This window comes from Canis lupus, chromosome 24 (assembly GCF_048164855.1).
Source record: "Canis lupus baileyi chromosome 24, mCanLup2.hap1, whole genome shotgun sequence".
Lineage (NCBI taxonomy): Eukaryota > Metazoa > Chordata > Mammalia > Carnivora > Canidae > Canis > Canis lupus.
Window position 1 is genome coordinate 40,855,462 of NC_132861.1, and position 144,179 is coordinate 40,999,640.

The 144,179-nt window shown below is 37.4% G+C and overlaps 1 long non-coding RNA gene and 1 pseudogene across 1 annotated transcript; one reads left to right on the forward strand and one right to left on the reverse strand.

Moving 5' to 3' along the window:
- Positions 1-25,978: 25,978 nt before the first annotated feature.
- Positions 25,979-91,033, reverse strand: LOC140616092 (uncharacterized). The gene is made up of 4 exons (XR_012016622.1): positions 86,909-91,033; positions 76,558-76,648; positions 26,958-27,029; positions 25,979-26,191 (listed from the first exon to the last, which is right to left on the reverse strand). It is a non-coding gene; the product is annotated as an uncharacterized lncRNA (long non-coding RNA).
- Positions 91,034-124,829: 33,796 nt separating this feature from the next.
- LOC140616666 (U4 spliceosomal RNA) lies at positions 124,830-124,910 on the forward strand (annotated as a pseudogene).
- Positions 124,911-144,179: the final 19,269 nt, after the last annotated feature.

Here is a 144,179-nt window from a genome sequence, read left to right on the forward strand (position 1 = left end):
GGTGCCCTATCCATTGGTTTTAGGAATAATGAGAGCAAACAGGTACATTCTAATGTGATTTGGCATGTACTCTGTAGATGAAATTTAAAATTTGGCTTATTTGGAGGAGACAAAAGTGAAAATTATGCAAGCCAGTAGATAGAAATACTACACTCTATTTCCTAATCTACAGATTTAAATTCTTACAGGCAAATTCCTCATATGATTTGCACATTTTTTCATGTCCTTAGCAAAGATCTGTCTATTCCTGTGTCTGTTTTAAACATAAGAGAAGGGTATAGGAGAAAACAACTTTTTATAAAACTACTTAGAAGATGAGTAGGAAGAAGAGAAAAGGCTCCTCCTATTTAAGACAAAGAAATAAGCTTTAAATTTTCAGAATTCCTGGAACCAATTGATAAATACGTATTTCCTGGCTATGGGGCAATCTGTAGTAATTACTTGTGTTTACATGGTTAACTTGATCAAATCTTATGTTCTCCTTCTAAAATAAATGGTATGCCCAGTGCTACAGCCCACAAACATGAGCCTTCTGAGAATGAGAGTTCCTCAGACCCCACTGTCCCCTTTGCTTCTGGCTTCCTGGGTTTTCGTCTACCCTTCATAGTTTATCTTCATTCCCCTCTCCTCTGCCTATTGCTTAAATATAACTCCATCTCTGAGTTCTGCTCTCAATCCTTCTATTCTTTCTCTACATGTTCCCTTTGGTGATTTTGTCTAGCATCATGACTTCATATATCATGACTAATAATTCCCAAATCTACAAATCCAACTGAGATTTGTCTTAAGCCTCGTACCTAAAAGTCTTCTTGGCTCCTGACTCATCTCATGCCCTGAACTAGGTTCATCTTTCCTCATGCTTGTTCCTTTTCCTATGATTCTAATTCTTAAGAAATAGCTTCTCCATTCAGTGACCCCACAGGGAAATCTGTGAATTATATTTGAAAGCTCCCTCTTTCACACTCTCCATGGCCAATCAACCACCCAGGAATGCCTGTACTACTTTCAAAATATTTCTGGAGTCAGTCCATTTCTCTCTTGCTGCACTGTTTATTTTAAGCAAATATGATTCCTTTTCTGGAATACTGAAAAACATGCTTCTAAAAGCAATCCCTTTCTTAAATCCCTGTGAAGGGCAAAATAATAGCCCTCAAAGATATCCCTGTCCTAATCCTTGAAACCTGTAAAGATGTTACATCATGTGGCAAAAGGGGCTTTACTGATATGATTAAGGTTAAAAAACTTGAGTTGGAGAAGAGTATCCTTGATTATCCAGGTGGGCTCAATCAAACCATATAAACATTGAAAAGCTGATAACTTTTTCCGGAAATGTTCTGTCCATAAGAAAAGGACATGTGTGTCGCTGCTCAAAGTGGGGGAAGGAATGAAGGAGGGATCAGGGATCCTGCCTCTTAAGTAGGATTTGATCCAATTAGTTTTTAACTGTATCTTCTTCCTCATTCCCAGAGTCACCTGATTTGGGGTTATTCTTCAAAGTTTTTGCTTCATGATGGCTTAGGATTTCTTTTCCTTGGCCTTTTACCTCATCTACCTGCTTACAAGCAGCCAAATAATCTCTTCTGTTATCTTGTTTCCCTTTTTTTTGTACTTGTAGATTTGCTTCTCTTTTCAATGTATCTATCATTGTAGAAGGTTTGGGGAAAAAATTTACACAAATGTATATGTTCAATCTGCCATCTTTAAACAAAGTCCCTTTCTCTTCCATTTTCTTTCCTTCCCATACCTTTTTAAAAAAAATCATGTTTTGTCTACTTGCTCCTTTCTGCACTTACAGGCTTGTGTATGTCCCCTTAATATAAGGTTTAGTGGAATCAAGACAAATTTTATAGGGTGAATACAATCGCGAGGTCTCATGACTGTCACATACTAAACTTTTATGTAAAATACAATATAAAAATAATATATTTTTGGAAACAAACAAAAGGAGTACCAAACCTGTATTTCCTCAGAGAAGTTGAAACTTCAGGAGACATTTAACAGAACACAGGTTTTTAATTTAAATAAAGGAAACTCCCTTACTTTTTCCTCTGTAAAGAGCACAGAGGTTTTTGCCTTTAAGCAGGAAATTTAAGGTCAGATGTCAAAACCCAATATCTGATTACAGGCAAGTGTCACCCTTTTCTTGGCTCCAATATATTATACTCAGTATATATCTTACTTTAATCTTCCTTCAGTTTTTGGAGAAGAGCCAGACTTAAAATGCATGTTTTCAAAGACCTTGAATAGAATCTTGTCTAAAATGCAAAACATGGTTTCTTTTTTAACATCTTGTGGTATACTTTAATATTTTTTCCCTGTGTCTTCATGGTTTTGTTGGCTTCTTAGGAAGCAGTGAAAGAAACCACGTGCAAAAACAAAGAAAGAGGGAAAGAGAGAGAGATATGAAAGGCACCAATAATGATCATTTTTCTTAAATATAAACCAAGTCTTCTTAAATCCTTTCCAGATTCAGTCTCAGTCCTTTCCATAATTTTTTATGATCAATTCAAATTTTATTCAAGTAAGACATTTGTCTTTATTTTGGCCCCAATCATGAGTGCTATGAAGTCATCATTAATCTGTTTCAAGAATTCTTTTAAGAAAAGATACTTGATTTTAAAATAGAAGTGTGCTTCATAGAAGCCTTCAATCATAAATTGTAAATTTTACAGAAAACAGAATTTGCAGTGAGACCAATCCTAAGTTACTCTTAAGGTCACTCTGCCACTTGAGCCAACAGTCCTTGGAGTAAATGACGATATGGTCATTGTTATAAAAAACAGGACACTTTCCAAGGAAAAATTCTCATGACAAACCTAACTGTTTGCATGCAAGGGAGAGTCAATAACTTGAAAAAAAAATAATAATAAAAAAAACAATAGATAGAGAATATGAAGAGAAGAGACACAGAAGGCATAACGGAGATTGTTTCATTAGATTTTTAAAGGGATAAAATTAAAGTATTATAACTTTCCTTCCCCAAACAGTGACCACAAATTCTGCATAATAACTTGTGAATTTGGCATTTTACCAGGCCTCCATGGACAATGTTCTCTGAGCACAGTCTGAAAATAAAAGAAGAGCAAATAAACAAGTACTACAACCAATTGAAAAACTATTTGTGAGCATCCACAGATGGCATCTGTGAGAGTATAAGAGGGCTAATAAAGCTTTGCCTCGTATATGTTAGTGCACAGAACTTTAATCTACCTTTTATGCATAAATAAAGAGTCTGACATCATTAGTTTGAGAAAGCGATCATGAGAAAATGTTCTGACACATTCACAGCTTCTCCGACACACACTGGAAAGAGGAGGGACGTGTCTGGACATACAGTTATTAAAGAATATTGCTGTCACATCACCATTCACTTTAGTCTGAGTTCAATTTATGGCTGCTACCTAAAATCAAACTTTGTGTCTACTCTCAGGTATAATGTTACTCTAAGCAGGAATGTGACTCAAAAGTACCTTCCAAGTTGTTTTGAAGGTCTTTCTCCGACGTTGCTAACCACGAATCATGAGTCCCAGAGCTTTAGCGTGGGGGTAGGAGATGCAGACAAGGCAAACAAAGTGTCACGGTAAAATCCTGACATATTGTTGCTTCTTAGAAATCAGTAGATAATGGGTCAGACCTGGAATTCCGTTATAAAGAACTTGGATTACGAGATTAGAAGAAACTCCTTGGGGAGGAAGGAATTCTTGGAAGCTATGTAAATTGTGGGAGCTACCATGAAGAGCTGGGCAAGCCACATGAGCAAAAAGGGCATGTCTAGCCAGAGCAAAGTGGCCAGAGGAGGAGAAGATTAGAAGTAATTGGGAAACATAAGGAAACACTGAAGGAATTAGGGATTGGTTACAGAGGCTTGCAACAGCATTTACAAGTATCTGAAAAGCAAAGCACAAGCAAAGAGTGGTGGTGGGGGGGACTCAAAACAAAGCTAATATTCTCTCTGTGGGGATTGGATCCACAAAGGGTAGACCCAGGATCGATTCAGGGTAATTAGAGGGGTCTGTAACTTAGCCAAAGTAAGGAGGAACTTTCTAGCAATTTGGTTCTACCAGAGTGACCTACATCAGGAGAAACTATATCAGTAGTTTCCAGTCTCAGGGAGAATGTCAAAGCAAAGTCTGGATCATGTAATCAAGCATTGGAAGAGCGTTGAATTTCATGACTTCTAAGGCCTTTCCAACCCTTCAAGTTAGTAAAGATCTGGCTTGGTTTGAGCATCTGGGCACACCCTGAACCCAGTCATGGGGCCATGCCTGCTTGATGTGTCACGATTCCACAAACCATTATTTTCTCCAGAAACTTTGGCAATGAAGATTAAATACAGATTTCATTCGATTAGCAAATAATGCCACCACATTCTACAATCTGACGTTTTCTTTCTAGGTATAGGACTTTATAAGGATAGGCAATGGGTACAACCTAATTCATCAGCTATTTTTATCAAGTGTTGTAGGTGTCCAGGTTAATAAAATGCAGAATTTGGACCTTGTGCATGGCATAAGTTTTCTATTTCATTAGTATCTTTCCATTTAAATTCCTAAAGTGTCCTCAAAATAGCTGGTTACTGGGTTTTGATTTGAGCCTTGGCCTGGCTGCTGATCTGCCTTCAGTCCTACTCCCTTACCCCCTGTTACATCCAGCACAGGAGGTTCTCATGGGGCTGATAGGGAAAAGGATTTTTGGCTTACTCGGGAGGCTACTGTAAGCATCCAATCAACACAGATTCCCTGCCAGATTCTAAACCTGGGCAACCCATCCACATGCCACATGGCCTTTATCCATGCATACGGGAATAGTCCTCTTTTGCCATCCTAGAAAAGAAAAAAGTGTTGAATCTTACTGCTTCATCCCAGCTTCTGTTCCTGCCTCTTCACATTCCATTTCTGCCTTTATCTGATTGCCTACTTTCATCCTCAGGCCCTTCACTCAATCTTTGACTTTGATTCTGCATGTTTTTCAGGATCAGAGTCTATACTTGGCCTCTGGGGCTCTTGCTCTGGGTGCTCTGAGTTACTCATCTACTTGATCAGCACCTGGTTTGAGTCACCATCCCACCTGACCAGTCCTTGGTACTGGCACATTCAGATGGATGTTCTTTTAGGCTTATCTTAAATATTCATGAAGATGGAGAGATAATAGCCTCATTTTAAATTACTATTGGTGAAGCTCAGAAATGGTGTTTCTAAATGCCAAGTAATAACATGTCACCTGTGCACATTTAGGTATTCTTAAAATAGGCTCATGCTTCTGGGTGGTTTCTATTTGAGTTCAATTTTCTGGGTCCCATCATACCAATGTCTTATACTATAATATTTTGGAGACCTTCATCTTGCATTGACTGAATCTTTAAGGAATATAAACAACAACGATGCCATGATTAAGTGGCATTAGTGTGGTCATCTAAGCCAATCAGCCAAAACAGGGTTATTTTTTACCTGACTCACAAGTTTACAAGAAAAAATCTAAGTGGGTACCATTTTATTTGAAACTCTATCAGGCAAAAGCTTAAGCACAATGTTCTCCTAGAAGAAATTATTTCTCTTAAGAAAACTGAGATTTAAAAAATAATTTAATGAAAATTAAAGTAGAAAATCTGAATTTAAATGTGTGTACCAGTTATAGAGATATTTACAAAAAAAAAGGATATTAAAAAATTAAGATAAAGAAAAAAAGGACACACTTCAGCACCATGCCATATAGACGATAGATTTGTTTTTGGACAGGTTTAGAGAGTTCTAACCTTCTGTCTTCTAAATTTCCAATTAAAATGTGAGCACGGGGAGCAGGGGAATGTGTTTGTTTACACTTGGCAAAAACCGATTTCCTGTTTCTAAGAAAAAAAGCTTTCAAAGCTTTTTTGGACTTCAAATAGCTCTTGCAAAACAATATTTTGATGAGCTAAGTGTAAATGAATCAGAAACATATGGATTGGATTTCTATTGAGATACACATGGGTTTAAACATAAGCTGAAGAGAATGCCTGGTAAGTTATACTTGGAATTGATGAAAACCAAAATGTGGTAAATTTCTCAAAACTTATTTTGAGATACCTTATGTCCTTATACCCCCCCGGTCCAAACACTGGAGGTTTGCTCTCTTTTTAGGAAATCTTTTCTGAAAGGTAGAAGTTACTTGTTCTTTAATGGCGAATAGTTAAGTTTTAGCAAGAAGGCTTCAAAGCGATGTTATCACATACATTTACCTATCTGAGGAGTGAAGAATCCCTCAGGGCCACAAACACGAATAAACTTCCGTTTTCAATAATTTTTTTTGCCCTTGCTTATCTCCATTTCCTTGACTTCAGAACAGAAATACCTAAGGATGGAGAGGATAATGAAGTCTCATGCTGAAAGTTTTGTTAAAACATGTATGCCTGACTACATCTATCTTATAAAGCTGGTTCCACAGTAATTCTAAAATGTTTTCTTTATAGTGAATAACCTCAGATATATATTGTCCTTTATTCTACGTGATATTTAAAACTGCACTGGGATCCATCTTGATCAGAACACCTTGATATAATATAGTATGTATTTCATAGAGTTATAGGGGAATTGTATTGTTATGACAATAACTAATTTAGGCCTATAAATTCTCATCCACAAAGAAATGATTACATGATTGATGCTTTTCACACAACCCAATCTTTTCAGGGTCTCTGGGGTATGTGAAACAGTGGTATGAGAGAAATCTTTCTTAGTCACTCACCAACAAACTTGCATCAGATATTATTATTGGCTGAATCATGTCCCCTTAAATTCATATATTGAATTCCTAATCTCCAGCATCTCAGAATGTGCCTCTATTTGGAGGTAGGGTCTTTAAACAAATAAGAAACTTACAATGAGATCATTGAGGTAGACTCTAATCCAAGATGACTGGTATCTTCATAAGAAGAAGAGATTAGGACACACACGCAGAAGGAAGGCCATGTGGAGACATCTATATATAAACCTGAGAAAGAAGCCTTAGAAGAAACTAATTCTACCAACACCTTGATCTTGGACCTTCAGCCTCCAGAACTGTGAGACAATAAATTTTTGTTGCTTAAGCCAGCCATTCTGTGGTCCTTTGTTATGGCAGCCCAAGCACAGTAACACACAGTTGTGAAGATATTTGCTCTCCACCATTTACAAATCATTATGACTGGTAACGACAGGTCAGAGTCTAATGTTTTCTTCTGTTGAACCCGGAAGATCTCCTCCTAGATCCTAACATTTTTTTCCATAATAGAAGTCATCAGGCTAAAATGCTGAGGCCTCTGAGATGGCCAGCACACATGAAGAAAGTTACTTAAGCCAATGCACAAGTCCGTGCTCCAGGCCCTATCATAATCTGTCCTTGGCATTCCTCTAGAAGTACCTGAATCCTATCCCTTTCCATAGCCAGATTCTATTATTTGCCCAATTCCCTTGTGCTCAGTCATATTCAACTTTCACCTTCATTCCTTTCTGCTTAAGTTAGAACTCCGCTCCTAGTCTTTTCTCTCAGGTATGGCCTGACACCTCTATTGTAACCTCATAGTGAAGCATTGGATTTATGGCAAGTTGTACGCCCATCTGATTGTACCAATCAAGAACATGGTGGCGTTCTTGCCATGTTGTAGCTTAACTGCCACACTTTGTAGGCACATCTCCTTCATCTTCCTTTATTAGCTTGGCTGTATCTATCCATTCAGGGTGCCTGCTGCCTTTTCTAAACTGATCCGGATTTCCTTGCCAGCCAGTGTCACCTCTACTGCATATCAATGGCAGCCTAGACTACTGGCTCTGGTATCAGATTGCCTGTGTTCTTGTTCTAACCTCTTCCATAATTATTCTGTGCCAAAGTTCCTCCATCTGAAAATGAGGATAATAATAGTAGTTAGTTCATAGCATTGTTGGGGATTTGAATAGGATGGTATATGTGAAGGAATTTGAACAGAGTCTAGTATATTATAGAAGCCAAGTGAATGTTAGCTAAATTCTTAAAAATTATAATGGCTACTCTAAGATGTAGAAACATATTTGATCTTTACAACAATCCTAGAAGGAGGAAATTATTTTAATCTTTTACAGATGGACTGAACAGAATGTAGTTGGATTTAAAACCCAAGGTTTTTATGTTCTTTCCAGCATAGTTCCACCTTACAAGGACCAAGGAATTTGAGCCAAATCTAAGGACTCACTGCCACCTGATGGTTATAGCCATCAGAGCCATTGGGGAGAAAGATTCATTTTGGAGAGGGGATTAACATAATTATAACCACCACAATAGAGAAGCTTCTATACTGTTCCTACAAGGATAGCTGAACCAAGTTTCCTATATTTAGAAGTAAACTCATATATATCATGGAAGTCCAAATCATAATCTGAGTAACAGATTTGCAAAAAAAAAAAAAAATTCTTATCCATATTACACACTGAATTAACTGACCAGGACACTGAGGATATGTCAAAGGCTTTGAGTCTTTGACTGAGTGATCTCACAATCGCAGCATTCTGAAGAAGTTCATTGGTACACTCATATCACATGTGGGAGCCTTGAACTGAGAAGCACAGCAGTACATTAAATTATCAAGGCCCTAAGCAAGCTGTGTTTGGGGTTCATTCTTCTTAGTTCATGCTTCTTACTCCCTCCTCATTGTAGTTGGCTAACCACAGTATCATCTCTGTTGGGATTGGGTGTGGGGCCAATAAGCCACAAAGAGTATAAGTAGGGGTTGATGTCTCTTGGGGTTAGAGTGATTGGAACTGTACCTATGAAGTGCAACTTCTTGTGCTGTTGTCACTTGTTTTACAAAGTTCTAACATACAAAATCATGTAGAAACTCAGTCAAAGACAGGTAGTACTATATCACAAGAAACTATAAGATAGGAGGAACTGTCTTCTCAAGAGCTAAGTGTAGGACAACATAGAAAGCTGATTTTATTTTATTATTTTATTTTATTTATTTTATTTTAGATTTACCTTATCTATTTTGGAGAGAGAGAGAAAGAAAGCAGGGAGAGGGAGAGAGGAATATAAGTAGACTCCATGCTGAGTGTGGGCCTGATGTGGGGGTAGGGTGGGGGTTCGAGCTCATGACCCTAAGATCAGACCTGAGCTGAAACTAAAAGTCAACTGCTCAATGGACTGGGCCACCCAGGTACCTCTAGAAAGCTGATTTTAAATATCTTCTTCATCTATTTTCATCTTCTTATCTAACTGATCTTTATTGTTCTTCAAAATTGTAAGGGGTAAGGTTGGTAGCAATTTCCATATATTTCTCTAAGAAGGACACTCTCACAATGCAAAAATAAAAAGAAAGAGAAAGAGAGAGAGAGAGAGAGAGAGAGAGAGAGAGATTGTACTGAGCTATCTATCATTCAATAAGACCAAAATAAGAATTATTTGCAAGAAGGTGTGTCTGTGTTGGATGGAAGGGGAAGGAGGCTGACAGGCAGGGACTCACCTTCAGGAAAAATAGATATATAATCAAGTGCATGTTTATTCAAAAGAATTTACTAACTGACTTCAACAATTTGCACATGAAGGTCACAAGACCTTGTGCTGATGATTTAGTTTCAGCTCAAAGTTACCACATACAGAGGCTGTCTTGTCCCTGAGCTTCTCAGTTAAAATAGCCTATATCTCTGACCTAACAATACTCTTTTCCATTGCTTATTTAAATTTTTTCATAGTACTTGCCATCATCTGCAAGTGGCTTGTGTGTCTGAGTACAGTCATCCCCCCTTGCCTTTCCAAAACCACCAGTGAATGCCTGAAACCCCAGAGAGTACCACACCTTATATACACCATGTTTTTTCTTAGACATACAAGCCTCTGATAGAGTGTAATTTATAAATTAGTCACAGTAAGAGATACACAACATAACTAATAATAAAATAGAACAATTGTTATAATATATATTCACATGATGAGATGAAGTGAGGGGTATGATGCAGGCATGTGACATAGTGTTAGGCTACTATTGACCTGCTGACATATGTCAGAAGGAGGACCATCTGCTTCCAGACTGTGGCTGACTGTTGGGTAACTGAGACCACAGAAAGCAAAACTGCAGATAAGGAAGGCTTTGTACTTATCATCTGATTTTCCCCACTAGAACATTGTGGGCTGCATGATCCAGGTACTCAGTTCATTGTACTTATGACTGTGCCCTTAACACATAGAACACCATCTACCACCAAGGAGATCAACCTAATGGTTGCAAAATAATCAATAAATGATTGAATATCCACATCAAGAGAAATGTTTTCAAAGCAAAACACAAACCCGTGTTTAATGAGATCCACCATTGGAATTGAAGCTAGTTCTGTAAATTAACACACAGAATATCAGATAAAATGCATGGCTTTTTACTTACTCCATTGATTCATTCAACAAACATTTCCACAGCTCTTTTTGTGGGCCAAATGAGTACTTTGGAATTGGGATAGCAACATGTTAAGATACAGTTCCAGCTCAGAAGTAGGAGCTATATACTCATTATAAAATTTAAAAAAGGAAAAAAAAAAACCTTACGTAGAAAATGTATGCACCTAGTAAAAGCTCTTTGCTAGCACACTGTCATCTTAACCACTACCAAGGCATGTGAGAAAGCAATTTTTAACATACGCAAAAAAATTACTGCCAAAAACATGACAAGCTTGAGTATATAATGAAGTTCTAGAATACAAATGGTTTTTATTGACTGATAGTTGAGTATCAGATCAGATATGATCCAATTCCAATTATGTTTTTTAATGTTACTAAGAAGATACTTATTTCATATGGCAGGAAGTTTTGGTAGGAAAATTATGTGAATTTCTTGGCACTCAGAAAAGTTTCACAGAACCAAAGATATCTTTTGTTAATTGAAATATTATTCATATTAGTGGTTTTTCTATATATTTTTTAAATCTCATGGAATACAAAATGATATTTTCTAAAATGGGAAGTAAATTTCCTGGTTTGAATTGTGTCCCTCAAAAAAGATATGTTTGGGTCCAGTACATCAGAATGTGACCTGTTTTAGAGATAGGATCTTCCAGGGGTAATCAAATTAAATGAGATCATGAAGGTGGGCCTATGATAAAAAGAAAATCTGGACACAGACATGCACTCGGACACAATGCCATGTGAGGTTTAGAGTTATGCTACTACAAGCCAAGGAACCACCAGAAGCTAGGAGATAGGCTACAAGAAATCCTTCCCCAGAGCCTTCAAAGAAGCATGGAATGGGATGCCTGGGTGGCTCAGCAATTGAGAGTCTGCCTTCATCCCAGAAGGTGATCCTGGAGATCCGGGATCCAGTTCCCCTTCAGGCTCCCTGCGGGGAGCCTGCTTCTCCCTCTGCCTGTGTCTCTGCCTCTCTTTGTCTCTCATGAATAAATAAATAAAATCTTAAAAAAAATAAAATAAAATAAAAATAAAAATAAAAAGAAGCATGGACCTTTGATTTTGGACTTAAGTCTCCAGAACTGTGAGACAATACATTTCTGGTGTTGAAGCCACGGAGTCTGAGGAACTTTGTTACATTAGCCCTACCAAATCAATACAATAAGCTAGATTGGAATTAAGACAACTGATACAATTAATTCCTTATTGAATGGTTTTTCTAGCCTTAGTAACCATTTATTTTTCAATTGGAAAAGACTAAATTGCTGAAATTTCATAAAATGCTTTCAAGATAAAATATGCTATTGCATTAGAGAATTACTATTATTTGAGAGACTCAGTGAATGTAACTTCAAAACAAGCGGGTCATGTAAACAGCAAAAGAGTTACTTAATTATTACCACAGATGCCAAAAATGTATTTTTAACATCTCAAAATTCTGTTCTGATTATTTAAAAATTCTGAACACAAGCCAAATAAACACGCAGTAATCAAAGAGTAAAACTTCAACACATAGACTAAATCTAATATAAAATATTTAAAGTAACAGAATATTTTCCTTAAAATCATGAGAAAGTAATCATTCAAACATAACTGACATTATTTAACATTGCTTTATGATCAGAATCAATGTAAGAAGGTAAAGAAAATAAATAGGGTGTGTAGGTATTATAGAGGAGAAACCAAAAGTCATCACTTTTTCTAAATAGACTTTTCTATGTGAAGACTGAAGAAAATCAACTGAAACACTATTAGAAGTAGCAACAAAACTATCACTATTATATCACTATTATATTTAAAATAAGTAAGCCTATATTGTATATACATATAAAATACCTATTATATACAATAAATATAAATATATAAATTAAAGTAAAAACAGCAAAGTAATTCATTTCATAAGAAATATACATGGCCTGGGGCACCTGGGTGACTCAGTCAGTTGAGCATCTGACTTTAGCTCAGGTCATGGTCTCAGGGTCCTGGCATCCAGCCCCATGTTAGGCTCTGCACTCAGCAGGGAGTCTGCTTCTCCCTCTCCCTCTGACCCACCCCCCTCTCACCCCAGTAGCTCCTGCTCTCTTCCACATTTATTTGTCTCAAATAAATAAATAAATAAAATCTTTTAAGAAAAGATGCTGGTTTCTTAACTCATTTTCCCCATATTTAAACAACTATACAGTCGAATAACTGGATATGTAGATAAAGTAAAGTAAGACAAATATTATTTTTCTAATTATCTGAAGTCTTACAAACTCAAATAATCTAATCCACTACTACATGTCCTTTCAAATATTTGTCTAGAATTTATTTAAATATGTATCTTCTTTCCAAATAGGATTACACTACATATGCTTTTGAAATCTGCTTTATAAGAAGAAATTCTGCTTTATATTTAATATAACAAGGATGTTCATGTATACTATCATTTTCATGCTTTCATGGTATTTTACCACATGAATGCACCATTGCTTATTAAGTTTATCCCTTCATTTTAGTTATTCAAGGTAGTTATTTTTTAATCATTGCAAACAAGGTTCAAAAAGCAACCATATGCGGATACATGTGTATCCTAACAGGAAAAACACATCTATCTTAGTTCCTAAAGATAGATTTTTGGGAGTGAAGTTAAGGAACCAATAGAACAAAATCCAAATTCCAGAATTCCCCTAACACACTCACCTGCACAAACATTTACAAGCCTACAAAGATTTATCTATAATGCAGACTCAGGGAAGCATTTGTATAACAGCAAAAATTGCTAATGTATAAAATACACAATAATGCTTTTTTTTGCTTTACTAAATAGCACTGTTACTGAATACTGCATTATAGTATCATGGTGTAGAAAGCAATTATATGAGATGGTTGTGATGTTCTCAGTGTCAAATCAGGTTACAAAGAAAAGTAGCAATATCGACTGTGAGGGATTTTGCTCGGAGAGATGATGAATACCTTATTTCATTGATTGTGATTTCTTCATTTGCAGCAGTTGCTTCAATGGACCTTTACCTAGTTACGCCATTCTTTTATGTGTGGTGGCCAGTTCAAGGTCTTGAACACCCTCTTCTCCCTCTCTCTTCATGCAGTGGACTTTCCAAACCCTTCTTTTCCTCAAAATCCAGACTTATCCCTACCAGCTTGATGAAGTCCTTTCCATGTACTGCAGCCCCAGCCAAGCAACCGCATCCCTGGGTTTTTCATCACTGACTCCACGCTGCCCTTTGCAGATGTGCTGATTGTCACTTCCAGTCAGTCCCCCAATGCTTCCACATCAGTACTTGCACACTGCGGAAGGCAGAGGCCCAGCAGAGAGGATGGGCAGGAAACATGTAACGCAATCAGAAATCTCAATGTCTTGTTGATTTTAATATCCGTATGAATTTTATTAAGACACCCAGCTACAGTCTGAAAGGCAACTTCTGCCTTTTTTAGTAAACCTTTGGAATAGAGGAAGAGAGAAAGAGATGATAGTTTGTCATGTGAGGCGTAACTTCATTTCCTGTTCTCTTGCCTTGGGGGTTCACATATCTAAAGGCTATAAGTGACAGAACTAGAGAGCCAGTGTAGAATTATCATTGAGATGTCAACTACTTATGGTACAGGATGACATGTGAATGGCAATTCCAACTGCAGCCTCTTCTCACCTTTTTAAAATGCCAACAAGTTCATCAAAAGGATAAGTGCCATCAAGACTATCACTTTAATTTGTAAAGAATTGATGCAAATTATAAGGCAGATAGAACATGACTGGGAGACTAACCAGAGTTTTTAAAAAGATGACAGTGGGTTCTATTTAATTTTTTAAAAAATACCATACAAAAAAGAAGAAAAAAAAAAATGGAAAGACCTTTTGTGCTCATCCTGTACCTGTCTCAGTTCTTGTTTGTATGGCAAGCATCAATCTGAGCACATATGTCCCATTCCCTTTGATCATTCTGGGCTCTGCAGTAATGATTCTTTTTCTCACTTTCCATCATCCCACTTATTCCATATCTAGGTTGAAACCATAGACGTTGGAAACAGTGGGGTAGGAAGTAGAGGAGTGCGGATGGTGGTGCAATACTATCCTAGGCTTTTCTTCCTATGGTTTAGGGGCTGGGTGTCCATTCTTTTATTTTATGTGAATTAGTAACTGATTGCTGATTTGCTTAAAGGGGCGTTGTTACATAAACAATGCCCTCTTCATTGAACTGTTACCCCTTTATAATTTGGAAAATTAAGGAAGGGTGTTGAAGAGGATGTGAGTGGGTGAGAAAGAAATGTGACAGGGTGAAAAACACATCAATTCCTGAATTTCATAACATATGATAAAAGTTGGTATGTTGTTCATTTCAATAAAACATGAGCCAAACGTTAAGCTGCTTCTGAGTTACAGAAAGGTAATCTGTCTTTTAGTATTTAAAGAGAAATGGCAGACTTTTGGAGAGACACATCAGCACTAGAATGCAGAATTCATCCTGTTGAAACCTCCTATCAGTGTACCATTCTCCAGGGAAATTTTCGACAATAATTTAATACATCTATAATAAAATGTAAAGAAGAGGCAAGAAATGTTCAAACCTGTATGCATAACATCTCATAATTTAATCATAAATGTACGATGCCAGAGCTACACTGATAATAAATTTGTACTTGACTTAAAATGTTCTGATGTATCTCATGAAAGATAGTGCATGAAGCATGTAGTTTATGTGTATCCAAAATAAAAGTTTACACTGCACATTCTTTTATTCTGAGGCATTGGAAAAAAGTGATGTATTTTTAGTTTTATCTCTTAGCTATAATTATGTATAAATAGTACTTTTTATTTCTATAATTTGGTATAACTAACTGTAAAAATGATCACAAGAGATCCCAGAATATGAACACTTGAAAGTTGAAAAGATAAAAATAATATAGAGTTTCCCTACAAATTTTAGGAAACATGTGAAAGAGTGATGATTGGTTTCAATTTAACACCATAAAAAAAACTAAGAAAAGGAGAATTAATTTCCATTATATTCTGAAGTTAAATTCTATAAACATCACCCAGTGGATAAAAGAGCCATTTAATGGTCAGGAAGAAAAACAAAACAAAAAACCCTCAACATTTGGCATGAAAAGTTCTTTCATAATTTTGAACTAAATTGGAAGATTCTTGACTTTATTCCTAAATGACTCTGTCTCTTTCTCTTCTCTATGTCTCTCTATTACACACACACACATACACACACACAGAGTCATTTTATAAAGGCAAATAAAGTTATCATGTGTAGCACGTTAATAAAGACAGAAGTACATTGTGAGTATCCCCAAGCTAACGGAGTTAGGATGCAACCCCCTGTACTCTTTGTTAGGTAAGCATCTCTGCTATTTTGGCAAAAGTAATGTAACACCATTTAACAACTACCTAAAAAGAGAGTGAGTAAACTGATCAATGAGTATATGAGATCCACAGTTGGTCTTAGAGCAAAGTTATAATGAGAGCTAAATTGTAAAGGTAATTCTTAAATAATATGGTACAGAAACTCCCTAGAATCTGGATAATTTCAGGGCCTGGCAACATTACTGTAGAGAAGTTGGCACACTTGTATCCCGAAATACAAATAGTCATTGTTGTAAAACTCCTAGGCAACACCAACCCAAATGTCAACCATTGTTGAAATGGGTAAATAAATTGTGATCTACTCATAAGATGATAATGAATTTCAGCTCAACACAACATAACCTCCCAACTCACTATCCTGAGGGACTCTTTTTCTTTTTCTTTTTCTTTTTTTTTTTTTTTTTTTAGTTTTCTGGCCAAAAGTTGAGCTCTTCTCAAAGATAACACTGTCCACGGGTGTGATGGGGCTATGGAGGTAACCCTCTGGTCAAAGATGGAAAATGAAGTGTGAAGGGAATAAATAGGAGACTCACTACCTATTGGTCATTCTCTGAATTTTAACTTCTGCTCAATTTGCCTTCTACTGGTTTACTTTCCAGGGTCCTCAAGTGTGCCCAGAGGTTGATTTTTCTTCATTGAGAGATAGTGGGCTTCTTCCTTCTTGGCTGATGATAGAACTGATTTTCCTTTAAGTGCATGCAGATTCTGATGTGATGTTCTCATTTTTATTTCTGTCACCGTTCTGTGAATTTGAGGCATCTTTGTCTCTCTTTGTTTTTTTTTTTTAAATCAGTCTTGTTAGAAATATATCAGCTTAATTAATCTTTTCAAAGAACTGACTTTGATTTTGTGATTTTCTTTGTTGTGTGCCAGATTTTTTATTTTTATTATACTTATTTTTATACTTTCTTACATTTAGGGAAAAAAATGTTTCCAGCTTTATTGAGGCACAATGAACAAACAAAAATTGTATTCATTTAAGGTGTACAATGTGATGATTTGATAAGTGTATACATTGTGAAACGATTACCACTATCAAAATAATGAAACAACCATAACCTCACACAGTTACCATTTGTGTGTGTGTGTGTGTGTGTGTGTGTGTGTGTGTGTATGGTAAAAAACATACAAAATTTACTCTTTTAAACAAATTTTAAGTGTAGAATACTGTGCTATTAACTATTATCACTATACTGCATGCATGTTAACCCCCTCAGAGCTTATCCATCCTGTAAGTGAAAGTTTGATTGACATCTCTCTCCCCATTTTCCTACTCCCTGGCCCTTAGCAACACTATTCTACTCTCTGTTTCTGTGAGTTCAATTGTTTTGGGTTCATGTCCACTTTAAGTGAGATCATTAAATATTTGTCCTTCTGTCTCTGGCTTATTTAACTTAGCATAATGTCCTCTAAGTTCATCCATGTTGTTAAAAATGGCAGAATTGTTTCTTTCTTTCTTTCTTGGTGACTGAGTAATATTCCAGTGTGTGTGTGTGTGTGTGTGTGTGTGTGTTACATTTTCTTTATCCATTCGTCTCTTGATGGACAGTAAAGTTGTTTCCATATCTTGGCTATTATAAATAATACTGCAATGAATATTGCAATGAGATAATGATTTCATTTCCTTCAATATATACCCAAAAGTGGAATTGCTGGATTATATGGTAGTTATACTTTTATTTTTTTGAGAGATATCCATGCTATTTCCATATTGGCTGTACCAATTTATATTCCCACCAACAGTGCACACAAGTTCCCTTTACTCCACATCTTCAGCATACTATTATCTCTTGTCTTTTTGGCAATAGCCATCCTAACAGGTGTGAGGTGATATCTCATTATGATTTTGATTTTGATTTCCCTGGTTAGTGATGTTGAGCACATTTTCATGTACCTATTAGACATTTGACATGCCTCACATGATACACAAAATTAACTCAGAACGAGCTAAAGTTACTTACCTAGCATTCTAAAAGAACATAGGATAAAAATCTTTGTGATTTTCAGTTAGGCAAAAATGTCCTCAACTAGACATAACAAGTCCAAACATAGTGAAAAACATAATAAAATTAGACCCCATCCGTATTACAAGTTTTGCTCTTCAAAAGATATAGTTAAGAAAACAATAAGGCATGTCATAGACTGGCACGATATTTTTGCAAAACCCTTGTACAAAGTACTTTTTTACCAGAGCGTATATGGAATTCTTACAACACAATAAGAGAAATAACACAAAAAAGGTTAAATGATGGGAATACACACTTGCAAAATAAAGTGTTTGTCAATAAACACAAGGAAAGATGTTCAGCATTGCTAGTCATCAGAAAAAAACACAGAAGAAAGACATAATGACATATCACTGTATACACACCAGAATGGTTCATGTTAAATCTGACCATACCAAGTCATGTTAAATCTGACCATACCAAGCACTGGTAAGGATGTGGAACACCTGGAAATCTCATTAATGCTCATGGGAATGCACAATGGGACCCAGCAATTCCACTTTTAAGTAGATACCCAAAAGAAATAAAACCTAGTCCCACAAAAAGAAGTCTTTGCAAATCTTCTTAGAAATATGATCATAAAAGTCCAAACTGTAAGCAACTCAAATAGCCATCAGCTGGTGAATGGATAGACAAATTGTGGTAAGTTCATACTGCGAATGCTGTTCAGTGATGGAACAAGAGAAATATTGACATATGTAAGAATGTGGATAGCTCTCAAACAAGCATGTTAGGTGGGGGAAGACAATCACACACAGACACACAAAAACATATTGTATAGTTATATATCAATGATACTCTAGAAGACATAAATATTGTTACAAAAAATCAGTGTAGAAGACATAAATATTGTTACAAAAAATCAGTGTTGATGCTGGGTTTGGTGGGTGTAGTATAGCAAGTATTCCATAAAGATATAGGAAAAACAAACCATCCTGTATTTTGATTATGGTGATGACTGTGGGATATAATTACTAATATTCTTCTGATTGTACACTTAAGATTGGTAAATTATGCTGTATATAAATGATGCCATAACAACAACAAATATGTCACAGTGACTGCTGATGTAGAAAGAACTATGCTAGTACATGCAAACAAGTGTCTTTGCTTGGATTTTAGGGTACATCTGTCTACAGGAATAGGGCTGTCATAACAAAGACTACAGATGAGATGTCTTAAACAAAAGAAATTTATTTTCTCATGGTTCAGGAGGTTGGAAGTCCAAGGGCAAGTTGTAAGCCAGTTTGGTTTTTCCCAAGGCCTCTTACCTTGGCTTAGAGCTCACTGCCTTTTCTCTATGTGCTTGCATCCCTGGTGTCCCGTCCTCTTCTTGTAAGGACTCTGGTCATATCGGATTATAGTCTCACTCATATAACCTCAGTTAACCTTAATTACCTATTGAAAGACTCAATCTCCAAATACACATTAGGGGTTAGAGCTTCAAGATGAATTTTGAGGGGCCAGTAAATCTTCAGAAATATATTTGAGAAAAAAAGTCTGTACTTTCTAGTACTTGCATAATGGGTGCATCAAAAAAAAAAAATGCAGATGCTAACCTGGTAATTACATTCCAGCTAGTATATAAATTCTGTAACTCTGGAAGTCACTTGAGAAGTCATCATGGAACCACATATTTCAAAAGATAAGATGAAAGCTAAATTTGAGATTTTATAATGAGGAATCTTGAAAGTTAACCTAATTATATGGTCTCATTTGACAAAAATGAAAAAAAAAAAGCAAATAAAATCGTTGAGTAAAGGCTCATAACCTCTTGAACTCAAAGCAGGATCTAGGAGAGTATACTTAATAGTATTATCACTATGAGATTAGACATAGATTTTGGTCTGTTCTTCTAAATATTTAATTTAGTAACCATAAAATTAGTATTAATGAAAGAAAATAATGTCTTATATTTTCATATTTTTCATACTGATTCCCGACTTTACAAAATAATACTTTCCCAAGACATGTAACATCATTCTAAACCTATGAGAAAAAGATTTTCAAGGAATTACTCTTCGGATTACTTAGGAAAACCAATCAATCTTTTTCAGGAAACAACTATACAGTAAAAAAGGAAATGAAATTCCAGATAGCATATTTATGATGACATTACAGAAGTTTCAAACAATTAAAAATATGAATTAATTGAGTGTCAATGGTGAATAGCAAAGGTAAACAGAATTCTTGCTGGGCTAAGATAATGAGTTTGATGATATGAATACACACTGCATGTATTATTATATTGTGGAATTTTAGCATTAAAATTTGCCATTTACAAACTCCAGAGAAATATTAGAATAGTAGTAGTGATGCTTTGAAAGATACCTGTAGACATTATATTCTGATCTAAACACATTAGTCAAAGGATAATATTCCACTGGCAAGTTTCTCAGCAAAAAGAAAAAAAAATGGTTTCATATGTGTTATAGACTGAACACACAGGATGATTAAATTTACTTTTCACTCCAACTACTTCATATTGGAAGGACACATTTACTATATCTCTTAACTTCTGCACATTAATATCGAAACAAATGTAAAGGTCAATTTAGTCACATGATACATCTCATTTATAGCATCTCTTCTTTATTAGGAAGATTAATTTTATACAAAATTCATTGAATTCCAAGAAGATTTAGTACTGCTTTTTTGCAACTACGTTTGTTTTCCAACTGAAGCTGAGAAAGAAAGGAAAGATGAAAAAGGCAAAGCAACTTTTTTTTTAAACCTTATGAATACTAGTAGAACTTACTTAGCTTGATAATCCACTTTTGTGCTGTCCAATAAAGTAGCTATCAGGCACACATGGCTATTGTGCACTTGAAGTGTGCCTCAACCTAATGGGGATGTCCTGTAAGTGTAAAGTTCACACTCAAATTTGAAAACTTCTATAAAAAGAGTGTAGTCTATTAATCAATTTTTTTTCATTTTGTGTTAAAGTGAATATTTTGGACATATTTGGATATATGTGTATATAGCACATACATTGGATTAAGTAATGTATATTACAAATTGGTTTCTTTTTAGTTTTTTTCTTTTAATTTAGCTACTAGAAAATTTTAAATTACACATTAAGTTTTTTTTTTTTTAAACATCTTAAAACCAATTAGTTATCTGATAAATGAGTTTGAGAAAGGAACTGGCATGTGGAGTTAAGGGACTGTATCATTTGGAGCATAAGATACCTGCAAGAAGGCTATATCCTTTCTTCCCATCTGGACACCTCACAGGCTCACTGACCCGGGTTCAACACTGTATGCCTAATTCTGGAGGTCAGTAGGAGGCTCCTTCTGCTCTCTCTAATTTAGATTTTTTTCTATTATAAATCTGTATTTTGGTTTGTCAAAATAGGTGAAAAAGAAAAGAAAGTCCATATAAAGAAATATAAATGCTTTTAATATTTAATATTTATAGGAATGAGCCATAATGTATTCCTAAGTTTTGTACATATTTGCATATAAAATGCTTCTGATATGTAGAAAAATTTTTCTCTATTCTGTACTAATTCCATTTGGAACCATAGCCATTTTCCCAATTTTCAAAGACTTCTTAACTGAAAAGCTTTAGCACTGCTTTGCTACATTGAGTTTTTTATTTTCTTTATCCCAAGTATTGTGATCATCTGCTAGGGTTTCAGAGAATGGAGAGCTTGTTAGGATATATGACAAGATATGCTGAAAGCAAATGACTCAGATGTTGAAAAATAAGATTAGTGCAAGCCTATTCCACTCTTAGTAAATTATGTATATTTTTTGCCCACTGGCATAACTACCTCTTTTTCATACCTGATTTGACACATACAGAGAGCATATTATTCATTGAGCTTCAGTATCTGTCATCTCCAATTATGTGAAATTGAGTGGTGCGTTTGCAGCCAAGTCTCCCAAGCATTTTCTTGATCTTTACATTCTTGTAATTCTAGCTCAAATTATAGACAGATTTCCCCAAAACATAAATGGTAAGGTGTTTAAATAGATAATAGTGATTCTTAAAAATGTAAGAATGGACATGATTAAGCAGTAGGCTTTTTTTAAGTATATTAAATAGGTATTTCCTTAGTCTACGGAAGTTTTTTGACCTATTGTCAAAAAACAATAATGTTTTATGTTTCCAGAGTATATTACACTAGATACTGAGTCCTGTAGTTAGAACAGAGTCAGAGTTTCTACTGAAATATATTATTTGATGGGTGAGGATAAATCATGGTCTCACTACATCTGTGATATCTGTTGGCTTAAGAACATGTGACACTAATAATGAAAAATGCTAAGATCTGACAAAAGATTTGGTTCATTATTATCCTTTATGTTCTTCTATATGCTAGATATATTTCATTTAGCAATCCTATTTAGAGGTTTGTAATGTGGCCATAAAATTTGTTCTGAATTGGATTTTCAACACCATTTACTATATACAAATATGAAATATATATTTTCCTTAAATGTCTCATGCTATTAATTCAGCTCAATTAGTGATTATGTCTTCCAAAGCACTACAATTAAGGAAATGAATATTTCTATAAGGAGGTAAGACATATTACATTTCATGGGGCCTGCTGAGATCCACATAGGCAGCAAGAAAGTCAGAAATCTCAAAGCATATACTATAATATCATTGGTCTTCTTGTCCCACATATCTCCTCTGTCACAAAAATGCTGAGACTAACTGACTATACAGGGCTTTACAACATAGATCTGGGTGTACTTGTCCATCCCACAAAGCTTAAACTAAATTAGACAAATATACATTACTTATCGCCTAAACTAAGTACTAGGCACTACATTAGGAATGAATGGAAACGTCAATATGAGACATTCCAACAATGAAGTAGGCGATGAGTGGAACAATGATAAAGAAAGAAATGCAGAAATAAATAATAAAAGTCAGGACTATTTGTAATTGCAAAACAGGAGTCAGGATGCTATAGATTTTCGGTGGAGGGATGGTTGATAGATGTCTGGGACACTCAGAGCATATATTCTGCATATAGCTGTCCTTTGGAATTTGTTGAAATGTGCTTTATAGCCCAATATATGGTCAATATTCATTGATATTCTATGTGGGTTTGAAAAGAATGTATATCTCTCAAATGTTGGATAAAACTTTTCACACATGTATATCAGATGAAGCTTCGTAATTGTGTTCAAATATTGTATACCCTTCTCCTCTCGGGGCTTTCTTTCCTTTTTCCGTTGCTCTATTGATCAGCCACTGAAAGAGGTGCATCCGTTCATTTGTCATTACAGTGTTGTGAATTTTTGCTTTAAATATTTTGAATTCCTGGCAGGAACAGAATAAGACTGAAGATAGAGAGACACTGCAGGAAGGTTTGCAAGATTTAATGCAAGGCTGACCCAAGGGATTGTTGATGACAGTAAAGTGGAGGGAATTCAGGAGAGGAGGGTGCTTGGAGAGGTCTGGCTTCTCTAGAGGAATTTAATCAATGAAAACACTTGATTGGTGCTGTTTTTTTTATTATACCTGCTTTATCCTGGACCATGGAAGAATTCTGTGAAAAGGCCCAACAATTTAGAGAGACATTTGATCAGACGCAGGTATTCACAGGAAACATTCTGTATAGTTAATGATACCATGTGTATGTCTGAGACCTAAAGGGTCCTGCATATTAACATGTTTCTAAGAAAATCAAAGTTTATTACATGTAATAATTAAGTAGTGGAATGAAGGTACTGAATTTATGTATTGTGATTATAGTATTCGATGTAAGCTATGAAAAAGATTCCAAAGATCTATTGCTGTAACATCATTCATAAGCTACAGTTTATAATGTGTGAGCCAGATATATGTGGGCATTTATTCACATACACAGCTGTACATATATTTAAATTACATTAACATGTATAGATTTTATATATACACAATAGGTAAGCTTTTTATCTACAGTAAATCCTAACCACTTGAGGCATCCAGTCATCTCCTTATTCTGGGAAAATGGCAGATTAGAAGAACCAGCCTATTACTAGATTCGTGTTTAATGATCCCTTAATACAGTTCGGATAAAATACAGAGTTTAGAGACCTAGTCTTTGCCCTCAAGAGATTTGTAGGTTACAGAAAGGAAGCTTCATACCAGTTTCCCATGTAGATATTCATACTAAATCACTTAATAGGATTTTTATTCTCAAGTGATTATGTTTGTCTCATAGAAAGTAGGCCATATTTTGCTTTCTTCTTAAGGATCATTCGCTTTTTGATATGAATGGTAGACAATGAAGTCCGTCTCCTATATTCTCTTAAGAGAAGGATCATTGCTCTTGTTGTGGTGCTGATCACCAGTAGCCTTTAGCTGTCAACTGTTTCAGGGTCCCCCACAGTGACAGGGATCCCTGGCTGACATAATGCCTTTCCTGGGGTAGCCCAAATCCAGGGACTGACCTCTGGGGGGTGCCAAAGGCTAGTCATTTTTTCTCACTGAGGGACAAGTCTGACAGACTCGTCACCTGTACTCCAGAGCTCTCTACATGCTTGGTCAAGGCTTTGCTGAGGTTGCCTCAAAGGCTGACTTCTCTTTTTCAGCCCAACCAACCTGCTAGCCCCTCCACTTCTTAGGCATTGATGGCCTGATAAACACCCTTCCCACCACACTCTGCTTGCCTTCTATTCCTAAAGATTATAATCTGCAGCAATCTAAAAATTGAAAGTAGAAAATGCTTATAAAATGGGAAAAGAAATGGTTTCTCTGTGACATCTGTTTTTCTGGGTTTCAGGTTATGAGGATGTAAATAATTCGTTAAAAGTCTCTCTCATGCTTTTAGATGTTTATTTCTTTAAAGCTACACAACTGAACATAACCTCTGTTGGCTTTTGCAGCCCCAGGTGCAAATTTGCAAGTGACATTTCACCCCTTGCTGCTACTGTGGCAACCTCTTCTCTAGTAAATCAGAATAAGGGGAGTGGAGTGCATCCTCTGTAACTGTCAAGTTGGCTCTGCTGGTATTATCTCCTTTGAAATTCTTGCAAGAAGAAGATCAAAGGTAGCTCAGATCTTCATCTTAAACCAGAGATTATGAGTCAACCAGGGCTGGCCCTAGACAAATATCTGGTGTGTATTGAGTCATACAGTCATACAGTGAGTCAGTGTTCTAATCAGGGGCAGAGTAAATCAGTCGAAGTTCCTTGCTCACCATGGCAAATTTGCAAGTGCTCTTTTCAGAAAGCACACAGATGTGCACTCTTTTGGCATATTTGGTTTTGTTTGTACATTATTATGTTTTTCTTCCCATTACCACAAGACAGAGATATTAATTGTAGTCAAAAATAAAGTTATAATGGGGACCCTGAGTGACTCAGTTGGTTTAGTGTCTGACTTCAGCCCAGATCATGATCTCAGGTTCCTGGGATGGATCCTTAATGTCCTTGGGCTCCGTGCTCAGCAGGGAGTCTGCTTCTCCCTCTCCCTCTGCCATTGCCCACCCTCCTTCTCTCTCTCTCTCTTTCTCTCTCTCCCCCAAATAAATAAAATCCTTAAAAAAAAAAAAAGGTTGTAAGCCCCCTGGCAGGCTAAAATTGAGAACAAGACATCAAAGGGATGTCTGTCTCTCTACTTTTAGAGGTAAAAGTGGCTATTTCATAGCTAGGGAAGGAGAGAAACAGGCACATGAAGTGCTTTACCTCAGATCATAAACCAAGGAGGTGGCAAAACTTGGGCTAGAATCCAAATATAGTGGCTAATGTTTAACCACATCATACTGCTTTCATTCAGACTTCTTTGGTTGGTTGGTATTGATGTAACCAAAAAAGACTTTTCTTCAAAATTCAACATTCCACTGATATTTATCAAGAACTTACCACGTGCCTGGTACTGTTTCAGGCAGTGTGTAGAATAGTAGATTAGATGGACAAGTTTTTGTTGTCAAGGAGTTTACTTTCTAGCAAAGATCAATTTTCCTTCCTGCTGAAAGCCACTTACAACATATCAATTTTAAAAAGGTGCTTAAATACAAAAGATAATGACAGAGACAACTTTGGCTACTTTTCTATTGGCTCTTGCTCTACCAGGCTAGCATAAGGACTTGCCACTGATGGTTAGCAATGGGCGCAGGATGCCTGGTCACCATTTTTGATAACTGTACTTAAAGGTATTGTGCCATCCCGTTCCAAAACAAACAAACAAACAAAAACAAAAAACAAAAACAACAGCAACAACAACAAAAAATTTTTTTTTTTTTTGTTTTTTTTCAAAAAATGTTTTTATTAAACGCGATTTGAGGTAGAAGAATGGCAATGGACTGGGCCATGTTTTTTTTCTAAATTTAGGCAAAATTTGCATTATAATACTTAAAAAGTAACTTCTTGTTTTTTTCTTTGCAGAAGACCTCACAGTTCATTTGTCAGAGCAGCTGATGGCCAGTTCCAGTGCATAATGAATTGTCAATGGTGAGAAGTATTTGGTAAGGAGGCTCAAAAATTCATGGACTCTATGGAATATAGAAAATAATGGGTCCTCAGAAAGGTCATCCGTTGACCGATTTTGCTCTTCTCGTTTTACAGCACCCTGTGTATCTCCTCTTTTTCATATCACTTATTACAATTAATATTCATCATATTCAATTACTTATTTAAAAGATTTTTAAAGCACAGTTACATAGTTTCCAGTGAGGACTCAGGGCCAATCTATTATGGCTCATATCCTGCTGGCATAACCGACTAGCAGTGCAGACCTGGAATACCACTAACCTCCTCTGCATCAATTCCTCATATGTAAAATAAGAACACCACCTCACTCATAAAGCTATTTGAGATTCAGATGAGTTAATACCTGTAAAATGCTTAAAACAGTGCTTAGTATATAATAAGGATTATATAACTATTTATAAAATTAATAAAAATAGAATATTTTCTTTGAATAATAGGAAGAGGAAAATTTATATGTTAGTGACTGCTAATATTTTCCTTTCCTATAACTATGGTTGCATGTTGAGTTGTTCAATACATCACTGTCTAATAAATTAATGAATGAAAATTTTGAGGCCAGAAATGGTAAAACAATCTACTCAAGATCACTCATCTTAGTGCTATAGGTTCTTCGGTGATATAATAGGGCCAGTGCTACTACTGATTCAATGTATCTCCCTCGGTGCAGCACAAATATTTCATTTGACATGAGAGCAGTCCTAAAATTTAGGAATCTACTCTCTAATTCACAGATTAGCCAAAGACATTTGAAGATGTTAAATAACTTACCCAAAGGAAAGAGTTCAAACAGAGTCTAGGATCAAATCTGAGACATTGTGATGCCAAGTCCATGTTCTTGCCCTGCAACACAGTTGTATGTTGAGAGAACATTTGGTGATAACAGGTAGGGAAGATTGAAATCTGCAGGGGAAACTTGCAGAGGCATAAGAAAAAAATATATATATATAACAACAGGACATATGCTAGAAGGATTTGTCTTTCAAAAGACATCTCATCTCCTGGATTCCTTTCTAAGCCAATGTCAAGCCCAGTGATTTTAGCAATATTCCACATGATTTGCTGATATCTTTTACTAATGTCAATTTATTGCAAAACTAGAGACAAAGTCAGTGTAGCTCAGTCTGTAAAACATACTTAAGCAAACTATTAGTACTTTTAAAGTCCAGGATTCACAAAAAAATATATGCTATCTTCTCAATGAGAAATTTAAGAGGAATAACTTTAATTTGATATTGCATAAATGTATTAAAATCAAGTAAAAAATCATTACATTCGTAGTCATAAATCATGGTGTATAAATCATAATCCATAAGCCATGTTCTCAGATCTACAAATTTGGAAAGTAGAGTAAAATTGGGAAAAGAGCCTTTTGGACAACTGTCGACAATGATGCTAAGCTAATCAAGGAATCCTCTGATAAGGCTAGGATAGGAATTCTGTGCCTGAAGAATGAAAGCAGCAAAATTTCTAGAAGGATGGAATTAACTTGTGTGAGCACATTATCTATTCTTCCTAAGGTACTGGGTACTGTTAGACTCCATTTTCCATTAAAAAACAACAACAAAAAATATTTTATTTATTCATTTGACAGAGAGAAAGAGCATGAGCAGGGAGTGGGGAGATGCAGAGTGAGCAGGAAAAGCAAACACCCTCGTCCCCACAGCTGAGCAAGTTGCCTAACGGGGGGCTCGATCCCAGGACCCTGAGATCATGACCTCAGCCAAATTCAGCCACTTAACCAACTGAGCCACCCAGGCGCCCCTGTAATTGGATTATTGCAAGGCATATGGAGCAATAATAAATATGATGCAATATAATCATAACGAACTATTCCTGAAAAGCACAGAAAGTTGCTCTTATTTCTAACCAAGATCCTGGACATAGAGACACAGGATTTTGAGAAAGATCAATGTGCCGGTTATGGCAATCACTTGAGCTTTCATATCATCTCACTGAATAACACTGATCTACTCTATCATTTCATAAGATATCTCCAAGCAAATAATTTGTGTTTAGCTGATCACACCCGGAGCTTGAATGCAATCTTCTGTGTTTAAAAACACTATTTTGGATCCTTTACATGGGACACTCACTCCCTAAAACCTGAAACAAACAAGAGACCATACAAGAGGCAAACCCATAACCCTTGTTTCTTGTTTGTCTTATTTACAGCTGGATCCACTTTTTTGTCTTGTTTGTCTGCCTAGCTCCTATATCTTAATGGGGGATAAATTTAAGCTCACTGACTATGGTATCAAAATACATTTCATATTATCACTGTATAAAATCAACCCTTCACAGTAACCAAATTGCACAAAGAAAATTTCAAATTTAGTTACAGCAATTAACCAAGAATTTTTTTTTTTTTCAGTTCCACAAAGTTCCACTCTTATTTATTCATAAGTCCTCTGGTAGGTCTTTGAAATAGAAACACGATTATACAGAGGAATGAAAGGCCTAAGACTGGGTCTGGTCTAGAGGATGGGATTTTTGTCTCGCCTGCTTCACTAATTATTCCTGAACATTAACGGGAAGACGGTGAAATTTGACTAAATCTCCATTCCTTCAGCCATAGAAGAGGGAGCCTGAACCAGATGATAGAAAGGACACTTTCCAGGTTTTGCCTTTTATGGCAACACAGAAGGCTGATGCATTGTGTGGTTAGAGCTGATAAATGTAAGAGCGACTCCACTTGCGAATGACCTAGAACTTGCTGTAAAACCCGAGAAGATAAACAGACTTAGCAGGGAAGGGCAGTGGAAACGGCAGCTGTAATTGAGATATTTTAATCAGGAAACCATCAGGGATGGACCTACATGGAGTTTCTTCTATCCAGAGAGCATTTGGTCAGAGTGTTTCAAACCCTTACGCTGCAGCCCTGCGAGGAGGTAGGCGCTGGCCCATTTTACACACGAGGACAGTATTTTTTAACAATGTCAAAGTCACATTACTGGAAAAGACAGATTGAACCCAGGGTCTGTCCAATGTCAAAGCAGATGGAGTGCCTAGGAGTCAGACACTGCATCCTGAAAAACAAGGAGGCGAATTCAAACAAACGAAAAACAGACCCTCACTCATAATGTTTTATCAAAAATCAGCAAGACCCTCTTCCACAGGACGAAGAGCACATACTTAAGCCTTTTTGGAAACTCTTCTGAGCAAACAAAAGTACGTGTGAGCTCCCTGGGGCTGAATAGTGCGGCCACGGTGGAATGTTGTGGCAATATAAATTACAGAGAAGATGCTTGGCTTTTCATCTCGTGCCCTCACCCGCAGATGTCTGTGGGATGAAAGCAGAATCCCTGCCAGCCACCCCGGTCCTGCAGTTCTGACACCCTGTAATCGGCCCGCTAGTCGCAGCCTCCCTCCTCATCCACCAAGCCTCCTCCTAGGGCTGCTTTATTGTACACATTTCACTTGAAAAACCTAAGTCACATCACAATTAATTTCGGGCCTCGAGGATTTCACAACATCCTTTGCGATCACAATAACCCCCGAGCATATTGTGCAATGGGGACTGGAATCTCTTGCCTAAGTTACAACTTTGTGAAAGAAAGAGGGTAAAAGTGGGGAAATGATCTTGCTTAAAACAATCAGGTTGGGCTTAAGTGGGCCGGAGGAAGTTTAAAAGTGACCAGTAACCCTGGTAAAAAATGTATCTCACCCGAGTTATCATGTTCAATGTAATCATATCTCCTTACAGACTTTTTCCAGGCAGTGCGCTTTTGCCTGCTATTTTGTGTGTCCCCCCCCCCGGGACATGCCTTTTGTACACTATTCTGACTCATCATTGTTCATTTAAAATAATATAAATAAGCAAATACATGACTTAATAAATGTGATGAGTAAGGAGAAAAGGGTGTTTGACTAGCCAGCTCAGTCCCACATTTTAATTAAAAAGCACGTCTCACACACCATCAATAAGTTTTCGAGTGACCTGTCATGACCGGTTCTAATAGCAAGCATGTCATTCACTCTTTCCTAATAAATTGGCAGATTATGCTAATATAAAATAAGGGAAGCTATCAATTTTATGTGTGCCAGACAAGCTATGCCATTGATTTCATAATTTATGATACGCGCTTGGAAGAGGAAGACTGCTAGGGACAGGGTTTCACAAACAGAATAAAATGTTACAGGAGGGTAATCAATTAGATGTAGTTGACAAATAGGTGGAGAAAAACATTGCAAAATATTATGCTTTCCTAATGGCCAAACACTCATATATTCAGTGTCACTTTCTATCTGTATTCACCTTTCAACAGAGGGTCTATGATAATAGCAGATCCTTGTCAATTATTAAGATTAGGTAATTGACATTGTCTTAAAAGTATTTAACCTAAAAAGCCATAACGATTTAGTTAATTGGGGGCCAAATTTTCTTCCACCAAGAAATAGAGAAAACAGCATTAAATAGGGTAATATTAATTCTACCAGTAAAGTTTTAAAAATCACTACATGACTTCTTGTATATCATTCCTACATAGGATCTTCTATAGAAAAATCATTTAGGTTATTTCACACTCTTATAAAAATGAGAATTTGCAATAGCTGTGGGAATTTAGGGGCTCATAAGAAAATCTGGGCATCGATGTGTGGTCAGATAGGACAAGATGATTGCTTAGTATACACAAAATATACATTATATCTCACATTTAGAGTCAAATTAGTTGCTTCTTGGGATCCCTGGGTGGCGCAGCGGTTTGGCGCCTGCCTTTGGCCCAGGGCGCGATCTTGGAGACCCAGGATCGAATCCCACATCGGGCTCCCGGTGCATGGAGCCTGCTTCTCCCTCTGCCTGTGTCTCTGCCTCTCTCTCTTTCTCTCTTTGTGACTATCATAAATAAATAAAAATTTAAAAAAAATCAAATTAGTTGCTTCTTGTTAGTTAATAGATTTTGTCCTTAATTTTCAAAAACATGAAAATCCTTCCATAAAACTGGAAAGTATATTTGTGCTATATTATTTATGAACACAAGCAGAAATCATCAATTTATCTAGAGGCATTCCTCACCAATCTGAAAGCAGAAATATATAGCAGAAAAAGCAAAGTAAACATTTAAACCTTGTATTTGTTTTGCCTATGTCAACCTATGGGATTCAGGTGATGGGTAAAGATGAGTAGTATTGCTCCATCAGTTGTCCATTGATTTTCTCTTCTTTTTTCATAAGCGAAACAATAGTTTAGAATAAAATGCAAGTCAGGGCGCCTGGGTGGCTCAGTCAATGGAGTGACACTCCTGGTTTCTGCTCAGGTTGTGATCTCAGGGTTGTAAAATTGAACCCTGCATCAGGCTCCATGCTTATCATGGAGTCTACTTGAGATTCTTTCTTCTGTTCCTTTTGCCTCTCCCCACTGCACTCTCTCTCAAATAAATAGATAGATAAATCTTTAAAAATCAGATAAAATACCAGTCAATAATATGTTATCTGTAACTATTACCAAGTAGATTCACATCCCTCAAAGCCACCTCTTATTGGCTTCACTGGCTTCCCAGTGGGGGATATTTGTAATTTTGGATCAAAGGACCTTTTACGAAAGAACCATTCTTAAATGGTCACCTCTTAAGTTAGTTCATGGAAATGCATCCTGTCTGCATAACACCTTTTTAATGCTCTCTTATGGTTGGAAGTTTTAAACAACCCCTTCCAGATACATCTAGAGTCTAAAACTGGGTTTCTTTTTCTTTTTTTTTTCTCTCTCTCTCTTTTTCAACTTTGAAAAGAGTAAGTAATACTACTAATTGACTGTGATGTGAGCCTTTAAAAAATATGTGGCATTAACCTGGTCTTATGGAGGAAAAGTAAAAAGAAGGTTAAAAGAACAAGCGCACAGGAGAACAATCACATTTGCTCGGGTCTTGAGTTACATTGAACTTTGGTGGAATGAGTCCAAGACAGAATTAAATCCAAATGTTTCCTGCTTTCTTCCGTCTTAATAGCTTCATATTTCCTTCATTTCATGTCTTCCACAGTTTTCACATTTAAAATTGTCATCTTTGAAGACACTGAGCATATTTATGGCATGTCTTTTTCGTGATACATATTCCTGCCTATTGGATTGTAGCAGTTACTAGACAACAAAAGAGATTTGGGGTTTCTGTATAATAGAGGAATTTAAATTAGGGAGGAAAGGGGACTATATCATGCCAGCTTCAAAATAAATCTTCCCTCTTACCCTCAAATATATGACAATATTGGTAAAGAATTTCCCATGCCTTTATAATACACTTACCCATTAGATTGCAGAAACAAATCAAATAGTCCAAGTTCATGCTACAGAGACAATGAAAACACAGGGTAAAATGACAAAAATAGAAAAGAAGAAAATACTATGACTATGGTGATGGTTAAGATTTCCATGGCTAGGAGTCACAGTAAGATCTTCACTTATACCGATCATTTAAGTCTTTCATAATATGAGGCGACGGGTACTCTCAGCCCCTGCAGGTCACATATGTTAAATAACTGGCCCAAGGTTACATGACTAGTAAGTAATAGAATCAGAATTAAGTTCAAGCAACTGGATTCCCAGAATCACATTTTTCCTTTCTTCTTTGGGTGATCTCTGCAAATGCTATACCTCCGTGCTGTTGCAAAAGAACACGTAGAAAGGAAGAAGCAAAAGAGGAGGAGGAAGATGAAGAGAAGAAGGAGAAGGGAGAGGAGGAGTAAGAAGGGGAGAGGCAGTTGGCATTCACTACCATTTGTGTGCAGCTTCTCACTAGAACCAAGTCAGACTGGCACTCTCCGATTTAATCACTATTATTTTGAATACATGGCTTCCCAGCAGGTTTCTGTACAAAGACGAGAAAAAAAAAAAAAAAAGTGGAATGAAAAAGTGGAAGAGAAGAGCAGCAGAAGAGAAATGACCATTTTATCTAAATAAACACATCTACCTAAATCATACATTATTAGCAAGAGGATGTTTATAACCTCAGTACATTTCTTTTACTGCAGTGCAGAGACAATTGTCCCTTCTGTCTCAAATTCAAATGCCAGTGTAATGGCTAACTGAAGTCAAGTCTTTGTTTCCCAGTGATGAGCCAGCCAAACAATAAAATTAAAATGAAAAAAAGCTTCATGATGTTCATTTGTGGTACTTTAAGTAGTGCCAACTGCTTCAACAGATGAATCACATAGAGTAGTAAGAGTAAGAAATCAATTGGGTACAATATTCTCATTCGTTTTCTCTTTGAGAAATATTATTTTGCCTTGATGTGAGCTCCCTCCTTCACCCTTGACTTACTTTGTCGATCTCCCCCCAAACCCCCATTTCTTCTCATACCTACCAAGAATGGAGAAGGGACTGTCTATGCCTTGGCATTAAGTTTTTCTGCAATGAGAGTAGTAATTACTTTCACACTTGTCTCATCAGTGATGGAATTCTCGAGAGCTTTTGGACCACTCCTGGCATACGAAGAGGGACTCTTTCTGCCAAAAGTTAAACTCTAATCCAAGGCAGGTAAAATGGCTATAGACCAGATTCCACAGGATAGTCCCTATTTCCAGACTGTAAAATGTCCTTCCTCATCAGTCAGCCTTTGTTTGGGCATATCTGTTCAGACTTGAGAAGTGCTATTTTTCTCCAGCCTAATTTTGTTATTATAGTGTATGGGTTCAAATACTTTGTGAAACTACATCCAAATAAATATGTGGCAAAAAATAGAGATTTTTCTTTACAGGACAATTACCACATTTTACATTGCTTCTGAAGATTACTCACCAAAGATAATATTCAGTCATTTGCTAAATTATCATAAAAGGAAAATTATATTAATGTTAATTGAAGCATAGGTTTCTCTGAGGAATGAAACATGTGTTAGTCTAATAATCTAGTAATCCATCCTTAGGGTTTGACAAAGATTTTCGTCTCTAGAATATCAATTCCTTTATTTTTAAAAAATATTTTTTAAAGATTTTATTTATTAAAAAAAAAAAGATCTTATTTATTTATTTATTGAGAGAGTGGGAGCAAGCACAAGCAGGGGGAAGGACAGAGAGGAGCAGAGTCCCAGCTGAGTTGGGAGCCCAACAAGGGGCTGGATCCCAGGACCCTGAAATCATGACCTGAGCAGAAGGCAGACGCTTAATGGACTGAGCCACCCAAGCACCCCATCCAATTCCTTCATTGACATAATATTTTCTCAGCTACTCTGTTTAATCTACATGGCCCCTCTCTTAATGTTACTATTATCAGGAATATATAAATTTGTATTTGAATCTAATCTGTACTCTGGAATAAAATTATATTTATAGCAGACCTGTGAGAATTATACATTCTCAGGATAATTAAATAAGCAGGGTTGCCTGAGTGACTCAGGTAGTGAAGCATCTGACTCTTGAAGTTGGATAATAATCTCAGGGACCTGGGCTCGAGCCCGACGTCAGGCTCCTCACTGAGTGTGAAGCCTGCTTTTTCTCTTTCCCTCTCCCTTTCTCCTCCCTCTAAAAAAAAAAAAAAAAAAAAAAAGACACATTTACATCACTAATTGCCTTCATGAGATATCTCCATCTATATTCAAGCTTTGCGAGGACTAGGAAAATACAGTCAATATTACTTCTTTATGGTTGAGTGTCCTTCTTTGTTCTTACTACATCTCTGTTCCCATTTCATGGATTGTGACAAAGCTTTCCCTGAGAGTTCTGAAGTTACTTAACTTCAAAGATCTGGTGGAAATGTCACCACTTCCTGAACTACCCAGGAAACCCCTCTGAGCCCGAGCAGCCCTTTCATTGTGGAAAAAGCAGGGGGTGAATGGCATTCAGATGAAATTTAAAGAAACCTGCTGCTAGGTCCCACAAATCTCATTACAGATGTTGGATGGAGGCCCTGTACTGAATCTATCAGCCCTCACATTCTTCTTTCCCTTTTTAAAAAGGATGTTCCAGATGGTCTGTATTAATGTGTGTTTGCAATACTTTTGGCACAGCGTAGTGGCTAGATAAGACAATGCGAAGTAAACAGAGACGAAAAAGACAGCTATCAATGACACAAAACTGGAAGCATTTAGGTTCCTAACTAGTTTCAGAGAATCAGATACACAAAAGGCTAATTCATTTGTCTATAGCAGGGTCCCCCAGCTAAGAAACAGAGTGAAATGCCACAGGACGCAGACTTCTGCTTTTTATAGTGGAGTGGTTTAATAAACTTAATTTGGTCAACTTTGCAAGGACACGTTCCTTCTGTCATTGGTCTTAATTACTTCTGATTCTGTACTGCCATCCATCATTTTATTTCAGAACTTTGCACGACGTAACTTAGTTCCAGGCAGTTTGTAGATGGTACACTGAATTGTCAGGCCACTGCTGCAGACCTACCTGTCTCCCAAACCTGAGACAAAGGTCGACTTGCAAGATAGTTAGCTTTGACTTTCCTTCTATCGTAACTTTTGCTCATTTGGAGGTCAGAGCAGTAGGAACCAAATACATTATCAGGAGTTCTGTATACAAATTTTTCAACTTATTGAGCTTAAACATAATCCATATCTGGCCCAGTCGCCTGCAAAAAAATAAAAACAAAAAACAAAAACCCTAAGCATTTGCTGCTTTGTCTTCAAACTTCCCATTTTCTTTTTTCTTTTCTTTTTTTTTTTCATTTTCTTTTTTCTTTGAAGCTTTATTTAGTTATTCCTCCTGAAATATCATCATCCAGCTTGTTGGGAGACGTTTCTCTGTGGATGTCCTGTGTTTCCACACGTCTTAAGAGCAGAGACGCAGACTGGTTTTGTTCCAGACTATCTTCAAGGACATGTGTCCGTATAGCCAACAGCCCGGGAAGGCAGAGGTAATGTCTCCTGGAGCAAGATCGGGGATTTTCTGTAACATAACCTACTACCTGTACAAGCATCACATGGTTCTCATTGTATTGCTCTATGCAAATTGGAGCTCAAGGAACTAGCAGAAGAAAATTCTGACCCTTTTAGTACTGCTGTTGCTGTGAATAATAAACCACCCTTTGTCTCTGGGCGAGTTGTCTTGTGTTTGCTGCTAACACCCATGAAAGTGTGAAGCTTAACTTGTGAGCTTCAAGCAGGATTCAATCACAGTTCCTGACACAGTTTCCATTCTTTTTTTCCTTATAAGAAATTTTCTCTGATCTATTTTGGTGCACATATTAAGAATGATAATTCAATGGTTCCCCAACTTTCTCTGGAAACAGCTCCCCCTAGAACTGTATTTTTGTTAAATAATAGACTAGTAGGGCCTCTCCCAGGATATTTGATTCAGAGTTCTGAACTGGGACATGGATTTTTTTTTTAAAACAGTGCTTGAAATAATTATTATTTATGGGAAGATGATTTATCTAAAACACGTTATCACCAGGCGCCTGGGTGGCTCAGGCTGTTAAGTATCTGCCTTTGGCTCAGGTCATGATCTCTGTGTCCTGGGACTGAGCCCTGCGTTGGGTTCCCTGCTCAGTGGGAAGTCTGCTTCTCTTTCTTTTCTCTCCCTCTGCCCCTCCCTACCACTCATTCTCTCTCTCTCTCTCTCTAATAAGTAAATAAAATCTTAAAATACAACACAATACAACACATTATCACCAATACAGGAAAATAGTAAACACTCAGGAAATGGCAGCTCTTGTTGGGGTTTTCAAAAAGTTCTCAATACGTACTACTGCTTTTCCTCACCTCACATCTGAAAAAGGTGAAAAATTTTAAAGAGAAACCAAAATATCACTTTCATTACCAACAAAGACCAGACTAGAAAATAGAGCTTTGGTCTACTGCCCAGGAGGGGCTGCCAATTAAATCTGAAAAGCAGATAGATTTATATCTTCGGTTTCAAGCAGATCTTCAGAAACACAGAGAGCTTCCCATGTGGAAGAGTTTCACTCAGATAAGACTTCAGACACTGAGGGTTTGGGAAGTTTCATCATGAATTTTGACACAAACAGTAAATGGTAGAAAAAAAACTAGGTGAGTGTTTGAAAGTGTTTAAAGTAAGAAATGGAATAATCTGATCACATTGCCAGTATTTCTTTGTCATTCTCTGATAAGTATCTAGGTTTTTAAAATCTCCTCTTCCAACAATCTTATGACTCAGAGAGGTCAAGGGATTTGCTAATGATCACATAGTTAATCAATGTCAGAGCTAAAATTCCAACTTCCAATTCTAAAGCTCAGCTACCTTGTACAATGACACTTAGGGGTGATGAGAGGCGGTGAGGCTGGAGGAGGGAGAGTCAGGGAAAACAGGTAGGAAGTTGCTGCAATAGTTGAGCTGAAAAAGAACAGAGCATATTATGAGGTTCAGTCAACAGAGTAAAAACAAGAGAATTTGATTCTACAGAGAATTTGATTTTCATCCTTTTTCATTTTGATTTATTGAAACCTCAGCATATCCTGGCCTGATGGTATCCACCAGAGTAAAAATACAATAAAACATGCATCATACATTGAAAGACTTTATAATTTAGTGAGGGACACAAGGCAATATAAGGCCACAATAAACTTGCTCATTGTCATCCTGAATTGCACATTACATATACAATGGGGACTCCTAAGGGCAATCAATTATTCAGACATGGGAGAGAAGGAAGATATGTTCAGAAGTAGATATCAGGGATTAGTGAGTCACTTGATACACAAAACTCTATTCTAACATAGAACTGATATATTTTAAAGTTTAATATATATGATAGATTATAATTATATAAAATAAAGAATGGAGATGAAACGAAATTCATATAAGTCACCAACAACATATTCTAAGCCATCAATAGCTATGGTTAACATTTGGTATGGGTTTTACCAATGTTTTTTAATCAGTAGCAGATCTTGAGTGGGAATCGTTAAGGGGAAGCCATCTTTCCCTAGCCATCTCTTTGGTTCTTACCTGTGGCTTGATGACACGCTTTCCTAGTAGTGGACCCTGGCGACCTGAATAAACCTTCTCAGGGACTGAGTTTTCTTCTCCTTTTTCTTCTTCTTCTCCTTCTCCTTCTCTTCTCCTTCTCCTCTCCTTCTCCTTCTCCTTCTTCTTCTTCTTTCTTCTTCTTCTTCTTCTTTTTAAGATTTATTTGCTTATTTTAGAGAGAGAGAAAGAGCATGCAAGTAGGGAGAGGGCCAGAGGGAGAGAATCTTCAGGTAGACTCCCCACTGAGTGTGGAAAACAACTAGGGGTTCAATCCCATGACCCACGAGATCATGACCTGAGCAGAAAGCAAGAGTTGGACGCTCAACCAACTGAGCCACCCGGGCTCCTTATGGGACTTTGAGTTTTCTATAAGCTATCAGTCATTATCAGATGGATGAGATACCTAGGAGTTTTCATTCATTAATTTCTTTACCCTGCATTGAACTTTCCAATGTCCACATTCTGAGTTGGCTGCTTGGAGAACTGGACAATTGGAGAATAATACTATTAAGGAGTAATCCAGTAAAGTAAAAGGTAGCCAGTCTAGTAAAGGATAATCTAGTAAATTCTAGTGTCTGGAGATGTGCATTCTAGGAGATATTAGAATTCTTACCAAGGAATCAATATAAAAGGTTTACCATGGTTCCAGACTTAACCAAATTGAATGTTCTGACAGAAAAAGTATGTGAGTATACTCGCCTAGCAGTACAGTCTATAATTTTTATTATCCCTCTTTCTGGAATGATCTATGCCTCATTCTCCCATGGTTAACTTTTTTTCAAGTCCCAGCTGCAATGCCTGTCCTCCTCAGAAAAGTGAGCATCCTGATTAAAGAAGAACTTGTTAATCAAATAAATCACTCAATCATGCCATTCTATTTATATCTATTAAAAGATTAATTATAATCTAAATATATTTATTATTTCACTATTTATTACTTGTCACATCACTGGAATGTAAACCATCGAGGGCATATATTATTTATTTTTTCACAGCTTCCCAACATTTGGAACCTCACATGTAATCATCACTTATTTCACATTTTATTGAATAAACTAGTCATAGTCTCAGTGTTTGCACCAAAATATAAGATGGTAGTCACATCACTTAGAATTTATTTAGCTTCAAAAAAAACTTCAAAGAAGCCAAGTAGCTTAGTCACAAACTATTCTATCACATCAAGAAATTCAGAGGCAACACCAGAGTAAGTTGGTAACTCAGTGACATCATTAAGAAGCCAGATCCATTCAAGCTTTCAGCCTTGTTGTGCCTAACAGGTTGGCTCTTCCACGGGCCAGCTCATCTCATGATTGCAAGATTCTGCAGCAGGTCCAGCTTAGCATTTCCATGCATGCGTGAAAACATACAGAGGAAGAAATGAGATTCTCTCTTATCTTGAGATTCTTGCAATCCAAGAACAAACTTTTCTGGATGACACTTAGAAAGCTTCCTCTCAAAGCTTATTGTTCAAAATTCTGTTGCTCACCCACAAATAAGTCATAAGGGAAATAGCATCATGATGATCAGTTCACACCAAAGGTTTTCAAACTTTCTGACTGTGACTCACAATAAAATATATGTCTTCATATCAAGGTACATGAGTATGCATAATTGTTAAAAGATACTTTTATTGATCCTGGAGTCCCAGGATCAAGTCCCGCATCAGGCTCCCTGCATGAAGTCTGCTTCTCTCTCTCTCTCTCTGAATAAATAAATAAAATCTTAAAAAAATACTTTTATGAGATTTTTATTGCCCTTAATTTGTATGAAACACTTCCATGTGTCCTATTCTGTGTTATTTGAAATAAAGATAATGTAAGCCATTAATTTTATTTTATTATTGATGAGTGCTTGCAACAGACAAAATAACACTATTATACCAACTGAGACCAACTTTTAAAGTTAGATTCTAAATCAAATGAAGGAAAAGTGGATCCTCAAACTAAACTGTGATTAAGAGAAAATGGAAGATGCCCTTGACATAGGCAAATGGTATCTGCTAAATATTTACTGAGTTATTTTTAATATGCACAGTTAATCAGAATCTTCATATTACATTGTTATAAATATTGAATGATATGATTAATATTAACTCGAAGAGAGACTCTAACTACATATAGCTACCAAAAATAACACATCAGGAATCAAATTAGTTCTGAGAGCCATATCAAAAGGGAAAATATGTAAGGATTTGTCTTATAATTGTTTGTTTAGGAGAGGTGATTTGTAAATGACAAAAAGTGCAATTTATTTATCAGACCAGCCTAAAACACCACATAAGTGGGACCTTTAAAATTCTTTGGAGGTTTTCATAAAGCATCCCAACTTTTTCAGGATTTCTCTGAAATCCCTCCAGTTGGCTCTCTTGTCCATAATGAAGTGCCCTCCATTGACGTTCGCTGTCCAAGGTATTCTCACCAGAATGCTACTGAGAATGGCCACCTACCCAGCATCTCTAAAATACAGACACTCAAGTCTGGCTGCTTCTCTGAACTAGAAGCTGCCTCGCTCTATGTACTCTCTCAGTCTTCTCTTGATTTACTTCTGGAATATGTATCTGTATTCTCTTCTAATGGTAATTTTTTTTTTGAATCCTGTGATTCAGTTATAGTATTGTCTCATCTATCTGTCATGGAATAGAATCAAAATGTGCTACAAAATTGGATTTTCTAGATAACTGAGTGTGATTACTTTAAACCCCTACACTTTATCTAATTTTTATCATTTCGATGAGGAATATCCTAAGCTGTATTATAAAACAACCTGTCCTAAGAGAATTACTGAGGATCTAAATGTTTGTTGATAATTCAAGATGATTATTAGGAACAAGATTCATTCTCAAAAATATACTACAGAGAAGACCTTAGATGTGTTCTACCTATAAAAAAAAGTAGGGGAAAAGATTACTAAAATAAGAAAATAAATGCAGAACTCCATACAAAAAAAGGTGTGACTTGAGGAGAAGAAAATAAAAGAAAGGGCGAAGAAGCCAGAGGGAAATTTAGAGGATTGGCACCATCTCCAAGGAGATCTAGGACTTCTAATTTCCAATCCTCAAATTGTTCCCAATCTCCATCAGTAGACATGTATGTTGCATGCAATATTATAGTACATACATAATTATGGTATACATAATCATACTATAACACAGTGTTTTTCTATGTTCTTGTAGCCTTCACTGTAAAATGGGTAAACTGAGGCATGGCTTATTTAAACAATAATGTCCTAAAGCCAGTGACAGTTTGGAAATTCAAAAAAGTATCTTACATCCAAATCTACTTTTTGTGTCCTTGTATATTCCCTTTGAATCAGGTCTAAGAATAGTCTGGAAATCATAGAGAACACCCTCTCTGCCCACGTGATAACTGGAACAAGGAAAAACCAGGCTCACCTTGAGAGGAATGTGGCTCCACACCAGGCAGTCAGGGTCACATAGCAGGAGTATTTTTGCTATTCCTCTGGCTTTCCTCCCTGGCCATGGCCCAGAGTGCTCTGGGCTCTGTCATCGCTCTGCCTGCACAGGACAGCTATGCTCTCACTGCCCCCATTGGCATTATTACCCAAAGGCATAACTTCACTATAGGATCTTCCAAGATCAACCTAAGATTTTATGGGCATCATTTTTGTTTTTGTTTTTGTTTTTGTCTTTTTCTCTCTACCATTCACATAAGGTTACAGAAGGCATCCTCATATCACCTTCTGCTTTTGAAGACAGTGTGATGAGCTATGTAATGATCTCAATCAGAGCTCAAGAAAGCAATGGGTTAGACCTTCAGAGATGGACTGTCCAATTTTCTAGAAGGAAAAACAGAACTTATTCTAAGACAGCTGGCCCTGGGGAGGTAAAGGGATTTGGCATTCTTCTAAGACAAGAGGACGGTGTAAAGCTCAAATTTCTGGTGCTATAGAATGAGGTAATAAATACTAGTAAACATAGATGAATAATACAGTGGTTCATATTGAGGATAATTTTAAATGATAATTTTAAATGCTACAATGATATGAATAAGAATACAAGATTCATAAGTTCATGGTGCCAAAGCTCCATCATTTTACATGAAGATAGATGCATTTTCAGGGCAGGAGTTGCAAATCTTCAAATTACAACATTTTTTGTATTATAATGTACCTTATATATAATAATGTGTCTTGTATAATTGAAACAAAAATTGGGCTGAGATCAGAAAATGTGAATTTTAATCCTGGCTTTGCCACTAGACAGATATTTGGCCTTTGGCAAAAATCAGTTCTCTTTCTTGATCATTCAGTATCTTTGCTACAAAATGGGGAAGGAGACTTCATACTGGGTGATGCAGGAGGTCCCTTCTAGCTCTGGAGTTCTTAGAACTGTAACCTGTAAGGTTTCACCATCTGCACATATATATGAGTTCATGTTTGCACTAAGCTGCCCTCACAGCTTTACTATCCTTGCCTGCAAGACTACAGACCTCAGGCTCCATATTAATTTCTCCAATGTCAGCCCTAGCTATTTCTTGGGAAGATGGCATAACAAACACTGGTAAGGCTCGATCTGGATCCTCTCAAGTCCCTCTTATTATTTCTTTATGCACCACTCCGGCTCACCACTGCTCCCCCAGTTTCCAAGAGCCTTGCTTCTAAGGACTCCCAACTGCAACTTTCTTCAGAGGGCTATCCTTGGCCTAGCCAAGCTGCCTGACTGCCCACCAAGTGCCAAGAGGCCCTTAGACAATGGCTGATATGACAGACAAATGAAGGTATCCCTGAGCTCCACTTCTTGGCCTCAGGCAGTACAGACCAGAGCCATGTAAGGTATGATCTGTGACTGTCATTGCTTGAGATGTCACCTTGCCAGACCGGCTCTTCCCACTCCCTGGGTACTTCACATATGCTTAGGAGTAAGCCCAATCCTGCTCTTTTGAGCTAGCCTTTTTTGGACATTCACTGCCTGCCAACCACATGAGGGATGTGCCTCGCCAGGATGTGGCTGTAGGTGACCTCACTGGACACACTGTTCCCCTTTGGGGATGCAGTCTTCTGGGGCATCCTCGAACTGCAATATGCAAAATGTCAATGTCTCATCTCTAGTCTTTCTGCACCACCTGGATCCCAGGGGTTTGTCAGAGGTGTGGGGATGTGTTCCTCTCCGACCATGCTGAGCTTTGTGCCTACACTACAGAGCTGAGCTGCTGGCACCCAGGACGTTGGAAAGCCTATGGTGCAACCAGGATCTTCCTCTTCACTGTGATTCTTTCAGTGGTCGGTCTTAGTCACTGAGGTGAGGCAGATAAAAGAAACATCAACCTGGTATCTCCATTCCCTCTCCCCTCTACTCCTCTGCACATCAAGTGTCACAAGTAGATTCCTAGAGAACCACTGGCATCATGCTCACAAATTCATGTTGCTGACATCTGGAATTGCGCACTAGCTATAGATCGATCCCAACTCCAAATCCAGCACTTTGTGACCCCTCCAAGTCTTTCTTTCTCCAAGATCATCAACTTGATGAAATCGGTCCTACCAAAACAAGTGAGGAGCAGAACTGCTTATTGTAAAATAGCTATTTACTAAAATTCCATTAACAGAAAGTGATTAGTAACTAATTTGTTTTCATAGGTTTTTAACTAAGATTCCCATCCAGGTGTGCATTTTCCTTCTTCTTATCTTCAGCAAGAATCTCAAAGTAATAATGTTGGTTAATTTTCATATTTTTTATTTGATAATCACCAGCAACTGTTTTGTTTAATCACTCCATAAGAGAAAAGGCTTTACTTAATCTGGTAGTGAAATCATAACAATAGTCTTACTTGTCCTGGGATTCTTCAGGCAAATTTGGGCCTAGGAGAAGCTGTCCAGGGCAGTGGAGTAAAATCTAGGTTAAGAACAGTCTCATTGGCATGCAATAAGCACAAAAGACATGTCTTAAATCACCATACTTGACCCTCCTTTTAAATAGGCCACCGTACGTAGGGATAAAAGAATTATCATATTTGCCTCTTGTTCCAATGTGCAATACATCCATCACATAAAATTGGCTTCCTTATTTAAGTCAATAACATCTTATCAGTTGTTTCCTCTCATCCATCGTTTTGTCTTCCTGCATCTAAAATAATTACACATGTCTGTCAAAGTTTATTAACTAGGCAGTGGCATAGAAAATTCAATTTTTATTTCTAGTATTGCTATTGACTTCTGAGTGAACTTGATTAGACACTTCATCACCAGGAACCAATCACATTTTTAAAAAAATTTCTCTCTCCTGCCTGGGAGCTGGTTTGGGGCATTCTGACAGAAGAAGATTTCCAAGAAAGAAAGACATGGTTTCTGTTTTAATCAAGCTTATAATCCAAAAAAGCAACGTAAGAGACAGACAGAACCAGCATTGTTCAAACACATTGTTCAAACACACTTTTAAAAATACATCCTTCATCTGGCTTTTATAAAATTTCCCCTGGGTAATAAGTCTTAAGGAAGACTTTTAAGGAGGTGAAAAAAATTGGCAAGAGCAGGACTAAATCAAAATGCCCCAAATAACATGACCAAAGTAACTTTAGAGAGATTCGTTCTTAAACTTTTGAGGGGTCTTGAATTGCAGAAAAATATGTGTGTGTGTGTGTGTGTGTGCGCAAGGATTGAAATTTTGTGGAAAATGTTCAATAAATCAAAACCTCTGGAGCTCCTTTTTGAACCCCAAGTAAACAGCCTTCCATTTTGGGGCTTTTCAGAAACAGTTCATGAAATGTTCGATCTTGCTAAAATAGAGCAATATTTACCCAAACTGTCTGACCTTTCCCTTCCCTTTCTCTTCCCCCACCACTTCCCTGCTCCCCCTTTGGATCTTCTGTGAGTCAGTTCAAAATACTAAACCACCCACATTCCCCTGCATCATGAGAGTTTTGTAGTGAGGAAATAGGGGGAGAAAAATGAGAACTTACAAGGCTTTTCGTTCTTTTCCTCCCTCGTGATGACATGGCAAAGCTGGACACAGGGAAGTCCCCAACTCAAAGTCATACCATTTTATCCCCTCTCTCTCTTTGCCTTACCCTAAGAGGCCACACCTCCCTGGGATACCCTGGCTATTGCTCTGCAATATGCATGCTTTTGATTTTGGATTTTAGACCTTGCCAGACGTGTGGACAGTCTCCATGTGGAGTGTGTCTCGTCTCAGGGTTTTAAACTATGCTCCTGTATCCTTGTATTATTTAGAGTAACGCTAGCTGCTGTAACAAAAACTGCAGGCCCCAACATTTTAGTGGCTTAACCCATTAAAAGTTCATTTCGTGTCCAGAACAGATGTTGGGTTTATAATAATTGAGAACAAATGTTTCTGTCCTCTGAGTAAGCCAGCGCTGCTCTTCAGACTCCTTTGGGAATTCAGCTGGGCACATGCAGCGAGACGGTCCACACACACATCTGTGTCCACCTCGAGGCCTAGAAGGGCCACACCTACCATTCCCACGCATGTCCCAGGGTGAGAACGAGTCACATGGCCCCACATATGTGTGGAAGGGTGGAGGTGGTGCTGGAAAATGTAGTCTCTGGCTTGGCGGCCGCTTCCAGCAACGATCCTACCCTAGAGGAGACGGTGGTGGATGTGGGTGGGACCCCAGCCATCTTTGCTTTAGCACCTTTTTGGTAAGCAGAGCGTTTCTCACCCTACCCTGCTTGAGAATTACTGATATCCACTGTCTGGGGGTGCAGGAGTAATCCACTGCTGTGAAGGAAAACTTCCCAAGTCCTAGTGGCTTTACACAGCGAATGCTTCTTTTCCCACAATTTCTGGGGGGTAGGGACACAGGTGTGGTTTAGTTTGGTGCTTGTGTAGGCATCAGCAGGGCTGCCGGGAGCATCCGTTTCCAAGCTCAATCTTCTGCTACTGGCAGCCTCACTTCCTTACTGGCATTTGGCTGGTGGTAGACACTGGCTCCCTGCCACACACGTGGCCCTCTCCATAGCGCAGCTCATGGCTGGGCAGCTGCTTCCTCCATCACGAGGTAGCAAGAGAGTGAGATAGGGAGCTTAGGACTGAAGTCACGTTCTTTCTGTGGCTTAACCTTGAAGTTCCATCTCCGCACTTTTGCTTGCTTGCTTGATTTATCGATTGATTGATTGATTGATTCATGAAACAGAGAGAGAGAGAGAGAGAGATAGGCAGAGATGTAGGCAGAGGGAGAAGCAGGCTCTCCCTGTGGGGAGCCTGATGTGGGACTCGATCCCAAGACCCCAATCACGACCTGAGCCAAAGGCAGATGCTCAACCACTGAGCCACCCAGGTGCTCCCATATTTTATCTATTTGGAGCAAGTCATAGGTCCAGCTCCTGCTCAAGGGGAGAGAAATTACACAAGGATGTGAGAACCGGGGTGCGGGGTGGGGGGGTCAGTCATCAGGAGCCGTTGTAAAGGCTGCCTAGCAAAGGTATGAACAGAGAAGGGGAAGGGCGACCTGATGTGCTTCCTTTTGCCTGTGTCTCTTCGTCTGTAGTCTCTAGCATTTATAATTACACAAACAAGCATCTCCGCGCTTGCTCTGGTAGCCAGAGCGTAGGGAGATGGCTATACATCATTTTTCTGACCAAAAGGTAGGAGGCAGCAGGTGGATCAAGGGTGGCCAGTTCCTACCTTTGCTCACAGCCTGTACAGAGCAGATCCTCTCCTGAAGCATGTGCCCTGAACGGGGGTCCCTGCCACTCTCCTGAGCATCCCAATCTCACAGGGTTGGTTTTTTTTTTTCTCTATATTATTTGATTGCTGTTATCATTTTACCTGTTTTAATTTCCACAGTGAAAATTTCAAGAGCCAAGAATTGGTCTCAGACACGAGTACACTGGCAAAATATTTACGTTCATCATCAACAAGTTTCCCAAAGCTGCATTCTTTTCGCTCACTGACTGTAACAATTGACAGACACAAATATGTAAGACACGCGCCGTGATTGCTTACGTCTTTGTTAAATTTTTAAAAATTGTTTTTACTTTGATCAAATAGATGTACCACAAAATTTGCCATTCTATTTCTTTAAGGTGCGGTTCTGCAGCATTAAATGTATGCACATCGTCGTGCAACCATTACTGCCATCTGTGTCCAGAACTTTTTTATCTTCCCAAACTGAAACTTTGTACCCATTGCTCTACCCTCCACACGTACTGTCATATTTGGTCCACACCAAAACTGAGAAGGAACAGAGATTCCCCATGCCCCCTGTCCCCACACTTGCATAACCTCTCCCATCCACTTGCTCACCAAAGTGTAAAATATGGTACGACCAGTGCACCTACAGTGATATAATATAATCACCCAGTGGCCATACTTTTTATTACTGTTCATTATTGGTTTTGTACATTATATGGGTTTGGATAAATATATAATGATGTTTGTCTGCCATTATGGTATCATACGGGGTATTTTTACATCCCTAAAAGTCCTCTGTGCTCTCTCTATTCATCTCTTCTTTCCTCCAACCCTGAGCAATGACTTATCAGTTTACTGTCTCTAAAGTTTTACCTCTTCTAGAAAGACATGTAAGTGGAATCATAGAGAATGTAACCTTTTCGGGTTGGCCTCTTTCACTTAGTAAAAGGCCTGTAAGCTTCCTCCATGTATTTTTGTGGCTTGATGGCTCATTTTTCTTTTTCTTTTTTTTTAATTTATTTTTTATTGGTGTTCAATTTGCCAACATACAGAATAACATCCAGTGGTCATCCCATCAAGTGCCCCCCTCAGTGCCCGTCACCCAGTCACCCCCACTCCACCCCCCTCCCACCTCCCCTTCCCCCACGCCTAGTTCGTTTCCCAGAGTTGGTAGTCTCTCATGTTCCATCTCCCTTTCTGATATTTCCCACTCATTTTTTTCTCCTTTTTCTTAGCACTGAATAATATCCCATTATGTGCACGTACCACTGTTTTATTTACCTGCTTATCAATGGAAGGACAGTGTGGCTGCTTCCAAGATTTGTCAGTTATGAAAAAGCTGCTATAAACATTCATATACAGGTTTTTGTGTGGACATGGGCTTTCAGTTAATTTGGGTAAACACCAACGGGCATAACTGCTGAATCACTTGGTAGAAGTATGCTTAGCTTTGTAAGAAACTGACCAACTATCTTCCAAAGTGGTTTTTCCATTTTGCGTTCCCATCAGCAATGAATGAGTCTCATTTTCCACACCCGCAATAGCATTTGGTATTGTCAGTGTTTTGAATTTTGATCATTCCAATGGGTCGGTAGGGGTATCTCATTGTTGTTTTAATTTTTATTGCCCTGATGACATTTGATGCAGAACATCTTTTCATATGCTTACTTACCATCTGTATATCTTGTTTGGTGAAGTGAAGTGTCTGCTAAGGTCTTTGGTCCAATTTTTAATCAGGTTTTAAATTTTCTTGTTGAGTGTTAAGAGTTCTTTGTAATTTTGAACAACAGTCCTTCAATCAGATAGGCCTTTTGCAAATATTTTGTCCAAGTCTGTGGCTTGTCTTCTCATTGTCTTGAGATTATCTTTCACAGTGCAGAGTTTTTCATCTCAATGAAGTCTGGTTTATCGATTATTTCTTTCATGGACTGCGTCTTTGTTGTATCTACAAAATAATCACCATGCCCAAGGTTATCTGTGTTCTCCCATGTTATTTTCTAGGAGGTTTATAGTTTTACTTTTAAAATTTGGGTCTATGATCCACTTCGAGTTAATTTTTGTAAAGGGTATAAAGTCTGTGTCTAGAATCACTTTTTTTTTTCACGTGAATGTCCAGTTGCTTTAGTACCATTTGTTGCTCAGAAATGTTTTTTAATTGATTCTTTTCTTCATTTATACCCTTTGCCTACCTGTCTGAAAAACAACAATCCAGTCTTCAAAATAACCCAGAGATTGGAGTTTTATTTAAGAAGCTGAGATGGGTTAGCTTCTTGGCCCCTTATCGTTCCTTAAATCTGCAGCTGGGCTTATTTCAATGACACTTGCAGGTTTAACTCACCTTAGCCTGTGGGACTTTATTAAGCCCCTAAGAATAAAAGCTAACAAGAACCTACATAGTTAGCAGGGCCATGCTGCGTTCATCTCCTTTGTAGGTGATCTAAGTCTTTCTTTTCATCCTGATTGCAGTAAATTGACTCTGGGCAGTCATGTGTCAGGGTTCTGACAGCCAAGCATTATTTTCCAGAGGTAGGTTTCAGCCTGTTGCCCTGGTTGTCAGCTCCAGTTCCCTGCCTGCCCTTCCCAGATTTCGTAGGAGCTATCACGATGTGAACCTCAGCTCTGGGCTTCATGCCTGTAATTCCTACTGTTCTCTATCAGAGCCCTCTCTTACCCTCTCTACTACCTTGTGCCTGTATCTTCCATGATCACCTAATTGTCCGAATGGGACTGACTTATCTCTGGGTCCTGATCATTCTCTTTTGTCTATTCTGCTGAAACCCAAACCCATGTTCTGTTAATTTCTTTAAGTGGCTTTCACATTCTTCTCAGACAATGAGGCTATTTTGAATTTACAGTACTCAAGATTACTGAATGCCTCCAGAAGGAAGAGAAACAAAGAATCCATTTATCAAGTCCCAAAAGTAGTTGGTTTTGCCCAATTTTGATGTGTGTGTCTAAATCCCAATTCTGCATAGCCAACAGAGGTTGTTACATCTCACCCAAAATCTTTTCTGCTCTTTTAGGATAATATAGTGTATCTGGGTGCAGAGCTACTCAGGCATACTATGTCTTCCTGCTTTTTGGTAGCTAGGTATAGACGTGTCACTAAGTTTTCATCAGTGGAGTATGAGCGGAAGTAAAATGTGCAACTTCTCTCACTTGCTTAGAAAATACTTGCTCTGAAGTTGTTTTTCACTTTTCTAGCTGCTGGCTGACAACAAGAATGAAAAAGCACCCTTAGAAGCTACATGTTGAGGATGTCAGAGCTTTCCTACTGTCAAGGGCATGACTTCTGGAAAGGGAAAGCTTCTCATGTTCTGTGCTTTTAGGAGACACAAATTTAACCTGTATTTTGCTGAACTATTGTCTTTTGGGTCTGTTTCTCAGCCTTTAGTCTAATTAATACAATATAATTAATAGGAATCTTGTATTTGAGCATTTTCTTAAAAAAAATCCAAAAGTTTTTCATTATTTTATAGATTTAAATAGCCAATAAAAGGTCAAATGCATTTACATAGAAAATAATGAAAATACTGCATATTCTAGGAAGCAGTCAAACTTTTTTGCTACTTGATCTGCTTTACCACTCCTGAGAGGTGAGGTGGGGAAGAGGGAAGACCTTAGATGACATTTATGCTTCATCAGTCAGACAAATAACAGGTTACAGGTAATTTGAATTTTGTAGATATAATAATGATTAATTATCTCTCAATTGAAAAGACTGATTATATGCTGACATAAGAACCAAATAAGTTGTTAAAGGAATCTGGTTAACCATACTGTGGGCTCATGGGCATATATTGCATATGTAATGTTCACAGAAAGTGTTTGCATTTCTTTAGGCAGCAGATATTGGACAGATTTGAAGAATCAAAGATAGAAGGAGGCCAGTCTTAGATATTAGGCACATTTAATCTGGGGCTATTATCATTTTAAAAGACTAATGACTTTTTTAAATAATGTTCATAGAAAAAATATAAGGAGATTCTATATTAATAGTTCCCAAGCTATTTAGGGCCACAAGCTGCCCTGGAAAGTTGATGAAACTACAGAGCCCTTTTCTGGCAAAATTCACAATCATAATTAATTTTTCATACAGTGTGAGATGATTCACAAATTTCCTGTGCACAGGCACATCCATTGATCACAGATTAAGAATATAATTTTGTAGGAGAAAATACGAAGAATAAATGTTTTTCTTCCATTCAATAATAACTAATTAAGCCAGAATTTATTGCTTATTTATTTGCCAACAAAACCTGGGCCCAATACTATGAGCTCTAAAAGAATACATAGTTTTGCGGTTTTTTTGGTCATTGCATAGCTAACTGTCCAGTGAAGAAGATAAATATGACAACTGATACTTTACAATGAAATGTGATAGAATGGGTGTCTGAATACCATGTAGAGAAGACAGAAGAAAGATAAAATCTGCATCAGAAAGAGCTAGAGAGGGATGTCTGAGTGTCTCAGTGGTTGAGCCTCTACTTTGGCTCAGTGTGTGATCCCAGGGTCCTGGGATTGAGTCCTGCATCGGGCTCCCCAGAGGGAGCCAGCTTCTCCCTCTGCTTATGTCTCTGCCTCTCTCTCTGTGTCTCTCATGAATAAATAAGTAAAATCTTTTTAAAATAAAAAGAAGGAGGGCAGCCCGGGTGGCTCAGTGGTTTAGCTCCACCTTCGGCCCAGAGTGCGATCCAGAGACCCGGAATCGAGTCCCACATCAGGCTCTCTGGATGGAGCCTGCTTCTCTTTCTGCCTGTGTCTCTACCGCTCTCTCTCTCTCTGTGTGTCTCTCATGAATAAATAAATAAAACCTTTAAAAAAATAAAATAAAATAAAAAGAAGGAGCTAGAGCCAAGATTTGTGGTTCTTGCTTCATTTTGCCTGGGTAATATTGGAGGGAGACCCAAATAAACAAAGAGTGACCAGTCCTATGGAAGTAGGATTTCTAAGTCTGCATCGATACATGGTGATAATAATACTGATTATGGATTACATATTACATATCAGATATTATTCTAATAGATGTTTAATCCTCACAACAGTTCCGAGGCACAAGGTAGATATAGTTCTCATCTCCATGGTAGGCTCAAATTCACTGCCTTGTTCTCATTACCCAGCTAGTGGGGCCAGATTTAGTCAGGTGTCTGCCACACTGTTGGCTACCATGTTATATGAACTATGAAACCACCATGCTGTCTTAGATCTATACTTAAAAGAGTGTATTGGAGGACAATCGAGGGTATGTGACTTATTTGCCAACTGATCATAAAGGTTTAAGTAAGGTAGTTTGTGGACCAAGCATTTTCAGGCACAATAACCCAATGGGATGAACATGACTTCATAAATTTTGTAGGTGAAACACAGGGTTTAAATTGGTGGTTGGAAGCCACACAGCAATGGCAGAGAAGGCTGATTTGTGAACACCAGCCTCTGACACCTGTATACTACATCTCTACTACATCCCACTGCTCTCTTGTCCCTGGAGAACCAGATACCATCTGAGGTTCAAAATTTTTATGACTGATGCGAGAATCAAAATGGCTACACCAATCGCAGATCCAGAAAATTTGGCTCCAGGTCGATATAATACAGTTCAAACCCAAACACAGTCGTTTGACCAAATGAAGAAAGCAGCAAACTTCTAGCAACCTTCTCATCCTAGCCTCCCTCAGCAAACAGAACTGGAAATAGGAGGTAGGGAGGAGATATGGCATAAGATAATGGTCACCCTAGCTGATTGACTAAAAGCAGACATTGAATATCACATGAAGTAAAGCAAGTTACAAGTGCCAAGTTTGCAAAATCAGTTCCCGAAACGACATATCAAAAATATGCACAAATATTTTCTGCATAAACAATCGTTCTGCATAAAGTCTCTATAATATGTACTCTAATGTTTGAAGGACATGGTCAAGTTCTATAGGAAAAGATGGTATAAATAAAGGTTGATGATGCAGCATAAAACATAGGAGACACAATCCTTTCTTTTGCATTTGCGCTCTCAGACCTACTGAGATGATCCTGCCAATGTCAATGCATAGTTTAAGAAGTTCACGTGGAAATTACAGATTTCTAGTTATCAAACCAACCACCTCTTGACAAATACTTTTAGATTTCCACTCATTTAACTCACAGTTTAGGTTTTAAGCCAAACACACTATGCCCACACTGTTAAATGTACATTAACACTTGCAATAAAGAAACAAACATTAGTTGGTCCCATCATCTCCCATTGACAGACCGTCATCATTCTGGTACACAGAGAAACATATATTTCAGAAGCTCATGGCACATGGCGCATTTCTCCCCCGATTCAGGTTTCTTGTTTATTACCACATGCACATTTCTCTGGTATATTTTTAGTACAACGTGTTATCCTAGACTGATCATATGTTCACAGATTGTGGGGAGCCTGTGAAAGACTTTCCACTGTACTTGCTATTGGGCAAAACCGCGTCTGCTACCTGGTACTCATGCAGAGTAAACTGTAATGTGGAGACAGATGGTATGACCAAGTGGGAGAGAGACTCTGTCTGCAAAATCAGGAGAGCTTTGCTCTAGCAGGGGATGAAAGAGGAATGATCAAGTCCACCCCAGCGTGAAAATAAGATGAAAATATAAAAGAATGTCAGTATTGAAGGTCATTCCTTTTAATTTTGCCAAGATCTCAGCACCAAGTGAGCATGTGAACATTCCAAGGAAGGCGATAACTCCAGGTTCTCCACATGGTGAATGGGGCCTGACTGTTTGAGCCACGGGGGGTTAATATAGGGTTCAATACATGATACGTTGCATGAGCTGATTTGACAAACACAGTCACTCAAGGACACGTTGCCCAATATACTCTGTTCTGCATTAGACAATACAAAGAACTAATGTTTTTGCCCGAGGTTGTTTGTCAAATTGTAAATGAGACCTCACTAGTTTTATATACTGTGTGTTGCTCATGATGTTCTCATTTTCATCTGATCACTAAAACCAAGATCAAATTGGTTTTCTTCTTTCGAATTAGAAAAAAAATCAAATCAGTTTTTCCTGTCTCGTTTTACTGTGGTTTAAGTACCTTCCATGGAGTGAGAAGAGGTTAGCCAAATTGGATTTTGTTTACCTTTCCCACATAAACTGCTCAAGGCGCTTTTCCCCAAGACACTTACTTATTTTTACAGTTACAACGCACATGCTTATGCTCATGAAACAGGCATACGGGTTGGATTTTCAAAACACAAAAACATCTCTCTGATATAAACCAGCCCAATTCCAAGGAAGTCTCTGTTATATTTATGCATTTTCCATTCCCCCAATTATACACCCAGGTCACTAATTTGACGAAATATGGGTCATCGACCAGAGCACTGTCAATGGGTGCAAACAGATCAAGGGTGAAAAAGAAATGTTTGTTTTGGTTATAGGGCATTCTAAATGAACGCTTACTGCTGAAACAATTTACACTTAATTAAATGTTGTTTCTTACACTCTCCAAAGGCATATACTACATTATGCTGGGCAACAAGAGGCTGCTAAACTTTCAGCCTTAGCTGGTGGGCTGATGCTTCTAGAACAGGCATGGCATACTGAAAGCAGCTCCAGGGGCTGCTGGAGTGGCTCAACCTGGTCATTCTGGAAGCAGCTCTACTTGTTGCTGTTTCCACCAGTGCCAACTTCGTTCATGAACCCCCAACGATCTTACATAACAGCTTCTATAGAGATTAAATAAACGTGTGCGTTCTGATTGCATGCCACAAAGTCCTAAATTCTGTCAAATTATTACATTAAGATGAAACAAATTTGTAGGTACAAGATAACATTAACTTCTGCTATTCTGTGGGGTCAAACAGAATAGCAGGGAGTTTTAAAGAACTGTTAACCATCTGTTATTTGATATGGCCATCCTGGTTGGGTGAATGGACTGGTTATTTGGGAACTGTCCAAAGATGCAGTGTTGAAGAGTAGAAGAGCCCAGACAAAGAGGCAAGACCCCACGTCCTTAACTGGGATCTTCCTCACATAGCTTTCTTAGGGCTGGATCCATTTCCAATGCACCCAATTCCTTCATCAGTAATGACCTGTTCTATTTTTCAGAGATATTACGAGGATGTGTGTTCTCCCAGCATTTTGTTATACTTCTTAAACCAACAAATTTTTTAAAGAATTTTTATATTGCTTAATTATAAAGTAAGTATCCATTGTTAGGATATACAAGGACAGAAAATCATAAACTAAATAATCAAATTCATCCTGAATCTTATTGTCTCAAAGTACTGGATATTAAATAACCATTAAAAAAAACAGTTAAATTCTTAAAATATTTCTTTCCAGTTCTTTTTGCCCCACATGTACAAATATTTTTAGGAAGTTAGGATTGCATTTCCCATATTGAGCCTTTCCCTATACCTATGAATATTTCTCAAAAGCCTGATTTTTTTTTTAATGTTAGAATGATATTTGGCATTATTTGATGTACAGCTTCTGAAGTAACCATTCCTCTATTTTATTTACTCATTTATTTTAAATATTTTATTTATTTCTTCATTAGAGAGACACAGAGAGAGGCAGAGACATAGGCAGAGGGAGAAGGAGGCTCCTCCGGGGAGCCTGACATGGGACTCGATCCCAGAATCCCAGGATCATGACCTGAACCAAAGGCAGATACTCAACCACTGAGCCACCCAGGTGCACTCTATTTCTCTATTTTGAATGGGTACATTGCTCCTTCTTTTCCAAAATTAGGAAAATCTTCTAAGTGCTGGGGTTTGTGAATTACTCTCCACCTTACTGCAGGGTTGTCCAAAAGACATAATATTTTTATCAAAAGGCAAGATTTTTTTTTGTTTTTTTTGCAAGTTTTATATACACACCACAATATTATATCCAGATAAATGACATTGAGTTTTTTCCCAAATGAGCTGTGTATATATTCTATCAACATTGAATATAATCATTAAAAATATTGCCATTTTGGAATAGTGAAGTACTACCTCAATCATTTTGGTCACATTCGTGTGTATTAGTTAAGTGGATGTGATGTGTTTTTTTTTTTTTTTATTTGTTAACCCCTTTTGCAAACTTAATGGGTTTTAAATCGGAAGAAATATTTATATTACATGAACATGACTCCTTCATCATATTATTTTCCATATATATTTTTGACTAATGATTTGCTTAAAAGTCTTTTATTCCGTATCATTTCAAGACTTACTATAAGAATACACTAATAAAGATAGTGTGGTACTGGCAAATGCTCAACAATTAAATCAGTGAAATAAATACAGAGGACAGAAATAGACTCATACATTACGATCGTTTGATATTCAACAAAGGTGACAAGACAATTCAAGAGGGAAAGGAAAGGAAAAGGTTTTCAACGAATGATATCAGAACATCTAGATATTCAAATAAAAAAAATAAATCTTAACCTCTAACTCACTACAAACATTAATTTGAGATGGATCCTATACCTAAACATAAATTCTGAAACCATGAAACTTTCAAGACAAAATGTCAGGCGTGCCTGGGTGGCCCAGTCAGTTGAGAGTCCGACTCTTGGTTTCAGCTCAGGTTATGATCTCAGGGTTATGGGATCAAGCAACTCATTGGCCTCTGTGATCAGCAAGGAATCTGCTTGAGATTCTTGCTCTTCCTCTGCCCTTCTTGTTCATGTTCTATCTCTTTAAAATAAAGAAGTAAATCTTTTTAAAAAATGAGAGAGAAAGCATAAGGTATTTTTGTGGCTTGAAGATAATTAAAGGCTTTAAAAAAACAGAAAGTAAAATCCATTTTTTAAAAAAATTGATAGATTATACTTCAAAAAAAGGAACAGTGATTCATCCAAAGACGCCCTTAAGTAAACTCATAGACAAGCTATAGACAGTGGGAAAATATTGGCAACTGACATAGGACTGGTAACCTGAATACTTTAAAACACAAAACACAAAAACAAAATTAAAAAACTTTTATAAGACAATCATAAGAAGACAAACTACCCATAAGGAAATGAGAAGATGTAAACATATGCCTCACAAAGGATAATATGTAAATGGACAATTAATACATAAATAAGCACTGGATATCATTGAACATCAGGACAATTCCGCACCACTATACACCCACTAAAATAGCTAAATCAAAAGATAGATACCGTTGAATGCTGGGAAGGATGTGCAGCTACTGGAGCTTTCATACACTGTGGGGGGAGTATAAAAATGCTATAATTTTAGAGAAATCTCTCCTACTTTCTTAAGAAAGTGGAAAAATACCAAGCCTATAACTCAGTGATTCAAAAAAATATGTCCCCCCAAAAAACTTGCACAAAATTGTTCATTGCAGCTTTATTCATAATAACTCAAAAAAGGACACAACTTATACATCCAGCCATAGAAAGATTGATAAATAAACCATGTTATATTTCAACAGCATGTTGCTGCTCAGCAATAAAAAGAAAAAACTACCGATGTACAATGTTAACATGGATGAATCTCAAAAACTGTATGCTGAGTGAAAGAAGTCTGACACAATAAAGTACATATTCTAAGATTCCATTCATATAAAGTTCCATATAGACAAAACTAATTAATGGTGGACATGGAGGAGAGGATTTACTGGCAAGGAACATTATGAACTCTCTGGAATGAGAGTCATGCTCTGCTTATTAATAGGAGGTTGGTTTGCTCAGGTCATCAAATCATCATTTATTATTTGTACATTTTATTGTATATAAATATTCCTGAAAAGAAGAAAAAAGAGCCATCAATAAGCATCAAATCCTAGTTAACAATAGGCATACTAATGACATGTGTACAGTGACATGTAAGTCCGCAACTTAGTTTGAAATTCATTTTAAAAATAAGAAAGCCCAAATAAATATATGTGTAATAAAAATGAGTATAGTGAAATGCCAATTGTAGGATTTAGTTGGTGGGTGTATGGGTGTTCATTCTGAAGTCCTTTCAGAGTTTCTGTATGTTTGCAAACTTTCACTATAAAATGTTGCTGGAGGAGGGGGTACCAGCAGAATAGGGCAGAGGAACCATTCCTATCCTTTTTTTTTTTTTTTGGTGGACCCTTTGACAGGTTGAAATCAAAGACATGAACCAAATAGGAAGGACTATTTTATATACTAAAAACTTTGTGATTCTTTTAAAACATATCATATTTTAGTTTTTTAATGAATAAGCTGTATTTTTAGATCAGTTTTAGGTTCATAGCAACATTGGATCAAAAGTATAGAGAAATCCCACCTATTGCCTGTTGTCAAGCAAGTATAACCTTCCTCTATCAACACCTCAAACTGGAGAGGTACGTTTTTTACAACTGGTCAACCTCATCATTATCACCAAGATCCATAGTTTATGTTAGGGTTCACTCTTGCTGGTATACGTTCTATGAGTTTTGACAAATGTATAATAATAATATGTATCCACCATTACAGAATCATACAGAGTATTTTTGCTGCCTTAAAAATCCTCTGGAAAAAAAAAAAAATCCTCTGGGCTCTGCTTATTCATCCCTTCTCCACCCAAACACCAACAAGCATCGATTTTTATTTTTATTTTTATTTTTATTTTTATTTTTATTTTTATTTTTATTTTTTTTTAGTACTCTATAGCTTTACCTTTTAAAGAGTGTCATATACACAGAATTCTATAGTATGTAGCTTTTCAGATCAGCTTCTTTCACTTAGTAATAGGCATTTAAGTTTCCTCCGTGTCTTTTCACGGCTTGATAGCTCATTTCTTTTTAGTGCCTAATAATACTCTATAGTTCGGATCCACCACAATTTATTTATCCGCTCATTCACTGGAGGTTTCAAGGAATTTTGGTATTTGAATCACTGGGAGTATCAGCTATTACTTCTGGTAATCTGTACTGGAATAAGCCCTCAAGGTAGGCCTTTATCTTTCTACTGTACATATAGAGAGGGGAGGGGATGTGTCCCAGGGCAGAGAGACCCAAGCCCCACAGAATTATGTTACCTGGTATGTAAGTTTTCTAATCCAAGATTCACTTTTAAACTATTTTATTTATTTATCTATTTATTTATTTATTTATTTATTTATTTATTTATTTAAGAGAGAGAGAGATTGAAAGCAAGTGAGCATGAGTGCAGGGGAAGGGCAGAAGGAGACCAAGAAACAGAATAGGGAGCCTGACCTGGGGCTCTATCTCAGGAACCCAGGTTCATGATCTGAGTGGAAGGCCCATGCTTAATCGACTAAGCCATCCAGGCACGTCCAGTTTTAAACTATTTTAAATAAGAAGAAAGAAAGTTTGGGAAAAGGCCTCTTATTTAGTTTATAAATCTGGCCTAGAGGTTCAGAGGAAGAGAACTGCAGAGGGAATGTCCAGGGGCAGCAGCAAGCCAAACATTAATTTATTTATTTGAGAGAAAGAGAAAGAGAACAGAGTGAGGGGCAGGAGCAGAGGGAGAAGCAGACGCCCCACTGAGCAGGGAGCCCAATGTGGGACTCGATCCCAGGACCCCGGGATCATGACCTAAGTTCAAGGCAGATGCTCAACCGCTCCTCCTCCCCCTACAATCCTACTAATCCACAGCACCAGGGGCCTACACTGACCCAACATCTCTCTGAGCAATGGGACAGATAACCTCCTGATAAGGTAATGCATCCAAAAGTCAAAGCAGAACTGAGAAGCTTTCCTCCAACCTATTCTCTCTGCCATATGCCCTGACACAAAAGTATCAAGACCCTCCCCACATAAGCACTGCTTCTTGGTGATATTCACTCTCAACATTTTTTTTTTCTCAATTTCTGTTGCTTTCCCTTATGCATACCTTCCATGTGCTTCTGTAGTTTGTCTAGAATTGATTCTAGGAGAACACAGCCAGCAGCCTAGCCAAGGTCACTGTTGTAACAGGTCCTAGATGCTCCTGTTTCACATTCTATGTCTGGCTATATACATTATTTTTTTAACTTCTAACTGATTTTTTTTTTAATGAAAATTTAAGGTATTTGTCCAAGTGAAAATTTAAGGTATTTCTCCAAATTTGGACAAATAAATAAATAATTATAGGATTTATTAGACCCAGTATTTCCCTTTTGTAAAATACATTCATTTTTACTTCGATCCTTATTTCTCTTGTCATTTTTCTTGTCATTTGGAAAGATTTGGAAAAGATTCTTAAGTTATAGGTTAAGGTCATTATTTTCTGTTTTTCTATATGGTTAGATTAACATATAGAATTTTACAAAGTGAATTTTCCTTTTAATCCCTCTTTGAACAGATTTCTTGGGTTTTAATATCTGTCATTTTTTAATCATAAAAACCTAGCTTTACTGCAGATTTTCTTCATTGTTCCAAAAAAAAGAAAAAACTAAAACATTTTGCTAATTAAAAAAAAAAAAGTTCCCCAGCACTGATAGCTGGGGTACCAGCTCTTACCTAAAAGTTCACCAATTATCAATACTTTAAGCATAACTAAGGAAAGAAAATAACCACCATAGAGGTGAAATCCCCCCAAAAGCGCAATTTCCTAAACAGTTGGTTTTCATTCTAAGTGACTTTTCCTATTTTAGTAAAAATCAAGCAGTTTTTCACAAAGGATCTGCGGAGTTGTGTTCAAACAAGCGAACGTGTAGGTAACACTCCTGCTCCTGTAGCGACGTGTCAATCACTTTATATAATTAATTTCCTAATGATCCTGAAACATTTGCTTTATACCTGAATGATCTTATTCTAGCGCCAGGCAATTTTCTAGAACATTTTTAAATGTGAAATTTATTGGTAAACCCAAGCAGATACGTTGCACATGGCGTGGACTGGAAAAACTCAGGATTAAACCTTTTGCCAATGAAGTGTATAATATTTTCTTTGACAGAAGCAAAGTGATATATTGCATGTCACAGCTAAGCTGTAAAAATACCACGACCTTTCCTCAGTCTCAATTACGAGGGGTAATAGCTTCAGGCTGAAACTACGTGGGAATCCCTGACCGTATTTAACACGGAAAAACCATAGAATCGAATGCAAAGTGCATGGCCAAACTGTGTCGTGATAGGGTTGTCCAGTGGTCCATTTATCATTTTTTTCCTGCTTACTCTGGGGCTGACATCTACTTATTAAGTCTTTCCCTGGGTCATTTCACACTGCTGAAGAGGCAAAGTAGAAATCCCATCAGGAAGCCAGCACTTCCAGAGGGAAGGGAGGCGTTTTATTTGTGATGCCATCATCATCTTATTAAGCAAAAGGAAAACTGTTGATCCTGACAGTCCCTTCCTGCTGCTTCAACAGTGTGGATGATGCCCCAATGTGCGGGAAAATTCTAAGAAAAAGTAAACTCCTGTGAAATGGCAATATTTTTGAGTGGCCAGGGACCATGCCTCGCTGGTGGAGGAAGCCAGGCCCAGCTGAGCAGTGTAAACAGCCTGTGACCATCCCCCAGAGAAGAAGCAGGGGTGGGGTGGAATGAATAGGAGAAGTGATTCAAGAAAAGGGTAAATCTTTCATTGAACTCCATGGACTAAACCACCTCCATAGGGCAACTGGCCGTGTTTCACTGAAACGGGCAGTGACAATATGCAAACAGATTGCTTTTGATCGGGATGGCCTTCAGAAACCTTCATTTTCCCTATTCTTTAACTGAAATTTAGTGCCTTCCTTAACTAGGAATTGATGAGACAGGTTAGAGCCATATTCAAAATACCTCTGACTGTGTCACCAGCAGAAATCACAAATACCACATTTCAGCTGTAGAAATCTTAAGAAACATGGTTTATACCCACCACTATTTGAAAACTATAATACTCTTGCACCTGCCACTAGTTCATATTATGTAAAAAAAGAAGCATATACCTTATTGTATCACTTTTTAATCATTTGATAACTGAATTTCAGTAAAATTAATCAATTTTACAAAATTACCAATTCCTCTGGATTCCATTGTATTTTATTTTGGGTATTTAAAAACTTTTTTTTTTTTTTTTTTTTTTTTTGAGAGGGTTCTATACGCTTCACCATACTACAGAGTCCATAGCACAAAAAAACCTTGAGAACTTTTTTCTTATTAGGGTTGAATCAATAGGCAAAGTCCCTAACAGTGTTCCTTCGGGATGTGTGTGTGTGTGTGTGTGTGTGTGTGTGTGTGTGTGTGTGATCTCAACGCACAAGCATAGACCTATTCAGATCACTATGATGGGGCAGCCTGGGTGGCTCAATGGTTTAGCACCTGCCTTCAGCCCAGGTGTGATCTTGGAGACCCAGGATCGAGTTCCACATAGGGCTCCCTGCATGGAGCCTGCTTCTCTCTCCCTCTCTCTCTCTCTCTCTCTCTGTATGTCTCTCATGAATAAATAAATAAAATCCATTAAAAAAATCACTATGATGAACGCAGGCAACTTGCAAGAATTGCTTTTCCCACTTTCAAAGGTGTAGATGCAGCACTGGAATCTAAAACCAATGTCATTTAAAATAAGATGTGCTTTTAAATATGTCAGAGGGGCTCCTGAGTTAAACCTCTGCCTCTGGGTTTTCTGCTCAGGTCAGGATCTCAGGGTCCTGAGACTAAGTCTTGCCTCAGGCTCTGGGCTCAGCAGGGAGTTGGCTTGGGCTCCCTCTTCCTCTGCCCCTCTCCCCACCATTGTCTCTCACTCTCTCTAAAATAAATCTTAAAAAAAAAAAAATGTCAGATATCAGGACACATTCCAAATACGTAATTTACTTAAGTGTGGAGGCATCACATAGACCTAAGACTTCCTGAGGCCCCTTTTTGGGCTGTAGAAAACTGTGCCAGGGAGACAGAGGCTCACGATGAGATTTATTTCCTTGAAACCTCTGAGTTACTGGGGACTCCCTAGAAATGAGTGTCCCTGCACCATGAACGACTGGAGTGACGAGACCAAACTGAGGAAGTCTATGAGAATAGACAGCGACCGGGTGAAAGTGGTGGAAGTGGTGGCTTGCGTCTGTGCAGGAGAATCACCAGTTTCCTATGCGAGCCTTCAAATAACCCAGGTAGATGCTTCCAAGGGAAGAGGCAGCTTGAAACACCTGCCAGACCCAGAGAGCACAGAACCATCTTGCAACCACGAGAGTCAGGTGAGACCCGCCTCCTCCTACCCAACCTTGATGATGGAGGGAGAGATGGAGGTGATGAAGCCCATCCGACTACACACATACTCTCTTGACTTCCTGTCTGCAGCAGTCCCCACTGGGGGAGGTGGGAAAAGTTAACTTTAAATCAAGTCTGGAGTTGTGCATATTAAACACATCTGGACATTCTAATTTCTAAATCAAGATTCTGACTGGTGACTTAAGATTCTGTAGAATTCCATAGTAGCTTCATCATCTCATAGCTCAAGACACAGCTCAGGCAGAGAAAAATATCGCCCTCTAGAAGTGTAAAGGCACCTGGGAATGCAAAATGAAGTGGAGGTGTGCTTGTGCTCCAGAAGACTGCCCGTTCAGCATAACATCTCAGACCCCCTGTCAGGTCTTGCTTCCCAGCTTTGTGCTTGCCTGGAAAGGCTTTTCATTTCCCTCCAATGCACTGTACACCCCACTCACCCAGCCGGACTGCCTGCATACATTGCTTCGCAATGTCTTATTTAACTACAAACCCACATTGATTCTGTCCTCCAAATTTTTATTTGCCCTTTTGTAATACCATTTATTTGGCTGATCATTACCATCTTCTATTTTTTTACATAATTTGACATCTTTATAATCTGTGCTTATCAATGAGCTGAGGACCTCCAGGAAATTATATATCCCTGAGCTATACATCTATTAGCTGCATAATGAAATTGCCTTTGAATATATTCCACAGATACCTTATATGTGAATGTCATTCTATAAACCAATTGTTTTTCACTTTTTCACTTGAACATTTTTTTTTAAGATATGACCCTTTATAATGTGCTTGCCTTTTAGTATCTACAGAATTTTTCAATCCTCTCCTAAAGTAAACAATAAATCATATTGTTCTTGATTTCTTCTTTTTGGAGACTGTAGGCAATTTCTGGGCTTAGAAAATCTGGAGATTTGGGATGCCTGGGTGGCTCAGTGGTTGAGCATTGGGCATGATCCCGGGGTCCTGGGATTGGTCCCACGCAGGGAGCCTGCTTCTCTCTCTGCCTATGTCTCTCTCCCTCTCTGTGTCTCTCATGAATCAATACTTAAAAATTTAAAAAATAAAGAAAATCCGGAGGTTCATTTCTGCTCATTTCAAATATTAGTGTGAATAAAAATCTATTCCCAATCATATCTGTATGATTGTACAGCACATAAATCTGGGAATATTATCTGGTTACATATAAATATTCTAGGGGTGTGCTTGAAAGATATCTCCGGGTTTGATTTCAAATACATGATAGTTAGGAGGCAGCAAAATGACGTCTCAAGGGTCTTGTGTATCTAGAGAAGAATTTCAAGAATGTGAGCTTCCCAGCTTCTGAGACAATAATTTCTTTGATTGGATGTTCAGTTGGGCTTTGCCTGGCATTTTCTGTTTTTAAATCGAAAGGTAAATTTAACAAGAGAAGATGCTTGTTTGTCAGTTTTAAAAGCGGTTTGTTTCCTTGTGTTCCTTTTTTTAACCAGCACAGCTTTTGAAATTTGAATTCTTTCCTTGTTTAACACTGGATTTTGCTTTAGAAGTTAAAGTTTATAATACAGCCCTTTCTCTATCCCTGAAAACTGGGAGAAGAAAGACCATTTGGGAAATTCTGCTGTTAAGACTATTCCCAGTGATCCTATTTAAGGCAGATTATAGTTTTCAAAACGTGCCACTAATCCATATTTTCTTAATATCAGAACAGAAGTAGCTGTCACCAATAAAATATTCTCTTGCCACTTGACCAAACCTCTATCAAAAGAATATTTTATTTTTGAACTCACATAAGAAAAACATTCATAGTGCCTTTCTCAAATGTCTAACTCAAAATAATAATTCACATACTCTTGACATTTTCTCTATTTTTGTCCATTTTTTCAGTACATCTTTCAATATTTAAGTTAAATCTCTTCTGTGCCACAGTTCTAAAATTGAAAAACCATAATTGAAAAACCACTGAGAATTCTTAGTATCTGTCATGTAGGCTGATTCTGTTATTATTTGTCTAACAACAACACTCAGTATTCCTTCTAATTTATAAAGTCCATCAATTTGTACTTTTTTCTTATTGTCATGTACTGAAATTAAAAACAAACAAATAAATAAGATATAGTCTGTAGGCCAAACTGTTTTTGTGTGTGAGCTAATATTTTCTGTTTTTAAGTGGTTAAAAAAAGAAAAATAGCATTTCATGAAATGTGAGAAATACATGAAATTAAGTTTCCAGTGTCTATAAATAAGGCTTTTATGGAACACAGCCATGCACACTCATTTTCATACCGTCTATATTTACATATTTTCTTTGCTTATCACTTACATATTGGTATTTCTATATTGTCTATGGCTGCATTCATGCCACCAGGTACAGTTGTATAGTGACAATAGAGGCTGTAAGGCCCACAAAGCTTCATATATTTATTATCTGGTCCTTCACAAGAAAAGTTCAAGATTATGTCTGGTTTCTGGAACAATTCCACCGATGGACTATGGGCCACTAAGTTGTAATTAAGCATGATTGCCAAAGGTCAAATCTTGAAATATCACCTGTCTATTCCTCTAGCAATGATTACTTTTATAGTTCTTTGGCACAATAAATAGAGATTCTTCTTAATTCTTTTATTTAGTTGCTGTCTGACAAATAATATGTTTCTTTTCAAAATGGGCAAAACTATGAAATATACCCTTGAGCATGGTAAAGCAAACCCCTGACATGGCATCATCAATCCCATGCACTGACATACTGGTAGGTAATTTGGTCAGAATATAACCAAAGTCTGATATGACACACACCATAATTTAATATATACCTAAACCTGAACTCCAGAGAAGTTTATTCTTTCAACTAATTTCTCCCTCGAAAAAGACCTAATAAAAAAGTTCCTGCTAAATTTCCCAAATACATGATGTTGGAATTTCAAGAACTTCACTGTAGTGTTATATGAGATATATATATATATATATATATATATATATATATATATATATATATATATAAAAGGGAGACATAAAATATTTATTCACCATTTCATTAATTGCAAGAAAATAAACTCAAACTGAAAAAAATTATTGGCTTAGGTAATTAAAAAACTTAAGGCTAAAAATAATGCTAATTGGGATAAGGTTTGGTTTAGGTTGTGTCTGCTCTAACAGAGTAAGAGCATCTATTCCCAGTTGCTATAGCACAAAAATATAGATTCACTATGATTAGAACAATTTGGGAAATATTAAATACTTAATGTAACTAAGGGAGATTGGAGATTGAATCAGATAAATCTGAGGGACATATTCTACCCTAGTCAATATTTGTACCCCAGCTAACAGCTGACACAAAGAAATGGGAAGAATGGCTCCCCAAAGGAAAGTTGAGGTTTTCTGGTCAGAAGAGAAAAGAAATAGAAGGCAAGCAAAATTTACTATTAGAATTTACTGATTCTAACTTCATTTAGAACTCTTAGGAAAGTTGTAAATGCTATTGTCTATTGCCAATTCCTATTTTTCATGAAGAAAGTTCTAAAGTGTTATATATTGGGCAGGACTGAAAAAAGAGATAAAAGTAAGAGGATCTTAGAGGTGGTGCTTGACTGTTTCACTTAGGCCTGCTCCTTACCCACTTCCAAACATGGGGCCACCCACTGAACACAGCTGTTATTCATGCATTTATTACACTTGCCACATAACATATGGTGGGCAGATTACCTTTCTGTACCTACCTTTCATCATTTCTAATACAAGAATGGTATTAGTGCTCACTGGCTAAGTGATGTGAGACTTAAATGAAAGGACCTATATCAAATACGGCTATGGTGCCTAGCAAAAAGTAAGTCCTCAAAAAATATTATCTTATTTAATATTTTTATTAAATTGTTATTTTAAGAAGTAAATTCAAGAATGACTTCAAAATGGCCGTCCATGCTCAGTGTCTGATAAGGCACACCTACCTGGATCCATCACAGTAGACTTGCATTAGGAGCTTATTTCACATTCCACTAATCTACTTATGAAATAGTCATGCGAGAAATGTAAAAACTATAAAATTCTTATTATCATGAATTATCAAATAAACCCTGGATATTTTACCAATGAGTTTATTAGAAGAGTTCAGGAGTAAGAAAAGCACAAGGTTTTAAAAAATGTCTAAAAAGATTATTCATTGTGTTTTATATTAAAATTTCCCCACAATCCTTTGGATGTTTAACCAATTGAAATCTTTTTCCATTTGGACCACAAGCTTAAAAAACTGACCAAAAAGATACCAATGATCACCAATGTGCTAAACAGACATTCCTGAATTCATATCTGACTTCATTTCTTGGTCTTTATGGTCCTTTTCTGTCACTCTTTTTGTTACTGAGTCAGCTGAACTTAATACTCATTGATCACCAATTCTGTCAGTTACACTGGATCTGAATTTTTTAAATTCTTCTCTCTCCTAATTTCCTTCCTACTTCCCTGATTATAGCACTCCAGGCTTCTCTATAGATGCCTCCTCCTTTGACTGCTTTTCAAATAAATTTTCCTTATTTGAGATCCAATATATGCTTCTCTGTTCACTCTAGATGCCTCTTACCTAAAAATATGATTTATTAAAGGATGATTTACCAAGGAATCTCCAAAATATATATAACGATCCCAGATCTTTTTATTGAGTTCCTTCTACATATTTCCTTGGATATCCACCTGCAAAGTACTTTTGAATCATGATTTCAGCATACCTCAACCTGAATTATCTTTTTTCCATTTTAGTGCTTGTATTATTTATTTTCCTAGTTAATATATAGTTAACATATGGTATTATATTAGTTTCAGGTGTACAATATACTGATTCAACAATTCCATATATTACTCAGTGCTCATCATGGTAAGTATACTCTTGATCCGCTTCATCTATTGCACCCATCCCCCCACTACCTCCTCTCTGGGCAACCACCAGTTTGTACTTTATAGTTAAGAGTCTGTTTTTTGGGATCCCTGGGTGGCGCAGCGGTTCGGCGCCTGCCTTTGGCCCAGGGCGCGATCCTGGAGACCCGGGATCGAATCCCACGTCGGGCTCCCAGTGCATGGAGCCTGCTTCTCCCTCTGCCTGTGTCTCTGCCTCTCTCTCTCTCTCTCTGTGACTATCATAAATAAAAAAAAAAAATTGAAAAAAAATATTTAAAAAAAAAAAATTGAAAAAAAATATTAAAAAAAAAAGAGTCTGTTTTTTTGTTTTCTCTCTTTTTTTGTTTGTTTTGTTTTGTAAATTCCATATATAAGTGAAATCATATGCTATTTGTCTTTCTCTGACTTATTTCACTTAGCGTTATACCATCTAGATCCACCCATGTTATTGCAAATGGCAAGATTTCATTCTTCTTATGGCTGAGTAATATTTCATTATATATATATTATATGTACATATGTATATGTATATATAATCTTGAACAAGAAGGACAAATCTTAAGGTATCACAATCTCAGATATCAAGATATACTACAAAGATCTAATCAAAACAGTGCATTACTGGCACAAAACTAGACACATAGATCAATGGAATAGAATAGAGATCCCAGAAATAAACCCATGATGACATGGTTTATGCATCTGTTTTAATGCCAATACTAGCGTTTTGAGTACCATAGTTTTGTAATATAGTTTGAAATCAGAGTGTGATACCTCCAGCTTTATTTCTTTTTCATGATTGCTTTGGCTATTTGAGGTCTTTCACTGTTCTGTGCAAGTTTTAAGATTGTTCTACTTCTGTGAAAATATGCCATTGCAAATTTGATAAAGATTGCATTGAATCTGTAGATTGCCTTGGGTAGTGTGGACAATTTCAACAATTTCAATTCTTCCAATTCATTAGCACAGACTATCTCTCTATTTATTTGTGTCAGCGTCTTAGAGTTTTCAGTGTACAGATATTTCACTTCCTTGGTTAAAATTCCCAGGTATTCTATTGCTTTTGATGCAATTGCAGATGGGACTGTTTTCTTATTTTCTCTTTCTGGATAAGTCATTAAAACTACTTTTTATCATGCTTGGATATTCTCTGCCTTGTCATCCACATGTTTCACAGCCCAAGCTTCTTAAAAGAGTTACAAAGCATAATTCATTTTTTTTCTAGTTCTTTACTTTCTATTCTCTGATAAATTCACCATAAAATCTGATTAGTCTCACCAAGATCATAAATGAACCAATTGTCAATTTCAATAGTGACTCCCAAGTGTTGATGTTGCTTGACTTACTGGTATCTGTGCCGTTGACCACTCTTGCTTCATGAACTCTTCAAGACCCACAGTTTCAGGGATATTTCTTTGTCTTTTTTTATTTTGCTTCTATTTATTCTCCTACATCTTGCAGTGATACATCTTGATCGCTTTCCTAAGTCCCTGTTTGTGCGCCAACTCTTAAAATCATTTTCATTTCTAGGGTTCTTTGGCTGGTCATCATGTATCATTCCCAACCCAGTGATTCTCAAGCACTTTCAAGCCCAGCACACTGAGGACCCCAATATGCAGCAGTAAAATTACATTTCTAAAGCTAAGTTGGAGGAAGGAGATCGTGTCTAACTTGAAGAAGCACCTCGAGTGATTCTGACATGCTGCTCTCAAGTCAAGATTTTTATTCTTCCTGGCTGACCTCATCCCTGCCCAGTACTTCATTACCACCTCCAGGCAGATGACTCACAAATTTTTACCTTCAGTTCTTATCTATTTTCTCCGTTTCAACTTCACATCTTTAACTGCCTTTTCCCACCTCAAACTACATGTCCTGCTAGCACTTTTACTCAGACTGTTTGAGTTGAATCCATTATTGTGTTCTCTCAAACTTGTTCCCCATCCAGCACACCTACATCCATAATTATCCAAGTAAAAGCCTGGGCTTCATTTTCCCTTCTTTCCTATACACTGTTCACCACACCCGATGAGTCCTAAGGAGGCTATTGTTTTTCTTTCCTCAGCCACTCGCATTATGTTCCACTTTCTTTCTCACTGATATTCTTATTGTTTAATCTTTTGTCTGGGCTATTATTATCATCTTTTAACTAATTACCATGCCTCCAGCTCTGCTTTCTACAATCTATCTTCCATTCGGCTCCCAGAGTACATTTTTAAAATGCAGCTCTTATCATGTCACTCTCTGGATTACAATTCTTTTGAACCCCCATCACCTACAGGATAAAGTCCAGATTCTTCAGCCTGATGTTAGATCTCCACTGTCAGCTGAGCAGGAGCAAAGTTCCCTGACATAGTTTCACATAGTTATTCAACAAATATTTATTATCACCAGGCAATATTCTAGACACCAGGGATATTGAAAGGAAAAGATAGGAAAGCTCCTAACACTAATGGAGCTTACATTTTAGGTGACAGAAAACAATAAACACACACATACACACACAAAGTGGTAAATTCTATGTGAAAAATTAAAATGGAATGATATAATTGATGTTAACTAGATGGTTTTTGAGTAAACAAACTTGCCAAGTTTGTCTCTGCCTTAGGACCTTTGCAATATTGCTGCCTCCACTAAAAATATTCTTCTCAGGGCTTTTGGCTCCTTTTGTTTACTCAGGGGTCGCCTTCTGTTTGATGCCTTCCCTGACTTCTAACCCCATTACAGAGGAACCATCTACTTAATATCAATTATATCATTCTATTTTAATTTTTCACATAGAAACATCTTTCTCTTTTCTCTTTTCTCTCCCAGTTACCTCACTTAGTATCTTACCCATTCCAAAACCAGTCGACACTGATACTTGCAAATGCTTCTGAGTGAGTACTCTCAACTTACATTGCTGAAACTTCTCCTGTGAAGTGCTGAGGCTGCAAAACTCAATAAGATTTGTTCTCTGCCTTGGAGGGATTAAGAAGGAAGTGTGAGATGCAGGTGTTTGAACAACACTAACAGTGTTTTTGTCCCATAGAATCTGTTCATCTGCAAAAAGTGGGCTTCGATCTTTCATGTGCTTCAGTTCTATCTTAGCTCTCTACTTCTTTCTGATGATGTAGTTCTTATTTTATATATTTATTCATCAGGTTATATAACATTAGCTGCTGCAATATACCCCTCCCTAAATACCAATGGTTTAATAAATCCCTGTTGTTTTTTTTCTTGCTCATATCAAGTCCAACGGGTATTAGCAGGGGACTTAGTTTTGTACAGTCTTTCCAAGACCAGGATCCTTCAATTATATGGCTCCTTTACCTTTTAGGCCTTTGGTATTTTCCACTAGATCCCATACAGTTAACAGACAATGAGGAAAGGTGGAAGAACAGCCAAGAGTTTGTAGAAATCAGTCCTAGAAATGATGTATGACACTTCTGTCAATATTCTAGGCCAAAGCTCAGTAACATGGCCACAAATGACCTCATGAGAACATCTGATTGTGTGTCCAAAAAGAAGAGGAAATGCATGGCTACTGATGGCCAAGAGTTGAGTAACTTGTCCAAGACTGACTCTTTGCAGATTAGCCACTCACAAAGTGATCATGGTTATACCCATGGTCAATTGTTAAAGACACTCAGTTTAGGAAGAGTTTTTGAGGTGGTGGATTAGGTTAAGCATCCACTAGTTCACGTGAATTATATCCACATGGCTTGTGTCTAGTCCACTGATTACACCACAGTAGGAACTGGGATTGCTGCAACCACACAGGCTGAGCCTGTGGAATTAGGCAGGAACCAAAAATCTGCCACATGACACTGATGTTGCTTCCAACCTCTGATCATATCAGAGGGAAGCTAGTGCTTACAAACTTCATGGGCCAAAGTTTAATGTTCTTCTTTTAGAGTCTAATGCTAGATCTGCTAACTGCAAGTTTGCAACACAGGACCCACCCTCCTGCTAATGCTCCCGTTCCTTTTACTTTATCCTAGTAAATGCTGTTCCAGCAGACCTGCTGAATGCTGTCTAGGCTTTTGCCTTTGTTTACTCAACATTGGCATTCTGTGTCACAATATTTATGATTAATTCTTAGGCTTCCATCTAGTGTCTGGCTAAATCCACCTCCTGTGTCTATGTGTCCAGTCAGATCTACTCAGCCTCCACTTTTCTCCAGCATCAGATACCAACCAGTCTCATTCAGATCCTGTATGACCCCACTGGAGCATCAGATACTTCCTCCACTATATTCTATTTCTTTTCATCTAAAGGGTCACCAAGGTCTCAAATATAAGTGAGTCAGACTTGTGCAGACAAGTCACCTAACTGATTGGAATTATCATTTTATGAGTGCTTTGATAGCTTGTAATTCATGTTTATACATGTCTATTTAGAGGTGAAAGACAAGAATGCCTGACAATTGAAAATCATTTAAAAGATTATACTTTTTAGTATACTGCTGGCACTAGGATGTGCTTATTCCATTTCAGTATTAAAGGAACAAGTTATATCACAAATTTATTTATTTGATCATTTTCCCCACATACTTAACAAAGATGTATTATGCATTTATAGTGCACCAAATGCACTCAGGATAATAACTCTAGCAGGAGAATTTGAATCTTAACAGTTTTTTTAAATGGCTTTTAAAATTTTTCAGTTTGTAATTAGAAGGGCTATTAAAGGGAAATTCAGGGCATTTTGGAAAGAGAATAATATAGTACCGATAGTTGAGGTGGATTGGTCAAGGGAGAACTTTTGGAAGAAGTTGCATGTAAGTTACAATATGAAAGGTAAATGTGAATAAGCCAAAAACCAGAGAGAAGAGTATCCTACACAGAAAACAGAGTATATGCAGCAGTCTTTTGGAGAACTGAAAGAATCAAAAGATGACCAGTAGGGCTGAGCCAAGTATGTAGGTATGTGGAGGGTGAAATATGAGGCTGGGGAAGGGGCAAGTCTTGAAACACATTGCAAGTTGTATTTTTAAATTTGGATTTTTTCTTGGAAAAAGGTCAAGGTCTTTGAAGGGTTTCACACAAGAACCACGAGTGATCAGAACAACATGGCTGCCACATGGGGAATGAATTGACTAGAGAAAGTGTGAAAGTAGTGTATCAAGACTATTGAAGTGGCCTTACTAAGTGATGGTGGAGTTGGGAAGCTGGAACAGTGAGCTAGGGGCAGTACAACTGTGGCAGTAGTGATGGTGAGCTGCACAATTATTTGGGATTTATTCTGGTTATGAGACAGATTATACTTAAAGGCAACAGATCTTGCAAATCGTTGATATGAATCATTGATATGAAACTGCCATTACCAGTTAAAAGCATTATCATAAAAATAATTATATCAGACACACATAAAACATATTGTTTCCTTACATACCTGCAATGTGGTCCTTTGGTTATTGTTGTCCTCCTCTCTAACTAGAAATACTAACGGTTCTCATAAAAATACTATTTTAAGAAAAAAACCACAGATTTCAGAAAATTAAAAGAAATCATATTGTTAGATCTGAATACAATGAAGTGTAATAAAGGGAACTCTCAGAATGATATGCTCCTATGAAAATGTCACAGTCGGGCATTTGAAAGAAAAGCTAACTAAGTGGGCTTGGGATTCAAACCTGTGTTTTCAGGGACAGATAAAGGTGAAACTCTTCCCCAGAACTACAGGTCCTTATGGAGATGCTTCCATGGCTCTATTTAGGGTTAATTGCAAAAGGTATCCAGGTGAGCCTATGATAGCCTCATGAGGTCCTTTGAAGGGCTGTTTAGTCCACAATGATCAGAGGAGACTACTTTGGGGCATTTTCAGAATTTCTAAGACAAAAGATAACATATTGTCTTATTATCTTAGCTTAGTATATGAGAATCCCAAACCCTTCAGTTCCTGATAATATGTTTCATTACTTTTTTTGTTATTTCCGAGAAACCTTCTCCCTGCTAGTGGTTGGCTTATGCTCACTGAGGCTGGGTGAGGACCTGATTGTAATAGGTTGGGTGTTTCCTGTTTTTGCAGACTCTCTCTGTGACTCACTTTGCCCCCAACTTTGAGCCCTAGATCCTGATTTCAGGAAAACAGGAAAAATCCTATCAAAAATCCTATGAAGATGGAACAGGTGAAAGGAGTCTGTGAGGTAAGACTGTTGTTAAATTTAACAAAGAAAGAGGTTCTGAACCAGAGAGACTCCTCAGTAGCAAGAAGCATCCTGGCAGGGCGCTAAAGGCTTCCGAGAGTCCCCGACTCCTGTTAAATCAAGTGGTACCTTACTAGTATTGTCAGAACATCTACTTCTGTCCCTCAGGGAGCTAGTTCACAAGTGTATCTTGGCGGCCTGTTTTCTGAAAGTCCATGAAAGAGATGATATCTGTTTGAAGCGATCACTCTTTGTGTAGCACTTTTATTTTAGCATTCCCACGGAGAGAGCAAGCAGGGCATCTTACTAGTAGACAGTGAAAGCAAAGGAGAGAGAAGATGCTATTCTCTCTGAGTTAGTGAGGATTCTGTGTTGATTGGTTCAACACCAAGAAACCTGACCTTCAGACTGGGGTACTCTAAGGAATCCGAGTTTGTGTCTTTTGTTTTACAAGCACAAAGGATTTTGCAAGAGCACATACCCAATAGTTATTAGTGTAAGATTTTATCTCCTTCTTACGATATGATGTGCTATTGGCCCCAATTGTTAGTTATAAAATTCCCTCATTGTAGAATTTTATAAATGTGTATTTCCCTTGCAATGGGTCTTAAAGGGCACAAATATTGCATTTCCATCTATTCATCATATTTGTAAAACTCTACCATGTTTAGTATGTTGCTTACCTTTTTTTCCCCAAAATATCCAAACACAGTTGTGTTGTAATCTACCCCATATATATCTGGATTTGTTTTCTAGCAAGGGCAAATTTCACACTATAGAATTATGCAGTTAAGGGACAGAAAAAGGCAGTGCATATATTTGCTAATCCATATATATATGTATATATATATCCCTAAATATATATATTTTCAGGATGGAGGTATCAGTTAATTGATTAGAGCTGACTGGTGTCTTATTGATTATTAATAATAATTATTATTAACTCCTTCCCTTTAACAAATTTGGTAAGTTATTTCTTCTAACCATAGACATTTATTTTCATCCAAGTCTGTTCCAGATATGACACAAATATAGAAAGGCACCATTCTTTTTGCCCTTTAGTGTGTCATATTCTAGTGTCTCCCAACCTTGGCATTATTTATGCTTGTGGCTGAATAATTCCTTGTTATGAGGAACTCCCTCATTCATTTTTAGATGTTTGGCAGAATCTGTGAATTCTCCGCACTAGTTGACAGTAGCATCCTCAAGTCATGGCCACCAAAAAAAATGTCTCCAGACTTGCTAAGAATCTCCCATTTAAAAACCACCATTCTAGGAGCAAAAACAAACATGGACATAAATAGGTAAAATATAAGCAGCAAGTGCAATGGAGCAGGGTAGACACGATGTCTGGAGCAATTTGGCCTGAACTTGGAATTCTGGGTCTACCGAGCAGGTTACTGCATCTTTTCATTCTTTAGTTTCTTCCCCTGTACAATTGGGCTGTGCTTTGGGTTCTTGTGAGTATTAAATGTCTTTATTTGTGTGTGTGCGTGAGAGAGAGAGAGAAAGAGGAAAACAAATTAGAACAGGTGTCTGCACATATGATCAGCACTAAGTAAATGTTAGTTCTGATCATTCTAATAGAGAGATATTTTACAGTTTGGATTTAAAAGAGTTATGTTGGAAATGCCAGCAGAGAATCTCTCAATACAGCTGCATCTTCAATTAAGACATTGGATTAGGGAGTCTCTGAGTACCTTCAACTTTATAAATGTATGGCCACATGAATAAATGATTCCAACCAATCTTCTTCTTTTTTTTTAAAGATTTATTTATTTATCATAGACAGAGAGAGAGAGAGAGAGAGGCAGAGACACAGGAGGAGGGAGAAGCAGGCTCCATGCCGGGAGCCTGACGTGGGAGTCGATCCTGGGATGTGTGGGCCAAAGGCAGGCGCTAAACCACTGAGCCACCCAGGGATCCCCCCAATCTTCTTCTTTTAGAAATGTGAATGGAAACTGCTTGAAAGTGTTGTAAGTTTTCTAAGGACTAATCCCTAAGCTTCTCCTCAAATGTCCATCCATCCCCACTACTTATAGATTACAAGAAGAAAGATCATTCTTCCACATTGTTTGTGAAAATCTTCAGATCTACTTTACCTAACAAGGTAATTCAACTGTGTTCTTGTCAAACTCAACAAAGAAATCACTCTTCAGTTTTGTGTGTTCCTTCTTGCCTTATTCCCCCATTCCTTCCTATCTCCTTCATTCTTTCTCATCCTTTTATTCCTACCTCTCTTCCTTTTTCCACTTAACAAATGTTTATTGAGCATCCACTATGGCTACTGTACCAGGAAACCTTGTGACCAGGAAAAGCAGGCTGCCCACCAACCTCTTGCCATCTAGTATCATATATAACTTTAAAAATATCAAAGAATAACACTATAAAAATTAATTAATATAATCCATGGGTTTATTTTCTTCTTACATTTCTGTAACTCTACCTTCTGATTCTTTGCTGCTACCCTTTCCTATAATAACTGAAGACTTTTCAATTTTTGATTCCTTTTCAGTTTTGATACTCTCTGGACTATCTTCCCTATTCCGGTCTGAGTTCTGTGTTCTGGCCATCTTCCATTTGATTTGTTCTTCTATCAGTAAGACTTCCATGCCTAAAGACAATATACTATTCTTATCAAAATTCAGAAACCAGAACCTGAGAAGTACATTTAAGATAAATACTAAAACTCATTGGAACTTGATTTTTAAATGGACAAAACATTTGAATAGATATTTCACCAAAGAAGACGTAAATATCACTTCTGGATATATATCCATAAGAATTGAGCACAGAATCTGGAAGTGTTACTTGCATACTTACATACCCATGTTCATAGCAGCACTATTCACAATAGTCTGGAGGTTGTAGCAACATAGTGTCAATGGATGAATGGATAAACAAAATGTGGTGCACACCTACAATGAAATATTATTTAGCATTAAAGAGGAAGGAAATTATGACACATGCTGACAACATGGATAGTCGTTGAGGTCGTAATACTAAGTGAAATAATCCAGTCACAAAAATGTAAATACTGTATGATTTCACTTATATGAAGTATCTAGCATATTCAAATTCAAAGAAACTAATAATTAGATCAGTGGTTAGAAAGGGCTAGAGGGAGAGGAAAATAAAGAGTTGTTGTTTAATGGGTATAGAGTTTCATTTGTATAAAATGAAAAAAGTTCTTGAGACTGGTTACACAGCAACATGAATACACTTATCGCTATTCACCTTTACACTTTGAAATGGTTGAGAGGCTAAATTTTATGTTATGTGTTTTTTTATCACAGTTAAAAATATCAACTATATTCAAAACCAAAATCTTTAAAAAAATTTAAAGAGACGATTATAACTACTAAAAATAAGTATATTGAAAAAGTAGATGGTTATAGTAAAAGTTTAAATTACTAAATGGATGGTAGATTTGCAAAAAAAAAAAAACGAGCATAACAATAGAAGCAGTTTTTGTGGTATCATCTTCACTATTCTGTATTGTCATTCTAGAAAACAGCCATGCCTGTTCCAAAATGTTCCTTGGTAACATCCATGGATTCCGAATTCTTGATTGACACATCTCCATTCTGAGCATTTTTCTATATCAAATATTTGGAGAGGGTGTTTCAGCCAATCCAATGCTCTATTAATTATTTAGATCTTTAGTTTCCTTTTTTTTTCTTTTCATTTGGAAAATAATTGCCTGGAAAACTTCAGAATTCTGGCCTGTGCTCAGCATAAGATACTTATCAGATAATTTGGCACCAGCAGCTCAGAAAAGAAAGAAATTCCTAAATTAGGGTCAGAAATAGAGAAACTTCACTCTTGACTCATCTCTGAAAATTACTCTGCCACAAATTTGTTAATACATATGTATATAATGTTATATTTTGTATTATATATATCATATTTTAAATTAAATATACATATAAACTGGGTAAAATCTAAATTGCCTTTCAAGTCTTTACAGCCAATTTGGCCACCTGCTTTCAGTTCTTTCTGACCATTTTCTGACCAGTAAGTCTGACAAAGAAGGATCCGAAGTTCTCATTCATTATAAGATGTGTATTGCTAGTTACCAAAAAAGGCATCATCTTCTATAGATCCACCATGAGATATCCAGTGATGGACACTGTTTGGTTCTGTGGGCAAGCTTTGATTTTTGTCCTCTATGGATCTAGATATGTTCAGATGGCAACAAAACTAGGATCCAGAATTAAGATGAGGTGAATTATGTACTCACTTCAGATGAAAAATAAGGAGTCTTCAAAAAATTCACTAATCAAGGTAAGTAACACTTTATTGCAGTATTTTTGAAAATCCATGTTGACTCATATATCAGAATTTTAAATCAAGACAGGCTGTTGTTTGTTTTATGACCCTGTATTATTGGGCAATGGGAACAATCCTTTTCCAATCAGCCCCTGATTCTGAATTGCTGGCTTCCACCACTGGCTGGTTTCTGAGGATTGACAATGGTGAACAAACAGATTGGGCAATTCAGAGCTTTATATATAAAGTCATTGTTTTGATTGTAGGGCTTTTGTTAACTTTTTCCCCTTAGTTCAAATCATGGGAGAATATCTTGATTAAGATATATAAGGAACAATTTTCCTCCTGCTGCAGGTTCCGATGTGGTTCAGCAGGGCAAGGAAGGACAGATCCTTTTTTGGCATCCTACATTTTACCAGCTTGTAGTGGGAAAGCAGTACAAGGAGGAGAGAGTTCATCTTGGGACTTTCTCTAGGGAGGAGCCACATCATAGGGACAAGACCAGATGGAGTTTTATCAATTCTTGGACATTCTTGATCCCTTTTTTTTTTTTTTTTTTTTAAGTTTTGGACATCTTGTCCCTAGTTCAGCAATACATAATGAGATAATTTCTCAAAGTGGAAAATGGACTCAAAGCTAAAAATATTATATCCTAAAAATTCAATATCCTGGGGGTGTTGGGGTGGCTCAATAGATTGAGCATCCAAGTCTTGATTTGAGCTCAGGTCATGATCTCAGAGTTGTGGAATTGAGCCCCACATCAGACTCCCTGCTTGGTGTGGAGTCTGCTGGAGATTCTCTCTCCCTCTGCCTCTTCCCCCCAGAATAAATAAATAAATCTAAAAATAAATAAAAATAAAAGCAACAACAACAAAAAAACAACTTAGGGGTACCTGAGTGGCTCAGTTGGTTAAGCATCTGCCTTCAGTTCAGATCATGATCCCAGGGTCCTGGGATCAAGTCCTGCATCAGGCTCCCTGCTCAGTGGGGAGTCTGCTTCTGCCTCTAGCCTTCCCTCCCTGGCACACTCAAGAGCTATCTTTCAAAGAACCTTGGTTTTCATTTTTATGCTGATGCTTTGTGTCAATGTCCCAAAGTACCAACATAAGATTTAGATGTGTTTCTTGAGTGAGGGGTGGGGATTAGCTAATACTCATAGTTATTCTATCAAAAAATCTCCATAGCTGGCTTTGCTATCATTGCTCAACTGTTTATCTAACCAAGTCCTTCAGGTTTAAGGACATTTTAGGGGTTTTGCATAAAATGCAAATGTTATCCTGGGAGGTTAAGGGAAACTAATGTCAACCATTAACCTTAAAATCAACAATTAATACGTCAATCCAAATGAGCTTATAATGTTTTCTCTAATAATGAATGGGCCAGTGGTTGCTAAATTTTCTGAGTTACTAATGCTGGAATTTAAGATGATATAAGGGATTAAAAGGTAAATAACAATTCCTTAAAAGAGTGATTTTTAGTATATTCCATTATATTGATACAATATAATAATAATATAATCCATGATATTGATATCTTGATAGATAGATAGATAGATAGATAGATAGATAGATAGATATAAAATTCACTTGGTAGTAGATACAGCTCTTCCTGATGAACTGTACCAAATGGGGGTTTGTGTAGAAATGTTCATGTCTTTGATGTTATGTCAGGAAAGAAAATACAAATACCAAGGAGTTAAAAATTCTCATGGTTTGTAGTAAACAAGGATCCTTTTGGGGACATTGGCTTATCTGTGACTTAAAGGAGCATGTTCTTCCCTGTTCCACTCCATATACTTCCACTCAATCCTTAAGCTTAGTTGTTCTGACCAACATCATTTTGCATATATATATAAATATATAAAATACCCAGCTCTTACAAACAATAAGTTTTCATTAGATCAAACATATTGGCAAAACCATGCATTGCTTTGTATTCTAATAAAAATAACTAGAATAAAACCTTGAACTCTTCTGGTACAGGGAACTGCTTTTGTCACCTTCTGCAGTTAGAACTCTACACAGTGCTGGCACAAGAGGGACACTCAAGAGCTGTCTTCTGGCTTGTGCAGTGGTGGGTCTTTTGAGTAAGTGTCTTGTGATAAAAAATTTTAGTGGAGATAAAAGGTTTAGAAAGTCTACTGCTTGAGGTCATGGTGGTACTGGTGATTGCACTGTCTTGTGTTAGGCATCATGAGTTCTATCCTTTCTGGTGAAAAGAACTAATAAAAATGAGAGGTGGATGTGTCAATGAGCATATGGGAAGGCCAAGGACAGAGAACACAGAAAATCAACTTTCTTTTCTTTACAATTGTATGTATGCACAATTTCTTTCACAAATTCAACAGAAAGTTAAAATGGGGGCTTTTCCTGACAGAACTTGAATGAGATCTTTAGAAAATTAACATCAGATAGCGAAGTATGTGTGAAAGCGTTTACCATAAACAGATTTTGTAAAGGAAATAGGTCAGAAGCTGTGGCATGATCCTTGCATCTCTTTGTTAACTTCGAGAATAAAAAAAGTTTTTACGGAGGGGATAGAAAAAGAACATACTTCAAAACTACCTTAGGAAATAGGCTGGGGATACCCTGTTTGTTTCAAGCCTACTTAGGGATGACCACATGATGACGCAGATAGCTCTGAAACGTGTGAAATGTGGGCTCTGCTTGACTCATGAGTGAGGAGGATACGGCAGCCTGAGGCAGGAGAACAGGTGTAGTTGCCCTGAGGTGGACCTGCTTATACTCCAGAGTTTTGGGGTAACAGTGCACATGTGTCTCACTTACCCATGTGACACGGAAAAGAGAACTAAGGTGGAGCCCTCAAGTCCTTCTAACAAGGCCAACTAGATGGCTGAGGATACCTATGGGGGAAGATAGAAATGAATGCCATGTTCCTACGAATCACAAAGCTTTACAGTCTACCATCATAATGAGGAAAGCATCCACCCAGGTCGAGGGGATTTTAGGAGTGGGCTGTTCTGCACACCCGTACAGAAGACTCTTGAAGTAAAAAAAAAAAAAAAAAAAAAAAAAAAAAAAAAATTCAACCTTAATCATTTGTTAAACCCAGAAAACTTGAAGCATGCTAAGGAAAGCCGAGCTCAAGACCACCTCTGTCTTCCCCACTGCTGCGACCTGAGAAATAGACACTGGCTGTTGGAAGAAGGATGCACTATAAAAAATAGAGATGCATCAGATGTATTCCATGCCCTGCCTACACTGGCATTTTCCCTTTGTTTCCAGTCTGAAGCAGATCCAAGCTGGGAAGGAAGATTTTATATTTGCTGTGGATAACGAGCTACAGTTTTGATTAATCTTTTGTGTAGGATGTTCCATTTTTCTAAATTAGGACTGCATGATATAAAGTTACCAAAGGACCAAGAATGAGTAGAAGATTCAAGGACTTCTTGGGGTTTTCATTGAGGATAGATGGCATTACTGTCACTAATTATACTTTTGAAATATGAGTGGGCAGCTGAATAAATCAATAGATAAATAAAGGTAAAACTGCATTTTGATCACACTATGAGCTGTGCTTGAGTCAGTTCATTGCATAGAGCTACTCTAGCTAGTGGCAATAACATTTAATATTTGTATAATTACTCCTTGTTGTTATGCTATGACGACATATGCCCTTCCACCTACTTCTCAAAGGTGTGTTGACACAGCTCTTTTTGGTGTTATATTAGTCATTATTTTGGAAAAATCAAGCATGGTGTGGGCTTTTGATTTTGGCTTTGAATATGAGGGATGAAGAATTAAGCCCTGCAGATGAAAACAATCTCATCCAGGCTCTTTCCCCCATGTGCACTGTGATCTCCTCTTCAAGGCAGGGCTACCTTAGCATGTCAGACTTGGCATAGAATGTCATCTGGTAAACCACCAGTGATGAGCACGAGCTAAGACCCTCAGCAGCAGGAGCTTCTAACCCTCTGGCCTGAAAGATTTAATTACAGTATCCCTGTAAGAGAAGGAAGTTAGATTTGCTTCCATAGAGTTGCATTTTCTGCATTTGGATGATTTGTCTTTCCTATAAAACCATTTCCTAATACCACTCTGAAATCCTCAAACTGTTTACTTAGAAGCTTGTGTGGCTCACTCTCAGACCAAAGGCCGCTCAGTGTCCTTGTGTTTACATTTCTACCTTTCAGATGCCTGGCCTTTGTGAGAACAGAATACAGTCCTCAGGGGAAAGCACTCAAGGCTCCTGTTGTCAACTCTGCTCTCTGGCTCTGCTGTTGCATGCTCTACAATATTCCTTAAGTCCTGTGATACTGATGTCAAGGACCTGGTCTTTTTGCTCAACATCCTGCACAAAACACAATTCTCATCTGACTCTCTGCCCTACCATGTTTGGGTGCAAAGCTGATTCTCTGATGATCTCTGTCATGGCTTCCTGTGCCTTCTGAAAGAAACTTGCCCTCAGAAGTACACATTTAAGGATGAGCAGTATGCCTCTGATATTTACTTTATATGGGGGTCTGTGTTAAAAGTGTTGTCAGTAAGATTACTTTCAGATTGACCAAAGCTAAGGCAGAGAGGAGGTCCTTATTTCAGGTCTTCAGAACTCATCTGGTTGTGAGTCAGAAAATGAGTCACCAGGCTTGACAAAACCAATGGAAGAAGAAATGGATAGCTTAAGATCTAGTTCTAAAGAACCTCCATATGGATGATTTCATGCTCAAATATACCGTTTCTAGAGCACCTGGAAAATATTTGTTTTGCATGTGAATGAATTTTTGACATCACATCTTTGGGGGTTTCCAAGTATTCTCAAATTGTAGAAATTCCAGGCATGTGGGTATAAACCCAAGCTGTGAAAATGTGTGTTTAGAAAAGAGGAGGCCATGCTATAAGATGCTATAAGGTCTGAGGATCTAATGCATAACATGGTGACTATCATTGATAACACTGTATTGTATTACTGACATTTACAAAGAAAGTAGAACTTCAATATTTTCTCTCTCTCTCTCTCTCTCTCTCTCTCTCACACACACACACACACACACACATACACACACGCAAACACAAGGTAAATATGTGAGGTGATGGCGGTGTTAACTAGATGGGAAGACTCTACACAAAGTCTACATGTATCAAATCAGTATGACATACACCTAAAATATCTTACAGTTTTATTTGTAATTTATACCTCATTGAAGCTGAATAAAATTTATGAGAATTATAAAAATGTAAAAAATGAGAATTATAAAAAAGTAAAAAAAATATAGAAAAAGAAAAGGGGGACGGACAACACGCACTGCTATCCTAGTCACAGCTCTGGTCTCCAGTGGATATAGCTAGATTTTCCTACTTCCTCTCTCTGCTTCTATATTTTTATATTTTTCCAACTTTGGTGCCCTCCATTGATTCACAACCAGAAAAGAATTTGCCCCAAGGAGACACTTGACAATGTCTACAGATGTTTCTGGTTGTTACAAGTGGGTTGGGGTTGCTATAGCTCTATAAGAAGCCATGAATGCTGCTAGATATCCTACCATGCAAACCCTCTACAGCAAAGAATTATCTAGCCCAAAATGTAAACTATGCCAGAAAAATGCTGGTATACTCATTCCCACACTACAGCAGGACAACTACTACAACTACTGCATTATGTATTGCTCCTTTCAAAATATACAATATATGATGTTACTCCTACTCAGAACCTTTCAGTGGCTTCCATTTCCTTTGGAGTAAATGTAAAAGTGCTTTTCATGGCCTATAATGCCCAAGATGACCTGCTTCTGCTACCTCCCTGACTCACCTCCTGCTGCTGGTCCTCTCTCTTACTCCCCCTTCCCCCTGCTACAGCAGTACCCTTGTTCTTTAGGCTTCTCTCCATTAATGTCTCTGCTCAAATGTCATTTCCTTACAGAGAACTTCCTTAACAACTCTATCAAAAAAACAAGTAAACAAACTACAAACAACTACCCCATAACTCTCCCCAACCCTTACCTCAGGAGCATAAAATCAGATTAATCATAATCCTGGGTTCATGACATACACTCAATATTAATTCATGAGAAGGCCTCCCTCCCTCCCTTCTTTCTTTCCTTCCTTCTTTCCTTTCTTCCTTCATGTTTTCCTTCAAAATAACACAATTAAATGAATGAGTCCAACATGCAACATGAAAGCTCTCCCTTCATCCAAAATAATTACAATCCCAAATCTTATATTAACAGCTTTAAAAAGTTATTTTATATTATTAAACACATCTATGTGTTTCACCTTAAAAGTATATGGTTTGGTTGTATGAATTTGACTTCGTGAAAAATGCATCAGATGTTTTTAATATCTATGAACTTATTTTCACTGATATTGACATTGCTAAGATCCACCTACAATGTTACATTGAGTATCGCATTCATTTTCATTGTTGCATAATATTCCCTGATTGAATATGCCAGGACTTGCTTTTCCAATCCCTTCTTTTCAGACGTTCATTTATTTGTAGGTTATTTGTCATCATAAGCTGGGTTGTTCCTGGGGAACATGTTCTAGAGTTCCTTTTGGGTTTCTCTCAATAGAACTTATCACCACCTGATATTTTATGTATACTTGGTTAATTTGTTGATTGTTCGGATCTTCTCGGAAGACTATAAAGTTGAAGGAAGAAGCAGGAGGACATTATGTTAGGTGAAATAAGCCAGACAGAGAAAGACAAATACTGCATGGTATCATTCATATGTGGAATCTAAAAAAAAAAAAAAAAAAAAAAAAAAAAATTGAACTCAATATTGAACTTATAGAAGCAGAGAATAAAAGGGTGGTTGCTTGCGGTGGTTGCCAGGAACTAGTGATAGAGGAAATGGGGAGATGTTGGTCAAAGGATACAAAGTTTCAGTTAGAAAACCAGTAAGTCCTGTGAATCCAACATACAGCATGGTGACTACAGTTAAAAATACCTTACTGCATACTTTAAAATTGCCAAAAGAAAAGGTATTATTTAAGAATTCTTACCACACATATAATGAAAGGTAACTGTAAGGTGATGGATGTGTTAATAAACCTGATTATGGTAATCCTTTAGAATGTATACCAAATCTTCACATTGTACACTTTCAATGTATACAAATTTGTCAGTTATTCCTCAATAAAGCTGGAAAAAGTTAAAAAAAATATTTTCTGACTGAGTAAGTAGGATGAGGACAATTATTTATCACATAACTACTTATGTTGACATTCACCAGACCATATTTATAGTTTTGATGGTCTAATGGTTATCAAAATAACTTAAAGCTTTAAAAATAAAATCTTCTCAAAGGTACTGATATAATCATCTGAAGAAATAGAATATGAGGTAAAATGGACACCTGGATTAGAGTCTTGCTACTAATTCCGATGATCCTAATTCTCCAAGCTTGCTGAAATATAATAAATAGAATTTTTACTTTTTACAAAGCTGGAAACAATGATTTCCTAGAGGGTGAAATCAAATGTAGACTCATGAGCCAGGTCCATGAGGAGGAAGCACAGACCCCCTCTCTGTAGTTGGCCACACGTGGAGCTTCTAACTAAAGACTTCAGAAGAACAAAAGTACTTCTTGACTGCTGCTGTGACTCTAGTGGTTCCGAAGGAAAGCAATTGTTTTGCCAATGTTATTATAAATTTAGAAGTCATTTACTTCCAAGTTCTAGTATGAATATTTTAAATTTCCTCACATTGGAGTCATAAAATTTCTGAAGGAATTTCTAAGAAAAACCAAAAGATTTCTGGAAGGGGAGCTAGATAAGAGGGGCAGAGCCGAAGAGAGGTTGTTTCTGACAATCAGGTTGTTACTCACTGTTATTAGCATAAAGGGAATAGGCAAGTAATAAAATTAATGCCCCTCGAAGATATAGATACATTTTAGCACCGAAGGATTTGGGGCTCTGAGTAACTATTTTATAACTTCAGCTAAATCTTAAATTCTCTGAATCCTTAAAATGTCAAATGAGGGATATTCGACTTGCAAGCATAGTCTATCATGCTTCCAACTTCTTTGAATTTTGAATTTTCATATAAAGGGAACATTCATTTTGCTATTATCCTTCTGATCAAATTAGCTTTATGTGTTGTATAGAACTAGGATTTTCATTTACACACAGGGATTTGATTTGCTTTTCTTCACTACAACTGTTGCCATATGTGTGTGTATATATATATATATATATATATATATATATATATATATATATTAATAAAAGCTCCAACGCGAAGTATTCTAATGAGTTGGAAAAGTTTTGCTTTAAAAATGATCCTCTTGCAATGATTCCCAATGCCATTTAGGGAGCTGCAAGGGCGGAGATTCCAAGGGTGGTATATTTTATCCACAAATGAAATGATAATGTGAACACACACGTGTTTGATCTGTGCCCCAGAGCTTGGCATAGCTGAAGGGAAAGAAGCATCCCTTGCTATCTTTTGAGTCCTCCACCCAAACCCAACCATCAAAGCAGAAAATTTACATGCTCCAAAAGATAGAACTAAGATAAGTGAAAAGCTCTTCAGATATTTGTCTTAAAAATCCTGTGAGAGCATGAATTTGGATCATGAAAGAAGAGCTCAATTTGTACTTTTGATTTTTCCCAGTTTTGCATTTTTTAAAAATGTTCTTTCACCACCTCCATGTGCAGAAGGCGATGAGCTTGCTTTGTTTCCCAACTGACCTATTCATATCAAGTTAGTTACACCCACTTAAGTCCCCCCCCCCCCCAATTTTGGCTAGTCCCACGGAGCCCTCCTATGGAGCTGGAAACTGATATAGAGACTTTGGCTTTTTATAGAGAATTCAATCCCTCAGTACCACAAGACACCCTTTCTTATTAAAGAACAAAATGCATGGAAGTTGTTAAAAACAAATCATTTTCCATTAGAAAAAAAGTTACGATTGGAAAAAGAGAAGAGCACATTGCTGTAATTACCGGTGCATTAAGCAGGGAATGAACAGCTGCGTGAACTTGGAGTCCGTAGAATAACAGCCACTGAGCCAGCTTCCCCATATGGTCCAAGGGAGGAGGTGGGGCCTCGAGCTGCTTGGGGGTTGGCGAGGTGAGGAGGGGGCAAACTGGAATCCCATTCAAGTGAGAAACTCAGGCCAAGAAATGTCTGGCTTCCCCATCCAAGCCCAGCTTCCTCTTTGCGGCAGTGGGAAAATCCCCCTGGCCTCCATAACAAAAGCCTCTAAAATCAATGTTGTTTTTTCCTAAAGAGAGCAAAATGTGAGCCGGTTTCAGACTTTTGGCTACCCTGATACTAATAGAAAAGATGACCTCAGAAAGACTGAATCACTTCCTCAGCTTTCTTGGGGTGTGGCTATATTCCTTGGAATGATTGATATCACTTCATAAACACTATTCGATCTAGCAGTTTGCCTTCTTTCCCAATTAGAAGTAGGGTCCAGCCAACAGCCACGGGTCCTCGCCACCAGGTATTGGTCTCAATCTGTCGCAGCGAGAACCATGACCGCTTTCTAATTGGCATTCCCTTCAGAATTTGGCAAATTTGGTAAAAGCAGACCGGTACTATGGTAACCTTTCATTATCGATGCAAATCCTAGCAGAAAAGCATTCCATTCTTCTTACATTGTATGTCATAAATTAAACACAATAAATTTGATTGTGAAACCTCCTCGGAAGACATTCCTGAATAGACAGGGCAGAAAATGCTTGCATTATGCTGAACAGAGCCAAAATTTGATGGTCGCTGGAAGGGTTGGCTATAAGGAATCTAGCTATTTACAGGGGGAAATACCAAATAAGCTACATCATGTGCAAGGAGATGTTTTTGTGAGTACCATGTCCAAAACCATTCAAGTTTCCACTATATGAAGGTTATTATCACAGAGGATGGTGGCCAGCTGTTCTTCATTGCCACTGAAACAGAATGAGAGAGAAAAAAAAAAGGGAGGGGGGCATTAAAATGGAATTGGAGGAATTCAAGCTTCCTGAAAATTTGAGTTAACAGGAGAGGGATCCACTCCAGGGAGTTATATAATAGATGCCTTTCATTTGCTATAGTGTTTTTTTTTTTTTTTTAATGAAAAGAAGCACTTTTAAGATAGTTCAGGTACAATTTTGTTCATCAGTAAAATCATGAATTTGATAATCTTACAAGATTTCTCCTACTGAAAAAAAAAATCTGAAAAATCTTTCAGAATTAGGACTATGGGAAATTAGGCTGTGTCCAGAAGGTAATTTATTCAGTCATGCTATGGTGCCATGGAATCTCATAAAATGAGAGAGTATTACTAAAGGAATCCTTTCAGAAATGGGTGCATTTCATGCCATAGACTTAGGCATATTCCAAGAAGGAGTGTAATAATTTCCCCATAAATTAATTCAGGTCATCTTTAGAAATATCTAAATTTAAAAATAAAATTGAAATGCAGCATTCTACTCAAAGTAGGCACAATACTCTCAGGGAATTATTAGATTATAGCTAAACATATAGATACATGTTAAAACATCATTTGATGGGCACTAGAGTGTCCATTTGTATTTGATTTGTGGACTCGCTACTTAGGAATTTATAACTCTATTCAAGCAGGTAGTGAAATATTAACTTGGAGGACTTTCTTAATAAACCAATTAATAAATCAACCGTGGGAAGAACACTTATTCCAGTCTTTCACACATGGAGTAAATCCATCATTGCCAGACCTCTGAGTCCCATAGAACACTCTCTTTTATGTTTTCCATTCAACTTGAATGAAACTTTCTACTAGATCTCATTCCAGATCCCCCAGGAGACAGAGCTACCTTTCAGCAATCAGTACTCTACCAAGGTCTGCACTCAAGTTTGAGCATTCTCAGTAGACATGAAATCAGAAATGCAGGATTACTGGATTTCACTCTGATGGCCTCTCTTCTCAGAAACCATTATAAAAGAATATCACCTTCCTTTGCGGCTCTTCTGACAGCTGACGTGTATCTCTATGACCTCGGCTTTCTAGGGACAAAATGACATTTTGTAGATAGCTTTAAACTTTAAAAGTTCTCCAAGCAGGAAGGAAAAGAGTAAAACAACAAAAGAATAGTTTTACTAGGTAAGTGTATCTTGACTTAAACTCCTGGGCATTTAGGCCTCATGCCATGGCCCTCTGCATGAGTTAAGTGGAGTCAGAGATTTTTTTCCAAGTCATAGAACTGGTTACTTACTTCAGAAAGTACTCAGTTATTCAGTTTGAGCTACAGAGCATATGAACATGAACAAGTTTACCAGGGTCTGGAACTACAAGTGAAATTATTAATTTTCTCTCCTTTTTATCCTTTTATGGAGCATTACCAAGGGATCCAGTAAATTATCTGCTCGGTTTCCCTCCTTATAAATAATTTGTCCTCCATAGAGTGTGGACACTTCTGAGTATGAGATAGCTTATCACGGCAGTTGACAGCAGAGACTCTGGACCCAGGCTGAATGGGCTTGAAATCCAGCTTTGTCACTTGGCCTGCTTTGTGCCCTTTGGGTAAGTTACTGACCTCCGAGCTTCTCTTTCTTCCCCTGTAAAACTGGGATTTCATAGCACCCCTTTCTATATGACTGTTCTGAATATTCCTGAAAATTGCTGGAATAGTTTGCCTATAGCTCTGTGAGATGAGCAGAGGGAGAAGAAAGATAAAACAGACCAGCACAAGAACACCATGGGATCAAAAATAACTACTTTCTGCCCAAGAAGAAAAGCACCATGCGCCTTGATATGTGTCTCTGGTGCACCAATATATTAATCCGCATTTTATTTAGAAGCAAAGGTAAATCTTTTACTTGTAAATGTGAACTACTAGATAAAATGGACCATAGTCAGCAATTTTTAGGGGAGGTAAGATGACATTGCTATGAACATCTTACATTGTCGCACTTATCGTGAGCCCTTCCTGAACACAGTAGCAGTAAATAGATGGAAAGGAAGATGATGGGTAAAGGGTGACACTAGTCCATTTTAGTCTGTTAGTGCAAAGTCCCAGAAGACGGGCTTAGGAGCCTCCTCTTCTCCATGCCCCGCATTCACTGTCCCCTTCACAGATTTAGAGACTGCCTTGGTCCTCCCAAACCTTTTAAGATCAATCATAAGTATGGCTTTATCCACTCATGTCTTCACTCGTCAATGTAACCAAGACTAACTGAGCACCTATGTGCATCTGGGACTGCCAGGTGGCAGCATGGAAGATAGGCGGGGGTGGGGGGTGTGAAGAATGACTTACCTTCACAAAGGTGAATAAATAGGACACCATCCTGATCCTCAAAGAATGCATGGTCTAGTGAGACACATAAAACAAATGATCCAAAGCAAACAAAGATCAGAGCAAAAAAATCACATGGCACATGATGACAAAATGATGTGTGGGAAAGAGACCAAGTGAGAAGGAAGTGTCTAGCACTGCTTAGGAAAGGTTGGGGGGTTTGATGTAGGGCTACAAGGAAAATAGGAATTAACCCAGTGAAAAGGGAGAAAGGAGGGCAGCAGGAAGCACAGGGACAGAAGAAATGTCACAGTGTAGCCATCAAGGCCTGCAAGAACTCCATGTGCACTGAGTGTGTCTGGCAGTGTGTATGGTTGGAATGCTGGGCCTTCTGCGGCCGCATGGGTTTTCCAAGCATGGGAGAAACACAGTGTTTTCAAAAGGCCACAAGTGACAGGGTGGTGGAAGGCCACTTCCGAAGTCTTGCTACCATCCTGGGTAATCTGATTTCCTACAAGAAGAAAGCAAGGCAGGGTCCAAGCATGCTGCCAGGGTTTAAATGAAGAATGCACCATTTTCTTTAAAGACCAGCTTCCAGGAGTCTGGGAAGACAGTAACAGGATACTCTCTCCCATGTGGCCCGTGTCCCATCCAAACATCTTGAAAGAGACAATTCTGAGTGCCAGGAAGGAAGTATTGTAAGTCACAGTCCTCTCATTATCTTATGGTTTCACCCATGGGTAGGATCTACTTATTACACGTTCCCTAAGTGACAAACGTAGCAAACGTAGCTGTCTTCCGTTAACGATGGCCAATACTGATTTGTGTTCAACAGTCTTTGGTCTAATTATGGAAAACATTCCTCATCACCTCAAATCCTGCAAAGGAGAGAAGAAAGAACCAGATTACCCAAGCCCAGGTGAGCAGACCCAGGAGGGTTTGAACATGGGTGTGGCTTGTGGAAAAACAACACCACCACCACCAACAACAACTGATGCCCCTCAAAGAGGGATTTTCACAGCTAAACTTCAGATTAGGAGGAGAAATAAGCGCCTCCAGCTTCCTCAGTTGCCACGACGAGGAGACCTCATGATGGATCATGGTGATCCAGGCCAGACAGGCCACAGGTTGGCACCTCCTCAGCCTATAAACTCACTCTCCGGGGAAAATCCCGACCCCCTCCAAAGGGACGGTCGAAGCAACAGCAGAGCTTGCAGCAAGCCCTGCGATATCCGACCCTTCTCATTTAGATAATCGCGCCCTAAAAATTGATCTGGATTTGCCCTTACCGGCCTTAAATTTGATAGGACTCCACCCGGCCTGGTTTTCACGGCCCTGCAACACGGGCGAGAAAAGGACAATAATCACCGCATTTTCTCCACTTCTCCAGTTTCTCAGAAAGCAGCATGAGTCAGCCCTCGGCAAAGAGCAGGGCTGGAATCCGAGTCGGTAAACACGTCGTGGGGTGGACCGGGAGCGGCCCCGCGGCCCCCTGGCTCCTTAACGGGGGGACGGACCGCGCTGCCTCTGCAAGCCCGGCTCAGCGAGCTAAGCCACCGAGCAGGTGCAGCGCGGGCATCCCGCACCCCGCAACTAGAAAGTCTGCCCGACCCCATCGGCGGGGCTCCACAGCCCCCGGAGAGGAATTCTTAGGACAAATAAATGGGGGCGGGTGTAAAGTGAGGGAGCGCAACACCTGTCTCTGCAGCTGGCCCGCAGACCTCCCTTTAATGTGCTGTCTGCTGGGAGGTGGGGGCGGCTCGGGTTACGCGGAGGCCTGAGCCTGCAGTGGGGCCTGCGGAAAGGAATTCCACGACCAGGAGATGTGAGGCTTGATCTGCGGCCAAAAACAATGGTGAAAAGGTACAAAATGAAAAGCTCCCGTCAGGACAAAGGCACTCAATCACCCAACAACACATAGCCCAGGGCCCCATAGCCTGGGGTGGGGGGGAGCTTTTGAAGAAAATGCACCCCAAACCCAAGTCACAACTGGATTAACATCCTGGTTGATCCCCTTTTACCTTCTAAGGCTTCTCTGGCTGGGGCTACTTGTTGAAATCGAAATGAGAAGACTACAGCCGCCAGCAGCGCACAGTGTCTTCCTTTAAGGGCTGGTTCTGGCCGGTCTCGGAAAAGCAACTCGCAAGATTTATGCTCCTCTGCCTTCCGTCCATGTTTTTCTTTTTTTTTCCATTTAAGAGGGAATTTAGAGCAAAGTTGCCCATGGAACTCCAACCCGGTGCTGGAGAAGTCCTCGCTGACTTGCAAAATAACTGTGGCTTCAGCAGAATTGTGTGCCCAATAGTATCAGAGGTGAAGACCATAAAAATTGTGTGCACACATAAGAGAAAGAAGAAAGAAGAAAGAAAAGAAGAAAGAAAGAAAGAAAGAAAGAAAGAAAGAAAGAAAGAAAGAAAGAAAGAAAGAAAGAAAAAGAAAGAAAGAAGAGAAAAGACCCTGGGATTAGGTAACCACATTGGATCTAAAGGGTTGTTTTGCCACATAGAACGCAGAGATGTTTGAATAATGGGAACAAATAGAATGGAAGGGACGGTCTTTCCAAGAAAAGCTTAGAAGAGAGAGATGGATTTACTGGTGGTCCTCCTTCACATTGCCTCCAAAGCCCATGGAATGGGAGTCCATGCTTAGAAATCCTACAATGGGAAGCAGAGTCATTCATGCCCCAGGCAGAGCCTGAATAAAATGCACTGACTTTGGAAAAGTACCAGTAAGATAAAATTCAAGATGAGCCTCAAAGATCTCTCAGCTCCTTGAAAGTGGGAGCTTTAGCAGGGACCCGCCCAGTGGGGGTCAATGAAGCAGGAAGTGAAGCCCTGGACACCAATGCCAAATTTGTTCTCTTTGAATTTGACTGTATGTGGATTCTGACTATAACAGATGGAATTGATTGGGTCAACAGTATGTGAAATGAGAAGGATGCCTGGCCCCAAGAAGGAAACAAGTGCCCCAGGTGTCCAGTCCCAAATATTTTGGCAGTGAATTTAGACAGGGGTGGGGGGAGGAATCATTTATTCATGGAAAACTTTCAATGAACTATTTTTAAAAATGCCTAACATATCTATGGCCAGTTTCCACTATAAACAGATATAAGCAAAGTTTCATTGTTAGTTTGAAGAAATGATTCCACTTTATTGAATTTTTGCTTCATATTCTAATTAAAACATTAGTGACAGAGAACTCAGTAAAATATGTTATCAAGACCTTAACACAAGCAAGTATTTGGTTTTTCGGTGACACTCTCTTCCTGTTGTAACATTTGAAGAAACTTTCATCATTTCTAATATGTAAATATAGCTTCTTCTCTAGAATCATCTCCCTTTGTCCTTCAAATACACAGTCTCTCTCATTCTCTCTCTCTCTCTCTCTGTCAAAAAGAGAGGACACACATTTGATTCATGTCCCCATTTACATTTATGAACAAACCCCACCTCCATCACCATAAGAAATAATTGGAGTCTAGCCCTTACTCTGCTTCACTGAATATACTGAAGAAAACAGTCCATTATATCTATACTCTATTGAATGAGATGTTGATCTGCTTGGGCATTTTCACTGAGTTTGAAAATGCACGATTATAAGTGTTCCTAACTGTGGTGAATTATGAATCTGCATTTGACATCCATCATATCATTTGCTCTATGCTCTGTCTGGTGAGAAGAGGAATGGGGTCAAATAGAAATTAAAGTGTGGGTGCATTTCAAGAATTCGAAGCACTTTTCAATATTACTTATTTTCATCAAGTCTGCCAAGTATCAGTTTGCTCACAGAAAGGCAATATTTTGGATCGAAAGGAAAAATATCTAAGCAATTCACAATTTCTTTACGGCTATTGACAACATTGTGAAGTCACATAAATTTTTAGTTGATATTCATGCACATTGAGAATCCATTTGACACTTGATTTCAAATGTTGCCCTACTACCGAGAAACCATGACACAAATCCCACATTTCGTTCGCAATAATCAGCTTAAAGTACTAAACATTACTTTTCTAGGTCTGAGACCATGTAAATAAAATTATATATTTTTAAAGGCAGAAGATTGGCAGGAAACATAAACTTCATTTAAGCACTAGCTTAGCATTTCTTTATAGGAGCAAGATTCAGCTCCAAAACGTTCTTGAAGGTGAAGATGGTAAATTAGACCATCACTTCCAGAAGCAAGTCTTGTATCTGTCATATAATGTAAGCTGTCTATCCAAAGCAAATCCAGTTTAGAGGCAGATTCAAGTTTACTGCATACTTTTCAGGGATACCACTCATATGCTATAGTCACAAAATACTGTTTTCTGACTTTCTTCCTTCTGCAGGCAGGAAAATATTAGGTAAACCTTTCTCAGACACAGAGTAGCACTCTACCTCTATTTAGAACTACACTTGAAGGTAGTAGCCATCATAGTACGAGATAGGATCAAAAGTAATTTCAATTGTCTCGTGTTTATTTCTTTTCTCCACAAAAATGTAGTTCTCCTAAGTCTGGACCTTTAAAATAATTTATTGTAATTAGACAAGCCATGGTATGTAAACATTTCAATTTGACTTAATAAACAAGGATTAAATACCTCAATTTACTAAGTGAAATCTAGGGTGCAAAGATAAATAAGACAGTGTCCCAAGAGGGGAAAGAAAGCAGGCCTACATATATAACTGTATTATGAAGGAGAATGTTTTAAACACTTAATGAATTTGTGTACAGAATCCTCTAAGAACACAGACGAAGAACAATAATTCTCTTGTGAGGGAAGGATGTCTTTAGGGGAAAGTGAAATTTGATATGTTTCTTGAGAATGAATGGAATTTCAACAAAGGAGATAGCAGGTAGTTATATCCTTAGAAGAGTGTGGGACAATCAGCTATGGCAGAGAGCCTAAGATAATCACGCTTTAGAAGAGGCTTTGCTGCCACTATCTTTCATAGGCTACTTGGGAGTTCAAAAAATGGAAATGTCAAAATTGACTTTTACTTATGGTCAAAAAGAGAAGTAGTGTTTAGTGGCCTGTAGTCTTTGCCCCTTCCCACAACCACCACCAAGTGCACAGCCAAGACTGTTGCCTACTGTCCCAGTCAAGAGATGAACATGAAGGCATGTTAATGAACAAAGCAAAGTAGCCTCTATCTCAATTCTCTGCAGAAAGTGCTTGTACCAAGTTCACTAATGATATCCTTGACACTGAATGCTCCCTTCCCCAACCCCAAACGATCCTATTTCTCCTCTTGGCTGCATTTGACTATGTTGGACTCCCTCTTTATTGAAACAGCTTTTCTGACCTTCCTAGAACCACCATTGCCCTCTTCTTTCAACCATTCTTAAAAGTCAATGTCATTGATTTCCATAGCTTTCACTAATCCTATATGCTAATGAATTACAAATCTATGTCTCAAGAGCTGATCAGTTCTGAGTTCCAGACTTATGTATCCCCTACCTCTGACCATCATTTATTCTACTTAATCTTATACCACTAACAATAAAGCAATCACTAAATCCTCATTTTTATTCCTCATAACCAATCCACCTTTCTCTGTTCATGTAACAAAGAATCTAGTAAGGCCAAAGTGGCTGCTCCCAAATATTTCTTTTTTTTTTAAGATTTTATTTATTTATTCATGAGACACACGCACACACACACACACAGAGAGAGAGAGAGAGAGGCAGAGACACAGGCAGAGGGAGAAGCAGGCTCCCTGCAAGGAAGTGCAATGTGGGACTCGATCCCGTGACTCTGGGACCACATCCTGAGCCAAAGGCAAACGCTTAACCGCTGAGCCACCCAGGCATCCCATGTTCCCAAATATTTCTGCAACAGTTCCTGAGCACTCCCACTTCCTCTGGTCTTTTCTTTCTATTTTATCATTCACGCTGTGGCCAAAATGTTTCTCCTCAATACAAATATGATTCTATCACACCTGTGCTTAAAACGGACTTCCAATTGTTTGTTGTATAAAGTCCAAGGTACTTCATTATCTAGTGTTTTCTTGCCTAACAAACTTCAGCAGAGTGAGCATTCTCCCCTTCATATCTTGTGCAATCACTATACTGAACATCATTAGTTGTTATATTATGTGTGGCCATTTTTTCTTGCCCAGAATCAGCCCACTCACCCATTTCCCCCCATCTTTAATTGACTCAGTTTATTTATTTTTTTAATTGACTCAGTTTAAATAGCGCCTGCCGCTGTAACCAACTTTCCCAACATGCCATCATCACTACCACCACAACCATGAGGTAAGGCGCCTTACTATGTACATTTAAAATCTCACACTTCCTCTAGAATAGCATGTAGTATGCTTTTTTTTTTTTTTTACTTACTTACTTTGTTATGTATTTATTTTATCTTCTCTGCTCTAGAACTGATCTCTATAAATACTAAGGGAAGATTTTTTCTTAATTATTATGTATCCTCCATACACATCATAGAATCTGGCATACAGAACTGCCTAATTACTATCCCTAGACAGAGAAATAGCATCGATATGTAAAGATCAAGTTCTGAAACAATTAGTGTTCTAATAATTTTGAGATATAATTAGAAAAAAATCAAGGCTCATAAAAGAGATTGATCCAGATGATGACAAAGTGATCTCTTTAAAATTTTTATGTTTTAATCTGATCTTATTAACAATAGGAAAAGAAAACAGATCTGTAAGCAAGAAAATGTGAACAGACTGTGGCTTTTGGAAACGGTAATGATGGCAACAGATGGAATAGGTTAGAGAGAAAGGATACCAATGAGGCATCTATTTTAAAAAGCTTAAAAGAATATAATGTTTAGGGGCTCAGACAGTTAAGTGGCTCAGGTCATGATCTCAGAGTCCTGAGTTCAAGCCCCACATCCAACTCCCTGCTTAGGGGGTTTCTGCTTTTCCCTCTCTCTCTCTGCCCCTCCCACCACTTGTGCTCATGTGCATGTGCACACATGTGCACCTTCTTTCTCTGACTCTTTCTCTATCTCAAACAAATAAATAAATAAAATCGTAAAAGCTTAAAAAAGAGGCAGTGAACCAGTATCACGGCAACAGGGATGAAAAGGAGAAAAAGGGTGTAAGAGGCAGTGTGGACATAGGACTGACAACACTAGGATTTCCTCTGAATGTGGAAGGTGGGGAAAGATGAATGTAAGGCCTAAAAGAGTTGATATGGAGGACACAGGAAAACAAAAAGAGAACAAGGTAAGACTTAATTAGATCCTTTTGTCCATTCTGATTCTGAGAGATACTCAATAGGTAATTAGAAATAAAGATTTGAAATCCAAAAGAAAAAAAAATAAGTAGAGGTTAAGAAACACATTTGGGTTTCATTTGGAGTGAAGTGATGGCTGAAGGTCCAGTGTAAGAAAAAAAGGAGAGTAGGAAAAGGGATAGTTACTTAGTGGGGTTCTTGTGTCTGGGACAAGCAGAAGTCAAGTAAATGAAGGAGGAGGAGAAGGCAGGCTGGTAGATACAGAAAGAGAAGTAGAATGATGTCTGTAGTTTAATCACAGTAAAAAGAATATCAGAGAAGAGAAGCATGCATTTATCTCAATTAATTTGGGGGGACTGACTAGGATAAGGACAAAAATTCACTCTTTGAGTTTAAAGTCAGTAGATAATTGGGGATGTTAAGAAAACAGTTTCAACTATGGGTTATGATTTGAAATGACATTACGGTGGGCTGAGCTAAGCAGAAGGTAAGAGAATTGAAGGCACACTCTTCCAATATGTGTAATGATAAAAGAAAGAAAAGAGGGATGCCTGGGTGGCTCAGTGGTTGAGCTTCTGCCTTTGGCTTAAGGTGTGATCCTGGAGTCCCAGGGTCGAGTCCCGCCTCAGGCTTCCTGCACAGAGCCTGCTTCTCCCTCTGCCTATGTCTCTGTCTCTCTGTCTCTCTGTCTCTCTCTCTGTGTGTGTCTCTCATGAATAAATAAAATCTTAAAAAAAAAAGAAAGAAAGAAAAGAGATGCAGGTAGAATCAGAGAAAGACTTTCAAAAACATTGGAAGAGGAAGTCAATGTGGAGGCTGAAGGGAAATACGCAGTGGAGCTGGAGATCGTGTCAGTGCGTAAAGGCAGGGGATAATTTCAGAGGCCAGATTGCAGAGGAGAAAAGAAGGGGAAGGCCTAGAACACAAGTAGAAGTAATGAGTCATTCATGGGAAAAAGCAAGGAAGAGAGCAAAATGATCCAATCTGTAGGTGAATGCAATAGGATTGGAAATAAGACTTCCTGAGTCTTCAGAGAGAGGTGTTAATGTCAACTAAAGCATAGACATAAAGCTCCATATTGGGCATGCTAATTAAAAGTGGCGCACCATGGATGCTGATTAAGTATGGGATGGATGGTGGAAGAGATGACATAGGAAAGGAAGATGGGGCTAAATTATATTGAGATGTTAATGAGTGTGGACTTTACCCTCTTGTAGTGAGAGGGAACTGTTGAGGAAATGTAGGTAAGGGAGTGATGTGGAAGTGATATGCTGAGGATAGATGTTTCTGGAAGTTCTGGAGAGGAGGGATTTTACAGGTCCAAAGGAAGACACATAGTCGGCTGCAAGTGTGCACAGTAGTCTAACAAGAAGTACCACAGGGCAGAGAAGGTACAATAGAGTCAACACATATTTGGGGGGACAATTGTACAGGACCTTGTGATTGCTTGTGACTTAGGAAAAATGAGAAATCAAGGAAAACTATTTTGAATGATTGGACAGACTTTGATTTCCTAAAGGAGTAGGGGTGTCAAGCAGATATTATAAGGAAAGATAGCTCAGTGTGTAGGATGGCAGGTTCTTGTCTGACTTTTGGATGGAGAAATTTAGTGGGCTGTTAGATGTGTAAGATTCATAAATGTGATAAGATTGAGGTGGTAAGTAAGCTGGTGGGATAAGAATATGGCCCAAGAATGTCAATAAGTAAGAGAATAGACAGAGGAAGATTAGACAGGGGATTAGTCAGAGGAGAAGGCAGGAAGGAAGGAAGGAAGGAAGGAAGGAAGGAAGGAAGGAAGGAAGGAAGGAAGGAAGGAAGGAAGGAAGGAAGGAAGGAAAGGAGAAAGGAATTCAGTAGTATAGGAAGAGCTCCAAAACAAGAACATAATCCACAAAATCCAACACAGCAGTTGTGCTAAGTAAGCTAAACTGCAAAAAGGGGCAATGGATTTAGCAGAATGAAAGTCATTTGGGGTTTTAGAAAAAGTACTTTCAGAAAATTAGCAACAGGAAAAGCCTGAATACAGTGACCTGAGACTAAATAAGACATAAGAAAATGACCTAGCGGGACAGTAAGATTAGATTGTCTTGAGCCTCACTCTGTGTGTTGGGAAGACCCACAAGGAGGTGAAGCCTAATAGCCTTTGAAGGAAGACTAGATACCCACCAGCCAGATTGGGAAGGGACTCAAGGATGGACACCTGCAAAGCACAGAGGTCTGAGATTGGTTGGTTTGCTTAGAAAACACAAGGAGTTTTCTTAAAAGACACAATCATCTACAAGGCATTAACATGAATGGAACAAGTGGGTAGAACAAAAGTCATGAGGTGAGACAAAGACAGGTCAGATCAGAAGAGCCTTTCAGGCCTTCTTGAGGAAAAGGAATTTTATCCTGAGGCAGTAGGGAGCCATGGCAAGATTGTAATCACCCTATTTGTGATTTATATTGACAGAATGAAGAGTCAGAAAAGGTTGGAGGCAAGATGAACATAGCAGGAAAGAAGATTTTACAACAGTATAGGAGGGAGATATAAATTAATAGAAGTATATAGGAGTATAAATTAATAGAAGAAACGGGATAGGGTAAGAATTATCAAGACTTGGTGATTAAGTGGATGTGAAGAATAAGGAACAGAAGAAATAGGACTCAAGGGAAGGACCATAGTTTCTGGTTCAGTTGATTGAGGCGAAAGTCAATGTCACCAATTACATAAGTGAACAGAAAGATTTATTTGGAGAGGGGGAAAAGATCATGACTGCAGTTTGAAATATTTTGTATTTGAGGTTTCTTTTAATGTCTCCAAGGGTTAAAATCCAGACAAGTTCCTGGACCTGGCATGCCTGGTGTATTGGATAAGTCACAGAAATGTAGACTCTCAGAGCAAGGACAACTGAGGATCATCTTGAGTCTGAGCTGAAATTCACTTACACTGAAGTGACTCCCAGAAAAAAGGGAGGGTGGTACAGAGTTACCTTCACACACTTCAAGGTGGTTCAGACACTCCATCTTTTAGGCAGAAGTGGTTCTGGTAATTAAGCCTCCAATGGAGGTGGGGGGTACAGGGTATGGTTGAATGAAATCAAACTATATGGGCTGGAGTCATTCAGAGACTGGAAATCAAACTGGATCTGATGGATCCTTAAAATCACTTTTATGTACTCCCAAGGGCTGCTCACAACACGAGTGTGGGAATGGCATGGGTGGACCTAAACCCAGTGCCTTCAAGAACTCTCTAGAAATAGAGGATTCAGAGGCACCGTGGGGAGGTAGCCTGTTGAAAAGAAGCCCGCATTGACACAATATATGGCCAAAGCAGCTTAAGATGAAAATCTATCTGCCATGATGTGACCCAAACAAAGCAGGTCACTCTGTCCCTTGCAATTTCATGTGGCCTCTGTGACCCTGATGTTTATATTAACCTGATTGCAACTGTACACTCATTTTGAGAACGATGGCTAGCATAATGAATTGGCTTTTATGCGATATCTCTCTTTCCCCTTGGCCTTGATCCCTGTAGATTGAATTGTTTCCAGGTCAATGTGAACCCTGCAGTGAATCTTCAGTCAGAGGGTATGATTTACATGGAGCATAGGTATTGTGCAAGAAAGCAATCTCTTCTCCATTTTAAATACAAAGTGTCATTTGCTCCAGAATAACTCAAGGCAATTTCTCATGTATAGGTGTGTGTGTATTTTTTTTTCCCTAGGCACCCCCAAGTAGAATTTCCAGTGGGAATTTCAGAATAATTTTTCATTTAGAAGGATGGGAATCCTTGAAAGATTTCAGGTTATGGAAGACTAAAGAACAAGCAAGGATCATGTGGCCAAAGTAAAAATTTCCCAGGGAAAAGTTTCAGGTCACTAAACAGAATGGAATTCATTTCAGGTTTAAGCTGTTTGCCTTGTGCTTTTATGACCTTTGTAGTAAAAAAAAAAAAATAGGAAATGAAATCTCAACAAAGATATAGTCAGAATTTGTGAGCAAGCTGATGAAGGCAAGTTATCTGTGCTTTTACCTGCTTTAGTATAAAATTTAATGTATGTATCCAAAGAACATCATTATATTTTATGTTAAGCATAACAACATGAAATTTTACAAACTTAAAGCACAATAACTGATTCTGGCAAGGGCTAAAATTTATCATTGCCAAATACTTTCCACTCTAACCTCATTTCTTCTTGGTTGAAATTTGTACAAAAGCTTTCCCTCTAAGGGGTAGGGGTTTCTCTGCTCAGAGGTGAGGTGACTTTCTAAAAAGAAAATTTAAAGTCTTCTGAGCCACTTAAAGTCATAAGCACAAAAAGCAATAACCCTTATTGAACCTTTAAAATGTCAAAATTCTTGAACTTTAAATACAAAGACCCACAGAATGAGAATCAGTTGATTTTTCAGGTAAAAATTTAAAAGTTTTACGAATGGTTCAAAATTATAGTAAATTTAGTTATGATAACTAAGTTTTAACAGCTTATGGAGATTAACATATACATATATTTAGAGAAAAAACTGTGTGAAGCAGATATTTAGATCAAAATTTTGATAAAATGAAGAATCATAATACTAAATCAGAGTAGCATCTTTTATTAAATTATTTTATACACATGCAGAGTTTTACAAGTCAAAATGTCTTACAAACTTTTTCCTGAAATCAGAAGTCCCCTGTTACAACTCCATTCTTCACCAAACCACAAGTGACTACTGACAAGTGACTTTTAGCAGTTTATTCAGATCCCCACGTCCACAGTTCTAAGTAAGAAACTTTTCCTGCTGCCTCTATATTTATAATTTGTAGGCATCATCTATTAACTTCCTACTAGAAAATAGGAAGCATCTTTACATCCCCTCACATCTTGTGTCCCTTTCTCTACATTCTTCAATGCAATTTATCATACTTTCATTATGATCATCTTAAGCATGATTGACTTTGTTTTTCTCAGCTACTAAGTGTATCTTTTTTATTTGCATTCATGATTTTCTGTCTTTATCATTAATGCCTTCAAGTTCTCCAAGTGTGTTAAAAAGACTCTTGAATGCTCTTTGTCACATGGTCAAGCATGTCAAGGAGCTAGCAATTCAGCTGTATTGTGTGTGTGTGTGTGTGTGTGTGTTTTCTTTGCAGCTTCTTCCTTGAGTTCTCTGTCTCTGTCCAATCTGGAAGTTGTGCTCTATGACTGCTCCTAAGTTGCTGTCCTGAAAAAAAAAAAAAAAAAAGTTGAAAGTCAAGTAGGTTATACGATATGAATTATGTAAAAACTAATGTATTAAATTTTAGTTTCTTTGCACTAATTATGGGATAAGATGAAAACTGACTATGAGCAGATTCTACACATGCTGGGGTTCTTTGGTTTAAAGGAGGAAAGTTTTGTGTAGACTGAATGAACTCTTGGTTTTACTGCAAAATAAAATAAATAGTTGATATTCCAAATTCTAAAAAAATATAGATTAGGTAGTCAGGTTTGCTTATTTGTTTGATATCATTGATATTTTTAATTCTTTAATACTCTCATGTAAAGAAGGAATGCAACATACTTTATAGTGGCAGATAAGCTTCAAGAAGTTTTGCAGACCATTATGACATAATTTGTAATTTAACACAATTATCAGTGAAGTAGGTGATAATCTTCATAATGCATTGGGGAAAGTCATCACTGAATACCTCATAAGTATGATGAACTATTTTTATTATATATATATATATAATATATATATATACACACACACACACACACTCACATATATATATGAAGTTCATGCAATAGGATATGTATGAATCTGAAATCCTTTTCTTCTACTGAAAGATAATTTAAACTTAATTAAAACTTTACAGGCTAGATTGTTAGAACTAGCTTATTGGTAAAAAATTAAAGATAAATGTTCAAAATATATTATCATCCATTTTAAATAAAAAATACAATTGAATATCCTGGTTAGGCTGAAATTACTTTGAAATCCTTCTGTCACATATTTTGAGAGGTTAGTTTTACTCCTACAAATGTTATTGAAACAAAAGATGGAAATATTTCAGATATGCAGTATACTCTGGGGTACAATTGTGACCAATGCAGCATAGAATGGATCATTTAACCAGCAAAAAGTAAGCACATTTATGACATTAAAAACTTTAGATATTGATAAAAGCTTGGTGTGTTAAACTATGTATCTGTTTAAAATAGAGAATCGCTAAAAAAAATAATAAAATAGAGAATAGCTGTGTTACTAAGAATGCTTGTCAAGTTACATATGTGGAACAATTAAATTTTTGAGTGTAAGAAACATTCAATTTCATCATTTAAACACTCCCTTTTAATGATAAACATGTACAGATTTTATAATTCTTCTTTTCCTTATGTTGGTTTTCCACAACATATTTATGAGAATATAATTTTATTTCTGTTGAATCTAATAATAATCTGGGATGTATTTCATTTTTTCTTGTAATTCATTTTTAATTATATTGTACAAAGGAATGTTGCATGTGAAACACAGCTGCAATAATTATGAAGGGAAGAAGGGTACACATTGCTATATTTGGAGGACAGGCAGATGATAGAGCAGGGGTCACATGGGATTGGGTGAATTTTTGGAGACCTTCCATGTCTAAAAATATTCTATCCTCATGCCTTCTTAATAGTTTGTCTAGGTATAGAACTCAAGGGGAAAACAATTCTCCTTCAGGATTTTTAAGTGATTGTATTATTCATTTATTTACTTATGGTTTTGTTGTTGTTGTTGTTGTCATTGTTTTATTATTTCCAGTGCTGCTCTTCAGAAATCTGAAGGTAGGGGCACCTGCATGGCTCAGTTGGTTGAGGTAGAACTTTTGATTTCAGCTCTGGTCATGATCTCAGCTGGTGAGAACCAGCCCCGTGTTGTGCTCCATGCTTAGCAGGGAGTCTGCTTAGGACTCTCTCCCTCTACTCCTCCACTCCACTCCCTCTCTCTACAAAACAAATAAATAAATCTTGAAAAAAAAAAAAAAGAAAGAAAAAGAAACCCAAAGATAGTCTAAGTCTGAGCTTATATATATCTCCTGGTTTTCTTTCTTTCGTTTTTCTTTCTTACCTTGTACCCTCTCTCCCTCCCTCCCACCCTCCCACCCTCCCTTCCTTCTTGAAACAATAAGGCAGATTCATTATCTCTGTTCTGCAAATGAGGAACTCTATTTTAAGGACCTTATTAGACATAGTCACTTAACGAATGAAAAAGGGTATCAACCAGTCCAATGCTAATAAGATTAGAGAAAATGGAAAATCAGCAAGTTCAAGTTATTTGCCTAAGTTTGTACTGTATGCTTCAATTTTCTCTTTTGTAATAGGCTAGCAGGGCTCTTAGAAGAAATAAATAGTGTAACGAATCTCAACATGTCTACTACACTACCTACCATTTAATACACACTTAGTAAATATCAGTGTATCATTTTGGCCCATCCTGAGCTCCACTAGCCTTCAGCAGTGTAGATAGGACTGGAATGAATGTCTCTAGTGCAATGCCACATTTTCTGCTGCCTCTGATAAATGATACTGATAAGGCTCAAGAAGCTATTTGTAGTGGAATCGGCCACCTGTGCAATGTGAAACTTGTCACTTATCAAATGGTAAAATGGAAAATTGTTAGAAGGTGACAGGATATTTTATAAAACCAAATGTTCCAAGTTTCAACACATTTCACAAAGTTTTTCTTTGTGTGTCTTCGTTTCCTTTTACGTGGATCTGATTTTTTTTCTTTCCTTTTTCTTTTTTTAACTTCTGTGTCCTCTGTCAGGCTTGCCCTGGTTGAGACTTGAGAGCCTCTCAGCTTCCTCTCCTGACCTTCTAGTGACAGCGTCATCATTGTTCCTAAGACTGTGATTAGGACTCGTGATGGTTGCATGACAGACCTTCCCAGGGGAGTGACGGTCACTTGTTATAGACCATTTGTTTTACTTCAGTGAACACAACATGAATGACTTCAGAACAAAGCTGACTATTACCTGGAAGTGGGTTTGTTTTTTTTTTTTTTTTTAATTTGGTTTGGTTTGCTTTTATTTATGAGGGAAAAAAAAGGAATATTTTTCCCTTAAATAATTATTAATTATTTAAACCAAATATGCAAGAACTTTCTATATACAGATAAATCAAAGGCTTTTGCTAGAGATGCATAGATCAGTAAATCATAAAATTTAAAGATTAAGAGTGACTTTAAGAAATGTCTCGTTCAGGGGATCCCTGGGTGGCGCAGCGGTTTGGCGCCTGCCTTTGGCCCAGGGCGCGATCCTGGAGACCCGGGATCGAATCCCACGTCAGGCTCCCGGTGCATGGAGCCTGCTTCTCCCTCTGCCTATGTCTCTGCCTCTCTCTCTCTCTCTGTGATTATCATAAATAAATAAAAATTAAAAAAAAAAAAAAAAAGAAATGTCTCGTTCAGGAGCATTTGGTTGGTTAAGAGTTCGACTCTTGATATCTGCTCAGGTCATGATCTCAGGGTCCAGGGATCAAGTCCTGGGTCAGGCTCCATGCTCAGCATAGAGTCTGCTTGAGATTTCCTCTCTCTCACCCTATGCTCCTCCCCCCACTTGCGTAAACTCTCTCTCTGAAATAAATAAAATTTTTATTAGTTATAAAATTGGATGCCTAGGAGACCTGGGTGGCTCAGTGGTTGAACGTCTGCCTTTGGCTCAGGTCATGATCCCAGGAGGTGCTGGGCTCAAGTCCTTCATTGGGCTCCCCACGGGGGCCTGCTTCTCCTTCTGCATGTGTCTCCACCCCTCTCTCTCTGTTTCTCATGAATAAATAAATAAAATCTCTGAAATAAATAAATAAATAAAAATAAAAGGGATGCCTGGGTGGCTCAGTGGTTGAGTATCTGTCTTTGGCTCAGGTTGTGATCACATGGTTCTGGGATTGAGTCCTACATCAGGCTCTCTGCAGGGAGCCTGTTTCTCTCTCTGCCTATGTCTCTGCCTTTCTCTGTGTCTCTCATGAATAAATAAATAAATAAATAAATAAATAAATAAATAAATAAATAAAATCTTAAAAAAAAATCTTTACGTTAAAGAAAGAAATGTCTAGTTCAAGACTGCAAACTCAAATGGGAGCCAAATGTCTATGGGAGCCAAAGAAGTAAAACAAGTGAAGCTGAGTATGTGACAATCACAGCCTCCTGGGGTTGGTGGGGATGAATGCTAATGGCATACATAATACCCAACATAGCCTATTTCTTCCTTAAATACAGAAATCTTATTTTGTTCACAATGGCTATTTGCCTGTTTAAAATATTCATCTTTGTAGAATCCTCGGAAACTCATAGTCAAAGCAATGAGATATAGCAGAAGCCTAGAGGGTGAAACCACTCAGAAACCACTCTGGTCTTCCAGATGGGAAGGACAGCACCAGGAGGCACATAACTCATCATTTGCTTGTCATTCTATCTAGAACATTGTTATGACACCTGAAAGTAGAACAGCCATCTTGTGGCTGTGGGAACCAAAGTCACTCACTGAAGATGGCAACACAGGATCAATTCAGTGAACACATATTTTGAGTATGTACTGTGTGGCAAGCACTGAAGAGAAGCAAGGCTCTATGGTAGCAGGGACCTTAAGTTCTAAGAGGGAGTGAGAAACACACAGAGAAGGAGAACAAAAACAAGGTGAAAGGGTAGAAATTGATGTAAGCCTGATGTTCATTTAGATAGGGTGGTTGGCAAAATCTCTCCGATGGGATGACATTTGAAACATGGACTGTTTTAAGATATAGCTGGAAAAGTCAGAGGGCTATATTACTGCCAATCCTAAGGAGGAAATAAAAAAGTCCACAGCACTTTGTGTTTGAAAAGCCCTGAACAAAATACCCTCTTCTTGGTGAATCACATCGTTCACTAGTATATTAAAGCTTCTAATTAATCCTGAGGTAAATAAACATATGTAACTTCACTCAATCCATAATTCCCCAGATTCATGTGACTTGGAACCTTCTGTTGGTGTTAGGCCTATCTATCTACCACCTCTGGAGAAGTTCCAAGTCCTAGTCTTGGGAAATGCTGGCTATCATTGCCCCAGGACGGAACCAATTAACTATTGCTGCAGCCTCTGGAGAATTCACTGAAACTGACCCATTTGGTTTTTTTTAAGTTCTCATAAATAAACATTTTAATTCAAAAACAGTGAGACTCCCAGATCGTGGTGTTCTGTTATTTAGCAAGCAAAAATAAGCAAACAAAGAAGAAAAAATATATAAGTAAAGACTAGCAATATTGTAATATAAAATTAAGAATTGTAGGGAGTTTACCACTGTAAAAAAAAAAAAATACAGGGGGGATCCCTGGGTGGCTCAATGGTTTAGTGCCTGCCTTTAGCCTAGAGCGTGATCCTGGAGACCTGGGATCAAGTCCCACATCAGGCTCCCTGCATGGAACCTGCTTCTCCCTCTGCCTGTGTCTTTGCCTCTCTCTCTCTTTCTCTCTCTCTCTCTCTCTCTGTGTCTCTCGTGAATAAATAAAATCTTAAAAAAATATAGAAATTTAACTTTTCAGAAGGAATAATATTCTTCCCTATTTGTTACAAAATACCCTATTTCCTTTCTCTACACTACTTTCATCATGGTCCCATGTTCAGGTTCAATGTAGTCACTCCGTGTTTGCCTCACTTCCCATTTATTGTGCAGTGTGTTCCATCAAGGCCGACTGAATCAGCTTCAGCTTTCATGTGTCTAGTGTAGGGCATGGCTCATGTTAGGTACTGGGTTAATGAGTAAATTATTCAGAATGAATATCATGTTGTGCTCAGGAGCTTCCCACTTGAGCTCACTGTTTAAAGCTAGTCCAGGGAATACACTCATGGCAAACTTTGCTTCTATCTCCTCACCTTATTTGTCAATATTGAGTTTCCTTTTCCAGCCATCAAAGCAACTTCCACGTTTCCACACAATCCACAATGGAGTATACTACATCCATTCATTGAGAGAAGAATTTTAACATGTCAGTTGTCCTCCAAGCAGCACAACAAGATGGAGAAGAAAAGGCCATTTTTTTAGGAAGGCTTCACCAGCGAACCCATCCCATGTTCATCTCTAGTTATATTTGAGAACTCAGGAAGATATTCAAAGTACCAATAACTGGATTCTTCACCAAATCAATTAATTCTCCTTTTTTTTTTTTCAATCATCCATAGCCTTTTTTTTTTTCCAGGTTTCCAAATAATTCAAATATGTCACAAGTGTTAGGAAACATTTTATGTTGATTGAAGTGAATGAAAGCTTTAGAGACCTTCTGATTCAAGCAATGAAATGAAGAGGGGATACTTGTGGGTAGAATATTCAAACTAATGTGCAGGATAGCATCATCTTTATTCAAGAGAGCTTGCAGGACCAGTAAGCTAATACAGACTCTAGAAATGCTTTCATCTTTTTTGAAAAAAAAAATTATCCCAAGATCCTCATGAATCTAAAATAGCAACAGTGCTACTTACTTACTATGTTAAAGACTAGATTTGAAGGAGGTGGGCATGATAATATATCACAGTGCTGCTCCAAAAATCATCTAGAACACGTTATATCCTACAGCTAAGAAAAAAGAAAAATCCTTTAGAAAGTGAAAGATATTGTTTCTTTTGTCATGACTTGTGCCCACAGACATGCATATATACACACTTATTCAAATGGCAATATATCTGCAACTGAAGATGTCTCAGCAGAAATCTAGGTGGCCATTAATTAACATTTGGAGCAGAGATCATGCATTAGATGTATCTTCCCTCCATTTTTCTAATGACACATATGACTTCATCAAGATTAGTGACTCTGCATATTTGTTTTCATATTCTCATTCCTATTTTTCTTTAATTTCCTCTGGAAACTAGGATACCACTAATGGGTAATTGGTGATGCCCAGAAAGGAAGCTCAACCAGTGCAATGTGGTTGAGGCAAAGGATGAAAAAAATAACCTTAATGTGGTTTGAAAGAACAGAACTGATTATCCCAGAAAACTTTCAGGAAGTCAGGTGGGATCAGTCACTCTTCCTCTTTACAAAAATAATGTAAGCATTTAAAACCTGTTTTATTTCTCATATATTTATTTATTTAGTTGATATCATTTTTCGGTACATATTACTTAATTGTTGGCATACAAAACCCTCTTTTACCAAACAGTCTCTATGTTAGAAAGAAAAATGAAGATTTGCCATGTGCTTTATTTCAATTTGGAGGTGGAATGTTGGATTTTGCTGACTCTATGCAAGTTCCTATCCAGAGCCTAGCTCCACAACTGGTAGCTCAGCTGACAATCCTCTGCCAGTCACCCATTCTCACCTACCCAACATAATCATCACTTTTTGCCCCTTGCTTCTCCACAGTTCATTGATGCAAGCAAGAGAAATATCTTCTTAGCTCTTAAAGAATGTTTCAGGCAAAATATTCCTTAAAGGCACTCTTTTTTATTTCAATATACACCAGTCAACCTCCAAATCCCTATCAAACACATGAGAACTTTATTAGCCTTAAATAATTATATTTCAAATATGATATACTCAAGTAGACCGTAAACGCTTCAAAAGCAGCAAGCATATCTTAAATAATGACCACCCATCACCGATAGATCATGGCAAAATGCTAGCAACATTGTAGGAAGTTAGTAGCTATGCCTTAATAGTTTGCCTATCAAGTTATGCTTAATCATTTCTTATCTATTTTATTTTGAAACAAAACAATCTCACACTTACAGAAAAGTGTTGGATACTGTAGAAATAACTCTCCTTTTCTTAACAATTCTTTTACTTTTTGAAAGTAAGTTGCCACCAGGATACCCAACCCAATCATCCCTAAATGCTTACTGTCATATTCTACAAATAAGAACATTCTTCCTTATAGTCACAATACTACCACCAAAACCCAGGAAATTAGAACAGATATATCATTGCCGTCTAATTTTCAGTCTTCCAGTCAAGTTTTCCAATTAAACTAATAAAGACAAACAAACAAAAATATAGAAAAACAAACAACAAAGAAACCAACAAGACCTAGTTCAGAATCACACATTGCAATTAGTTGACATATCTCTCCAATCTCCTTCAGTTTGGAATTATTTCCCAGTCTTTGCTGATTTGCAAAGCCTTGACATTTTTGATGTTTTCTCACAATTAGATATCCATTCCATCAGTAATATTGTAGAAATGATGCTGGTTTCTTCACATCAGATTATATTAGTAATTTAGATTTGTCTCATTCCTGTTAGTATTTGCTTTGATCACATTAATAAAGTAGTAACTTTCAGACTTCTCTTTGGTTATGAGAACCTGTTCAAATGGACATAAAATTATTTTGGAAAAAAAATTGGACAGTTAAAATTTCTCTAAGCAAATATGTGTATGTTCACATAAAGCACTTTAATTTAGGTAGTATCTTACCTCAAAATGATACCAAAGACATTTTGCATATATTAGAATAGCAATGAAGAAGACTGTTTCCTGTATACCCCATTCATCATCGCTACCTGAGATTTCTTCATGAAATAATGGAGAGGTTTTGCTGCCAATAGTGGTGATGATGATAGCAGTAGGGGTAAAGGGGGTAGGAGGAATTGGAGTGTGTATGGAATAAAAGATCTCTAGATCCACTCCAATATGCCCTTCAAAATGTTTACTGCTTATGTTTGAAATGCAGCCAGTCTCTGTGTCCCTAAGTTGGGTCCTCTGGGCCCTCTTGGAAGCTGCTTTCTCTCCTCCAACATCAGCCTTTCAATTCTGTCTGCTGTGGCAAGAAGGGGGAAGAAAGGAAGATATTACACAGTTTAACTTGTGTGTATTTATTATTATGCTTAAAATTAATGTTGATTGCTCTATCAAATTATATTAAATAATAAATATATACTACATGAAATATATATTACAGTAGATATTAATATATATAAAATTATATTAATTCCTATCAAATAATGATCACATTTCATAACAGAAGGAAACAGACTAATAAAATTATATTCCCTTCTTGTACTTGACACCATAATAAATCTAAATGGATTAAAGATTTACATATGAAAGTGAAATCACCAGTTTACAAGAGAAGTATAAATGGATATAAGCATGGGGAAGTTCCCACTAAGTGTGACAGGCACAAGAAAAAGATCAATACATCTGACTACATAAAAATTAAAATTTCTTTGTGATGAAATGCATTATCAATAATTAAAGGACAATATAGGAAAATGTTTGCCATGTGTTTGAAAAACAAAAATCTAGCAACCTTATTATGTAGATATAGTTTCAGAAACCAATTTGTAAAAAAATTAACTCAAATTGGAAAGAAAAATGGCCTAAAAATATAAATATGCAATCCCCAGAAGAAAACACAAGTAGCTCATAAACGCGGGCAAAATCTCAGACTCACCAGTAATTAAATATAAAATTTAAGGAATAAAATACTAATCTTAGCCCTCATGTTGTCAGTGATGAATAAAGAAGAATATCCTAGGATGGGTAAAGGTATATATTTTCTAATTTGTCTCTAAACGTGTGTTACCTATATATATTGCTTTAAAAATATTTCAAAATTGTAGAACATTTAATTGGTTGTGAATTGTATGAGTTTTTGTAGGAAACAGAAATAAAAAATTAACTCTTTTGACATTAAAAAGTGGTGTTTGTTTCCATCTACATAACCTGTTCATCCATATTAAGAAAAATAGCTGGTTGAACACAATAGCAAGAACTGTACACTTGCCAGTGATGATTGGTTATATATATCTACATGATAATGGCTATGAAGTGATTAATAATCATGCCTAGGAAATGATGTTCTGCTTAACATGTACTCAGGGAGTATTGTAGTGGTAAAAAAATTAAATACAAATTCCCCTGTTTCTTTGTATTTATTCCAGTGCCAGAATCTTCTGATGACCATGACTTTACAATGCATTTTAGATCCCCTTCAGTAGTCATATTTTCCAGAAGATGTTTGCCCATGATCCGCTATTTACATTTCCATATAAACTTCAACATCATTTGAATCATAATCTTGAAACAAAGATTTTTATCAGAATTGAATTAAATTTATATATTAATTCAAAGAAAATTGACATCTTCCGAAAACAATTGCCCATATCTCAGGTCTTATTTGAGCTTCAAAAAATTTGTGTACAATTTTATTCATAAAGATATTACATATTTCTTGCTATCCTTAGATACTTTAGTTTTGTTTCTATTATATTTTAACTGATTACTGTCAAATAGAATAAAAAGGTTTTGTAAATTAGTTTTTAAATGGCTTTGTGCAAAAAGCCCTCCATCCACCCAATTGGTTACCCTGAGGTATAGATATACAATCAAAAAATCGAATATTGACAATTTAGCCTGCTTTTTCTTATGATTACACCTCATTTTTGGTTGTTTTCTTCTAATGCCTAAGCAGGCCCTCAATGGATAGTGCTAGATAGTGATGGTAATGGTGAGATTCATGTCTTATTCTTTATTTTAATGAAAATTCACCCACTGTGATGCAGGTCATGGTTTAGTTTTATTATTCCCATCCTATGAAGAAAATATACATGATCATTTCAAAAATTTTTTCAACAGGAATGCTATGAAATTTTATCAGATGTCTTTTATATCGATTGTGTGAGTCACATGTCTTTATTTAACCTATTAACATGACTAGCTATATAAGTAGTTAAGTAGATTTCCTGATATTAAAACACATTTAATGAATTTTACATAATCATGTTTTATGTTTTTTAATGTAACACTGCATTGTAGTTGTTATAAATGTTGATCATAGAATATATGTTCTTTGCATTGTCTCATTTCTTTGGCACAGTTTCAATGCCCAGGACATTGCACAAAGTTCTTACATGATCGTTTTATGAAATTATTGAGACACAGAAAACTTATCCTGATGAGACCCTAGATTGGCAGTAACATCTTGTTCTATCAGCAAGTTCCTATAAGTCTTGGCCCATTCTTTTACTCTTTGACCATACATTTCAGATGGAGTCTCCATGATACAAATTAATGATCTATTTAGGATAATGAGAGAACTCCTGGATTGAGATGTACTATTTGGTTTATACTGATATGTTCCTTCCAAATTATCCTGGTAGCTTCCAGCAATAAATTTAAAGGAGAACACATTAGTGCCAGTACTCAATATTGGCATAGAAAAATATTTTTATAAACTACTCTGAACGATGAAGAAAAGAAAGTTGGCTAACAACCAAGGCATTGTGTTCCAGAGCTGGAATGTGATTCTGTAATATTTCCATTGTGGTTTTCACTTCTGAGTAATTTGTATAATTTGGAGAGCAGGTCATAAAACTCTATGTGGGGATAGGTTATCCAAGGTAACTTCTCTGTCAAAGGAGAAACAATATTAGTAATCGTAGACTCATAAGAGATTATGTGTTACCAGTCATTAAAGCTAATAAGGAAAATAGAAGATTGTTTCACATTTATGTACATGTGAATTACATATATGTGCATATGTATATATGTGGATATATCACATATATGTATAATAATATGATATATTATTCATTGGTTACAAAGGCACCTTATATACCTAGGCTTAAAATACTCAACTATTAATGTGATATTAGTGAAGAACAAAGAACAACTCAGCCTCATCTAAAAGCTTGTTTTAATAGAAACATTAACTATTTATATTCTGATACTGTTGTGGAAAAGCCTTACCTGCAAAAGAGTGAGCAGAGTTTGAAGGAGGAGATGAGGTTTGAATTAAAGAAATTCATAATTGTATCAATCCAGGACTGTCATTTATTACCCTAGCTTCTCAGGAACCAACAGTTTGTTATTGGATGCAAGGTGTTCTTATTTAAATATAAACATGAGTCTTAGCTGTAATCTGAAAGTTGAGCTGTGGTTAAAATGTGGGTTGAAAACTGTAAACAAGTTGGGTGAAAATAAATGAGGGCTTCTGACAAAGCTGTTTTAGGCATAACTGTAAAGCTGGGCGACTTTGTGTGTGTTCAGTGTTTTTCTCCTCCGGTGCCCTCTCACCATTCACTGGCATCACCATCTGCACTTCAGGTACTTAAATTCACCCCCGAAGCTCTTATTGCTTTATCAAAACCTTCTTCCAGTTTCTTCATTTGGAAGGTGAATGGGATTCCATGTTAATGAAGCTACATCCTACACAGGCAAATCTGAGCCAGATAACTCTTTAAGGTAATATTAATCATGTTCACACTCTGCAGCAAACCTAGTGCTACCTCTGCAAAGTAAATACATTAATTTCTTATGAAATAACAACAACAAAAAGATGCTCTTGCATTTTAATAGAATTTAAAACTATAAATTAGAAAGCTGTAACTCAAGAGGCTCTTGGGTGGCTCAGCAGGTTAAGTAACCAACTCTTGGTTTCAGTCAAGTCATGATCTCAGGGTCGTGAGATGGAGCCTAGCATCAGGCTCCATGCTGGGCATGGAGACTGCTTAAGAGTCTCTCTCTCCCTCTTGCTCTTCCCCTCTGTTCTCTCTCTCTCTCTCTTTAAAAAGAAAAAAATAATTGTAACTGAAGTGGAGGAAATAAAGGGTTAACTCAGGATGTAGACTTGGTTCTAATAAGGAGGGGTAGGAAGTGTTTAGGGCAGAGTCAGGAATCAGATTCTTGTAGAATTCTTCAAATCCCTTCACATGTTGGTAACTTCATCAACCCATTTTCAAAAAGTTGGATCTATAATTTTATTTTCTTTTGTTTTCATAAGTGTGATAAATATACAGATTCCTCAAGAACAAAACAATAATTATAACTCAAGCTACCCCTTCAAAATTGATAGGAATTTTTTCTATCTTGTGGGTAGAAGCAGTGTGGCAAGTGGCTAACATTTCAACTATCCTGATAACAAATGACCATTCAGGGCAAGAATGAGAAGCCCAATACATTTCTGTTGCTTTATTTCACAGGGAGAGAGAAACAAATATTTTATATCAGTTTTTTTCATATTTTCATGAAGGAACAATTACATTTTTCTAGCATCTTGATAATTTTATCATTCCTGGGAAAATTGAGAGACATAACAAAAGCTGATGTCTTGAAATTATATAATCAAGATGTTCCAGCTCAAAAAAGAACAATACACAATCTTTTGCCCTTCCATAAAGTGGAATCAAATGTTCCTACAACTAGAGAGTATCAGAAACTCTTAAATACAGAATGTGGAATGAAAAAAAAAATTTAAAAAAATGTGGAATGAGGAAGTGAGTTGCTATAAAGAAAGTGGACTCAAAGTGGTATAGAGAGGAGGGCATGCTAAGAAGAATAGGCCACTTAAAAAGGGACCATGAGAATAGTTTAGAAAGGCCCCTTAAAACTAACTTAGGAAGAGTTGACCAGCCATCCAGCTGAATGATTGGAAGAAAGAGTCAAGATGATGCTGAAAATGAAAATATAATAAAGTTTAGAAAATCAAATTAAAAATTCCAATTATTTCCAAATATACTTATTGCCCAAATTATACATTATACATACACTGATATTTGGGGTCATACAACTAATAAGTTTGATGCTTCATTTCAAACTACAACATATTTCTCTCCATTCTCAGTCTATCTTCCAACTCGTTCTATTTTCATCTTTCTTCAATCATCCTGATATTTATCTGCCTTGTCATTCCAAATGAATGCACGCTACAGTCATCTCTGATTGGCTCAAGAATAGTGAGAAGGGAAGAAGTCAATCCAGTTTGGGATCTCTGACTAAAATGTCATTTTCATGGCATTCTTTATTTGAGAGCTTTTAGGAAGTGCAATTCTCAGCATAATGCCAACTGGTTGATCTCTGTTCCATGGAATTCTTCAGGAATGAGATTTGGAAATTCAGGAATACAGCCACATGGCTCGTGTTCCCTTAAGACCATAATGAAAGAGCAATTTGATTTTGGGGTAAGAGAAACCAAAAATAAACTTTCCTACATTCCTATTACTAAGTGTTAATTATTACATTTGGGGGGATATGACTGTTATCACAATAGTGAACTTGCAAGAGGAGAGTGTGAGAAGAAACAGGAGCTGTTCTAAATAAGTAGGCAGAGGATGTTTATGTAGGATATTCTAGCCAAAGGCAAATAGAAGTTTCTCAAAATGTTAAATATGTGCTCAAAACCATAAGAAGGCTGAGAAAGTATTTCCAAATGGAGACTGTGGGAGAGAAGAGTGCTGGACAGAATAGGAGAATAGAGCTAATTTTTTTTTTCATTTTTCTTTTGTTTATCTCATTTCATTGAGATTGGGTTACATTTGAGATTTCCCCCCTGTAATGCATGTGCAAGGGAAATTTTCCTCAAATAATCCGTATGCTTTGGATATGATATTCTCAGAACTAAATAGGTTCTTAGGTCCGTGCTGGGTGGGAAGCTGTGCTTCAGAATGCAAGGACACTGAAAGGATTCATCCCACTGAGATAGAATTGATGATTTATCAAGAGACAGGTTCACTTTCCTCTCCACTTTCTCTTCCACATGGTGAAATCAAACTAGGATTATGGTAAGACTTTTTTTTTCTCTCCTCAATGCAAATGTCAGCAGACAGTGTCAAAAAAACTAATTTCTATATGTGGCCAGCCAGCATAGTTAACCCAGTGGGTTTAGAAGACAGACAGACTTGGAGAATCCTACCGCCATTCTTTATCAGCTGTGGGACTTTGGATAAAGAACTCTACATCTTGGTGCCACAGCATCTCATCTATAGAATGAGAAGAGTAACGATGCTTATCTCCTGTGGCTGTGGTGAGCATTAAGTAAAATGACTTGGAGACAAGTGTTAGACACTGAACTGGTATATCCTAAGTGATCAATAAATGGGAGTTATCATTATTGTTGTTATTATCATTATAATTATGGAATTTGTGTGACTTTAATTATTAAAGTGAGAAATGAACAGTATTTTCCCACATCCCAATTCCTTATTATATTATAGCTTACTTTTTTCCAAGGAACTCAGAATGTTGCATCAATAGAACTTTCTTAATTCTAAGTAGTTTTTATTTAATTGTGAAATATGAACTTTTTGCAGAGGAATATAATTAAAGTTCACTTTATAACCGTATTTTTTTTATTAAAGGTTTAATAAAAATATTCCTGGTGTTATAAATCTCTAGTTCCAATTTGCAAAAACCGATCAAAAAGCAATTACCATAAAAAGCCAGTCAACAATATGAACTAACATTAATTATCTTTTACCCAATTATAAGTGGGTGATAGATGATTTAATATAAAAATCTTATACTTCTTTTTATCATTTTGTTATCATTCTTTTTATCATTCTGTTATCATTCAGCGACAACCAAATTTAGAGTGTCAGCTCTGTATCATCATTATTTTTTTTAATTCATAATTTTTAAAGATCTAAAGCCTGTTCAGGACATCGATAAATATATGCCAACATTTGTATGTATATATTTTTATATTATATATTAAATATCATATATTTTTTCTAATGTATAAAATAACTTAAAAAGAATCTTTATATTTCTATATGGTTCCTTTACAGAGACAGCTATGGCTCAGATATTTTTAATATATCATCTCTGGATTGTTATAATCTTTCCAATATTTTTACCTCTGGGATTTTCATTAAGAGCTTCAAAACAACTGAGATGTGTATCTCAATTTTTTTCTTGTCTATGATATAGAAGAATAGATAGAAGGAATAAATAGAAGGAATAGAAGGAATAAATAAGTGACTGAGGGATTAGCGAATGAATAAAAGAATATTCTCTTCTAGTGCTCTAAGCCTGTTTATGTCTTAAAATTATTGACTTCCTGACTCTTTCTTGCCCACAGTGGCCCAAGAGACATAAAGAAATATCCATACTCAAGAAGAAACAAATGAAGTAATTCTTGAATTTTTATTTAATTTTAATTTTTTACAATCTACTCCGTTCAGCAATGGTAGTGCTTATCAGAAGGTAGCCATTCACTGAGACAACATTTGCCATCTGTCATAGCACCTCCCACCTCTTGCTCTCCTCAGGTTAGGCTGTTTCCTTGCTTTGCTGCATCTCCCTCAAGGGGATGCTATCTGGTTCAGCCCTGCTTTATCATTTTGCAACACCCAGTGCTTTCCTAACCTATCTTGAATGATTCAAAAATCTATATGTACAAACCCAAAGTCACACATCAGGGAGGTATATGACTTCATTATTCAAAAGTTAAGTAGATGTTAATTCAATTTACCATTACATGATGGCAGTATGTATAGGGATGCGGGGTGGATTAAAATATAGCCAACATTTCTCAGGATACTTTTCATCGTTTTTTTTTTTTTTAAGATTTATATATATTTTTAGAGGGGGGATGCAGGGAGTGGCAGAGGAAGAGAAAATCGTAAGCAGACTCTATGCTGAGTGAGTCTGGAGCCCGGCTTGGAGCTCAGTCTCATAACCCTAAGATCATGACCTGTCCAACCAAGAGTTGGACACCTAACTAACTGTACCACCCAGGGACCCCTACTTTTCATCACTTAAATATAGTATGTTCAATTTTCTCTATTCATATATATAGATTCCATCCCTTAGCTAGTTGCTATTGTTATCTACATTTTATTTTCTCATTTAGATAAAGGGTAGGATCCTAAGATTGATATTCCTTTTGATAATAATTGAATGGGCTGCATCTTAGTATTTCATCATTGGTGCTTCTGGGATTCCATGACACAAAGGAAAAAATAGCCACATGGAACATGAAATCCATTTTATTGATAGCTACTGCACACTCAATATGCCTTCTCATGCAAGACTTCTCTGGAAAGACTGGGACTCGGGCTGAACTTGAAAGTGCTGTTTCATTCACCCTTTATTTGAATCAGGAACAATTGGCCTGTAGGTGAGGTTCCTAGTCCATTTACCCAGCTACTCAATGGCTCATGCCGTGCCCCTATGGCAAAGAGGAAAGGAAGGAAAGGCACCTCTGTTTGGATGCTGGAAGCAATGAGTGGCTTGCCTAGCATACCTTTTAATACTTACAGCATGGTAATTCTTCCAAAATCCTGGGGTTTGGTCAATAAAAGTTTCTCCATGGGCAAAATGACCACGTAAGTTAGAAGCATCCTTCCCACACAGCTCACGATTATTAAGTGCATACTAAGTGCCAATCCCAAGTTCTCACCTATCAACTCACTTGCATTATTTTCTTTAATCCTGATAAGAACTCTAAGAGATAAATACTCTCTTATGACTTTTTAACAGATGCAGAAGTTGAGGCTCAGAGAGTTAAACAACTTGACCAAGGTACCATGGTTCATAACCATCAGAACTAGAATTTTCATTCAAGTCTGGCTGACTGTGTGTGCTATTTCTAAACATTATGATGCATGCTCTGTTTGGCCAATGGTTGTCAAGAAACTATGTCGCATGTAGTATATTGAATATTGAATATTTTGAATATTTCTACTGTGTCCACACTGGCAAATCCACTACTTTATTTCATCATTTGACAAATACATTGATTAAGGATTTCCTGTTTGACAACTACCACATGAGTCCTCAGGGAACCAAGATTGAGCAAGGAAGAAAAGAATCCTGTTCTGGAATCAATCTGAGAAGACAGGAAAATCAATAAAATAAAACAATAGCATTCAATAATTGTTTTCCCCATAATGGGAAAACACAGGTATCATCTGGGTGCTTAGTAGTAGTACCCTTTGTATCAATCCACTACGCTTGGAATTCATCATTCTTAAGGTTCATAGAATATTGTTTCTTTAAACACTTGAATAACCATGCCAGGTATTGAAATGATATAAAGATGATCTCTTCTCTACAAAAAACAAAAGTTAGTTGATGAAAGAGAAACACAGAACAGCATTCTAGGAGAAATATTAGAAAGGAAAAACAACCAGTTAACGTGAACCAAAAAAAAAAAAAAAAAAAGGAGGTTTTGGTTCTAGAGGTGAAAATGGAAGGCTCTTCCTGATAACTTCTGGATTTCATGCATTTCCTAGAGAAATTGTGTTTAGTAGACATGGGAATCGGGAAATTTACTTTCTATTCCTATCTTGGCCACCAGGAACTTGGTCAAGTAATTTAACCTTCATATACCCTGTTCCTTTGTAAAATGAGAGGACTGTATAAGCAGATCCTAAGTGGGCCTTCTGGCTCTGATGTACCATGATACTAACTATTCAAGAAAGCTGATTAAGTCATCATTGTCACTGTTTCTTCATACAGTGGTTTAAGCTCCAACTACCTTTTTATATAATAAGCTTTCCCTCTGCCTGGATTAGAAATATCCCTACTGAAGCATTTCTGGAACTTCTCAACAAGTCAGTGTCTTAGCATTCCAGGTTGCTTTAGTCTTCACGGTTCCATGTCCTGAAAAATATCTACCTTTCCTATCTTACATGCCACTACTCTATCAAAAATCAACTAATCAAGTAAAAGATAAATATTAGTTCTAATCCACTTAGTAATAAAAACTCCCATTTTTCTAAAAATATAGAAATTCATAGGAATTCTATAAATATTAAAGTTATAAAAACCCTTCATCCCACTTAGATCACAACTGTAAGCACATACAGCTGTATATATCAATCAACCTCAACCAGGGATGGTTTTGCATCCAGGAGACATTGGGTGATATCTGGAGGCATTTTTGGGTATCACACTAAGGGTGCTACTGGCATCTAGAGAGAAGCTGGGAGGGCTGATCAACATCATACCATGCACAGAATAGCCTCCTGCAACAAAAAATTATTCATTCCACAATGTCAATAGTTCTGAGGTTAAGGAACTCTGGTTTAGATGGTACCTGGACTTCTAATAGAAAGCCATTATTCTAGACCATGACAAAATGCATAACAGGTTTCTTCACTCCCCCTGCTCAAGTTTATTATTAAGAAAGTCATGACTCTGTTCTGATGAAGCTCTCCTTCTCCATGCTTGGGCAAAGGTCAATGTTGACTTCTCTTCCTCTCTCCCATCACAATATTCATAAAAGTAACCTGATTGCCAGCATCTTCTACCAGTATAGGACACAGGATGAGAGGGCCAGACCCTCATGAAAGATTCCAGAATAACCAGGGAAACTTTAAGCTGAGAGTATCTTTCCAGCTTCTCAAACCAAGGCAGATCCTGATAGCACTACCAGCTAGAGAGGGTGTCGCAGTAATCAATTTCTATTCCTAGTACCATACTGATTATATTCCTATATAGATTAGTAGTGAAATGCAGAGTCTAGAGTCAGAGGTACCAGGTTCAGATTCTCTCTCTTCTGCTCCCTCTTTTTTTTTTTTTAAGATTTATTTATTTATTCATGAGACACACACACACACACACACACACACACAGAAGCAGAGACACAGGCAGAGGGAGAAGCAGGCTCCCCACAGGGAGCCCAGTGCAGGACACAATTCTGGATCCCAGGATCACACCCTGAGCCAAAGGCAGACGCTCAACCATTGAGCCACCCAGGGGTTCCTTCTGCTCCCTTTCTGTCTAGTCTTGGACACATGATTGTACTTAATCTCTGCACCCCAATTTCATCATCTTTAAAGAGGGATAATAGGTGTGTCTGGTGGCTCAGTCCATGAAGCATCTGATTATTGATTTCAGCTTAGGTTGTGGTCTCAGGGTTCTGAGATTGAGCCCTATGTCAAGCTCCTTGTTAGGCATGGAGCCTCATTAAAAGTCTTTCTGTCCCCCACCTCCCTCTCTAATAATAATAATAATAATAATAATAATAATAATAATAATAAAAGGCAAGAAAGATAACAGTAAACCTCTCCTGGTGAATTATTGTGAGGATGAAATGAGTTAATATACATAAAGTGTAAGCCATAGGTACAACTTAGCAAATCTTTCCCTGTTGGAGCAATTCCTTTCATGTTATGGTATCCTTGGTCCTCAGCCATTCATGCAAGCTTTCTAAGAGTCAATAGCATCAAAAATTGTGGAGTTTTTTTCCTTTGAATTTTAGGTGGGTTTTTTTTTTAATTTTAGGTTTTATTTTTTTAAAAGATTTTATTTAATTCATGGGAGACAGAGAGAGAGAGAGGCAGAGACACAGGCAGAGAGAGAAGCAGGCTCCATGCAGGGAGCCCAATGTGGGACTCAGTCCTGGGACTCCAGGATCACACCCTTGGGGGAAAGTAGGTGCTCAACTGCTAAGCCACCCAGGCTGTCCTTGAATTTTAGGTTTTAAAGTATATCTCCGGGGATGGGGTGGCGAGGCAAGATGGCAGAAGAGTAGAGTCCCCAAGTCACCTGTCCCCACCAACTTACCTAGATAACTTTCAAATCATCCTGAAAACCTACAAATTTGCCCTGAGATTTAAAGAGAGATCAGCTGGAACACTACAGAGAGAAGAGTTCACACTTCTAACAAGTACAACTTGTTTTTAGCCACTCTGCACTGAGCAAAATGACTAGAAAGAAGAACTCACCACAAAAGAAAGAATCAGAAATAGTACTCTCTCCCACAGAGTTACAGAATTTGGATTACAATTCAATGTCAGAAAGCCAATTCAGAAGCACAATTGGAAAGCTACTGGTGGCTCTAGAAAAAAGTATAAAGGATTCAAGAGACTTCATGACTGCAGAATTTAGATCTAATAAGGCCGAAATTAAAAATCAATTAAATGAGATGCAATCCAAACTGGAGGTCCTAACGATGAGGGTTAATGAGGCAGAAGAACAAGTGAGTGACATAGAAGACAAGTTGATGGCAAGGAAGAAAGCTGAGGAAAAAAGAGAAAAAAAATTAAAAGATCATGAGGAAAGGTTAAGGGAAATAAATGACAGCCTCAGAAGGAAAAAAATCTACATTTAATAGGGGTTCCAGAGGGCAGTGAAAGAGACAGAGGACCAGAAAGTGTATTTGAACAAATCATAGCTGAGAACTTCCCTAACTTGGGGAGGAAAACAGGCATTCAGATCCAGGAGATAGAGAGATCCCCCCATTAAAATCAATAAAAACCATTCAACACCCCAACATTTAATAGTGAAACTTGCAAATTCCAAAGATAAAGAGAAGATCCTTATAGCAGCAAGAGACAAAAGATCCCTAACTTATATGGGGAGAAGTATTAGGCTAACAGCAGACCTCTCCACAGAGACCTGGCAGGCCAAAAAGGGCTGGAAGGATATATTCAGGGTCCTAAATGAGAAGAACCTGCAGCCAAGAATACTCTACCCAGCAAGGCTCTCATTCAGAATAGAAGGAGAGATAAAGAGCTTCCAAGATAGGCAGAAACTGAAAGAATATGTGACCACCAAATCAGCTCTGCAAGAAATATTAAGGGGGACTCTGTAAAAGAAAGAGAAGTCCAAAGAAACAATCCACAAAAACACAGACTGAATAGGTATTACGATTACATTAAATTCATATCTTTCAATAGTAATTCTGAACGTGAATGGGCTTAATGATCCCATCAAAAGGCTCAGGGTTTCAGACTGGATAAAAAAGCAAGACCTATCTAGTTGCTGCCTACAAAAGACTCATTTTAGAATTAAGGACACCTACAGCCTGAAAATAAAAGGTTGAAGAACCATTTACCATTCAAATGGTCCTCAAAAGAAAGCAGGGGTAGCAATCCTCATATCCACGATAAATTAAAGTTTATCCCAAAGACTGTAGTAAGAGATGAAGAGGGACACTATATCATACTTAAAGGATCTATCCAATAAGAGGACCTAACAATAGGTTAGGCATGAATATTTATGCCTCTAATGTAGGAGCTGTCAAGTATATCAATCAATTAAAAACCAAAGTTAAGACATATTTAGATAATAATACACTTATACTGGGAGACTTCAACATGGCTTTCTGTAATTGACAGATCTTCTAAGCACAACATCTCCAAAGAAACAAGAGCTTTAAATGATACACTGGACCAGATGGATTTCACAGATATCTACAGAACTTAACATCCAAACGCACCTGAATGCACATTATTCTCAAGTGCAATAGAACTTTCTCCAGAATAGATCACATACTGGGTCACAAATCAGGTCTTAACTGATACCAAAAGATTGGGATCGTCCCCTGCATATTTTCAGACCATAATGCTTTGAAACTAGAGCTCAATCACAAGAAGAAATTTGGAAGAAATTCAAACACGTGGAGGTTAAAGACCATCCCGCTAAAAGATGAAAGGGTCAACCAGGAAATTAGAGAAGAATTAGAAGGATCATGAAAACTAATGAGAATGAAGATACAACCATTCAAAATCTTTGGGATACAGCAAAAGAAGTCCTGAGAGGGAAATACATCGCAATACAAGCATCCCTCAAAAAACTGGGAAAAACTCAAATACAAAAGCTAACCTTGCACCTAAAGGAACTGGAGAAAGAACAGCAAATAAAACCTTCACCCAGTAGAAGAAGAGAGACAATAAAGATTTGAGCAGAACTCACTGAAATAGAGACCAGAAGAACTGTGGAACAGATCAACAAAACCAGGAGTTGGTTCTTTGAAAAAATTAATAATATAGATAAACCATTAGCCAGCCTTATTAAAAACAAAAGAGAAAAGACTCAAATTAATAAAATTACGAATGAGCTTTGTGCAGTGGCAGTATCATAGCCAATGAGGTTTATCCGAGGTACAATTGTTGCTAATTGAAAATAAAATCACGAATGAAAAAGGAGATATCAACAACAATACCAAGGAAATACAAACGATTTTAAAAACATATTATGAGCAGCTATACTTCAATAAATTAGGCAATCTAGAAGAAATGGATGCATTTCTGGAAAACCACAAACTACCAAAACTGGAACAGGAAGAAATAGAAAACCTGAACAGGCCAATAATCAGGGAGGAGATTGAAGCAGTCATCAAAAATCTCCCAAGACACAAAAGTTCAGGGCCAGATGGCTTCCCAGGGGAATTCTATGAAACGTTTAAAGAAGAAACCATACCTATTCTACTTTAAAGATAGAAAGAGATGGAATACTTCCAAACTCGTTCTATGAGGCCAGAATCACCTTAATTCCAAAACCAGATGAAGACCCCACCAAAAAGGAGAATTATAGACCAATATCCCTGATGAACACAGATGCAAAAATTCTCAACAAGATACTCGTCAATAGGATCCAACAGTACATTGAGAAGATTATTCATCATGACCAAGTGTGATTTATCCCTGGGATGCAAGGCTGGTTCAACATTCGTAAAGCAATCAACCTGATCAATCATATCAACAAGAGAAAAAACAAGAACCATATGATCCTCTCAATAGATGCAGAGAAAGCATTTGACAAAATACAGCATCCATTCCTGATCAAAACTCTTCAGAGTGCAGGGATAGAGGGAACATTCCTCAGCATCTTAAAAGCCATCCAGGAAAAGCCCACAGTAAATGTCATTCTCAATGGGGAAGCACTGGGAGCCTTTCCCCTAAGATCAGGAACACGACAGGGATGTCTACTCTCACCACTGCTATTCAATATAGTACTAGAAGTCCTAGCTTCAGCAATCAGACAACAAAAAGAAATAAAAGGCATTCAAATTGGCAGAGAAGAAGTCAAACTCTCCCTCTTTGCAGATGACATGATACTGTACACAGAAATCCCAAAAGACTCCACCCCAATATTGTTAGAACTCATACAGCAATTTGGCAGTGTGGCAGGATACAAAATCAATGCCCAGAAATCAGTGGCATTTCTATACCCTAACAATGATACTGAAGAAAGAGAAATTAAGGAGTCAATTCCATTTAAAGTTGCACCCAAAAGCATAAGACAACTAGGGATAAACCTAACCAAAGAGGTAAAGGATGTATACCCTAAAAACTATAGAACACTTCTGAAAGAAATTGAGGAAGACACAAAGAGATGGAAAAATATTCCATGCTCATGGATTGGAAGAATTAATATTGTGAAAATGTCAATGCTACCCAGGGCAATTTACAGATCTAATGCAATCCCTATCAAAATATCATGGAGTTTCTTCAGAGAGTTGGAACAAATCATCTTAAGATTTGTGTGGAATCAGAAAAGACCCTGAATAGCCAGGGGAATATTAAAAAAGAAAACCAGAGCTGGGAGCATCACAATGCCAGATTTCAGGTTGTACTACAAAGCTGTGGTCATCAAGACAGTGTGGTACTGGCACAAAAACAGACACATAGATCAATGGAACAGAATAGAGCATCCATAAATGGGTCCTCAACTCTATGGTCAACTAATATTTGACAAAGCAGGAAAGCCTATCCACTGGAAAAAAGACAGTCTCTTCAATAAATGGTGGTGGGAAAATCGGACATCCACATGCAGAAGAATTAAACTAGACCACTCTCTTACACCAGGCACAAAGATAAACCCAAAATGGATGAAAGATCTAAATGTGAGACAGGAATCCATCAGAATCCAAGAGGAGAACCCAAGCAACACCCTTTTTGAACTTGGCCACAGCAACTTCTTGCAAGATACATCTATGAAGGCATGGGAAACAAAAGCAAAAATTGGGACTTCATCAAGATGAGAAGCTTCTGCACAGCAAAAGAAACAGTCAACAAAACTCAAAGACAACCTTCAGAATGGGAGAAGATATTTGCAAATGACGTATCAGATAAAGGGCTAGTTTCCAAGATCTATAAAGAACTTCTTAAACTCAACACCAAAGAAACAAACAATCCAATCATGGAATGGGCAAAAGACATGAACAGAAATCTCACAGAGGAAGACATAGACATGGCCAACAAGCATATGAGAAAATGCTCCACCACTTGCCATCAGGGAAATACAAATCAAAACCACAATGAGATCCCACCTCACACCAGTGAGAATGGGGAAAATTAACAAGGCAGGAAACCACAAATGTTGGAGAGGATGTGGAGAAGGGGAACCCTCCTGCACTGTTGGTGGGAATGTGAACTGGTGCAGCCTCTCTGGAAAACTGTGTGCAGGTTCCTCAAAGAGTTAAAAATAGACCTGCCCTACGCCCCAGCAATTTCACTGCTGGGGATTTACCCCAAAGATACAGATGCAATGAAACGCCGGGACACCTGCACCCCGATGTTTCTAGCAGCAATGTCCACAATAGCCAAACTGTGGAAGGAGCCTCGGTGGCATCAAAAGATGAATGGACAAAGAAGATGTGGTCTATGTATACAATGGAATATTCCTCAGCCATTAGAAACAACAAATACCCTCCATTTGCTTCAACGTGGATGGAACTGGAGGTATTATGCTGAGTGAAATAAGTCCATCGGAGAAGGACAAACATTATGTGGTCTCATCCATTTGGGGAATATAAAAAATAGTGAAAGGGAATAAAGGGGAAAGGTGAGAAAATGAGTGGGAAATACCAGTGAGTATGACAGAGGGTGAGAGACTCCTAACTTTGGGAAATGAACAAGGGGTAGTGGAAAGGGAGGTGGGCGGGAGGTTGGGGTGACTGGGGCACTGAGGGGGGCACTTGACGGGATGAGTACTGGGTGATATGTTATATGTTGGCAAATTGAACTCCAATATAAATAAATAAATAAATAAATAAATAAATAAATAAAGTGTACCTCCACCTCTAAGAAAATTATATTTTAATAAAATCTTACTAGCCTTACATAACTTCATGTATACTCCTCTTATGGCAAATGAAATCAACACAATTAGAAGATAAAAGCTATTTTTTTAAACTATTTCTTCCTTGGATTCACAGAAATTGTCAGGAATTTTAACACTTGCCCACAGTGTAATTCTTCATGCTGTCATCAGTGCTAGGAGCGTATCCTGCATTAAATCTTTATCTGAGGGCAGCCCCGAAGGCTCAGCGGTTTAATGCCGCCTTCAGCCCAGGGCATGATCCTGGGGACCCTGGATTGAGTCCCATGTCGGACTCCTTGTGTGGAGCCTGTTTCTCCCTCTGCCTACGTCTCTGCCTCTCTCTCTGTGTCTCTCATGAATAAATAAATAAAATCTTAAAAAAATAAATTATTTATCTGAGCTAAGAGATCCTACATAATAACGTACATCTCTTGATTAATAACTCTGTTAGGTGGTGTGTGGCAAAATGGCAAAAGTCAAAGGGTCCTTACTGGCTCTTTTCGCCAAATAATTGGGCTGGAAAGCAGATATCACCATTCCCCCTGGTCTTACTCCAAACTCTGTGATTAAAGAGCTTGCTGTTTTCACAGAAAATTTAGGTGTTAACGAGTTCATCTCAAACATCCACAGAGTCAAATCTTAGAAATAAATAAATTCAATGCTAACCCAATAGGAGTTTATCAACAAAGCGCCTGAAATAATGTTCCTGAAATCATTTAATCAAGGAGAATAAAATCAGCAAATGAATTATTTCCCATTAAAGATAAAACCAAAAACTACTTGAATCCAGAATTCCCGTTTAAACAAAGTGAAATTATGTCCTAGAAAAGTAGAAGGTATTTGTTACTAGAACAGCACAACTGTGAAAGGCTTGTGAATACATATTTTAATAATAAGGAGGTGAACCTGAATCTCTGCAAGCTAATGGATAATTCAGAACAGAGGACTGATTTTGAAAGATAGCCTAAAAATGTAGGTTTTTCCTTTAGTAAACTTTAATCAGCTGTGCGCATCTTTTTAGTTAAAATTGGTTTTCTCTTAGCCCACCCCTCACAAAAAAAAAAAAAAAAAAAAACAGAGAGCACAATCACATGCACACAAAGGAGCCCCCGACTCCCAACTGCTACTCAAGAGAGCCATGCTCTATCCTCCCCCAGAAACAAACTTTATTGTTGGACTATTGTAACAATCTCCAAACATATAATTTCAAGAGCACTGTCATTAAATCAATGTTCATAAACAAACAAACAAACAAAAAAAAACACTTAAGTCGACCCACAAAATAGTTCAGTTATATAAAGTATTTTGCAAAGAAATTAATACTACACTTCAGTTTGTTCATCCTTTTGCTTCTTCATCGAGCTTTGAGAGCATTGCTAAATAAAGCACTGTTTCCACAAATGAACGTTTTATGTTTGGACACAACCTCATCAGTACATACTCACTTTGATTAAAATGATTGGTTTCACTAGTGGACATTTCCCAACTTGCAGGCATTTGTTTTCATCATTGTGGCTGAAACAAATATTTTGTTAGGCCTTACCAACTCGCCTTGCCACACATATGTAACATGAGAATATATTTGGTCATCTTCTCTAATGGGAAAGCAATGGGAAATATGCCGAGGGAAAGCACCCTTGGCATATTTGCATAAAGTCAGTGAACCTTTTAAGGTGATACAGAAAATTCTATATCATTGTTTTAAATATCAGCTTCCAATTAGGCTGGCTACTTCTCTGTCAGCCCTTCTGAAAGGGTTTGCCTATCATTGTGTCAGATATTTTGCAAATCATGCTAGTGGTGGGTACCAGCGTGGTCTACTAATAAGGAGATCTATCTCAAGAGGAGGATTGGCTTCATCTGTGTGTTAGAACTGTGGGATGGGCGAGGATCAGTGATTCAGCAAGCAGATAGCAGAAGACCTAATGAAAAATCCATTTTTGATGAGAGATACAAGCGGTAACCTTATCTAAATCGTCTTTAACCTCCAATTAAAAGTTAAAGTGCATTTAGCATTTAAGTTTCTAGATTCCTGAAGGCATCACAAATTTTGATTATGATATTATATTATGATGTAGTCTCAGTTCAGGTTTTTCCGCCTTCTACCTAATATCTGCTTCTGACATGACTGGGCATACCTGATGAGTTAGCAGGGCCAGTCGCCAAGAAATCTGTGAAAGATCTAAAACTTTCTGGGAGGCCTCTTACACTTAGGTAAGAAGGAACCACCCAGGATGAACCTGATTTAGTAAGGAGATCTTTGGCAGTGGGAGAAGGATCTATCTTAATACACCTGGCACTCAAATTTTCCTGCGACCTCAGCCCTACCTAGACCTATGGTGAGCAGAAGTATCACACAAAAAAAGCTAAAATAGCTGTCCTACAGACCCCTGCTTGATCTAGCCTCATCTTACTTTCTAATCTTTTGTTACCTCCCCCCATCCCATTCTTTAAGATCAAACCATATCATATCTTCCGTGCACCAAATTCCATCAGGTAATAGTAACTTTACTCTTATTATTGACATCACTGAAACTTCTTTCCCTCAGGCTTCCCCCAACTCCCTTCCTCATAGCTAAGCACAATCCCTAAGGCTTCTAAGAAACATCTTCATGCTGAGAAGAATGGTGTTCAAGAAGACAGATTCAGGAATCAAAGGAAAGCTCCAATAAAACTTGGGTACTCTGTGACTCTGACTTCATCCGTCCTCCCTAGTAGGCAAGGTCTGGCAAACTAGGGTTGTGTTTTTAAAACTGGGTTGTGAAAAAATAAAAAAATAAAAAAAAATAAAATAAAACTGGGTTGTGTTTTTTTTTAAAGATTACTGATGGGGGTGCCTGGGTGCCTCACTGTTGAGTAACCCACTCTTGGTTTTGGCTCAGGTCCTGATCTCACAGTCATGGAATAGAGCCCCTTGTCGAGCTCTGTGTTCAGTGTGGAGTTTGCTTCAGATTCTCTCTCCCTCTTCCTCCCCCTTGTGCTTGCCTCTCTCTCTCTCACTCTCTCTCTTAGATAAAAGAACAATTTTAAAAACAATTAAAAAAATAAAAGGATTTCTTTTTTAATATTTTATTTATTCATTCATGAGAGACACAGAGAGAGACAGAGGCAGAGACACAGTCAGAGGGAGAAGCAGGCTCCATGCAGGAAGCCCGATATGGGACTTGATCCCGGGACTCCAGGATCATGCCCTGGGCAGAAGGCAGGCACTAAACCACTGAGTCACCCAAGGATCCCCAATAAAAGGATTTCTGATATAGAATTCTCTCTTTCTCCTTACCCTTTCTTCCTCCCTCTCTTTATCAGAAAGCTATGTATTAGACTTAGAACTAAAACACTTCTCACCTAACTTCTTTCCAATTCCCAAACTAGTTCCCTTAATAAATGATGATACAGAGCCATTACATTTTTGCAGATTTAAGGAGGGACATTAGAAATTATGTGGGTCAAGCTAGGAAAACTGAGAGCCCAGGAGTTCGAGTTACTGGCTCAGAGTTGCATATTTAGCTGCTGGAACTCAGGTTGACATTCAAAGCTTAGTGCATTTGCACTTTTAGCTTTCAGTTTAAAGAAAGAAGGGTGAAGTGTCACATTATGGAATTAAGCTGAGTTGACCTATAATTAAAAATCAAAGTCACGTCACCCAGACCTATCTACCCTGCTTAACATTCATGACCATCACAAGTGTTTCTCATAAATTACAATTATTTCTTTGGCCCCAGAAATCAATTTGGTAGATAGATGCACCATTTATATACAGAACCCCACTTTTACATTTATCTCAGGACTAGATGTGAAGGACAGGGTTAAATATAGCTAACGGGCATACATTGAGGGAAATGAATTACATACGATATTGCATATCTTACTTTAATATCAACAATAATCTTTCATTTTTCAAGCATATTGCATATAAAGTGGGCATTATGAACTCCTTGCACTACAAGCAAACAACAGAAGCTTATCATATGGCAAATGATGAATACTCCCACCTCTAAGTTACCTTGGGCATAGTCAGGAGGCAACTGAAAGATGTGTTAAATATCTATCAACACCTTCTGAATCATTGCTATAAAAAGAAGGTAATCATGAAGGCCCTACGCTTGTCTTTCTTCAGGGTTAGATTCACAGGGAAAAAAAATTAGGAGACTTTCTGAGAAATTAGGTAACTTTCGACACTTTGAAATTCCTTCATCCATTTATTTGTTCATTCACATAGTAAACATCTGTTTTAAAAAAGGGAGGGGAGCTATAATATATCAGATACTCATCTGGACTCTAGAAATAGATCCAGAATAAAGCCCTGTCTTGTTAAAGAGTTAAGATTATCTTGGAGAAATTAGAGAAATGAATGTAAAATATTGGGTGTAGATATGGGCTGTGAAGGCTAGTCACAAGTAGAGGGAACTAGTAAAGAGGACTAGTTTGTGGGTGAACAGGGAAGGAAGGAGCATGGTTCTGAGTATCACTGCTGATAATCTACTTAAGAAAGTGGCATAACTCAGGAAAGTCCTTTATAATGAGATGCCATTTCTGCAGAGAAGTGAAGGAAATGAACATGAGCCATGCAGATGTCTATAGGGAGAAGATTCTAGGCAGAGGCAATGGCCCATGCAATGACAGGAACACAGGAATGCACTTGGCTTTGGCATGTTCAAAAAATGTCAAGTGGTCAGTGTGGCTGAAGAATAATAATGTGTGTGCATGTGAAAGAAATGAAATGTTTTTAAAAAGAGGAGGAAGATAGATTATTTAGGGTCTTGAAAGCTATAGTAAAAATGCATTACCACTGTGTGGGAAAAAAAAAAAAACCATAAGATTTGCTAATACTGGTCTGGGTCATCTGGGAAAAATGGAACCAAGATAATATATAATATTGTTTTAGAGATAAAGGAATTTATTATAGAAGTAAGGTTATGTGATTATGGAGACCAAGAAGTTTCATGATCTCCTGTCTCTGAGCTGAAACACTGGGAGAGCCAGTGGTATAATTTAGGTGAGTCTCAAGGGCCAATAACCAAGAGCACACATATCTGAGGACAAGAGAAGAGGGATGTCTCAGCTCAAGCAAAAAGAGCATATTCATTCTTTCTCTGTCATTTTTCTCTACTCAGGCCCATCATCACCAGATAACAACTATTTGCCTTAGTGACGATTATCTTCTTTCACAGTTCAAGTTAAGTGCTAATCTCTTCTGGAAATGCCATCACAGACATACTCAGAAACAATGTTTTACTGGTTTTCTGGACATCATGTAACCCAGCCATGTTACGTATAGAATTAACTGTCACACTTCCCAAAGTGATATAATTTCTAGAAAAATACAAATTCATAATTTTTAATATACAAGACTTCACAGAGCAACACCATCATTTCATATCATTTTCTGAAAACATTGTAATCAGTAACTGTTATTTAATAATTTAATGTATGGAACTATAGTCTTGAATCAAATTCCCTTACTCTGAATCACTGTCTGTTTAGCTTTAATCATTTATTTAAAGTCTCTATACCTCAGTTTCCAAATCTTTAGTGCAGGGATCAGAACATAAGAGCAATCTCATGAGCATAAATGCAAATATATGCATAACAAACTAAATGATAGCAATCACATACAAGATAATGTATTAGAAAAATTAGGTGTATTCAGGAAATGCAAGATTAGTTAATGTTCTAAAATTGATCTACATGATTCATTATATCATCAGAAAAATAAAGAAAGATCATGTTGTCATCTCTATATTTGCAGAAAAAGCAATCAATGCCTATTGATTTTTAAAAACTTATAAAACAAAAAAAATATAGACAGAAATGTTCTCAATCTGATAAAATACAAAACAACAGCAACGTACAGCTAACACTACAGATGAGACAAGACTGTCCGTTATTGTTACATTTAGTCAAAAATGTACTGGAGATCCTAGACAATTCAAAAAGGAAGGTTTTTTTAAAACACACGCTATCAAAATCAGAAAAGGAGAAATTGAAGGACATTATTTTCATCTAGCATAATTGAGAACAAAAACATTTAGTAAATGTAATTAATAATTAATTGGAGAAAATTATGGGGTGAAAGATCGTATATAGTTCCTACATAGTAATGAAACTATTAAAGATTCTTAAAAAGGAACTATTTCCTCCTATAGCATCAAAAACATCAAACACCTAACAATAAATCAAACTAGCAACCTGCATATTACTTCTGGACCAAAAAATTAAAAATAAAGAAATTAGAGAAGACTTTAAAAAATAGAGGAATACATCATGTTCATAGATTGGAAGTCTCAATACTTCAAATGTTGATTCTCAACAGATCATTTCCTACATTCAATGCACCCCAATCAAAGCCTTGACCAAAATTGGCAAATGAATTCTAAAATATATATGGAAAGGCAAAAGGGCAAACTAGTGAAGACAAAAAATTTAGAGGACTTCCATTACCAAACATCATGACTTCCTCTTAAAGTACAAAACTTCTATTCTATTCCACTCTATGTACAGTTGCCTGTTTTATCACCCATGTGACAGAGTAATTCAGTTGAGGAAAGGTTGTTCTTTCTAAAACATGATGCTCAATCAAATGAGAATCAATATGGGAAAAGTATGCATTTTGGTGCTTATCTTAGACCACATATAAAAATCCATTCCAGGTAGATTGTAGATCTGAATTTGAATAACGAACAATAAATCTTCAGTAAAATAAAATAGAATAAAATATCTTCATCATTTTGAGATGATACTTAGAAGGCAAAGTAAAGCAATGGTCATATTTCTTACACTCTGAAGCCAGCCCGGGGCACAGGCACAAGGACTGCAATCAAACATTCAGATCCTTCTGCTGCCAGCAGACCTCCTCCATTAGCTTCTTTGCAGGCATGAGCCAAGTACTTGAGTAACTCCTTAGCAAATACAGTAGAAAAGTTCAGATGAAAACTTGTAGAAGAACTGTGTCTATTTACCAAAATATAAAACAAAACAAAGAACATATTCTTGGAGAGTTTTCAGAGATAGTTTCTATCAACAAAGTTTTGAAAGGTATGGTGTGATGATCCCACCACATTTTCCTTGGACTTCCCTACTTAACCTGAGCAGAAGACAGATGGAACCTAGAAGATGGTAGTGTTGGGATGCCTGGGTGGTTCAGCAGTTTGGCGCCTGCCTTCAGCCCAGGGCATGATCCTGGAGTCCCGGCATCAAGTCCCACGTCCGGCTACTTGCATGGAGCCTGCTTCTCCCTCTGCCTGTGTCTCTGCCCCTTCTCTCTCTCTCTCTCTCTCTCTCTCTGTGTGTGTCTCTCATGAATAAATAAATAAAATATTAAAAAAAAAAAAGAAGATGGTAGTGTTTTAGTGTAAACTTAATCAAGCAGGGAAATCCAATTGCAGCTGCCGGTCCAGGTGTAGCATCAGTACTAGAACAAATCAACACAGTACCAGCATCTGACCAATCAGACAGCATCTGTCTATCTGTTTCCTTCTCTTAATCTCTCTGTCCCCATCTCTTTCCTTTCTCTCTCTCTCCTGCCCCCTACCCCCTACCTATCAGTAAAGATTATCAGAAATAATTGACTTTCCTCTGCTAGGGCCAATAATACAAAACCATATTAAATGTCTAGCCCTAGGGGTACCTGGGTGGCTCAGTGGTTGAGCATCTGCCTTTGGCTCAGGTCATGATCCCGGGGCCCTGAGATTGAGTCCTGCAACAGGCTCTCAATAGGGAGCCTGTTTCTCCCTCTTCCTCTGTCTCTGCCTCCCTCTCTGTGTCTTTCATGAATAAATAAATAAATTCTTTAAAAAGAGAGAGAAGAAAATGTCCAGCTCTATGCTATCATATAGTCTACAGGGACTTATATGTCATCTCATTCCATAGGTATCATTATATTGACAACCTATTACATTTGTGATAACATGCTGATTAGGCCAGATGAGCAGGAAGCAGCAAGTGCTCTAGACATTTTGTAGAATACATGCATGAAAGAGGAAAGGGAAAGAAATCCCACAAATATTTAGAGACCTTTCACCTCAATGGAATTTTTAGGGACAAAGTTGGTCTGAGGCATATTGAAACATTCCTTGTAAAATAAAAGACTAATTGCTGCATCTGCTTCTTCCCATTGTGTAATAAAAAAAAAAAAAAAGAACCACAAATGCTTAGTGTGCCACTTTAGAATTTGCAGAACTATAAACCTTATTTGGGCATTCTACTTTGACCAATTTATTGAGTATATTGATAATTTGCTAAATCTGAGTAGGATCCAGAAAAAAAAAAGAATAATTCTTCAGTTTCCCTACCCCTTGGATATGACCTTGCATGGTCTGATGATGCTTGACACATTTATGGCACATTGGAATAATTTACAGAGACTTTGGCAAGACCCTATAATTAGATCAAATAGTAAACATTTAAAATTTTGGATCTAAACTCTGTACACTACTATTATCATTTTGAGAAACAGCTTCAGGCTTACTACTGGGGTCAAGCAACAAATGAACGCTTGATCATAGACCACCAGATTATCATAAGACCTTAGCTGCTCATTATGAGGTAGGTGTCATCTGACCCTCAAACCATAAAGTTGGGCAGCACAACAACACTTCATTGTCAAGTGGTAGTGGTACGTACAAGATGCAGCTTAATTGAGCAATTGGCCCATATGCCACAGGCCATATTCAAACTGCATAAACTACCCCACCCCCTTCTCAATCTTCCCTCATAACAATTTGGAGATCTCCCTATACCCAGTAGACTAAGAAAACAATGGCTTCTTTTAGAGATGAGGGCATTGATATAGGCCTACTCTGGAGTGGCCCTGGAGAATGGTGATGAAGGAAAATCCTCCCATAGACAAAGCTTTGCACTATCCACCCAGTTGTTTGATTGCCTGAAGGAGAAAGAAATGACTAGAGATACGAATCTATACTACTAAATGGAGAGCAACTAATGATTTGATGAATGGTGGAAGATTTTAAAGGAATATAATTGGAATATGGGTTCTGTTATTGGGGATGATGGATTGTGAAGATATTTGTTCTTCATACGAACACTTACAAAGAGTAACCTCAAACAGGAGGATTTTAACCATCATCTAGACAAGAAGACCCACTCAATAGAGGCCAGTCAGTCATATTGCCCCCAGACACTGCTGCCTTTGTCCAATAGATCCATGAACAAAATGACTATGATTTTAGGGATAAACTTTACACACAGGCTTAGAAATGGATACTGCTATCACCAATGCAATATTGGCTAAAGAGCTGATGACTGATCAAACTGCCACCAGTAGTTCTAATGCTGACTCCCCAGTATTGCACCGTGTCCCCCATTTCCTGAGAACATCATTCAGGAAACTGGTACAGGTTGATTACATTGGATCATTCTATAATGGAAGGAGCAGCACTTTGTTCTCACTAGAATAAACATTTACTCTGATTATGGATTGTCCCCTTTTTGCCTGTTAGTTGTTTGCCAAAACCTTCATTCAAGGATTTATAGAAAACTTCATTCAATGTCATGGTATTCAACATGGGTCTGTTCTGATCTGGGACACAGTCTCTTACCATGTCCCCCACCATCCTGAACCAGCTTTACTGATAGCATGGTGGAATGGCTTTTTGAACACTCAATTATGGTTTCAATTGGGTAAGAACATCTGAAATAAGGTCCTCCAGGATGCAGTGTATGCTGTAAACTTAGCAACTTCTATGTAGTACTGCTTTTTCTAGTCAAAATTCATTGGTACAGGGATCAGTGAGTGGAAATGGGGACTCTTCTCATCATTAGCTCTTGTACTCCTCTAGCAACATTTTTTGCTTCTGTCAACAAAATTTTAGATTCTACTGGTCTCTAGACTATCTAGTGGCAGTTCCATATCTGTGTAGTCCAATGTGGTAGACATGAGCCACATTGAAATCTTGAAATATGGCTACTGCAACTGCAGTAATAAATTTTAAAGTGTATTTCATTTAAAGTAATTTAAATTTAATATAAACCTTCCCATGTGACCAGTGACTATAACATAGGTTAATGTATATCACAAAGTCTAGAGCTCCCAAAAGATGAATACTTATACCAGGAGGCATAGAAATGATTCCATTAAACTGAAAGTTAAGATTGACATCTGGGCACTTTAAGCTTCCATGATCATGATTTAAGAGTTGCTCTACTTTCTGGGATAATTGATCCTGATTATTAACAGGAAATTGTATTATTACTAAATAATGAGGGTCTGGAATACAGAATATCCTCTGAGTGCCTTTTAATACACCCATGTCCTGGCTTTAAAAGCAGTAGATAGTATAGACATTTTAATAGTAGTTGTTCTTTCAATGCATGAGAAAGGATTTTTTTTTTCTATTTCTTTGTGTCATCTTCAACTTATTTTATCAGCATTTTATAGTTTGCAGAGTACAGATTTTTACCTCTTTGGACAGGTTTATTCCTAGATATCTTATAGGTTTTGGTGAAGTCATAAATTGGATTGATTCCTTGATTTCTCATTCTGCTGCTTCATTATTGTTGTGTAGAAGTGTATAGAAATAGAACAGATTTCTGTATGTTGATTTCAGATCCTGCAATTTGACTGAATTTGTGTTTAATTTCTAGCAATCCTTTTGTGGCGTCTCTTTTTTTTTCTTGAGAAAGAGAGAGAGAGAGAAAGAGAGAGAGAAAGAAAGAAACGGAGCATGAGGAAGGTGGGTATATTTGCAGGAGAGGGAGAGAGAGAATTTCGATCAGGCTCTGTACTCAGTGTGGAGCCTGAATATGGGGATTCATCTCATGATCCTGAGGTTATGACATGGGCCAAAATCAAGAGTCAGATGCTTAATTGACTGAGCCACCCAGGCATCCCACTTTGAGTTTTCTGAATAAAGTATCATGTCATCTACAAATGGCAGAGCTTTGACTTCTTCCTTGCCAATTTTGATGCCTTTTATTTATCTGTGTTTTCTGCTTGCTGCAGCTAGGACTTCCAGTACTATGTTAAATAACAGTGTTGAGAGTGGACATCTCTGTCTTGCTCTTGACCATAGATGAAAAGCTCTTAATTTTTCCCCATTGTGGATTATATTAGCTATGTCACATTAGAGGCAACAATAAACAAAAATAAAGGCAACCTATGGAATGGGAAAATATATTTGCAAATGACATATATGATAAGATTCAGTAACCAAAACCTATAAAGAATTTATCAAACTCAACACCCAAAAAATAATAATAATCCAGTTATGAAATAGGCAGAAGACATGAATAGACATTTTTCCAAAGAAGACATAGAGATGGCCAACAGACACATGAAAATATATTCAACATGTTTCATCATCAGAGAAATACAAATCAAAACTACAATGAGATATTACCTCACGCCAGTCAGAATGGCTAAAATTAACAACACAGGAGACAACAGGTGTTGGCAAGGATGCAGAAAAAGGGGAACTCTCTTGCACTGTTCATGGGAGTGCAAACTGGTACTGCCACTCTGGAGAAAAGTAGGGAGGTTCCTCAAAAAGTTAAAAACAGAACTACCCTGCAATCTGGCAATTGCACTATTAGATATTTATCCAAAGGGTTCAAAAACACTAATTTGAAGGGATATATGCACCCTAATGTTTATAGCAACATTATCAACAATAGCCAGATTATGGAAACAGCCCAAACATCCAGTGACTGAGGAATGGATAAAGAAGATGTGGTACACACACACACTCACTCACACACACACACACACACACCGAACGGAATATTATTCAGCAATGAAAAAGAGTGAATTATTGCCATTTGCAACAACATGGATAAAGCTAGAGAGTAGTATGCTGAAGGAAATAAATCAGAGAAAAACAAATACCATATTATTTCACCCATATGTGGAATTTAAATAAAATAAATGAACATAGAGGGGAGAAAAAGAGCTACAAAAACCAAGAAACACTCCTAACTATAGAGAACAAACTGATGGTTACCAGAGGGGCGGGTGGCAGTGGGGGGGGGGGGGGATGAAATCGGTAATACGAATTAAGAAACACAATTGTGATGAGCACCAGATGATATACGGAAGTAATGACTCACTAAATTGTACACCTGAAACTAAATTTACACTGCATGTTAACTAATTGGAATTTAAATAAAAACTTGGAAGGGAAAAAAATCAATAGAAAATTATAATTCAATATAGGCAAGACTGTGAATAGCCAGGTAGCCAATATTATCTTTGGAAAGAATGATCATTTTGCAGCAGGTGAAAAGTTGGACTTAAAACCATAACACTGGAGCACAAGGTCCATTGTTTATATAATACCACTACCTCATATTTTAATTTGACAGAATATTTTACAACAAACAGAGACAGAGCAACTGGAGATTTATTCAGGAGAGTGTCTCCCTGCCTGACCTCCCCATCTCCATTTTCTCAGCCATAGTTCTCTGTATTTCCTTCACAGAACTCCTCAAAATTTTTTTTGTTTATTATTTATTGCTTGAATTGTTTTATTGGTATGTATGCTCCATGAGGACAGTTATCTTCTCTGTTTTCCTTATCTTTCCTCAGTATTAAGGAGAGTGACTGGCACACAATAGGTTCTTAATAAATATTTATTAAGTAAAGCAGTACAGAGAGCATGAATGACCATGAATTGGGCATAAATAATTGGCAACTATGGCATGTGGGTCAGCCATCTCAACACAAGTGATATTCATGGCTGACCTCTCCCCTAGTTCCTTTCTTGTAGAAAGCCGTTCTGCCATAGTTAAATTTTTGCTCTGTAGAGTTGTAAGGGTGATTGTTTCAAGGTCGTCAATTTCTGAATACTTGACATTTCTGATCCAATTGCCCTTGCACTTTTGTTAATGAAATGACAACACCACAAATCCTTTCCAAAATGAAGTGGAAAATGAAGGTGAATAAATAAATAACTAATGAAGGGACTACAGTCCAACTAATTATAATCACAATATCAGAAAGTTCATGTTAATAAGAAGTGTGTGTCATTTTACCTTGCATTTATTCATCATCTGGAAAATGGTGACAGGAAATCCTTGTGTCATCAAAAAAAAAAATCTCTCTAATAATCACTGAGACATAACCACTATAAATAATTTAAATGATATCAAGTAAAAACAAAGATTTAACTGAGTTTTGCCAACAAGGCTTGGGGCACTTAAATATCCCCGCAGCAGATGGGAACTGTCAAAGCCCATAAACATTCCAAATTGTAAGACATGACTTTTAGACTTTTAGATGACAGAAACAAGAAGAATTCATGCAAATCAATGAGCCCAACACACCTTATTTAAAGACAATCCTTGACAGTCAAAAGAGGAGACAGTGTTGAAGCTGAGCCATTGGAGATATCTCAGGTTTTAATTAGTCAAATGTCACCATTTCCTAGATGGAGGCTCCTCTATAGATAACCCCTTTGAAAATCCATTAAAAAAATAGTTTTTTCTTCTATTGGTCTAACTCTATGTTCAATCATACTTTTTTCATTATTCAAAACCTCAGTGATATTCAATGATAGAATAAGGAGACTAAAAAAAGTTCTGTAACAGATCTGGTCAACTTAATTTTAAGCAAATCCATGTGGGGTGCATCCATTTTGATTGATATATGCTTATTGCTATAATAAACTTGCAGGTTACAATAACGATGCCTCTGGAATTTTTTTTAATAGGAGGAGCAAAAATACATCTGGAATTAGCAACTCAGGATGTATGACAATGTATTTGCATAACAAGCATAATGCTTTTATTTCGTTTGTGTGTCCATTTATTGTTACTGCTGATAGATACTGATAGAGCTTTAGAAGTGACAACTCAACCACCACCAAATGTTACTCACAAAACTTCTGCTGAAATGTGGACAATAAAATAACTGACATATACATGGCATTTCATCATTTTAAAAAATGCTTTCATATGTGTGACCTAATTTGTTCCTGAAGTTAAACTAGTGACAAGGATATTTTTATTGGCTGGATATTTCCAACTGAAGAAACTAAGGGTCAGGGAGGTTAAATAACTCATTACAGATCATGTTCACAGCAAATGCAGGACTCAAGCACCAGAACCTTTTGATTCCACATCTCTTGGTGTTTTCTACCTATCATTTTAAGGGAAGAATCAAATTCATCCTGTGAAAATAATGTTCAAAAAGAAACTATGCGACATTCATCATTATATGTTCACTGCATACCTTTTGTATGCAAGGACCTGATGATGCAATGGGGAATAAGACTCAACTTCTATCTACTACAAGGTTGACAGGTGATTGTACCATCATCACTGTGAACACTGCTATGGTGTCGTTAGTTCCCAGATGAATGGGATATCTCAGCCAATACCTCAAAGTTGAGTAAAAGCTGGGTTACAAGATGGGGCAGTACATTCTAAGCAAGGGAAGGGCATGTACAAAGGCACAAGAAACGAGATGGTGTGACATAGTCTAGGAATTGAAATAAATCCAGTTTTATCTGAGCATATGGAGGGACAAGAGAATCATGACAGATGAAACAAGTTGGGCAAGCAAGGGCCAGATCACAGAGGACCTTCGAAATCATTTAAGTTAAGATTTTGCTAAAGACCAGTGGAGAGCCTTTTAAGAAGTTTAAGCATTTCATGTGCATTGGCAACCTATTTGAAAGTTTATATGCAATCCTAAATATAAGTGAGGAACTGTTTGGGGAGCATGTTGGATCTTTTTTGGAAATCTGCCAATAGATAAAACTGCAAATGGCTAGATAGACCTTAGAAGGAATAAGATTTCTGCTCCAGGCCAATATAAATTTAATTCTTGGGGTAATACAAATGTGTACAGACATAATTGACCCAAAGAAGAATTAAAAAATAACAAACACATGTTTTGTTTTGTTTTGTTTTTTTATAATGTAGCTGACCTATTCCTATTTGGGGTAGATTTTTTTTTTAACACTTTACTTGGTTCTATAAACTAGATAAATTTGGTTATTTGAAATAACTTTAATAATATCATAAATCTAGGCAAGATCCCCTGGGCCATTGGAAGATGAGCTCTCTGCATGCTATACTGCAAGGTTCAGCATATGGTCCCTAACATTTGCACAAATAAAAATCTTCAGAAAACATTTTCAGTGAGGTGTCTTTTATATTTGTCTTTCATCCACATGCCTAAATTGTGTTTCTTTCATAACATACAACATTATTTCCTTAGGAATAATTTCCATAATGCCTACAAAGGCTTTTAGTTTGCCCAAATACTTTTCTTTGCATCAATTTTGTACTTAGTTGGTGGCCAATGATGATTGAAAGTACTTATTTTCCAGTCCTACTATACAGTAAAGATAATTCCTGCTCTTCCAGACTCAAGGCTTTACATGAAAAATATCTGTAATTGGTAACCATTTCTTTTTTCTACATTCTTTTATTAAAATAAAATTTAAATAGATTAAATTCACCCTTTTCTGGTACAGTTTAACAAGTTTTAACAGGCAAATGCAGTCATATAACCACACCACAATCAAAATATACAATAGTTCCATCACTCTAAAAAATTCCGCCAGCCCACCTTGTAATCAATCCCTTCCCATCTCTAGTAACCTGGAAACCATTGATCTGTGTTCCAAACCTACAGATTTTTTTCAGAAAATTATATAAATAGGAGAACATAGTATGTAGTAGCTTTTGAGTCTAGATCCTTTCTCTTAGCATAACACATCTGAGGTTTGTTATGAGTTGAAGTGTGTCCCTACAAATTCATATGTTGAATTCCTAATCCCCAGTGCCCCAGAATGTGACTTTCAAAATAGGGTCCTATAGATACAATTAGTTAAGTCAAAATGAGGTCATATTGGTCATCCTATTCTAATATGACTGATGTCATAGAGGAAATTTGGATACAGATGGGCTTATATGGAGAATGCCATGTGAAGGTGATGGCAGATCAAGGTGATGCTTCTACAAGCCAAGGAACACCAAAGATTGCCTGCAAACCATTAGAAGCTAGGAGAGAGGCATGGAACAGATTTGCCTTCAGAAGAAACCAACCTTACTGACCTCTTGATTTCAGGACTTTGTTTCCAGAACTGTGAGAAAATGTATTTTTGTTGTTCAAGCCATCCAGTTTATGGTACTTTGTTACAACAATCTGAGCAAACAAATACCAGGTTCTTCCATGTTACAACTAGATGTATCCATAGTTCATTTCTTTTTATTCCCAAGTTTTATTCCATTTATGAATGTATCATGCATTGTTCATCTATTCACCAATGGAAAAGTATTTGGATTGCTTCCCATTTTCAATGACTACAAATGGAACTGCTATAAGTATTTTTTTTTTGCTATAAGTATTTGAGTACAGATTTGTATGTGAACATAGTTTTTCATTTCATCTAAAC